At 40.1% G+C, this 114324-nt stretch overlaps 4 protein-coding genes and 1 pseudogene across 4 annotated transcripts; 2 read left to right on the plus strand and 3 right to left on the minus strand.

Moving 5' to 3' along the window:
- The first annotated feature begins 16024 nt into the window (after positions 1-16024).
- On the plus strand, positions 16025-19320 carry LOC137281756 (uncharacterized). Its single transcript, XM_067813356.1, has one exon. The coding sequence runs from the start codon at positions 16342-16344 to the stop codon at positions 17173-17175; it is 834 nt and encodes a 277-aa protein (XP_067669457.1). The 5' UTR covers positions 16025-16341; the 3' UTR covers positions 17176-19320.
- Positions 19321-21513: 2193 nt separating this feature from the next.
- Positions 21514-29850, minus strand: LOC137282636 (pancreatic lipase-related protein 2-like). The gene is made up of 8 exons (XM_067814421.1): positions 29411-29850; positions 28078-28306; positions 27239-27358; positions 25937-26062; positions 25130-25366; positions 24301-24415; positions 23677-23859; positions 21514-21678 (listed from the first exon to the last, which is right to left on the minus strand). The coding sequence occupies exons 1-8, from the start codon at positions 29735-29737 to the stop codon at positions 21603-21605; spliced, it is 1413 nt and encodes a 470-aa protein (XP_067670522.1). The 5' UTR covers positions 29738-29850; the 3' UTR covers positions 21514-21602.
- Positions 29851-43552: 13702 nt separating this feature from the next.
- LOC137282706 (uncharacterized) lies at positions 43553-44434 on the minus strand. Its single transcript, XM_067814493.1, has one exon. The coding sequence runs from the start codon at positions 44432-44434 to the stop codon at positions 43553-43555; it is 882 nt and encodes a 293-aa protein (XP_067670594.1).
- Positions 44435-47553: 3119 nt separating this feature from the next.
- Positions 47554-99224, minus strand: LOC137281066 (uncharacterized; annotated as a pseudogene).
- A 2731-nt stretch (positions 99225-101955) lies between these two features.
- Positions 101956-102995, plus strand: LOC137281068 (uncharacterized). The gene is made up of 2 exons (XM_067812210.1): positions 101956-102472; positions 102661-102995. Exons 1-2 carry the CDS (start codon positions 101956-101958, stop codon positions 102993-102995), a joined length of 852 nt encoding a protein of 283 aa, XP_067668311.1.
- Positions 102996-114324: the final 11329 nt, after the last annotated feature.

Here is a 114324-nt window from a genome sequence, read left to right on the forward strand (position 1 = left end):
GGGGATTTGTTTGATAGGCAGAGTTCTGCTAGGGTGGGCTATAAATGGCACAGGGGAGTCTGAAATATGATGCAATCGAGGGGTGCGAAAAAGGAGGGAGGGAGGGTGATAGAGAGACGGGATGACAGATAAAGTGAGGACACATTCTCATGGTGTACCTGCTGTAGGGTGGATGTATGGTGCAATATCACGCAAGGCCACAGAGATACGGGCTTCCAGAATCGTACTCATGTGGAGAAACGACCCCGAGACTACCCTGTTGCCCCGCACATTGTGTAGATGAATGTGATGCATTTGTGCAAAAGTCTGTCAGCAAGCTGTGGATTGTTCATCTTTGGAATGTCAAATGTATGTATTTTGTCATGCACTACTTGCATTGAATACAGTTGTTTCTGAGTGTCAGGTGTGTTAAGATTTCAAGGGGCGATATTATTTTTGTCACGTTCAACCGACACACAGGCTTCTTTGTTGTTTAACACTCCCGAATGCCACCTAAAACGTTTCGTAGTGTTGAATTCTATTGAATTCTGGTTTATGATATCTTCCAGAGTCATTTCAAGCAAGAAACATCTTGGAAAAAAGAAAAACATCTGTAAATTAGCTACATCGTAAATATCGGTACATTAAAATAAATGACTAAATTGATCCTTGATTCGTTTTTGTTTTGAAATCCACATATCGAAAATTTACATCATAAATATTGGCACATTCCATAAATAACTAAACCCATCCTTGATTCGTTTTAGTTTTGAAATCCAAATATCGAAAATGTACTTTGAGAATTCCGGAGATAGTGGGGAAGCATAGTTGTATAAGCGTTCATTCGTCACGTCAACCACAAAGCCCGATTTATCACATTGGTACAATGTGTAAAGTCCATTTCTGTTGTTCCCCGCAGTAATAATGCTAAATAAAAGCGGATTAAAACTAAACTCACTCATGCACACTCACTTAGATTTCCGATTGTTACGAGAGTGTTTCTTCTAATTTGTGTAATTATGGATTAGGTGATAGCGATCATTGGATCACAATGTTTCGAGTTTTGAGTTTGAGTTGTGGGTCACATTTCATATCATATATGTATAATGGCAGTAGTATTTTTAGCGGCAGGCCTTTTTAGATAACACTCCAGAGTTACCTGTCCTATCTATTGTGTACTTCCTGTTTGAAAAATGTCTAAGTGAATGGCGACAGCCGCACTTGGCTCGAATTACCCAACACTGTGTCAGTGTATATGAAGGCTGGTAGTTGTGTTGAAGAACAACACACGGTCTTACACTCGAAATTACTGGAGTTGTGTGCCTCTGCCTATCATTGACTGTCAACAACATCCTACCTTCAACCTACATCCAAGATTAACATTCCGTGCCAGACTGCACTGTGAAAACAAGCTTCAGTTATTATAGTTCGCACTGTAAGACGCTAAGATCTGGAGAGTTAATATTTGATACCCATTAACTAATTGTACTAGAAATAGGTAAAGTGATTCACTGTAATTTGCTCATTGTTTGCTCGGTATATTATTAAATATTTTCGACTTGTCTGTGTTATTTTTGTAAAATATCATTTGATCATGTTTTTCAACCAATCAGATTACAGAGCACGGTGACTTTTGGTTTACAATAGTTCATAAAATGGATAAGACCTAATCACATATCAGCTGGCACAACTGAAAACATTAAGTCTCATGGAAGTGAGTTTGGTCGAGTGAAAGGCAAAACAGTGATGCCTAACATGTTAGTTCACAAGTGTCTCATTTGTCACAAATATCACAATGTCTAATTCAGAACAGCCATCGTCCAAATACTTATAAAAACCAAAAACTATGTAGTCAAGCCATATGAGACTGATACGTTGTTATTTACTCTGCATTCTTAATCTTTAATTTGATACTGTAACTGTGGAGTCTAGTATTCCGACTGACTGGACGACCGCGAGCAGGATAATGCCTTTCGTAAAATGCGCCCTGGAGTTGAGCTGGAACTCCGTTCACCTCAATCATGTATACTCGTTTACCATATCCCGTATAACCAACTGAAGAAGAGTGAACTGAACTATGTCTATCTTCGCCAACGTACACTTCTTCGTCTTAATTCCGGGCTAATTCGACACATCTATTCTACGTGCTGGCACAAACAACCCAACCACAGCTCCACTCGGTGGGATGTAATTAATCATATCACCCTTTCTTAAACATGGTTATCACATGGCATGAAACACTTGTCCTTACTTTTGTAAGAACTGTTAAACATCGTACATTGCTACCTTTTTGTCAAAGCTTGTGCGATTATCCTGAAAATTCCAGAGATATAAGGTTGTGCCGCAGTTTTAATTATCGGAGTCTACGACGAGATGAGTAGAAATAACAACATGATAAAGAACAAATGCATGTCCACTATCAAAGTATATTTTTCTGTTTTTCGTCATGACTTGCTATGGCCCGCTAAGCCCACACACATTTTCGACATCACGTGATGCTCATTGCCCATGCACTACTTCATCAGTGAACCGTCCTCGTTCCGAGTGAGAGACCAAGGCATGGAGTGAGACAGTTTATTGCTTCTTGTTCATTCCCACTTACCTAGTTTGCCAAGCATGGACATCGCCATGGTGAATGTGTGGGCTAAATGCCTGCCCACGGTAAAATGATTGTCATGGGTACCTGCACAAGCACATGTTGGAAATGAAAAACCTGGTAAACTGGCAAAAGTCCCTTTGACTTTGATGGATCAGGGGCTCCTTTCACAAAGCAACTTTTTATAAGGCTAACCTTAACTCTCATTTGTTAACACTGTACTAAGGTTGCCCTAGACTTAGCGCCACCTTAGCGGGATGGATCAGCGGTTCCTTTGTTGCCATTTCTTTTGAGCATGAGCATACTTATGCAAGAAAGGGCAGTATTGTTTCATCCTGTTGAGAGGGACTCCTTTCACAAAGCAACTTTTTATAAGGCTAACCTTAACTCTCATTTGTTAACACTGTACTAAGGTTGCCCTAGACTTAGCGCCACCTTAGCGGGATGGATCAGCGGTTCCTTTGTTGCCATTTCTTTTGAGCATGAGCATACTTATGCAAGAAAGGGCAGTATTGTTTCATCGTGTTGAGAGGGACTCCTTTCCCAAAGCAACTTTTTATAAGGCTAACCTTAACTCTCATTTGTTAACACTGTACTAAGGTTGCCCTAGACTTAGCGCCACCTTAGCGGGATGGATCAGCGGTTCCTTTGTTGCCATTTCTTTTGAGCATGAGCATACTTATGCAAGAAAGGGCAGTATTGTTTCATCGTGTTGAGAGGGACTCCTTTCCCAAAGCAACTTTTTATAAGGCTAACCTTAACTCTCATTTGTTAACACTGTACTAAGGTTGCCCTAGACTTAGCGCCACCTTAGCGGGATGGATCAGCGGTTCCTTTGTTGCCATTTCTTTTGAGCATGAGCATACTTATGCAAGAAAGGGCAGTATTGTTTCATCCTGTTGAGAGGGACTCCTTTCACAAAGCAACTTTTTATAAGGCTAACCTTAACTCTCATTTGTTAACACTGTACTAAGGTTGCCCTAGACTTAGCGCCACCTTAGCGGGATGGATCAGCGGTTCCTTTGTTGCCATTTCTTTTGAGCATGAGCATACTTATGCAAGAAAGGGCAGTATTGTTTCATCGTGTTGAGAGGGACTCCTTTCACAAAGCAACTTTTTATAAGGCTAACCTTAACTCTCATTTGTTAACACTGTACTAAGGTTGCCCTAGACTTAGCGCCACCTTAGCGGGATGGATCAGCGGTTCCTTTGTTGCCATTTCTTTTGAGCATGAGCATACTTATGCAAGAAAGGGCAGTATTGTTTCATCCTGTTGAGAGGGACTCCTTTCACAAAGCAACTTTTTATAAGGCTAACCTTAACTCTCATTTGTTAACACTGTACTAAGGTTGCCCTAGACTTAGCGCCACCTTAGCGGGATGGATCAGCGGTTCCTTTGTTGCCATTTCTTTTGAGCATGAGCATACTTATGCAAGAAAGGGCAGTATTGTTTCATCGTGTTGAGAGGGACTCCTTTCACAAAGCAACTTTTTATAAGGCTAACCTTAACTCTCATTTGTTAACACTGTACTAAGGTTGCCCTAGACTTAGCGCCACCTTAGCGGGATGGATCAGCGGTTCCTTTCACAAAGCAACCTTTTTTAGGGTTAGCCTTGCCTTCCATTCTCTACACCGCACTACCGTCGTGAACACTAACTCTCATTTGTTAACACTGTACTAAGGTTGCCCTAGACTTAGGTGATAGCAATAGCACTTAGCAATACTCCACGGCCTACATTTGTGTAAGTGCAAAATCTAGACCCAACTATATGGCTGCGGTCTGTAAATAATCGAGTCTGGACCAGATAATCCAGTGACCAACAGCATGAGCATCGACCCGTCAGCGAGTCTGACCACCCGATCTTCCAGTTAGTGGCATCGTACGACTAGAATAGGTTGCTGAAGACCAATTCTAACCCGGATCTTCACGTGTTTCATCACCAAAAGGATGAACATCGGAAATTAAAGGATGATTTCCCCATTACACCCATTTTGTTCGTGGAAAATGACAATGATTTTGATTTAAATGTGGACAATGAGTGAGTGGGATGGGTATTAATCACCTTCTGGCAACATTCCAGCAATATGACTGCGGATAACACTACACAGCGTACCTATGTGGGGAATCGAACTCTGACCCCCGGCGTGATGAACAAATACTTTGACCACATACTTCAAGGTTATGAACAATTGTAAACATTTAATGCCGTAGTTGTATTTTAAACACTTCTGTATATACCTTTCCATGCATGTTTAAAAACATAATTAACAAAATATATTGGAAAGTATTATGTACTTGTACCATGATACATGGTGCATGATATTCCACGGATAGCAAAAAAAAAAGGAAACACGTAATATTCGGCACCACGCCTGGCTGACGCTCTATCCCTCTCATTTGGGTGTAAGGGGGTAATTCTTACAACTGATAACCCCCTTAAAATCATTTACCGTAGCCGTGACATCACGCACTTGTTGTAAACGTAATAAAATGTAGTAAATCTATTCATCGACTAAATATATGGATGCGGGAATAAACAAACGCATTACCAACGTTTTACGAGGAAACACCTAACTGTTTAGGTATATTTTGGAATTAATTATCATGTTTTGTGAATAAACGACAACGCCTTAAAGTCCATGATAATAATAAGCTAAAAAAAGACTTCAAATGTAGGCGTACTGCAAGGTGTGTATTGTCTCCTTGCCACCCCACCTTATTGCAACATCCACGATTCAAGCACTTATAAACATGCGAATGTATCTATACTGCTAAAATACTGCAGTGATTGACACAAACCTGTTTGAGGTCTTTGAATGTCATTTAGAAGTGAAAATACATAAGAATGAAGATTTTTATGGATATCAACTTCTTTATGAGAGAACTCAACGTTTCGGAGTTAATGCTTACTCCTTCATCAGGTGAATGAAGGAGTCATTCACCTGATGAAGGAGTAAGCATTAACTCCGAAACGTTGAGTTCTCTCATAAAGAAGTTGATATCCATAAAAATCTTCATTCTTACAAACCTGTTTGGTTTTAGGCGCGGTCCACAAATCCTACACTCCATCAAATCACTGTTTCTTAAGAATAAGCTCTAGACACACGTGCGTACTTAACTTTTTTACATCATTTTGTATGTGTTTATTTACCTCATAAATCTGGATATCTTGTATGATAATGATAATATGCAATTCCTTCTCAAGAGAGCATAATGGAGCTCAGCATGTTGATCAGAGTTTGAACTGGTCTTTAGCAACACGTGCTTGTCGTGGGAGGCGACACACGGGAACGGGTGGTTTGGTTGACAAACATTGTAGCCCTCTTGCGTACATCGACATTCATGTTATCAATCACATGATATTCTGGTCCACACCGGATCATTAACAAAGCGCCATCAAATATGTGGAAGATTACCGAACCCGGCGTTCGTTAAACAACAAACAAATGTTACGAGAGTGTTTTTTTTTCTAATTTGTATAATTATTGAATAGGTGATAGTTTTCATTGGGTCACAATGTTTAGAGTTTTGTGTTGTGAGTTGTGGGTCACATATTTGATTTTTCTACCCGAGTAGACTCGTGACTCAATTGCATTGTAAAGAAATTTGTATTGTTAGTCATTATAACTTGTTCATTGTTTGCTCGATATATACTCATGGAAAAATTTAAGGGAACACATGTTTCTTAGGGCAATTCAAAATTTCTGTTAACTAAATTCAGCGCCGTGTATTAACTCACCAAAATGCTTTCCATGCACGTGCACTACATGCTCCTAAAGTTACATGCACTTAGATTTACACGTGACATGTATGTGCACTGTCAAACTCAACGGTTAAAAGCATTGTTAACATGGCGAGACAGTGCTTAACTTTGGAACAGAAATGGGGGGCAATTGGCGTGGTTAATGATGGAAGCTCATTACGACAGGTTGCAACAACATTTCAGTTGTGATCAGTCAGTTAACGTGATATCCAGACTTTGAAATCTCTACAGAGCGACTGGTGACGTCAAAATTAGGCGGGTCAGGGACGGAAAAAGAAAACCACCCCACGGGATGACCGGACCCTACGCCTTATTGCTCTGCGAGACAGGTTCAAATCCTCCTCCAAAATCAATACGGAATTCAGGCGAAGAACAAACGTTAGAATTTTGTCGGTTGGTCTGAAAAGCCGCCATCCATTGGTTGGAATCAACATGACTGAGCAACACAAGCGCTTGAGTCTGCAGTGGGCACGGAGCCATGGAGAAAGAACCGTACCGCAATGGAGAAACACCATGTTTAGTGATGAGAGCAGGTACACACTAGATGACAGTCGAATTCGAGTTTGGAGACGCGTTGAGGAACGTCACAGTGCCCGCACCATCGAACAGCATGATCGTTATGGAGGGGGCACTGTTATGGTGTGGGGCGGGTTTACCTTTAACAGATCTTGTGCGTGTTGATGGCAAGGATAACAGGTGTACGATATCGTGACGAGATCTTGAACTCGATTGTGATCCCCTTTGAGCGTACAGCAGGTCGGATGTTCGAGTTCCAGCATGACAATGCCCGCCCTCACATCGCTCATGTTTGTCGGGACAGACTGAGGGCTGCAGGTTTCCGGGTGTTGCAATGGTCGGCTAAACGTCCTGACCTTAACCCCATCGAACATCTTTGGGATAATCTTGGCCGCAATGTTGGGGACAGACCTGTTCAACCAAACAATTTGGAAGAACTTTAAGTGGCTCTCCAAGAAGAATTCCGATTGGTACCATCCGTACACTCATTCGCAGCATGCCACGACGATGCCAAGCAGTTCTCCAGAGACATGAGGGACACACCCGATACTGATTTTCATCATAAGACTTTTCATCTGTATGACCTTTTCTCTTACTGTTTCAACGATTAAAAGTCACAACTATTTCATGCGTGCCCTTAAAGTTTTTCATGAGTATATATATTATTGAATATTTTGGACTGTGTAATATTTAAATAGAAATCTGTCATACCTTTGTCACGGCAATTTATTAACCGTAACACAAAGAAAATAATGCAAATCAGAGGTACTTGAATTAATGACTGTATTAATCAGTGGATTGTCCAGTCCACACTCGACTGCCTGCAAACCGCTGTCTATAAACTGAAATATTCTTACGGAGTTAAACAAACAAACGAACACACGGAATCATCATCTTGTTGCACAGGACTTGGACCCAGGCGCGAAGGAAGCGGTTTTTATCGTGTAAACCCAAAAGGTTGCAAAGCTTCATTTTTAGATAATGTATAGGACTTGCGCAGCAAAATTTATGTGTAACCCCGGGTTTCTTTTTAAAATGGAGGCTTCGCCCCTGGGAACTTCCTCTAAATCTCCCAGGATGACTAGTCTGCGAGGAAAGTTCACCGCGGGGATAACTGTGTTATTTATCGGTGGACAGAGATTTCCACGTACAATGGGTATATCGGGTTTGACACAGATAAGTCCTCAATATTTGCTTTCTGCCTTAACCACAACAGACCTGAAATGTTAAGTGTACAATCCGGGTGTATACGTGAGTACATGGAGATATCCCACTACGGCCATATTTTTTCAAAGTATGTGTGTCGATCCCGTGAACATATATACACAAGCCTGTGATTCTCAGAAACTTAAGAAAATATTTGCTTGATAGATCGAAGAAAACGGAGAACATATTTATTTACCATGGACGTTGCGTAGGAAACTACAGTTTTTGTTATTATATTCTGATCAATATAGACCAGAGTTTAACCAGATGGAATCAACTTATAGTGATTGATCAAACAGCAAATTTTTAATTACATATAACATCATATGAAATATTTCTTAGAAAAAAAGAACAATGCTTTGTATTTAAGATGTCAGGTATTGCGTGAAATAACATACTCATAAAACAAGCAAAGAGAAAAAACCTCAGAATAACAGTCATTACTGCAAATGATTTTGATTAGAATATGCCTGTTTACCCTGGATCGAATGGGTACCCGGTAGAATGAAACGATAATGCGTCTTTAAGCGCCTAACAGGTTTGGTTGTGCTTCCGCCAAGGATACTGACTATGATTACGGAGAGCACACAGATGTATTGACCGGGGTGATAATGTAGCAATCTGAGCACTGCAGTGAGTGAGTGAGTGAGTGAGTGAGTGAGTGAGTCAGTCAGTCAGTCAGTCAGTCAGTCAGTCAGTCAGTCAGTCAGTCAGTCAGTCAGTCAGTGTTACGACGCACTCAGCAATATTCCTTCTATGTGGCAGCGGGCAGAAAATAATCAGGTCTGAACCAGACAATCCTGTGACCAACAACATGAGCATCGATCTACGCAGGATGGATACTATGACTACGTGTTTGGATACTATGAGTCAATTATGTCAGCAAGTCTGACCATCCGATACCTTTAGTCGCGCCTTACGTCAAGCAGGGGTTGGCACATTATAAAGGTGCACACAGCTAGTAAAATTGTGTAAGAACCCGTGTGAGAAACATCTTGTCAAATAAACCAAAGAGAGAACGAATACACAATTAAACAAATACATTTATAACAAATGGACTAAATCACATAACATTACTTCAAACGAGACAGTTTCTTGTCTGACCTCAATTGTGTACCAGTTGAGCGTCGAGAATAGTTTAATGTGATTCTTCAAAGGCATTTAGAAGTTGGCGTATTAATACAGGACAAATGTTATGGATTACAACTTCTTGAGATTTATTTTTACGACGTTTGGGGCTTATCCTAGCCCTCTCATCAGGTTAACCCCCTGGATGGCGAGTTGTTGTGTTTTTTTTTTCAGACGCAAATTTGCGAAAGGTTTGAAAAGTGAGAATTACGAGAATTGCGCTCGCGTAGTCCTGGATATGCGAACGGCTATAAAATTACACACAGTTGGTATAAATATAACTACAACTACATTAGGGGTTTGAGAAATAGACACTGCTAAATGTTTTCCAAAACGTTTGTGTGCATTCTGTCGACGTTTGACGTCATAGAACAAAATCGATTTTTGACAATTATTGCTGGTCATTTTTGATTATGTGCGTATGACGTTATGCATTAGCACACACATCCATTTCATATACACTTATGTCGTTCAGATATGAAGCTGTATTTTCTTCGCTCACACTTTCCGTAAAGATGCTGAATTAAAAAAATCGTAGAAGAGTGCTTTTATTGGTGCAGGATAAACAAAGGAGAAATTTACTGTTTCTGAACGTACACACAAGTTTGGGACAACTTTTAGCAGTGTCCATTTCTCAAACCCCTGAGGTAGTTATATTTATACCAACTGATAGGAAATTAAATATTCTACATTTCTGTGCAATTTCATAGCCGTACGCAGATCCAGGACTACGCGAGCGCAAATCTCGCACAACGTTCACTTTTCAAACCTTACGAAAACGTGCGCCTGAAAGAAAACTCGGCACCCAGGGGGTTAACTGTTAACTGTTCTTAGATTCCCATTTTCTCCTATTTGTGTAGATGTATTTTTATTAATTTTCCATCATTATTAACGGAGTAACAACCACATTTTCAAATGTAATGAAATAACTGAAAATAATGCGACATTTTAGTTGACGTCACGGCATGTTTTGTGCATTTTGTGACGTCGGAAAAAGACGACTCTGGTTGCTGATTAGTATATATCTAACCTAATTTCCACTCAATGTGTAAAAGATCTCGGCTTCTGTGTCAGAATCCAACACTTTTTAGCCAAAATGTAAAATGAATGCTTTTATCACTGAAATAGTGTCCTGAATATATCAACAATTACACGGTTTTACTACATATCTTATTGTGAGCAACACGCGCACCTGCCTACCATCAATTTAGCGTAAATGAAAATTTCACAACACCTCAATATGCATTGAGTATTCATTTAGGAAATAGACTTTTCTACTCGTGATTATGAAATCAATTCCCTTCATAAGTATGCAATGAAAGGTACAAAGAGATCGCTTTTTCAGTAAAGAAGTATTAGAAAATGGACGTAAGGCTTGTCCAAATTAAGACATGACCTGGTTTATATATTTTTAACAATAAATATTTTTTGAGTTAGCCATTCTGCCATCAGATATATTTTAATCGAATTTGAATTGACTTTATTATCGAAAAAAATAATAATAATGAATCATGAAACGTTTTGATAAACTCGCACCTGGTCAATTAATATTCATAATTGTTTTGTCTATAAAAACGACACAAATCAATTCTTTAAATAGTAGTATGTGTGCCCCTACATTTCATAAAATGTACAAATCATTTTCATTAATATTATCACTTTTACTTATAAGTTGGAATTAAATCGCTGTTTATTAACCTGTTTGTATGAAACTGCAATATTTGTCCCAACGTATTGAATATTGCACATCACAGGAACTAACGCACATGTTGCAGTAATGGCTACGTGTGATCTTCCAACACTTGTGTAGAGGCTTAAAATGTGGTATAGTACACTTACTGAGTCAATACCCCATGTAGATATTATTCAAACAATCAAAAGCTTTCAAAGAATAAAAACGGATACCTTATATCCACACATGATGTGGTGTTGAACATGGATATATGTAGATACTGAAATCAATTTCATGAAAAAATATCTGAACGATGCGCAAAATATACATCACAATACTAAAAGTGCAATCGGAATGGTATGGGCATTGTGTTTACTCTTGTTCAACCGACCTTCACCTCAAAGAAATTGTCTAATATGTGCAACAATGTTGACGTGTGACATCACAACCGATGACCGATTTCTTTCAAAATGGCGGCTTCGCTGAGCAGGGTACACAGGATTTTACAAGGACTTTTTGCTGGATTCAGGGATCTTTTGTATATAAATGTGAGATGTAAGTAATCAGAATTATTCTGACTATCTGTGTAGTGTTATATGTTCTTATCGTTTACATTTTAAATGACGGAAGAAGCCAGAAATGCCAATAAGTACCGTTGTCGTTCTGCGTGATTTTGCGTCAGTCATGGCGTCATGGCGTCATGGCGACAGTTTCTTATGTATTGCCAAATGCTTTCATTGTATCTATGCAATGATTAGACGGCTGGATGTTGGAAAATTTCCTAAAATGGTACGCAGAGTAAAATTGGAATTTTTCTTTGTTTACATTTCAGTGCTGTCTTTCGAGCGCTGTCTTTCGAGCACAGCGTTCGTTTTCATACAAAGTATATTTCGTTTCGTTTTGTCTAGACAGTTGGTATTGGTGACAAAGACCATTTGTAATTTGATTCTAAGATGCTTGGGGAATTCAATTGCAATGATGCATTTGTCGCAGCTAACTATGAAGTGTACATGATGTAATAGGCTTCTCAATACCGGCCTTCTCGAAACGGGATTTTGTAAACACTATCCAATATGGAGAAAAGCGCACTTCGGCGTTCGTGTAAGTGTATTTTCGAAAACATCCCAACCGATTCTTGGTACATCGGTGACGTTTCAGAATTATCATTCCTGGTTACATGAAAGCTTGATATCAGTGATCATTAATATGCTATTTTTGAAATTCATTACTCCCAGTAATTATCCGATTTTCACAATTCAAAACATACTGCAAATAACGCTGTGAATCTCGATTTTGTACAGTTTGAAAAATGACGACATTTACGATGAAGCCTATTTTGAAAGGCACTTTAGCCTGGTCTGAGTGGATGGTATCAAGAAACAGGGAATTTTCCGCAGAATTCAAAACTGTCAAGTATTTATATATGCGTGATATATTCAGAATGTTATTGGACTTCAAAGTGAGGGATGTAGAGGAGGGACATAAATGTCCCCGTGGCATCCAGGGGGTTAACTCTGCCCATGACTTCACAATGCTTATGACGTCACAATGCTATGACAGCATGATACCAGTAGCTAACAGGAATACTTTGACAACGTAAAACAAAAAAATAGTGAATGGATACAGCTAACATGAGAAATTATTGTCGGTCTTTTTACTACGATTTATGGTGATGCACCAAGCACTAGGGAGGTAAACCCCTTGGTCTCTGTTGATCTCCGGTACTAATCTTCTAATGATGATTGACTCAAGAAGTTTTCATTTCCGCCAATTATTGACGTTGGACGCCAAGATTTGTAAAAAGACCGACAATAATTTCTGTGTACTGTTAATACTATAACTTTACATGCAATACATTTATCACAGACATCTCTGTACATGTCCAAACCAACAATTTTGTATGATAAGGATATGTCATTTCTAATTTAATCCAACAAAACTGCTATATTTTAATATTTAGGCGTATTCATTCTATGAGTCATGTTAGCTGTATCCATTCACTACTAATTCAGGCTTATCATGAAATCGGAGGAGGCTAGGATAAGCCCCGAAACGTCGTAAAAAAAATCTCAAGAAGTTGTAATCCACAACATTTGTCCTGTAAGAATGGTTTAGTTTCCACAATAGCTCAAAGACATGGCATGACAGTCACGGGTAAGCCAAGGTAAGTACAACAATTTGGAACCATGTAAAATTAATCGTTTATTTTAATTTCCTCATTTGACGTGAAACATGCGGTAAAAAGCAACCACGAAACCTCATGTGTTCATTTATTGTGCAAATAAATAAATAAATAAATAAATAAATAAATAAATAAATAAATAAATAAATAAATAAATAAATAAATAAACCTCGTTTCGTTTGCACGCACTTGAGGGCTACCGCCGCATATGTAAGTTTTATATTAAGTTAACTGTGTACGCCATATTAGCGTTATAGAAGAGCGATAACTCACTCACACTGTACATTCACAAGCATTGATTCCCGGATGTAGAGGTGACGGTGATGAAGTATAGGGTGTTGTAAACACGCAGTACCTTTGATGTGTGACATGGATATTTAAGAGGTGTATATCGGAAAATAAGTCACGCTAGAGAGAGGATACAAAAGCCATGAAACACATTTCACACACTGATGCTGAACGAGACAGTGATATCGGGCAATAACCACGCCCTTCTCGTGTTGGGTGGCTACATTGTGAGACATGCCTAACTGGCTGAAAGAAGTCATTCAAACTGAGCAACTGGGATATGAATAACCATCTGGATGTTGAAATTCGCGCATGAACTGTATTTCAGATACGCTTATTAATCAGCCCAACACACCCACGTATATGCGCAATTAAAATGACAATTTGTATAAAAAAAAGACTAACACGCCCAAACATTTTCGCAATTTGAACTACAATTAATTTAATTTGTATAAAACGATTGCACACCCAAATATATTTAAGAAATACAGTTTGTTCTACCACCATGTATTGGGTACTAAAGCACACTTTCGCCCTGAACTATTATAGTTAAAGCACGAAGACGCTCGCGTCGGGTATTTTCTTGTATTCGTCAGTATATTTGACACTGGCAACTTGAGTGTGTTTCGGATTTTCTGCTTGTAACACTTCTGAAGTTTCACTAATGTTTGGTCTAATCGCATGTTCAAGTGTATTCTTTCCTTTCACTTCTTTGTCGACATACATCCACAACGTTTGATACCTTTGAAGATCCGGATTATTATTAGAATTGGTCTCAAGCAACCCATGTTTGTATCCCATCGTGTTCCATTTGTGCAGATAGATGCTCATGCTGTTGATCACAGGGTTGTCTGGAACACACCGCCGCCATACAGTTGGGATATAGCTGGAGTGGGGCATTATACGATCAACCAGCCAAACGAAACGTTTGAAGTACAATCAAGCACGCTCATAGGACTCGTGCTCAACGGATGTTTGATAATATTCAAAGCTGAGTAAAGGTTTTAAAATCTTTTATGGTTAGCATGTGAGAACGTTTCTCTCTAGTGCTAAAATGACGTCGGCACAGTTCCTTATTTGACTTTTATATGATCCAGTGAAAGGTGCCACAAGTGAGAATGATTACCCCTACCCTTCATATTACATGATACTGATTCATAAGCACCTGTGGGGTAGGATAATGGTTTAAGCGTTAGCCCGTCACACACAACACCCGGCTTCGATTCCCCAAGGGTGTACAATGTGTGAAGCCCATTTTTTGTATCCTGGCTGTGATGCTGATTGAATATTGCTAAATGTGGCGTAAAATTGTACCCCCTCGACGCATAGTCAGAATCTACCGTGTGAGTGTGTTTGTTTTACGATCCGGTTACCCCCGTAGAGAATGAAACCCACGTCATTGACATCCCGAGCGGACGCTTAACTGCCCCTCCATCGACTGTGCTTGAGTGTGTTTATATTTACGCCGCTTGTAGCAATATTCCAGCAATATCACTGAGGGGGACTGCAGAAATCCGCTTCACACATTGCACCCAAGTGGGGAATCGAACCATCATCTTCGGCGTGACGAGAGAACGCTTTAACAACTAGGCTACCCCTTCGCCCCATCATCCACTGTGATTTTGTCTGTAATGTTGTATGAAGAAATTGGAGGGAAGAAAGGGAAGAAATTGATACTTTTTCACCACCAGTCTAATGATATTAATCAACACAGATTGAGCATGTTCGTGTTGTATCTACAGAAGCAGGGTGAACCAGAGTTGGGAGAAGCTGCAGTATGGGACAAGAGCTTTATGTCTGAGCTTTGACCATATTTCATGGACGGTCAAAGTCACTTCCAGCCCGCCAGGAACTGGTCGGCTGGACATCAGTAAAATGCAACTTAATGGGTTATTGAAGTTACAACTGTGGTATGGTATGTCCATGGGCGAGCACAATAAAACCAGCATTACTATGTGGTGTTAAACCCAATTTTAGTTCACCTGATTCTCTTTGGAAGGTGTTGTAAATGCTGTTTAAAGCTCTGACTTGCCCCATTGAATATTCGGTCGGAAACACCCAAAATGGGTACAACTCACTCAGTCACTCACTCACTCACTCACTCACTCACTCACTCACTGAAAGGTAATGTTGATTCACAACAGCGTAAGCACACAACAGAACAACTTATCCATGTACAGAACAACTTATCCATGTACAGAACAACTTATCCAAGTAATGTGGTGTGTAGTATTATCTGCAAGTGATCTGAACTCTCAAGGGAAAATATGATTTTACACAAGTACGCTGACTCCTGGGGAAGCTGTTCGTCACAGTTTGAACCGAATTCAAATCAGTTCCGCTAGCCTACTGGGAGTAGACCCTATTGTCCGCCATCATCTTATCTGGTTGCCCCGCCAGTGTCCCGAGCTGTGGATGCAGCTATGCGTGACAAGCAGGTAGCATACCTTTGAGGGACCGCGTCATAACTCAACCGTCGCCATTACAACCAGTCAATCGATCGATCGCGAGACGAGGACTGCGACAAGGTTGTGTCTACCTTCTTTTCTTTTTATGTTAATGCATGGTTGAATAACAGCACAGTTAGTAGACACCTCCGCAGCCTCTACATTTCTATTGTCGTAACAGTTTTGAGATTCTCCCTCTGGGATAATGTCGATATATGATATCACAATGGAGGTGAATAGGAGGGCAATAGTTTGAAGGTAGACCACGGCTTGACTGTCGTCCACACCCGACGCGCTGTAGTCAGTGGTGGAGAAAGACGTAGTTCTCGCATGAACTATCACAACTATGTTGACTAGCTACTGTGTGGGACGAGAGAGGCCTGTACAAACCTAAGTAGTGGGAGGTTTCAACGTGTAAGCCCTGGGACAGGGATACAAAGTTTCGGTGGAAAAACTGTCACGACATACGGGTGGTACAGCTTACACGAGTTGTTGTGAAACATTACAAGAGGAAATCCGTGTGCGTCAACATCCCCTACGTGTGTACCATCAACGGCAGCATCATGAACAACCGTGGATGCAATAAGGTGGAGGCATGTCTCACTGTGGCCAACATCTTCGGCGTTTTTGCTATAGTGATAACGGCTGCCGCCATAGGAACAGACAGATGGCTTGTATTCACTGTTGACAGATCTCAACTATCTACGGCGACACAAGTCGCCTCAAAGGAAGGAATCAAAGCACGTTACTACCATTCCCGACAGAGAGGTATGTTCAGGGAGTGTTACCCTGGTAACGACACAGCGTTCCTCGACTCGGCAAACGGTGTCTTGGACAAGAACTGCTTCTCGGCATTGTTTGCCGACAACCCAGATGGCGCTTCTGGAGACTACCGGATGATGCAAGGACTGTTCACGGCGTTCATGGTGATGTTCCTAGTTGGTGAGCTGACATTAGTCATTGCCTACATCATTGGTTTGTGCCTATGCGTCGGGAGGATGTACTCCAAAGCCTGGGTAGCAGCGATGCTCACGTTCATCGCGGCGTTCCTAATCGCCCTGGGTCTGGCACTGTTCCACGGGTCCGTCCATGTGGAAAGAGAAAACGTCAGGGACAAGTTAACAGACAGGCAACAGTATTACCAATCGTGGCCCACCGAGTTGCAGAACAGTACCAAAATGGCATTTAAAGAGTCCTATATCGCTGCTTGGGTTGGGTTCGTGCTAATACTGGTTACATGCTTCTGTTACGGAATCGCTGCGCGTCTCTTGACTCCCCCGAAGCCGAAGTCCAAAGCTCCACCCCCACCAGAGGCTTCTTACTACCCACAGCAGGTCGTGTACCCTACCCAACAAGCATCTTACCCACAAGCACCCGTTGTCTACTATCTGGAATGAGATTTCACTTAGCAATAGTATTTTAGAAGAATAGTTAATTACGGATATATCGACGTGCCGTCCCAGGAGTGTCTGTTTTTCGAGATAAAGGGAGTTAACGAAAAGCTGTATAATGATGATCAATTTCGAGACAAACATTTCGAAAGTGATATTCGGCAGATGAATCATTGTTTCGAGATACGAAAGTGGAACTGAGAAACAGTTGTGTTCCTCTAGCTAACCTGGGAAAATATTCTGGATGGAGGTAGTCAGACCTGTATAAAACGATTCCAGGAACAAGTAATTCAGTCGGATATATTTCGCATTGACTGTTGGGTACAAGTTGCTTTTGTCGTATCCGACTTTGTCGAACCGATCTTGTCGTATCCGTCATTAACTGTTCACTGTTACAAGAAAACCACACTCTATCAGAGATAATGACTGTCATATAAACTACCACGTTTGAAGTTTGAAGGATCTCACGATCTGGAAGTAGCATTTAGGAAAGTGGTGTGTTTTGTCATTCGCGAGGATTTCATATGGAGACTGTAGCTCGTTCATGCACTACGAAAGCTTCCAGATCTGGTTATCGAATGAAATGGTCCAGTGGACGGTATCGTTTTGCACTGCTTGGTTTTGCAGATGATGTTTCGTTGATACGTCAACACCACACCTGTGTCGGTCGGTTCCGTGAACGTCTACAACTGCGTCTTCACGGCGACATTCCTCTAAATTAAGTGGACATAGCATGACATATATACTGGACAAAATAAATCAGTGATATTGGTTTGTTTATGATTAATATCGTATCATTGTGTCATTGAATAACTAAATAAATATGTCACTATTAATGATTTTAGAATTTACATATATCCCTAACTATTTTTGTCCCGTATATATAACTGGAATTTTCTTGGATATTTTCAAACCAACTCATTCCCTCGCCATAGTGTATATGCTCAACTCCGAGTTTAAGGTAGATCGGCCATTACTGCTTCATAAGAGGTGGGCTTTACGCCACTATGTTTTGTAAATGATGTTTTCTTGTGAATAGGCGTTGGGGAGTTGGCGAACTGATTGTTACCACGCCACTTTCACAGTACCACCCAATGTCTGTTCCCAGGTAATATGTCATGACAATTGTCTACTGCGAAATTTAGTTGCTCTCGAAGATATCAACATATGTAGCGTTAAAGGCGGATTCGGCTAGTGGAAATCGATGACACCCATATTTTATTCAAGTCCTTTCAACAATAATGTCATACTTCCTTGTTAATTTCGGTACTCTTTTTATACCAAAATACCAGTTAAGGTAAATTCTAAGTAGACAGGGATACTATCAGGGTTTCAAATATGTGAACGATACCTGAAACTGTAGACAAAACAAGGGCGACCGACCGTGAACTATCTCTCCCTTTAAACCAACCAACTCGTTCCACGTGGAATGTCCCCACTTCGTTGTGTTACAACGGGTATTTGTAAATGATACTGTTCCTCAAGCGAGAGATATCTTGTATTACACCATGTTAGGCATTATCAGTCATTATCAGTCCCTCGGACGTTAAAGGGACACTCGCCTCGGGCTAGCTCTTCAAACGTTTGTCAATCTGAAGTTTTGATACACTTAATCGCCACCATGATTTTTACTGAGAACCTGTTTAATTCTAAAAGCGCGTCAGCTCATCACACCAGTGATCAGAGTTCGATTTCTCAGTAAGGAACAGCAAGTGAAGCCCATTTCTGGTGTCCTTCGTCGTGTTATCGCTGAAATATTGCTAAAAGCGGCGTAAAATTAAACTCACTCACCCAAACTAAAACAACCGTCTCAGGGTAAATATGACATGGGTACGAGAGTGTGGTGGAGAGGAGTACCCCTTTAAACTTGACATTTCAGACGATCTAGAAACTGCACATGTCAATTTAAATAGAAACCAATACCTTACGCAAATTGTTGGCGTGTTGTGTGCACATGTATGTCCCAGGTGTATATTTCTACTATCATATTCAAATATTATTTTGCATGTATATTGCATGAATATATAGTTTCATCGTTGTTCTTTGTCATTTAGAAGTCATTTGTAATATGGCATATTGTTATAACGGGATGCATATTATACATGTAATGAATCCACTTGATATAAAGCTCGTTATTCATCACTTCACAAATACACGGGTTGCTTGTTACTGGGTATGAACGACACACTGCAACCGTGTGTCTGTCTTCATGAACGTAGGTCACATATGTGTGCAACAACGTTGCCTTTGTCAGCCGGAGAATGCTTGGATGGCCATCACACAATGACGTTTAGCGGTTGAAGACTGGGCTTTTTCAAATGGAAGTAATGGCATAGCGTTCGACTTACGTAAACGCTGAGTCAGTGTATGCATTTTTATTGCCACTGTTGTGACACAGATCATTTACACGCACGTAATTGAGCTTGTGTTACCTGTGGTTAATAAGATCATGAAACCCGAGGTTTTAAAACCCGCCCTCAGGTTCAAACCTTTGAAACTGGATTTTACCTGAAGGAGACTCTGTTGAAAGACTCGACAGGAGTCAAGGACAACATAGTGCAGTGGTTATCATGTCATACCACATATTTGGTAGTTCTTACCTATATATACGAAGGGAATATATGCAAAAGAACCAAACAAACAAACTCGAATAGACTTAAAATTAAAGTGGTGATTCAAAACAGTCTTCGCTGACGTAAACTCACTCACGCACCCACTCGATGCCCCTTCCCGGAACTCTACTTGTGAAAGGCAGACCAGAGAACAGAATTAGATCTGGCGAGGATGCTTAACATAAAAGTTTAGTTTATGCCGCACTCAGCAATATTCAGGCTATATGACGGCCGTCTGTAAATAATCGATTAATCGCAACAGTCGTAAATAATTCTGGATCAGATAATCAAGTGATCAACAGCATGAATGTCTACCTATGCAGTTGGGATACGATGACCAGTGTCAACCAAGTCAACGAGCCTGACCACCCGATCCCTTTAGTTGCTACTTGCTAGTTAGCTTCGTGGGTTGCTTAGGACCAATTCTAGCCCGGATGTTCACGGGTAAAGGGGATATTCTTACCTTACTTTTTCTCCGTCCATGTAAAGACAGGCCCCCCTAAGTAATTGAAGGAATTACAGCAAATTTGAAGGAATTGCATCTCAAATGTAAACAAACGCAGCCCACTCGCGAAACAATTACAGCGATATCGGTAGTTTAGCGGTTATAACAGAAACACATCGGCCCTATTGGAAGCAATGTCGGTAAAACTGGAAACACGCTCGGCCATCTTCGGAGATTTTTCGGTCGCGAGCGGAAACTCACGCAGCAAAACATGGCGTCGTTGGAAGAAACACCCGTCTCGGTGAGTTGTATTTTTAGTTCCTACTATTACATTTTTATACTTATCCATCTTTGACCACCCGTGTTGAATGCGTTTAGGTATGAGGTGTTGTCGGGACAATAGCTTATGTTTTTAGGAAAAGATTGTCACTGCAGAACAGTGTCACAAGTCATGCCCCTGGAGATTGTTTACACCTGAACATCGAAGTCGTGCCGATGATTACGAATTCTCATGAACGTGCGCCTTGAAGAAGTTTATGAGCCATAATTTTTCTTTCTATGAAGTGCAATTGACAAATTTAAACACATTTTACAAAAAAAATGATGTTATATCTAGCGCACGTTCGTAATCATCGGCACGACTTCGATGTTCAGATGTAAACAACCTCCAGTGGCATGACTTGTGACACTCTTCTAGAGTGACTGTCTTTTCCTAAAAACATAAGCTATTGCCCCGACAACACCTCATACCTAAACGCATTCAACACGGGTGGTCAAAGATGGATAAGTATATAAATGTAATAGTAGGAACTAAAAACACAACTCACCGAGACGGGTGTTTCTTCCAACGACGCCATGTTTTGCTGCGTGAGTTTCCGCTCGCGACCGAAAAATCTCCGAAAATGGCCGAGAGTGTTTCCAGTATTACCGACATTGCTTCCGATAGGGCCGATGTGTTTCTGTTATTACCGCTAAACTACCGATATCGCTGTAATTGTTTCGCGAGTGGGCTGCGTTTGTTTACATCTGAGATGCAATTCCTTCAAATTTGCTGTAATTTCTTCAGTTACTTAGGGGGGGCTGAAAGATAGGGGGATTACTTAGGGGGATAAACTGAAATGTTTACGTTGTATAACAAAAAACGCACTTTGGGCCTAGATTTTCGAAGCTCTCTTAGTGCTAAGATAGTCGTAAGTTAATGTTAACGAATGGCACTTACAGCTATCTTAGCGCTAAGAGCGCTTCGAAAATCGAGACCCTGGACTATAACCAAGACACTTACAAACCAAGTCTTGAGAATATTGTATTGACCACAGTTAAACGTTAAATATGAGCCAGTACAACGTTGACGTGTCGTCAGCACCCACTTTGTGACGTCAGCACCCACTGTGTGACGTCAGGGTTACGGATTTGTCGTCCTCTATATGAGCGTTATGGGCACAGAACTTCACCCTGGAAAACGAAAATCTGAATTATTTCATCATCGACCATAAAAGTCGATACACAGTGTGTAGTTACCATGTGTTGACCCGCGGCTGGACAGTTAAAATTGGGACTGACTAGGGTGGCAACAGCGAGCATATGCGTGTTTTCCTTTAACATTTACCCGTGCGTGTGTCTGAGGATGTATCTGATTGTGCGTACATGTATATGGGGTAGCAGAGCGGTTATTGCGTCCGCTCCTCACTCCAAAGGTCCGGGTTCGGTTCCCCACACGGATACAATACGTGAAGCCTATTTCTGGTGTGCTAAACGCAGCGTAAGACCATGCCCACAATCACTATAATATTTTAAGAATTCTGTGCTATAGAGCTAACACACCGAAATAATAAGCCAAAGTTTAAACATATTCCACTCATACATCGTAAACCGACTCCAAACCCCCGAGGAGATCGTTAGGCGGGGTAACAGGCATTATAACGTTTGGTGTCACCCAAGGTGATCTCACGGACCATGCAAATCTCCAGACGGGTGATCTGTTCATTATACCCGCACTGAAGCATAAGCAGAGGAAGTGGGTGAATTGGATCGAGAGATTATCTCAGTAACTGTGCTGCTAACGATGTTTACATGGGTAGCATTAACCCAGTTCTATCACGGAAAGGGGGAAATAATTGAAATGCGGCTCCGCACAGGAAGTAATGAACCATTCTAGCGGGAATCTACAAAACCTTACAGTGGCAAGGATTCGGAACACGGAACACAATTTGATCATTTAACTGGATACTTATTTCGTCTGTGAAATGATTTTAAGATTATTTTCTTTTTTCGGTCAGAAAGAGCCAAGATTATTGCATAATTTGTAAAGAAACGTGGACTTTCCAAACTAGAGTAAACTGTTTTAGAGTTTTCGGATATTTTCCTGTTGGGGTGTGTACTTGAAAGGCGAGTTTTATCTCTGTCAGTTGTCTCAAATGGATCAGTACTCAGCTTTGAATTTAACCGCAGGGCATATGTTTGATTAATGGTGCCCGGTTACCATAGCCACAGGGGATTATAAACTGAGTTTAATGACACTATTATGCAATAGTAAGCACACCGTCGCTTTGATTTTAAAGACCGCTGAGCGTGTTGTGGCGTACTGTTGCGCACGGTGAACATTGTTGCGACCACGTGTGTGCTGACCTTGACCCCCTGTGTGTGAGCTACACCAATACATTTTAGAATCTGTAATCAAGGACGTGTAAATCACACGATCTGAAGTTCTGCTCGAAATCAGTTAATATCTTTTTAGTATCCACCGAAAGCATTCACGTTCGGTGAGATATATCTTTAATTATGTAAAACTTTGCAAAGTGCAATCTTAAAACAGACTCGATATTATCTCACAGGTGTGAAGACACAACACCTTGACTTACTAGTGAGACATACACGATATTGCAACTGGCACTTTTACTAACAGGTGAGACGTATACAATGTTGCCGCTAGCCATGGCATCTTGACTTACAGGTGAGACGTACCACGATGTTGCCGCTAGCCATGACGTCTTGAATTATAGGTGAGACGCACACGATGTTGCAGCTTACACCTTGACTTACTAGTGAGACATATGCGGCGTTGCAACTAGCCACAACGCCTTGACGTACTGGTGAGACGTGCACGATGCTGCGCCTAGCCATTGAATTTTGACGTATGATGTTGTAGCTAACACATTGACTTACTGAGGCACACGATGTTGCATGTTATCATTGCATCTCGACTTACTTGTGAAACCAAAGCATATAACAACTAACACATTGACTTACTAGTGAGACATACGATGCTGCATGTTGGCATTGCATCATGAATTACTGGTGAAACTAAAGCGATTTTGCAGCTAACACCTTGACACTTACTAGCGAGGCATACAATGTTGCATCTTGGCATTGCATCTTGACTTACCGGTGAAGCAAAAGCGATTTTGCTGCCGGTGAAGCAAAAGCGATTTTGCTGCTAGCACATTGACTTACTGCTGAGATGTGTTTGCGTCCCTGACAAGGACTCGGCTGACGATGACTTCGCTGTCGGTCCCTGAGGAGGAAAGTCCTTTTCCTTTGTCGAATTTGACCTTGACCCTTGACACAGATCCTACATCCTTCGCAACGGCGATCATGTGCTTCTCGTGGTCAGATTTGTGGTAATGGCGGTTATCCCTGAAACAACAGGATTTCAAACTGACGGACACACGTGTTCATGCTTCATTGAAACCTGCACTGAAGTTAGTTACACAGCATGGATAAAGCTGACAGCATGTGTTACTACCGTCGGTGTGGTGTTAGAGTGTTCGCTCAGCGTGCCTACGTCCTGGTTTCGATTAGCCACATGTGTGAAACCCATTTTCACACTTGCCAAATTAAACGACTGCCTTCGACCAAGAAGCGTTCATTGATATCCATAATCTACGTGGCGTATATTGCGGCGTTAATCAACATCTAAAGCAGTGTGTACTTCACGTACATTTCAAGCAAAAAAAAACAACAAACAAATAAAAAACCTTAAAATTCTTTTAACGGATGTGAAACCCATTTCTCGTGTTGGTATCAAAGCTGCATATTGTTAAAATGAAAAATATCTAGCCTCCAACAAAATCTTACCTCGAAAACTCGACCTCTGCACTTGTACCCTTTGACCCTGTTAGGGTCACGTATAGACGACCGTAAGCGTTCTCGTCAACAGAGGCAAGGTCAATCTCGACGAAAAACTCATGCCCTGGAAAAATATTTGTAACTCATGTAAACAGGTAAAAAATGCAGTTTACTATAGCTGTATTACAAATACACATTATTATAATTATACTTTGCAAAACATTTATGGTTTTAACAAGAAAATACGTTGCCACAGTCGTTTTCCATGAAATGTCATGGGGTTTCGCGCTTATGCATTGATATCGTGAATAAACTTCATTTTTGGATCCTTTGGGTAATTGCAATTGCTATAATTTGTTGGTTTGCGTGGCAGTCTCGATTATCCCAGAATCACTGCACTGACGGAAAGACTTCAGCCCGTATCACCCTTAAATTTTATTCCAGTAAAATAATACCACCTGAATATATAATCCTCTTCTGAAAAGGATGAGTTTAAACATCTTTATTTCTATCTGAACATCACACTGAAAGACATATCCGCCTTCTATAAATGGCATTCAAAGAAATCTTTCTTCGTTGTTAAAATTTAAAAATGGGGGTGGGTACGGACAGAAGTGGAAATTGTACATATTGCAAAATAGATTGGTTTTAACAATATGCACCACAGACAGAACGGGTAAAATGAAACAGAATGGACTGGTCTGAACAACACATCCCACAGAATGGACTGGTCTGAACAACGCGTACCATTGAATTAAAGTTCTGTCCTACACCTACCACAGAATGGACTAGTCTGAACAACGCGTACCATTGAATTAAAGTTCTATCCTACACCTACCACAGAATGGACTGGTTTGCCCGGTACTCAGGTAGAATGATCCCCTGGCCGAGGTTTGATCAGCATTGTATCCCATCTGTGGACATCCGCCGGAGGGGCAGCCATGACAGGTTCCTGTCTCGTATGTAGCCCAGTCTCTGCAGGTGTGTCCTGTGAACTTGCACGAGGCGGACTTGATGCTCTCTGTGAAGTATCTGTGAGATCGCCCGTGACTGCATGACACCGTATCTGTAGCTTCTGTGGGGGTAAACCACGATACGTGGGGAATATGATTTAGTACATGAAAAGATTCTCGACTATCACGTGCATGAGTGAGTATGGTTTTACGCCGCTTTTAGTAATATTCTAACACTATATCACGGTGGGCATCACACCTTGTACCCATCTGGGAAATCGAATCTGGGTGTTTGGCTTGACGAGCGAACGCATCAACGATTTGGTTATCTAAACCACCTCTTCGACAACAAAGACTGGATTTCATGTTGGAAAAGGCTGGTGTGTAAATGCACTTTTAGTTTGTGTACTCATATGAGGAGTAGAGAAACAGTGGGTCGTTCTTAACAATATCACTCACTGGTGTGTCTATGGTTTTGAGGCGGCCATCATGTCATGCATCTCAGTGTAATTGCTATAACAAACACATATTTAAAATAGCTAAAATAGCTAGCCTTTGTCAGAATCGTAATCGGATCTTTTTTGTTGAATACAGACATGGTTGTGACTCTTTCCCGGAAACGTACGGAAAGAGACGAAAAGTGCCGAACGCAGTAGTGTCTTTTGCTCAGTTACAAACAGCACTCAACTTACGATGAATATGTCCTCCGAGAATGCCACCGAGCAGACTGCCGAGTGGGTTGTCGGAACATCCGGGCTGGTCCTCACCGCCGTTGGGGTAGAAGTCGATGTGCCCACATGCCTTCTTCATACCAAACCCTGGAGAGCAATAGAAATCAGTCATGATTAACTTGAAATTTACCCTGTTCTTAGCAATATTCGAGAGATATCCCGGCGGCGGACACCGGAAATGGGCTTCACACATTGTGCAATGTCAGGAATTGAACCCGTGTCTTCCGCGTGATAACTGGGCGCTATAACCCCAGTAGAAAGAAAACCCGTAAGGATCTTCATTTGACCTTCAGCAACACGTTTTTGTCTTAAAACACTACTAACGGGATCGGGTTGTCGGGTTCGCTGACTTCGGTAACACATAACCGCGTATCCCAAGGACTGTTCCGAAGAAGAAGGGACATGTGTTAATATATCGAATTATCAGAAGTTCGCAATATATTTACTAAAAGAGAAATACACAAGGACCAAGTTCAACACAACGGTGGTTCACTGTATTAAACTAATGTTGAACTTTTGCGGAATATATTTTGTCTGTCAGTGCATGTCTGACCAACTCGAATTCTGTCTTTCTCGAGCTGCTGTACAAACAGGCGTAATCCCCCTTTATGTCGTGATGAAAAAGCTCTATATCTCGGACTCTCATTATTTCGAATTTCGGATCAAAGTGTAGGACCGAAAAGGTAATCACACGTAAATACATTGCTTTATAATCTAGACTGAGCAGAAAGTTCGCTCGGCCAATAAACCTTGAATAAATGTTGAATATATATAAACCTTGAATATATATGTTGTAAAAAACAGACCAGAGCAATTTAACCTAACATTTTAACTATGAGATAAACCCTGAGATGTACTTTTAACCCTTATTTAGAGAAAATGTTGTCGTTTCATTCTGAGTGTTTTTCAGATTGCATATGTCAAACGTGTGTAATAAGCAACATGTCGAGAAGCTGATATCACGTGTATGAGTGAGTATGGTTTAACGCCGCTTTTAGTAATATTCTGGCGCTATATCACGGTGGGCATCACACCTTGTACCCATCTGGGAAATCGAATCTGGGTGTTTGGCTTGACGAGCGAACGCGTCAACGATTTGGTTATCTAAACCACCACTTCGACAACAAAGACTGGATTTTATGTTGGAAAAGGCTGGTGTGTAAGTGCACTTTTAGTTTGTGTACTCATATGAGGAGTACATTGTTCATTTTAATAGGCATGATGAGTGGAGATCTAGGACCACCTCAAATATTCATTCCGTACCTGCGACGCCGCTGAACTTCTCCGCATCGGAATGGATGACGTCAACGAAGCTGGCATCACTCTTGTCAAGGCGGTTGGAGTCTGGGAAGTCGATGAAATACGGTTCGGCTGGATCCAAACCTGAAAGTATTTAGACGATTCTCTGTGACAAGACCTGATCTCATTTATTTGTATGGTGGGGTATCAATGATCAGTCTGTGCTGAATTGTTCCCCTTAACCTTTGACAGAATCCTCAATGTCAACATATGTGTGGAACCTTGAAAACTGTGAAAATACATTTGGAACGGTGTTTAGAAATATGACATCCTTTTGCAAACTATTAGAAATCCCCCCTTCCAACTTCTTACACGCACGCCAGATCCACCCACCACCACTCACTCACACACGCAGGCGGACACACGTACTGTTGCAAACATGTACGCACATACTAAAAGCCGAAAACCATGACAATAACAACACGCACACGCACACGCACACGCACACGCACACGCGCACGCGCGCACACACACCTTGGCTATTTAAAGACGGGTATCTAATATAAAAAACGGGTGTCCGAAATTGGTATTAACACACATACGCACACACACACACGCGCGCATGCGCGAGCGCGCACCTTGCCTATTTAAAGGCGGACGTCTAATAAGAAAAACAAAACCGGGTGTCAGAAACTGGTATTGCTGCCTGTCTGCGGGAGACAGAATCAGGTTGCGAAAATGCAAGGACACATACAGCGATCATCAGTGTTATTAAACGGAACGTGACCTCCAATCCTGCTGGTCGCCTTTTACAAGCATGGACTTTTTGTAGACCATAGATATTTTCACGGGTGTCACCGTACCTGAAATTCTCCTGATGCCCCTGACAGCGGCGCCAACATTCCCACTTATCTGCGCTCCGAGGCTGTGACCAATCAGATGGACCTTCTTTAGGTCCAGGTGGAGGGATGACTGCAAGTACTTGAGGAACTTGCCCACCTCAGCCGCCACCAGGAAGGTGTTCGCGGTCGCCTGGGTGAAGGGGAACTTGGCCCCGTTGCCCCAATCGACCACAAAAACGTTGAAGTCACCCTGGAAACGGAGACACGGAACTTAGATGCAGATTGTTTGTTCGTTAATGCCTCATTCTGCACTGTGCTAGAGACACGCACTGTTGTGCAAAATGCTCAAACTGCAGGATTACACTACTCGATTGCACTGTGGATTGCACTAAATACATACACTGCTGGTTTGTACTTAAATCATACACTTCTAGATTGGGCTCAAGGCATACACTGCTGGATTGTACTAAATGCGTGTACTTCTGGATTGTGCTAAAACACACACCACTGGATTGTGCTATAAGGCAAACACTACTGGATTGTACTAAATGCATGCACTACTGGATTGTGCTAAAACACATGCCATTGGATTGTGCTAAAGGCAAACACTGCTGGATTGTACTAAATGCATGCACTACTGGACTGTGCTAAAACACATACCGTTGGATTGTGCTGGAGGCAACACTGATGGATTGTACTAAATGCATACACTACTGGATTGTACTAAAGGCATTCACTGTTGGATTATGCTAAAGGCAAACACTGCTGGGTTATGCTAAAGGCACACCCTACTGGATTGTGCTAAATCCCATACTGCTGAATTGTGCTGAAGGCATACACAACTGGCCTGTACTAAAACACATGCCATTGGATTGTGCTAAAGGCAAACACTGCTGGATTGTACTAAATGCATGCACTACTGGACTGTGCTAAAACACATACCGTTGGATTGTGCTGGAGGCAACACTGATGGATTGTACTAAATGCATACACTACTGGATTGTACTAAAGGCATTCACTGTTGGATTATGCTAAAGGCAAACACTGCTGGGTTATGCTAAAGGCACACCCTACTGGATTGTGCTAAATCCCATACTGCTGAATTGTGCTGAAGGCATACACAACTGGCCTGTACTAAATTCATACACTACTGGGTTTTACTACAGGCATACACTGCTGGATTGTACTTAAATCATAGACTACTTGACTGGGCTAAAGGCATACACTGCTGGATTGTACTAAATGCATGCACTACTGGATTATGCTAAAACCCATACTTCTGGATTGTGCTAAAGGCAAAACACTGCTGGATTGTGCTAAAGGCAAACACTGCTGGATTGCAGTAAAGCCTCACCTTCTGTAGGAGAGTATCCTTCATCTCCGTCACCCATGAAGTATGACCAGTGTTTGAGAAGCCATGAATGATAAACTTCGTCTCCTTACTGGCACTGAAATGCCCAGAACTCAACAAATTCTTCCAGTGTGAATTGTCCGTTGCAAGCATGACAGACTTACCATGCTTGGTGTACAATTGAAAGGCTGTCTTGATCTCACCAGGCGCCTGGGGCAGTGCCGTGAAAGACCCGAAGGTATGGAAACAGCCATACCCACTGTAACACTTGTCAGATTCAGCGAAGACAGTTGTTACAGCACAAAGACACAAAAGTGTTACCAAATGCATGGTCAGGATTCGAACACGATGTAAAAACTATTTTTACAACAGAGACAAGTCTCTGGAGCAGCCACCAAGACCAAGCCTATCTTTACCACCAGTGGCTTTGACGGTCCGTTATCAAGGCGTTGATAGTACGATAAGACGTCTTTGAGAGGACACACCTCCATGAAAAATGACTGGAATCATCTCACCTGATCACGAGTGAGCTAGTTGTGTTTTACGCCGCTTTTTGCTATATTCCAGCAATGTCACGGCGGAGGAAAAGGGCTTCACACACTGTAGCCATGTGGGGAATCGAACCCGGGTCTTCGGTGTGACGAGCAAACACTTTAAACTCTGGACTACCCCACCGCCCCGATCTCGCCTGATTACGAGTGAGTGCTAGTATCCAAATGTCTCTGGTATGTCGGACCATCCTTTAGTCCCAGTCAGCTTTGATGCAGCTCGAATATTGCTTATTTGTCTGAGTTCACTGGGAAGTCTCAAACAATCTTTCACAAAGTATGAGGCCATAGCCCTCGGCTATCAAAACAACACATATGCATGAAGAATTAAACACTGATAATTAAATACACCCACGCCTTGGTGTAATCAATCTCGGTTATCTCGAGCAGTCTACTAGACGTTAAAGGCGGAAAGGTTTAGCAAAATATCAAAATAGATCCCTGAAATTACACTTAGTGAAGACACAAAGATGATTTAGTGGTAGCACCGGGTCTTCTCGGAGAATTGTGCGTGATGACCACAGATTTTCTTTGAGGGAGTGGTGACATCAAGTGTTCTTAGGAAGGATTTAGGAGTGAAACCAGATGTACACGAGAAGGGTTTCATGGTGAAACCAAGTGTGCTCAGGAACGTCTTAGTGCAAAAACCGGGTGCTCTCGGGAAGGGTTTAGTTCACCAACTTCTAAACATGCCACTCAAAGAGTGTGTTCTCGAATTGGGTATGCGTGTCCTATCCCACTGGTAAATTTCGCCGCTCACGCAGTTTCCGTAAAAAGCCACGTGTTAGTTCCTTAATTTCGCCCCCAGTAATACATTTATAGTACGTCGGCAGAATTTGAATCAGCAATAGAATTTGAATCAGGCCGTCCAGTGACTGACATCATGAGCACCGATCTATACAATCGGGCTACGATGACATCTCTTACAACCGGTTCTCTTTAGCCGCCCCTAACAACTAGCGTGGGCTGCTGAAAGCCACTTCTAACCAGGTTGTTCTGACTGTTCACAGTGACAATTTCTTAAATTACTTGACCAGGCCTTAAAACTAATCTGAATCGGGCCATATGTCCTACAGTGATAAAGCGAATCAATCATCATACAAAATCCCAATTGTAAAGTGAGTGAGTGAGTGAGTTTAGTTTTACGCCACACTCGGCAATATTCCGGCTATGTGACGGCGGTCTGTAAATAATCGAGTCTGGGCCAGAGGAACCAGTGATCAACAACATGAGCATCGATTTGCGCAACTGGGAACCGATGCAACCAAGTCAGCTAACCTGACCACCCGCTGGTCGCCTCTTACGACAAGCATAGCTGCATTTTATGGCAAGCATGAGTTGCTGAAGACCTACTCTATCTTGACGGGTCATAAGTACCATATACAGAACCGCAAAAGAAACGTCACCTTTTTTTACAAGATGGTGTTTTTTTACGGCTGTATCCATTTTAATACCAGTTTCAGTGTGTTTTCTAATGATATAAAACATATCGACCAAAAAACGCAGACATCGTGACAACTTTACCTATGAAAACGAGTCCCAAATTCGCTCTGAAATCATTCCGGTTTTGACACAATCGCCATGCCACGACGGACGAGAGATCAGAGGAACCAAGTCTTGGAATGATTGCAAGTTGGACAGACTGCACGGAGGGTAGCCATTATAATGATCGTGTTAGGACAATCTACCAACTGCAGGAACGGTATCAGGTCACTAACAGCATCCAAGACCATCCACGTAGTCAACCCTCACAACATTAAGACCGGCAAAATGTGCGCAACCATCTGCAGTATCGCTTCACCAGAGCCATGGAAACAACACACCAGACCACTGGGACTCACAACAGACCCATTAGTGCTGATACAGAGACTCGACGTTTGCGTGGAAGAAACTTCTGCTGTCACAGGCTATATGGTGGTCCTGTCCTCACCGCTCGTCACCCCACAAAACCAAATGGAATGGACATCTCAGCATCGGACTTGGCGTTATCGACAGTGGAGAAGTGTGTGTGTGTGTTTTTTTTTTTGGTGATCAAAACCGATCTTGTGTTTCCACAGCCGATGGCAGAGTGAAAGTATGGTGATCGCGTGTTTACCAGTGAGTGTGCTGTTGGAAGAGACTTGTGAAGTGGTCCAAGGATCATGGTTTTGGGTGCAGTCAGTCTGAACCAGAGGGTTGGAAACGTGGTGTTCCAGAATCGTGGTCCAGGATTTCGAAATGACGTCAGAACAGCTCGTTATATTGACCAGTTCATAAAACCCTACGCTGTACTACATTGTAGCATCCAGACTCTACAATAGCCAGCACTCAGTCCGGGTTTACGTCCAGTAGAACACCTTTGGGAACAGATTCAACTAAGACCAGCAACTAAGGTTGACAACTGCGTCTGGACTCGATCAGACATTTTGCAGAGTATGAACCTGTGGCCTTCATCAACAGATGCCCGTTCCTAAAAGCGATCGTAACGCTACACGACAGTTGTAACTCCCATACTTTAACATAGACTTACGACTGTTGTAACTCCCATACTTTAACATAGACTTACGACTGTCGTAACTCCCATACTTTAACATAGACTTACGACTGTCGTACCTCCCATGCTTTAACATAGACTTACGACTGTCGTAACTCCCATGCTTTAACATAGACTTACGACTGTCGTAACTCCCATGCTTTAACACAGACTTACGACTGTCGTACCTCCCATGCTTTAACATAGACATGCTTTAACATAGACTTACGACTGTCGTAACTCCCATGCTTTAACATAGACTTACGACTGTCGTAACTCCCATGCTTCAACATAGACTTACGACTGTCGTACCTCCCATACTTTAACATAGACTTACGACTGTCGTAACTCCCATACTTTAACATAGACTTACGACTGTCATAACTCCCATGCTTTAACATAGACTTACGACTGTCGTAGAGCTACGATCGGCTTGAGGAACGAAGCCCAGGCTAATACACTCCATGTACAGACAATACGACGTCGTTACTGATCTTAATGGAGGCCACACACGATACTGTCTTTGAGATATCTTTGCGGTACCATTTCGGGCGATTGTCTTTCTGTGAACTCTAAATGTGATTCTCGAAAATCTGTTAATCATAACTGCCACTTTTTGAACTCAGTCCTCCGTTTTGATTGCTATTTAGAGCCAATTAAAGTGTGTACTTTAAGAAACCTGAAATGGATGTGGCGTTTCTTTGGCGTTTTAGTATATTATTCATTTGCTTGACAAGAAAGCGACCTTTTGCAATTGCCCATAATACTAATCAATTTTACTGGGTCATTTTTATACATGAGTATTTCGAGAAAATACAACGTATCTTGTATTATACATACTATGAAAAAGCAAATCATATGGGTTTTCTTCGTTTTATGACAAAAATATATCATATCTGTTTATTGAACGTATTAAGAGAAAAATTTTCTATTTACGTATATGACAAAATATATACTTTTTAATAGTATGAATCATGAGAAAATATAGCATATCTTTTGTTATATGTATCAGTAGAAAATAAATATAATATATTTCTTATTATACGTATAATTAAAAATAATCAATGCCTTTTACTATATGGATAATGACAAAATGAACCATGCCTTTCAATATTTACTAATGTGAGAATCTGATTTTGTATAAGGAAAGATAAACGACATTTCCTGAATGGAGTAGTGTAGTGCAGTTACGGGTTTTTTGGCCTCGATAACTATTTTGGCCAAATCAAAAGTACGGTGTAAGCACTCTGTTTATCCGAATACCTCATGGACATTAAAGAAGTTACTGAATGGCCGTGTTGTATGTGTTATCGGGTTCACTAGTGTAAGTGGGTAAGTCAGGTGTGTCTCCATGAGAGTATTGTCGTGTCGTGAGTCTGTCTCAGAGATAACGCCAGCACTCCTTCCCGCGGCATGGCCCCGAGGGAACCGGCCGTGAGGTCCTTAGTGTTTCATTCACCGCAATTTATTCACCTGAAATCTAGGACGCATAGATTCATTCCTGGTTTTTATCAGCTCAGTTACAGGCGGTGGGATAGCCTTGTGGTTAAAGCGTTCGTTCGAAGATCCGGGTTCGACTCGCCACATAGGTACATTGTGTAAAATAAATTTCCCGGTTGTGATATTGTTGTGATATTGCCGGAATATTGCTAAAAGCGGTTTAAAAAACTTACTCACTCACTCAGAGCTGAATCAAAATACAACTTAATCAAATATTTTGGAATTTTGGTAATATAATTTTCTTTCTAGACCTGGGTCTCCTTTCCCAAAGCACTAAGGTGATCGTAAGTCACTAAGGTAACCTTAGTGCAATGTTAAAGAATGGGAGTTAACGTTAACCTTGGTAATAGATACTTCGTAAAAGGAGGCCTAGTACTTTGTTTGGAATAGAGCCAAACATGTTTGAAAATGTAAACTGATCAGATTTAAGGACATGAAATCGTCGACTTGTGTTCGACGAAAACTGTGAGCACACGTTGAAAATTTAGAAACCGGTTGAATGTAACATGTTATATCTTTAATAAGTCCCGGCGGTTGAGTAGATTAGGTAAGTGGATTAGTGTGCTGGCGAGTACCTGCTTCAGCCTGATCGAGAGCCTGTGACCGAAGCCCATACGTTTTAAATTTTGCTTTATTTTATTTTTATTTCTCTTTATAATGTGTGTGTGTACTTTAGTTTATCAAGCAAGAGTTATTCCAAACATTCCGTTTCCGCCTTATCTTTTCTAACAACGAGTGATTCAGACGCCATGAGAGATAGGTCAACTTTGTCTTACCACGGTGTTATGAATTAAGAGTGTTACTCCAAAATGGTAGATTCATAGACCTGAGGATATTTCTTCAGTTAGCAGAATCTTGCCCCGAAGTTTTTATTCAAATTTCAAACTGAGTTTGACAATTTGAAACTGCTTAATTTTTAACTCAAATGCATTTTTTAAAATAGAAAATGCTTAAACACCTTAAGCAATATATTCACAAAACTCAAATTGTCTACTGTTTTTGAGTTTAATATCAATTTCAGTACATTCTGGGAAATGTATTTTCTCAAATTTGAGTAAAAACTCGAACTTAAGTCAAAACTCAGACTTAAGTTTGTTTCGAGAAATTGGGGCCTGAAGTCCAGAGGTGACTCGTCAGTTTGAGGGTTTGCAGAGTTGCATCCCTTTCTCGAATCAAAATCTGTCAAAATCTGTATATATACATATGTACGTATATACAGTCTCCCTGGCCCAAGTTACCGACGATCTTAAAACAACACCGGGCTAGCGTGACTCTAACAACACCTTTGACATCAAAGTTAGTCGAAGGTCGACTTCGTGTCAATATCAAAATTTCAAAAGGTCGACTTCGTGTCCATCAACATGGATGGATTCAGCACTTTATTAATACTGTTTGTCATTATTATTGGCTGTTTTGTGATCTTTCTCTAACGGTAAATGTAACTTATTACCCATACGAGTGTGGAGATCCCGTGGAAAGTCTTTTTGATATCTGCATAATGCCTAGTTTAGTGATTCTCAACGTAGATTGGTCGATCGTATATTTGTACATTTTCATTGGACATCGGAACTACTTTCGCACCATTTAGTGCATTCATAATGTTTCATCAACTACACTGATGAACTGATCGTGCTGTAATCGCGCCGATTCGGAATTTTGAAACAGAACCTAAAAAACAGGATTTCGATCGTGATGCTCCATGCCCTGCTTCAATAAAAATATGAAGCATGAAAGCGTGTTTTTTGTATTTTTTAAAAAAAAGGTCTAATCGTATTTTGTAAACAAACATGGCTACACAGTTAACGGCAGTCAACATCAATGATTTGGTTTGATGTTTTGAGGAAAAATATACTTTATTCGGAAAATATTATTTTTTTGTTTTTTTGCGGACTTCCAGGGTCCGGTTGTTCAAAACACCGTTGTTTTAACTTACCGACACTAACGACCTGTGAAACAGCTAACGAAAAGTTAGTTAACAGTATGGTATGGTTTCTGGAAGTTTTTTTTAAACAGGCCGTTAGCTCATGGTGTGATTAGAGGTTAGCAGCCTGTTAAGAACCTAACCATTACCCACAGTTCCTTGCACACTGTGACATGATGCCCTGTCAGAATGACATCGTTGTCTGAAATAATCACCTCAGCACGATCTGACAGTGAGAAAAGAAAAAGAAGAAAACAGAATGGAAGAAGAAAATGCAATTCAGTCAATGCATCAAGAAAATGCTGAAATTTGAAGTAAACCCTCACCTCAATGAAAATGTCCAATATGTATGACAATGTTGACGTTGGTATGACATCACTATCGGCAAGCGACTGTCTCCATATGGCGTGTTCATCGACACGGGTACGCAGGATGTTTTGAAGGAAACTTTCAATGTTTCAAGCAACGTCTATGCATAAATATGGCATGTATGAAGTCCGGCATGTTCTGAAAATCTGCTGGTTGTTACTTTCGGTTTGTTTTCAGTTTTCAATAATCAGAAAAGAGGAGAAGTGGCGTCATCGTTTTGTGTGAGAATGCGTCAGCAATGGCTTCACGCTCACTAAAACAATTATATGTTTTGTTGAATAAGGGAAATAATTGATATACAGCTGTATCTATTTAACTATCTGTTGCTGCGATGTTCTCCAGGTGCATGTTCTAAAACGTATGAGCAAGCGTATGTAACGAGCAGGCGAACAGATTACTTACAGTATGAGAAAGCGACACACAGTGTAAAATCTGAAATGGATTTTTCTTATCCTTTCTTTTTTTTCTTGTTTTGGGGGTTTGTTTTTGTTCTGTTTTTCTCCTTGTTTGTTTTGGGGTGTTTTCTTACCCATGTAATTTACACCAGATTTTCCCTGCGATGAGCGGATGATCGCACGCATTAAAAACGAATTTCAGGCAGAATTCAAAACTGCGAATTGTATCTTCGAGTTGTATTTGGACATGATTTCAATATACTGCATGATTTATGTAGCAATGTAACAAACTTAGAATGCCTTCACATTCACCGATGGCAAACTAGACGTAGTGCAAATATATGTTTGAGTTTGGGTGAAAGAGGACACTGTTTGTTGGCAGGACGACCGACTCAGGTTGAATATTATACAATTTGGTTACGTACGTCTTACCGGGGTTTCTGAAAACAAGCCATCTCGTTTAGCAGCCTAGGGGCTAATATTCGGACTTATTTCCATGGGCTTCTATTTAATTTCAAGTGTGTAAATGTGTCCAACATTCTGGTATTGCTCCTAATGGAGAAAAGGTGGCTATAACAGATCTGAACAGTCGACTGCTAGGAAGTCTCGGGTATAGTGTAGGTTTGGACTCTGGAGGAGGGTGACATGGATGTAGACGATCATGCAGCGAGCGACGTTGATGACGATCTTTTCGGTGAAACTGAGTTATTCGATTGACTTGTTAGAAACCAGAGAGGTGATGGCACAAGAGGTATTGAGTGCGACGAACATTTGTGCGATGGATTGATTCGTTTGAACCCCATAGTTATCATGACGAATATTTAACATTTCAGAGTTATATGAGAGTATGTATGCATTCCATAGTCTTTTCAATATGCGTGAAAGTAATATTAAAATGACTGCCTTCACTTACTGCCTTATGACTTTTTTTATTCCATATGATTAATTGTCACTTACATAAACATTTCGAAATATAAGCCCATGTTTCCGAATATAAGGGCTCCTATCTGGTGTGAAAGGTCTCTTGTCAAAAACCCTATTTTCCGTATAGAAGCCCTGGGCTTGCTTTCGGAACACCCGGTAACACTTTTTGTACAACGTAACAGTGTAGAACCGACCACATGCCAGCTGATACAAGAGAAGCAAGAACCACGCCTATACCTACTCGCGCGAAATGGGTCTAATAAAGTGTAACGACGTAATTCGTTCATCATGTGGGCCCCAACGACGTCATTTTCAAGGCTGTGTCTAATATGGACACAGAACTCTTGGTTAATGTAGAAACTTTGAATCGATATAACGCCAAACAGATATGAGTGATATCTGTTTTGTCGTGACTATAAAATCACCTTAATGAACATTTGAACATAATGAAAAAGTAGAAGGCAATGAGGTTCATTTTCGTCAAATCCTGCCCTTTAATTTAGGACAAGTTAATGGTACTTAAATATTTAACAGGCTTTGAACAATTAACCGGGCCATGGATACTTTGGTCGGAGACATTACTGGTCGCGTAACGAGGATAATACAACTCCTCTTGTTTTTCGCGTGCATGTGAAAAACACGGAATATGTTGATGGAAGTCGCAAGGTATAGACTGGAAGCCAGTCGATATCGAGCGAGTCGACATCTCGCCAAAGTCTCCACATGCCGAAGAGTGTCAAAACTAACAAAATAACATATTTTAAGACGATTTCGTGACCCCAGTGTGAAAAAACAACTTTTTGACAGGTTTGTTCCTGTCTTGACCATGACATGAAAAAGTTTTGGCTGCGAACGAAAACTGTTGTCGACTTGGACTCGGACTAAATTAGAGTTATCTTTCCTAACAAGGACACTGACGCGAGCCAAAACTAGGTCACAACTTGTTTCAGGAAAATGTTGACAAAATGTTCATAACTGTGTATCGTCTTCTTATATAGAATGGTTCACCATTTCCTGCATTTTATTGTTCCCTTCCAGATTTCGACAGTTTTATAAGTTACCGTTAGAAAAGACTGACAGATTTTTTGTGTCTTGTATCCAACAATTACCCACGTTCTGACACGAGTAGACTAGATCGACACATTTGCGATATGTGATTGTACTCGAAAATAAAACTAAACTTTACAAGGGCGTGAGGTTAATAACATCACCATCAAATGAATTTGGTAACTGCTGAATTGTGTTGTTCCAATTTCTACGGTACTATATTGTGGTTCGAATGAGAGTTCATTAAGCTTGAGCAGTGTGGTTTCGTCCGCGTATGGATACAGATCAGTTAATTTAGTTGTAGATACTCACACACGATGTGACTGTGAGTTAGCAAATACTGGTTTCTCCGTTTTATTACAGAATGGGTGATAAATAGAATAATCTTAAGCTCGGGGACGTGAACATGAATTAATTTCGCTAGGGGCATATTTCCCGTAATCACTCACATCTCGTCGGTGATTAGCACTTTTGATATGTTGAGTCCATCCGTGATCGAGCCCATACCCTCAGAGTCAGGCACCTAATCGCCTAATTACGAAAGTAAACCAAAAGGCCCGCTTGGGTTTTATTGGGTGACACCGAGCACGGGAACAGCACTGAAGTGTCACCGGCTGGCCGTTTCAGCTGGTTCCCATGGTAGCATCTGGAGCTGCTCATTTGTGACGTCATTCCTACTTTACGTGGCTAATATGATTTCAATGACGTCACGACTGCTGACGACGTTCTTACTATGTGCGATTTTTGTACGCAGCGAACAGCCTTGCAATTTCGAATACATACTGGTCAGCGAAAGTTATCGCCGCCTACCAGTTTTCGCCAATACATAAATATCACACATGCGCAGTTACGGTCGATTACAATTACAGCAAATACTCGCGACAACCACGCATGTTATGAAAATTTCCGAATAGCGATAACTGTTGCAGATTCTTGTCAGAAAACGTCTGTTTATACTGCCATGATTCCCTCCATATAAAACATGATCAGCGGCAGTGAACAGGCTGGATACATCGGTGAATATCTAATTAAGTATCCTGATTAATTCTGTTTCATTAATGTAAAGAAAGGAGGAGTAATTTTGTAAATACAATGGAAGCTGTCCTAACCGGCATCTGTCTAATCCGTCAAGTTGTCAACATTGGCATAAAATCTCCCATCCGTGGCTCGTACAGTTAACATCAGCTCTACAATCAGCACATTGTCTAAACCGGATTAATTTCTTCAACCCCAATGAGTGCCGGTTTCGACAGATTCTACTGCGCCGCTAAAAATGGGGTTGACAGATAATCGTATTAGTATCTGTATGTTTCCCTATATAGATATCCACATTACTATGTACGTTATTACATGAACTTTGCGTTATCATGTGTCGGAGGAATACCTTAAGACTTATGTGTACATTAACTGTTCCTGTACATGTTGGACTGCATCGAAAAGACATGTGTCGCCATTTGCACTCATGAACCCTTGCCAGCGCTCCATGTTGTACATTGTTTCAGTGAGTGTGATTTGGTTCGGATTGTCATGAGTAAATTAGATAGCACTGGAATGACACAGTAGCTCGGGGCCGGAAGTGGATCTTTATCGAAAACAGCATCATATCTGTCATGTCAATCGGTCAAGTCGTCAAAGACAACACTAGGCAAATCGATCACCCAACGGACAGGCACTGACGTTATCGTGTCAGATATATTTGTAAGACAATGCATGACACTTGTTGCATCTCTCAGTGACAGTACCATTTTTATACATTTTGAACCTCGGCCGCTATCTGTAACAGTGATATTCACATACAGCGTTCAGCGTTATTCAGCGTTTGTGTAATGATAACTTAAAGTCTGCCGGGACCACCACTAAGGTCCGAATTGTAAAGAAAACCGATTTACCCAAGGTCTGAATTTGACAGATTCCACTGTAATTGTTCACACAGGTATCACTGATTGTTCGAGCCATTTGAATTCATGACTAGAGTCAAAAGTTCAAACAAAGGAATTTGAAAATAACTAGATTCGTGTTATATTTATTCTATTTGTCTTTTATTGTATACATACCTGTTTATGTTGCATTCGGGAAAATAACAAGGAGGTATTAAGGTGTTTGGCACGAGTAACAGGTTCGTGTTCGATTGAAGCACGAGTAACTCATTAGTGAATTAATCAGGAATGTAGTCTGTCATAATCTGACCTTAGGTCATCACCATGGAGTAGCCAACCACGGGATTAGAAATCGATCTAACAAATATGCTCGATACCAGTTTCCTCACATGGATTTCTCACCCAAGGGTGTGCAAGAACATTCCATTGTGTTTTCAACCAATCAGATTAAAGAAACATATATGTCATATTTGGAATTACACTTTCTTAGTAAAATACAAATTTTAGTACTTTTTTTGGTTGAGTCCCATTCGGGATTCGAACCCGCACCCTTAGAATCAGGCCCCTAATCACCAGAACACAAAATCAGCCTCCTAACCCGCTCACCTACCTCGAAGTTACACGACCGTAGCTGACAGTGGCTGAATGGGTCAGACGGCTGACTTTATGTGCTAGCGATTAGGTGCCTGACTCTCAGGGTGCGGGTTCGAATCCCGGATCGGACTCAAACCCAAGAAAATACCAGAATTTGTACCTTACTAAGAAAGTGTAATCCCACATATGATAAATGTTACATTTGACCACTTTCTAAATGGCATTGTGTAATCACAGATTAAAGAAAACAGTAGCGTTTGGTTAACATTTTTCAGTGAAAACTAATGAAGAAGGACTTTTTGTGATAAATACATTCTCCACCTCGTGTATCCGGATATCAAACATATAACTACTTGATGATAAAAGTAAAAATATGAACTCGTAAATATGTCAACTTGTGTTGACATGGTTGATAAGAGGAGACACTTGGGTGAGATTCTCTACAAATTCAATCATACAGCTAAAATGCCTTTAATAATAGCCGAACAAGACAAAGCCTGCAGTTATTAAAGTGGCAATCCCAAGAACTGGTGGTATCGGTGATTTGCCGGTGTTTATGTACCGAAATGACACCGTTTTCATGGCAAGAGGCATGTATGTGGTTTTTAAACACCAAACTCGATTTGGAAAGATCTGCATGGATAACTCGAGAATGGTGAACCTGAAAATGTATTATCGTGGACACATCATGGCTTAGATTTTCAAAGTTCGCTTAGCGCTAAGAGAGTCGTAAGTGCAATACATTAACATTAATATCTTATCGGTAAGTGCCCCGAAGAGCTTCAGAATCCACTATTTCGTCCGTTAAATCTGTCATACTTTGATTTGAGTAATAGATGTTTTAACTTATATACGACATATGAACATATTTCGGAAGATTTATCATTTATTATTAGGAATATGTGAAAAAAATATTGATGACTATTTCTCCTTACTTCAGTGGGTGAGGTTAACTCGCTCTAGCGAATTCATTTTCGCCCAGATACTCGGGTGTCCGGTACTAAAGTCAACGGAGTTATGTCCCTTTTTCTGTCTCTCTCATGGAGGCACCCAGTTTTCGATGTTTGTTTGCAACAAATTTTCGTATCGAGAATAGAGCGTAATACACAAGCATAAGATTATACATCATTATGTCGTTCAAATATAACAAAGTAGAGGACATTGTTTCGGAGTAAGACAAACTGTAGTGACATTTGCTGTGTGTTTTTCCCTAAGCAAAAAGGTCGGCAGCACTGTTTTAGAAACCTGTTATATGTGTTCACTTATTATCTTTCTAGAAATATCAAACTTATCTACGAGACCTGACCTGATGTCCGCGGACTGCATGCTATTCTTGTACATGGCACAGTGTTTGGAACTAACAAACCAGCGCCAGAAACGATAACGATAGGTGGGGCTAAGGTATTTGGTTTGATAAGAAATTTATGTTATCCACACTGACACCTAAACTGTAAAATTGTCTTGCTGTTTGTTTGTTTTCTTAACGTAGCACTCAGCAATACCCAGCGGTCTGTGAATAGTCAAGACGAGACAATCCAGTGATCAACAGCATGAGGATCGACCTACGCAAATGAAACAGAGTGACATACGTCAACCAAGTCAGCGAGTCTGACCACCCGATCCCCTTAGTTGCCTCTTACGACAAGCATGGGTTACTGGAGACCAATTCTTACCCGGCTTTTCACGGGTATGTGAAATTGCAATTCCCACTGACTGTTAGCAAGGAAATAACTAACGATATATAATTCCGTGACATAACTGGGAACGCATATTAACCCGCGGGGTTCGAGCCCGTGTCGTTGATGTGACCCGATATCAGCAGAAACACCAGACAATGTTTTGGTCATGCATGTTTGTACAAGGGTGAAAACAACACGTAACACTCCTGTTATCTTGTTCAGTGTTTATGTTTAATAAACACAACATATTCTTCAGTACTCGTTAAAGGCTGCGTTGCAGGTTTAATGTCCCATATGCTACATGATCTGTCACTTTTTACTTCAAGTATCACGTGTGGTATACACTGCAATCATGGCACTTGGTATATTTTTGTATTCTGCATACTGTTAACAAACACATGGGACACAAGTGACCAATTAGAATTAACCTCAATTCACCTCGCAGTAAATGGGTACCCGATAGAATGACATGGTAATGTGACCTTTAATCTTGTAGCACCTGACAGGCAGTTTGGGTTGCATTCTCCTTCAGTAGCTGAGAATGAAAATCAATGCACAGTGTTCCATTGACTAGGATCATAATGCTTTCAATTGGTTGATTGAATCTAGTGAATCATCGCCATTATCTTCGTCGTCATCGTCATCATTATTTTCGTCGTCGGCTGCTGCGTCGTCGTCATAATCTCCATCTTCATTATCAACGTCATCAGTTTTACAACACACGGGACTCCAGCACATGTGCATTTTACACTTCCATAAAAACGTCACAAACATCCAGTTCAACGATGGTATGTCGAGCACCTGTCAACCCATATCTGGCACTTCCTATAGGCATCCAACTCACTCTTTTCCAACTGATCAATGACAGGGGTCAGCGAGAAGCTGTACCGCTTGTCACTCTCCTTCTGTGTCCTCGGTCCTGACCTCCTATCGACTTGTCTCTGATCAAGCTGTCCACGTTTCGGTTTAGGGAAAGAAACCCGGTCGGTTCTACTCACCCTGCCCGTCACACTATCGCCGTCCTGAGACACGATCTCAATTTCCGACGTGCTGGCCTCACTTCTAAAAAACATCTTAGCAGGATGCAAAAGTTGGTCTATCCGCCTCAACATCAGATACGTCTTCTCGCGTTCTATTGTTTCAGGATCGAACTCGGAAAGCTGCATTAGCCGTTGGTCCCTCGATGGTAGTGGGTGTAAAGGTTCGATTATTCTAATCGTTCCGTTGCGAGATCTGAAGTTCGTATTTGTCCGGAATGGTCTATCTCGATGACCTCCGGCAACCCTACTCATCATGACACCACGTTTAGGAACGCCCACGTTCACCTTGGTGTCTGGCGCCAACGTTTTGTCAAATTCATAGCTGCCTGCGCCCCAAGTGTTGAAAGGCTGTGAACATCTCTCTGGAGATTCTTGGAACCTTGCCTGCGACAAAGCAACATTTGGGGAGTCGTTATGTAAAGTTCGATTATGAAGTTGTAAAACATTTCTAACTTTGGGGTTCTCAGCCATTGGACGGCCTGCATGAGCGTTCCATTGTCTGTCCGCCAGATTGTCCACAGTCCGCGTGTAGCCAGCCCCACGGCGGACGTCAGCTAGTCGCCTGTGTCGAGACACCTGTTCAGCGAAGGACTCCCCATCTCGAACACTCTCAGACAGCATGGTCTCAACAGATATCCTCACAAAAACTTAGAATTTGTGGTCAGTACAACTTGGAAAAAATCACCTCAGAAAAGTACAAAACATGAGCACTCATACTGTCGTATGTTCCCTTCGATCACTTCGTGTCCTGCGACGCCATGTCAGTGTCGTTTATCTATCCCCGCAGTTGGCGTTTGAACCGTAGACGGACAAAGACGGAACAGTAGCAACACATGTAAAACCGGTTAAGTCTCCTCTTGACTCTCAAGTTAGCTGATAACACGGACTGATATTTGACTGGACCGTCTTAGCAACCGCTGATAAGAAACTCTTGTTATAATTCTGTTTATTCGTGCACACTTCAACGTTAAACACACAATCCTCCGTTGTAAACACACACGAGGGCAATCGGTCCATCTACAGCACTAGGCTACGATTATGCTTTACAAAATAGCGTTTGACGGTGTGCGATAAGTGGTAACAAAACCAAACTTTTGAAAGCAAGTTGTATTCAATGGGTGTTATAATACTTGCGTGGCCGTGTTCAGTCTTGGATAAATGCCAGTAGTGTTTGCTTTAGTCGCAAATGATTTACTGCCCACTTACGAAGTGTATACCTCCAAGAACGTGATCATTTTCGCATTACAGAAAAATGGAAGACAAAAAATGTTTTCGCTACCCAGGTCTATAGAATCTAACTCAAGTGTCTTTTTGTTATCAAGAGAAGTATAAATTCGAGGTGACACAGAGGTAAAAAAACCCAAACAAAACACTTTGGCGTGAGCGCTTAATGGCGAGTGTTGATATATTTGCTATGAGAAGACATAAACTTCTCTTTTTGTAGAAGTTGACGTGTCTTGAGGGAAAAATGACGTCATGTTACCCGATGACGTCACAATATTTTGCAAAGCGTTGTGACGCAAATGTCTCTCCGTTGGGGCATCGCCAGATAATACTTTTATTATGTATCCTTGGCGTGAAAGACTCAGATTTGAGAAAGGGGATGTTTTCACAGCCGTGACAGAAATGCCCCAGCTAGGTTTTTAGTTTCTTGTCAAATAACAAAATATATGGCAATGTAAACATATGAACCTCACAAATGTATTTGGCACCAATTCCTGGCATCGGATGACCAGCCTACAACTGACCAGTCAGTTGACAGAGTCATTCAGTGCATCGCCCTGATTAGATGAATGGAAAATGGACAAAAACTGAAAAGCTTATGTCACATTAATCTAAACAATTCAAACTCCTAAGAAAAAAAGACGCGGACACGTTTGCATCCGGCGTCAAAGTGTTTCATGTTTATTGCGATTTTAATGTAAAACAAATAACGTGTACACACTATAAATCAACTAAGCTGATATTGCACACGATTGAGTATAAATACATTGTAACGTGACACGCTTTGTATTGAGTTGGACCGAAAATTAGATTAATTAATGAATGGTACTTATATAGAAAGAAAGCTCACAGCAACTGATTAGTCCTTGTAGACTTGGCTGAACAAATGAGTTTTCCGCAATGATTTAAAAATTCTTTGTTTATTTGTCGATTGGAGAGGGAAATATCATTATTTCCTTTACAGCTACGAATGCAGTTGATATTACACTGTTGAAAGAAATGTTAAGGACTTCCGATTTTCCACACCAATGACAAGAGAGAGTTTCCAAATTAGTGCCGCAAATGGTATTTTTTTCGGCTGTTGTGGCCATTGATCCATGTTATTTGACGTGCCTTGCGTCTGCATTGGGGACATATGCCTATCGTGAAGGAGGCTTATCTAAGAGATTTTAATGGGCGCAGGACAACCCCATTTTAATTTATCAAAGCAGGGACATAAAAGATGAAACATGCAACTTTATGGATGACAACTTCTTACTTTTTGCAGAGAGAGAAAATTACACCGTTATCAAGCTTTTAGCTTGATAACAATGTAAGAATCTATATGGAAACCTCGTTCTATGAAATAAACAAGAAGCTGTCATCCATAAAGTTGCGTGTTTCAATTTTCAGTCACCAACTTCTGGAATACCGATCAACAATTACAAAGCAGGGACATTTTGTGAAATAATTTTATATTTCATTATTGTTTTCTGACCTTAGTGCCTATTTCTTTTGAATGCTTCAAGGGACTTAAGATTTATAGTGAACATATACATATCATTCACTGCTGTATGGCGAAACACACATTTGATGTGTCCCATAGTGTGGTATGTCGATAAACCTGCTTTCTTCATGGTCATGTCACCTCAACCGGCGTAAAACTCAACTCACTCACTCACTGACTGAAATACCCTTAAAGATCCTTCTGTATTAGAACATGGTACATTTCAATACTTTGGGGCAATTGTTTTGTTTACTGTTCAAGCTACACTGCAGTATTCCAGCTATATAGCACATGTTTGTACATTATCGAGCTTTGCCAATCTAGTGAAAGACAATCCAGTGATTGACATCATGAGCATCGACTTTGTTAATCACGTCTGCCCGCCACTTAGACAAGCATGGATTGGTGAAGTTCAATTCAAACTCAGAATACCATGGGTCTTTGATGGACAGCAGCCTCCACGCTGGCTGTAGGGTCTTGTGGTGAAAATGAACATATTCCACAGTCACCCTCATGCAACAAAATGACACAAAAAACACTGGTATTTGATAAATATTTATTCATCGTTAATTTAAACATAATGAAAAATAAACCCAAAACACTTGCTTCAAAATGGAAGCTAATAACAAGATGTCTGGAAGAATGTGAAGAACGTAGAGATACGATAACTAGTACAACAACAATACAACAGGAGAGAAATACAACAGGAGAGAAATACAACAGGAGAGAAATACGACAGGAGAGAAATACAACAGGAGAGAAATACAACAGGAGAGAAATACAACAGGTGTCGTTTGTCAACAAGTGAACAGACAAAATGTCCCAGATTTCAGACTTTACTGGAAAAAAATCAAGCTTATCAAATTCGTGACTTCTGAGTAACTACATGTGTGAAGTGTGAACATGCCTGTCCAGACATGGTTTCTAAACAGTGACCACAAATATAAACAGCAGGAACACAGGGCCTGTCGGACAAAGTGACCTTAGTTCTACAGTCGCAAAGGTGATCATAACTGCCATACCCTACCATTCACTCGTCATTGATAAGCACCGTTGGGCTAAGGTTGTTTCCTTGAAACTCTCTAAAATTGAAGCTCTAAAATTGTTGCATGAATCTATAAACATCAAGTTACAAATATCCATATAGAACAGTTTTGGCATTAATCTAATCCCCAAAATTGGCATGTATGTGCATTAGGAAAAAATAATTGTTACAAAATATGTCTTCAAATATCTGCTTTTAACTTCCGTATCAGTTCACAAATATTTACAAACAAAATAACTTCTTTTCACATGGAACGACGCAAGGATGGATGAACAAATGGATGAAATATTACATTTACTGGTATGATGATATACTGTTTAAAAAAAGTAGGGGATATTGGATTTATAACATTGATAAAATGCAATGATGAAGCCAGGGCAGATGAAGAAGAGAAATTGGCATTGGCTAGTGGCATGCTTGCTTCTCTTAATGGTATATATAACAGTCCAAGGTTAGATTGGCTATCATTTCACAAGTAACGATTGAAATGTGAATATAGCTGTTTGTCATTGTTACCAGTACCAAACCTCATACATTGTACCCATGTTGGGATTTGAACCCTTTGTACAGCATGAAAAGCAATCCCTCCCACCACAACGCTACCTCAAACAGGCCACACAGATAGTTGAAGCCATTTTTCAAAATGAATTTACTCTGCTTAAAACAGAGAAAAATGTTTTTAAAAAATGCTAAGATTTAGTGGGTGAGTGAATGTTCGGCTTAAATGCTGTTTTGAAAAGTAGCTAGAACAGAGAAGACAGAAGAGTGAGTGAGTGAGTTTAGCTCTATGCTGCACTTGGCAATATTCCATCTATATGGTGCGGCCTGTAAATAACTGAGGCTGCACCACACTAATCCAGTGATCAACAGCATGAGCATCAATCTACGCAACTGTGAGATGATGCCATTAGAAAACCAAGTCAGCGAGCCTTAAACAACCAATCACAACTACCTCCTACAACAAGCATTAGCTATTGAAGGTCAGTTCTAACACAGATTTCACAGGTGGAAGCCAGGAGAGATGCAAGTCTTACCAGTTCTGACACACTCACAAGCACAGGTATGGTGCATCTAAACTAAGAACTATGATCTTATCACCCAGAGATTCAAATCAGGTCATGACTTATTGGCATCCCAAGGGAGAGAACTACTTCAGATGATAAAGCCACCATTCTCCTCTCCTCTCTTACAGACAGGAATGGGATAAAACCTAATTTTGTTAAATATGAAAATCTCGCTCTCATAGCATGAGACTTTGATGAGGGCAAAACTAGAAATGCCTCATTCATTTTTCCCTCCCCTTATTTCATCTGTCTGTCAGATAATATTCAGCTGTTGATCAGAATACTGACATATTTTATCCCATCTCCAAACTAAGGACAACATCTCTGACACAATCACGAGTTCAGTCCCCACATGGACAATCCCAATCAAAACTTGAGTCGTATATCCATCCATATCTGGAATTCGTCAAGGCTTGAGGTTCTCAGGTTCCTCAGCGTTCTGCTCACTGACTGTCATCTGGTCATACTCAATCCAGGAGTGCATCAGACCTGACCTGTGATGAAAAGGTTAGCAATGTTAAAAACAGTCCAGGTACAGAAGCTCACCTAACCGAAAATCTTGAAAACTGAAGAGATATCTCCATATGTATTTATCTTGAAATCTTGAAAACTGAAGAGATATTTCCAAATGTATATACAGTGAAACCCTGGATATCCGGACATATTGTTTTCAGTGTAAATTGTCCAGATAACTGAATATTCGGATATTTGGATTTCTGTCATCCAGGCTTTGTTGTAGAAGTGTGGGTTCTGGGTTAAAATCACTTCTAAAACAGCATGGTCATTTTGATTTTCCAATTACAATTCACTCAATGTCAGACAAGATTACTTATCACCACCGATACCCTGCTGATCGGTCATTACATTAGTAATCCGGGTTAGCAACTTGTTTTGTGATCAAACACTTGCACTTCACTTCACAAAATCTGCAGAGGATCAAAGCTTTGTGCGGATAAGTGAGTCAATTTTGTGTTGAGTTAGTCGGGTTGTTTGTAAAATTTACAGTATGGAAATGGAAACAGAATATCCATTATAGATTGTCAATAGTAAAACATAAGAGATTGTGTTTTTTATGAGAAATGACCAGATGGGGAGGTTTTCGGATATTCGAGGTCCGGGCACCCAGGGTCTCACTGTATCAGTACTTCCCAAGTCTAAATGCAGTCAGCAGATGTTTTGGTGACAAGTTAGTTATGAACCCTGGTTATTCTACTGAAGCCTCAACTGGCTAAAATACATACATCTCAAAATTGGTAGAAGGTTCATCTAAGAGTGAATGAATGAGTTAAAATTTATCGTCACATCGGCAATATCGCAGCCATATCGCGACGATAACAATTCATATGAGAAAAACATTTTGAAGAATGAAACCTGTCACGATGGACAGTAAACATACTAGGGCATCACAGATATGGGTGTTCCTTTGAAGAACTGGTTTGGATATTTTGGTGTTTATGCAGCTGTATACAACAAAAACTCCATCGAAACGTGTGTAAATCCACAGAGTGAGAATGTTTAGTTTGTCACCACTTTTACACCCGAGCAAAACTACATCTAAGTCCAAGCTTATAATAATTTCATAGACCACTTATAATTAATACATGAAAACTCGTAACAATATGAAAAAGCAAAACAACTTTCAACACAGTAGTGAGTGAGTGAGTGAGTTTAGTTTTACGCCACATTCAGCAATATTCCAGCTATATGGCGGCGGTCTGTAAATAATCGAGTCTGAGACCAGATAATCCAGTGATCAACAGCATGAGCATCGATCTGCGCGACAGGGAACCATTGACATGTGTCAACCAATTCAGTGAGCCTGACCACCTGATCCTGTTAGTCACCTCTTACGACAAGCTGAGTCATCATTTTTGGCACACATGGGCTGCTGAAGGCGTATTCCACCCCGGACCTTCAGTAATGCAACACAAGCCATTTATAGCCTTTCATCAATTAATTAAAAAACAATCATTTTTCAGGGGCATGGTCAAATGTATGTTTGGTTAATTGAAACTTGAATGGACAAACATGGCTTGATCAGCCAATAAAATGCCAAAGAATCACCTGGCACAATAACTTATGCGTTATTTAATATATTGTCACTGGAAACAATATGCCAACTTTCATGGGACATAATGTTGTCAGTCATCACATATTCATGCCAGTGACACTATTAGGACAATATTCAAGCATGTCTTAATTTAATTTGATTTCCACTACTGGACAGTTGATTTGATTATGGTAGATTCGATTCTACATGCAAGTAAAAACATGAGATTTCATTTAATTCTCACAATTAACAGCTTTTACCATGAAACGCATTGTCAACTTGGCGATGTCTGCTAACAACAGTTCTAATTAGATACTTAACCAAATATCAGTCATTCATGTTTTGCCTTGTTTCAGTGCTCGAAAGTGCTCAGTTAGAGTCAAAATTACATTCTGGCTCTGTGGAAATAATTTAAATAGGTATTCAAATATTGAATCAAAACAGTGATAATGGTTATTGAAAACTAAAGTGTCAGATTCGATTTTTGATGAATAGAACTGAATCAATGCAGCCCTAGACAATATATAAAGAAAAGGTAGTGGTTTGAAAGGACATAGATTTTATATGACTTATGAAACAGTGAGTGAGCATGGTTTTACTCATTTTTAGCAATATTCCAGAAATATCACAGCGGGGGACACCAGAAATGGGCTTCATGCATGGTACCCATGAAGGGAATCAAACCTGTGTCTTCAGCATATTGAGCAAATACTAGCCACAAGACTATCACACCATCCTAAGGATACAGATTACACTGACACCACTATGAAGATCTGTCACAAGATCTTTCCATTTTGACTCAACTGGCACAATGCACCCACAACAAAAATATGCCCGATGTCCTAATACAGCGAGTTGACGTGTTGAAGAAACAAGACACCAGTGTTACCTTCTTTTCCAGTGCCAGATACATCTTGGTCTTGTCTTTGACGGCGTTGCCAGACTGTTGGCTGTCACTTCCCTGTCCCTGGTAACCTACAGCATTGTCCACCGCCTCCATCACCAACTTTCGCATCTCAACCATCTTGTGCTGAAGGTCATCCTGTTGCCAGGCAACTGGGTCAAGACGAATTTCACTGTCTATCATTTCAGTGCTGTACCTGAGAACATTATCAAAGAAATATTTTACAAGAGTGAGTGAGTGAGTGAGTGAGTGAGTGAGTGAGTGAGTGAGTGAGTTTTCATCAGCATTTCAGCAAATGTCACTTAGTTATGTCAACTGAAATTTGTGAAAATTCCTAAAACAAATATTGATACAGATTTTAGATGTTTACAGCTGATTTTCCAACCATGACAGGTGTGACTGACTCTAGCCCTTCCAGCAAATCTGGAATCTGAGCCAATACCGCTGAGCTAGCTAAGGGACATAACTCAGCACAATGTATTGAGGCCCCACTGATAACTGGCAATCCATTCCAGCACATCATCCACCCTAAAGACCACATGATATGTTACAGGAAGATAGCATCTATGTAAATACACAACCACAAATTAACCTTCCCAGGAAACTATCCTAAACACTCATCACAACAGTGAAATCAGTTCAGTATTTACTGAAAAAAGTGTTTATTTAAACTGGCAAATACAAATAGTTTTGTTTCTCCTTTCAAGGCCTTTTTCACATTAACTTTGTATGTCATTTACAGCCAGATACAGCACTCCATACAATCAACAGCAGCATTGCGGTGGATGGTAAACTTCAGTCAATGCGGAGAATGGATGCATTCACACATTGCCCAAAATGAACTGTTCCCCAGCTGAGGAATCTGTGTTGATGATAAAATATGGCACCTTGAATTTTTGATATAGTTCAGAGGGAAGTGTAGGAAGTGACCTGTATTGGTGTAACGTGTAAAATCAACACTTCTGCTATTGTTACATAATTTGCTGATAAATAAGTTCAGTGGATATCAACTGTCATGGAAATTAGTGCTTATTTGTCAACTAATTTTATGACAGATGTCTAAATTGTTGCTATATTCTGTATTCTTAAGATGAATGCTAACCTGATAATGACAAGAGATTTATGCTTTCTATTTTTTATTCTTTATTTATGTTTTTTTAAATTGTCAAAAGTAGACATGGTCAGACTGAAATGCATTATTATAATTACGTGAGAGGAGTACAGACACATTTTTCATGGTAATAAACTGCTTGCATTAAATTAGGATTTACAGTACTAAAGTGACAACATGAAACACTTCAATTTACTCCAGGTACACCACCTACCCTGTTTGATAGGCCTTGATCATCATCCTGCGTGTGTCATGGTTGTGCTCGTCTCTCACCTCAAGGATGTGAAGAACAGTTGAAGTCTGATGCAGAGAAAACAATACTTCCACATCTATTGTAAACATGTCTGAAAACTGGTTCCAGTACACAACAATGTATTTGATATTGTGTGGCGCCAAGTGACAGTAACATAGTAACCAGGAGACAGGACATATTTTCCCTTGTTATGTGACATCTTCAACATGTTTCATCTCAGAGTACAGTGATCAATTTGTATCCCCTCTGCATAGTCTTTAGGCACAATGGCACACATTTCCAACAATTTTTCCACCCATATTATACATATTGAGCCATATGTACTCACATTACGTTCCTCGTCATGCAATGAAAGACTTATTATCTCTTACATCTTGCCTAAAATCGATAATTGAGATTTGGAGGACATCTTCCACACATAGAACACCAGTGGCTCAGTACATTGAAAACTGTCACATGCGGTGTTGACAGTGTTTGTCGAGGTGGTCTCAATCACATGTCATGCGTCAGATATTCGTAAGGAGCATGCCATGGGACATAATTCTATGTGGTTCACTTGAAATAATGTTCAGCTGGTAGAGGGCATGAGAGTCGATTTACTGCAACACTCCATTGATTAATTTCAACTTTTTAATTCAGTATTGTAATCTAAATACGTAATTTATTTTGGAATAAATTACAAAGTAGAGTCCCTCAGTATAGAGAAATGCATTATTATGTCTTTTTGAGAAGTGTGGAGTGACATTGTGCCTTTTAAGCGTAAAATAATTTCTTGTCCCTGATAATCAAGGCTGATTATTCTCTGGTTCCAATTTATCTTAATTTTTAACCTATCCAAGAAAACCCATAATGAAGTTTGATCTTCGCCACCCAATCCTGTTCAAATGATATGACATGTTGAATTATAACCCTGGTCTTCACAGCTGAAATGCAATCGAAGTCTGTTACCCTACCGTACTGTACATGACAGCGTAGATCCTGCCACGACTGCACACTGTCGTAACCATAGCATTGCTCTGTAGAGGGAGCTGCCTCTCATCAATGGCATTCCCTCCAAAGTCTGAAAAATAGGGTAATACATGTAGTGAACTGCAGACAGTTTGATATTTCATTCCAAATGACTTAACAGTAAAGGTAAAATTGCAAAAGAACTCTTTGGTGAACAAAGATCATAGAAAAGACAGCTGCACAGACCGCATCAGATTCATGGAATATGGCCCACTATATGCATGTTTCTTTCTTTGGGTTCACCTCCAATTCTGAACAAAAACTTAACGCAAATGGTTCATGAAGACTAACAAAGGGAGAAAACTCACATGAAGGCCTGGACAAATTTTCTGCCCTCATGACCAGTTTTCCAGTGTTGAGGGACAAGACCCGCAGACGACCATTGAAGGTCAAGAAGAGATAATCAGAGCCAGTAGGCCCAAACACACGAGATACCTGAAGTAAAAACAATTATTGAAAAAATATGACAAACATGCCTCAGCTTGAACAGGACAGGGTAACATGTAAGGTAAACAACATGCACAAGACACCTGGTGTCAGTATAATCAACCAACAATCCATCACTAGTCACTAGTAGTTCACTCACCAACAGTATCATACCAAGCACTCAATGATCCTACTAAGAACCATACTGAGTGGGCGGGTTAAATGATAATTTGGATGTCACAGTGCAGTATTCCAAATGGCATCATGTTTATCTGGTACATGGTTGACAATTGTACAATGCTGACATTTGATATATGGGGATTTTTTGGCTGCAAAGAACAACAAATTAATAGAATTTTCAGCCATAATCTTAAGAGTTTAGATGATCTCTTTCAAAATGCCTCTCAAATTTTGCATATCAGGGTACTTATTCTTGAACATTCATAGCGTAAGTATTCTTAGCTTTGATCATAGCCAGTGTGTTAAGAATGGGCTTGAAGAGTTTGTAGGGCTGTATATACTGACCAGACTAAAATGGTCTACAACTGGATGTCAAAAGAAATTAAGTGATATGCCTGATGCCTGATCGATGATGAGTAGATGATGCTAATACGAGTAGGCTAAGAAGCTGAAAATTATTCCACAGAGTTGCTTCCCTTTGTTACAAGGATTAACAGATTGTGAGTTTGAATCCCTGCTTGGTACTGATCATGCTTCACCAAACAGGTACAGTGTACAACTATGGATTCACCAGGAGATCTGACCAAGATTTAACATGTTTCTTGCTATAGTCACATTGAGAATGTGTTAACTGTTGACCCTACAACAACGATGCTGTACAAAGTAGTGTTAATAATACTCAGTTATTTTTAAAATGTATAACACACTCTCTTCACTCTCTCAGTCAGAGATTTCAAATTTCAATATCTATTTCTAACTCTGATGGCAGATTTGAGGACTGCACTTTTAGAGACCTCAGACTATTTCTCATTAGGTGCTTAGAAATAACTGTTTGTACAAGTAGAAGGCAGTGTATGAAATAAGCTAAAAACCCAGCCAGACATCTGGGCTGTAGCTTCAAAATGTGTACAACAGTGAGAAGAATTAGCCACACCAGATCTGGCAAATTTACCCAGATGTATGGAACATGTAAAATTTTAACTTGACCTTCGTGCTGGCTAGTTAGATCTAGATCGTCCATCAGAAATCTAGTCTCTCTTGGGTGATTGGACGGGCCTCATTTCATACATTGCTATAGGTTACAATACTGAGAGTTTCAGCGAGTACAGTATTAAAAGTATTTGCAGCAATGGATGTTGGAAGGAAGACAGTATTGTATTACACTGTAAATACTTACATCACAAGATACAACATCTCTCTGTTGCACTTCTTTATATTCGGCCTCGGTCAGAGGGATGTCTCGTCTTATGTCCTTCAACTTCATAGATCGAAGGTCAAGGACAAGGACTGTCATATGTGCATCTGCAAGATATAAAGCACATGGAGCACGTCTGACAGATCTATAGTAACTGTATAACATGAAAACTCTCATTAGAGTGTGAAGGTCTCTCTTAGTCATTCATTTCAATTCACTTGTTTGTTCCAGAGTAAAGCCCATCAGCCAAACAATTATAGACAGTTTTGGCAGGATTGTCTTTCTTTTAAGAAGTGTAAGAACAAAGTGTGCAATGTTAATAAGAATTATTAAAATCTAAATATTTTAGATATTTAAATACTTACCTTACTTACTTAAGAATAGTATTACTTGTACAGGACACTGATTTATAGTAAATACAAATGTTAACATTTGAAAGACAGTGTGTTGGTAGATTTAATGGTCTTAAAGTATCATGAGCTGAGCAGATAAGACAGAAATTGTTTTCGTCTTCAACACGACAATAATCACAGAATTGGCATATTCTTTCTTCGTACAGTAATCCTTTCTAGCATCTGGTATTAACACTCAAATATAGTTGTGATGAGCTGAGAAGGAATAGTAGACATCAGCGGTCGTGTTTACAGTCAAAAAGTATAATTTAGTTTAGTCAAGATTTGAAATGTTGATGTGAGTAAAGTTTCTTCGATTCTGTGATTCGTGCATGCCATTCCTGACGGTTACAGTGTTTAAGCAAACAAAAATGTTAAAATAATAATCAACATTGCCTTGGTAAAGACAGACTGAGCTAAAAACATACATGAAAAGTCATTCCTGAATATTTGTCAGCCAAGTTCTTCTGTTCTGATAGTCTGAAGTCATTATCATCATTGATCAAGAGTGAGTGAGTGAGTGAGTGAGTGAGTGAGTGAGTGAGTGAGTGAGTGAGTGAGTGAGTGAGTGAGTGAGTGAGTGAGTGAGTGAGTGAGTGAGTGAGTGAGTGAGTGAGTGAGTGCAATTACAATTATTCCTTGGAACTGACTGGTTTAAACTTTACTGTCCATTAAAAAAAATCTTATAAAATATCCAGTTTCTGAATTCCTTATTTTTTTAAAAGAAGAAAGAAATATGTGGTATCGTTACTCAAGCTACTAAATTACCATTTTTTGGCACCTACCCTGAACTTTAAACATTCGAAAATTCTACAGATACTTTGATGCAGGACATGTGACTGACCTTTTGGCGGGAACTGTGGGTAGAGAAGCAAGAACACCATCTCCCTCCCACTGGATGTCTGACACACCTCCAGGATGCCAGAACACTTCACCTGGTGCAAGGGAGATAACTCTAATCACAAAAGTATTGTCATGGCTAGAAGAAACGAACTATGAAGAATCGAATCGAATATGATCGAATTGAGGGTCCAACATCGAAAAAAAAAAATTTAAATCGAGGTTTGGGTGAATCGTTGCAGCCCTAATTTGTATGATATTAAAAAACATTCCACAGTCATGATCTTTCCAATTTGTCACTTTAGCTGATTAGCACAGTGTTTGAAATCATTGTTATGAGTCAAACATAAAGTTGGAACAAAATTACCATCTTCACAAACTTCTGCACAAACATGGAGACAACTGTCAAGGAAGCATTACCTGTTTTGGCTTGTAGAGACGTGTGAGGTAGGTTGAAATTTGATTGGTCCCCTGGTATCGCAGGACAACATGAAACATGGCGCCAGATTCCTTAATATCTCCCTTGGGGGTGTATACTGTTGACTGAAACAATAATGTTCGGATTTAGTGATGATTTGTACACTGTAAGATTTGGTTATTTTCAAGGTCTTCAATTTTTCGTATTTCCACAGACTATTCAATAACTGATACAGCGTTCTCTTTTGTTTACCAGATATACACATGAGCTCAACCTCATGCTAGGGCTCTGCTCTTATCAAGTTCAGTTTAATTCATTTATCCTCAAAAAGAATCACCCACAGTGGTTCAGGAGAATGATTTTCTTAACTTGAAATCAAGACAATGACAAACTCCCCCCACCCCTACAAATTTGAAAAAAACATATCATCTGACAGTGACTTGTCTAAGTCCATTTTTATTTTTTTGGTTTAAAAAACGTTTCCATGGATACCAAAAAAGATAATAATAACAAAAATCTGCAGATAACAAAAAGCACCACTTTTGGTTTTGTTTGATATATTTGCCAAGTATTGTTGAAAGATACTGTATGGGTTATTTTTAGTTGTACTCCAGAAAGAAAGTCTACATCTCCCTTTGTGATTAAGTCCAAAATGTTTCCATGGAAACTGAGAAAAAGAAAGCCGACAAAAGTCTGTTAATAGCAAAAGGTATCACTGTAGGTTCTGTGTGATATATCTGTCAAGTTTTTGCTGAAAGATAACGGTTCTTGAGTTATCAACCGGAAACAACAGGATTACAGAAGAGACCTTGACCTTATCCCTGCCAGGAAAGATAATAATAACATCTTCACGAGATGTACAAATAATTGGCACCATGCGGGGATTTTGTTTGAAAACAATTATTAGCATTTATATACATACTGTTAAATATAAAAGCTGATGTAGAAATTCAGCACACTCATGTACAATCACTCTTAAAGACAACTTATCTGTTATACGTATGAATTGTGGTAGGTTCTTGACTTCTTTCACATTTCTTGCAGTCAACAATTTTTTGCTTTTCATTACACAAGGGAACTGTGCATATTTTTATTTGAGATACATTTTGGTCTGGATTCACAGAAAGCTTTAAAGCCAACATGATGAATTGGGAAATGTCTCAATTCCAATCCGGGAATATTTTCACTGGGGGTTTATACCATGAAAAAAGTTAAGTGCCACCCAGTATATTTTGCAAAAATAAAGGTTGGCTTATAGGAAATCATTCAGAAACAACGAGCTATCATAATTTGGTTCAGTACTTTTAGTTTAAAAACAAAGCCATAATGGAAATTATCTTTTACTTGTAACAGGATGCATGCAATTTTGGAAAACATACATTTTGTTGTCCTCATAAAGGTTACCTTCGTTTGAAAAGTGAAAATCAGACATGACTGTTATATGGTCACATGACTGTCACTTTTAACAAGTGAAACCTAAATTTAATAGTCTTGTATAAGCACAACATGAGTAGATACTTTGCTTTAAAACGCAGTGTCATCATATCTGTAACAATATTTCCTTCAATTGTATATACAAATGATTATGACATCCCTAAACAGTTACTAGATGAACCTTCTCTAAATATGGATTGGTCTTCCCAATTAGTTCAGCCTAACATTTCCACAGCTTCACATCTTAGTTTTGAAATAGGCTGGTGCTTAACTTTTTATTCTCAGTATATATCAAGGGTAGGGGAATATCCTAATGGTTAAGTTTTCGCCCATCATGCCTTAACCATGGTTTTCACTTGGGCTTCACACATTACAACCATGTGGGGAATCAAACACAGGACTTCACCATGATGAGTTAATACTTTAACCACTCGGCTACCCCACCTCATTTTTGACTACAACATACAAGTTGTCCAGTTTGACCTGAGGTGCTCTACATATGCATGACCTGGAAGGCCAAATGGCACAAACCGCTGGTCGAGTTAACTTCATGAATAGGGGAGCAGAGAATATTGTTATTGTTGTGCTGTGGCGAAACATGCACACATGGATTCATTACAGAACTTGTTCTGGAAAACAACTCTTCTGAAAAAACAGTCATTTCATGTTTTAACTGAATTGTTTTTACAGTCACAAGCTATCAAGTTTGATTTACTAACTTTACAACATAAAGTCAGTTACTTTCCGAATTCAATTCACTGCTGCAGCTGGCTGTCTAAAAGCCTGAATAGGAAATACAGTGGTAGCTGTCAAAACTGGCATCTGTCCAGTCCGGCTAGTTGTCAACACCAGCATAAAATCTCAGTCCTGTCTTATCAGCTCTATAATCCAGCACATTGTCTAAACTGAATTAATTCTTCAGTTCCGATGAGTGATGGTTTAGACAGCTTCCACTGTATTAAACCATCTGTAGTTAATTGTTCAAAGAAAGTTAGGACACTGCTGATGATTTCTCAAACACTGAGATGTCAAACAGTGACCTTGTTTGGCAGTTTGGTGATGCTGACAATCACCTGACAAAGCACCCCTTCACAATAATAGACCCAACCAGTTGTGACACGATCACACAATACATTAGTATTCACTTTATTTGGTGAAACCTGAACAACCTTTAAGCCATCCAGGAGTTTAATAGTGACATACCACCAGATCCTGCTCATCCATGTAGGTCTCATGCCATGGGTCCCCGAGCTGCATGTTCTGTAGCTTCAACTCCACTACAACACGCAACATCATCAGCAATGACATCAACGACAGATACAACCTCTGAAAATACTGCAAAGTATGCAGTCTAGTATTTTCCTTGCTCAGTTATGTACATGGCAAGGATCAGGTTTCTTTTCATCAATATATACCATGGAGCCAGATTTCTTTATTTCCTGCTAACTGATTAAACTTGGCAACACAAACCATGCAAAGTTTCTCTGAAAGAGGTAGAAGGAGTTTTTGCATATATTTTTGCAAAGTTTCGGACCCAAAAATTTGTTTCCCCGAAATGCGAGTCACACTGGGAACAAACCTTTGCAGTTGTGAACTCTACCTTTGTTGACACTGGCAAGCTCGGTTACTGCGGCCTAGCTGATTGGCTACCGTGAAAATGCAAAGCCAGCAAAGGGAGGTAATAAAAATAACGGGCCGACCCATAGATGCATCCAGGGTAGAGTGGAGGCTTATCGGAACGCATACCCTGGAGATATCGAGGATGCGAGGAAAAGGGAGTTAACTGACTGTAAAAGTATACTGAGTTAACTCCCTTGTCTCGTGAAGATGTGTCTTCCTCCTGATGAAACACATAAACATGGAGGTCACGGTAGTCCTACCATTCTTCCTTTCTCGGGCTATTTCTTGTCTTGTCTTCTTCTTTGATTGCTTTACTCTGTCAGTAAATATCACCTGAAACAAAACACGCTCAGTAAAGAAAAAACAAATGGTGTCATGGGTTCATATCCTACTTTTGGCACCACGTAAGATAACAAACATGGCAGTGCAACTAAAGTGTCTGGATGTATGATTGTGTCACCAATGTCATGATGGTTACATATGGTAGTACTGACAATGTATTATGTTTAGTGTTGCATATTTTTCTTTTCAAAAAGCTTAAAAGAAATTTCCTCCTAACATGGTTCAGAACTTTACAGCCAGGAGCTTCTAATCTGGTTATGGCATTATGTCATACTCATTGTTCTAAAATTGTTTGTTGTGGAAAACTGTCTGGGCAATATTCTTCTTGGAGTGAGTGAGTGAGTGAGGTTTTAAGCCACTTTTAGCAATATTCCAACAACATTACCACAGGGGACACTAGAAATGGGCTCCACACATTGCACCCATGTGCGGAGTTGAACCTGGGTTGTGCCATAGACTGGGTCATGGACTGAATTGAAATATATAGAAAGATATGTATGCCCATGTCATACTATGTTCATGACACAAGTGCCTACATTTTGGTATTTCCCAAGCCAGAGCAAGGAAGGTTTGAGTGTCATAAATATAGTACGATATCGGCACAAAAATGATATTCTGTTTATTACAAAAGTCATCGTGTTGAGGAAATAAACCCAAATCTACTTTCAAATATATGCTGGCTACCCGCATTCACTGCATGTAGTACAGAACACAATAGAAAAACGCAATGTCATAGCGTCACCATGACAAAGTGATATTGTGCCCTAGAGGGCCATAGGAAACATACGCACCTAATATTTTCACCCTCCTCGGTAATAATGTAGAATAATATTTAATGATAAATAGTGAAAGAAAAAATTTCATGATTGAAGAGATTGAGGGAGAATCTTAATTTATAGACAAAAGTAATAGGGCTGAAGTAATAGTCACACCTTTCCACACTCAAGAACTCACCTTTAATTGTACTGTTGTCCTCATTACATTGAACACTCTGGACCTAATTGCTTTCATACCTTGATTTTGTTTCCAGTTTGAATATCCTGATGCTATGTCTAAACAAAATATGCTGTGCTTTTATGATCTGATACAATGATTGGTCCCTTACGTTTGGTTTCTCGGTACTTGATGGCGAGAACATGACCTTGGACATCTGGATGCGGTACTTCTTTTGTGGCAGAAACCAGCCAAACCCAGAAACAAGTCGCCTGAAGGACAAACATCATCATCATCATCATCATCATCATCATCATCATCATCATCATCATCATCATCATCATCGCCGTCGTCGTCATCGTCATCATCATTGCCATCATCATCGTCATCATCAACATGATCGTCATCATCATCATGATCGTCATCATCGTCATCATCGTCATCATCATCATCATCGTACAAACAGTTATATAATATAGTGCATAACCTGATAATAACCTGATATAACCTGCCTTCATACATCAATAGCTGTTTGATAAAAATTGTTATGTCGGCTAAGATGAAATTTGATAACAATGATTACTAGGAATATGTGATGATTTTATTGTTGAAGTAAAATGTACTATACTTTCAACACCTGACTTGTGAAGATCTGGGCTAGAATGGTCCTTCGGGATTTCATGCTTGATGTAAGGGGCCACTAACGGGATCAGGTAATCAGGATCACTGACTTAGTTGACAATGTCTTAGTATCCCAGTTGTGTTGACCAATGCTCATACTGTTGATCACTGGATTGCCTGGTCCAAACTCAATTATTAATTATTTACACAACCCTGCCAAATAGCTGGAATATTGCTGAGTGCAGCATAAACCTAAATTCACTCCCATAGTCACTACTTCCTTTAAAACCTTTCCTCCCCAACCCAACCTGTCTGTAATTAATCAAGTTTACACCAGACAATCCAGTGATAGACATTTTGAGCAATGATCTATGGCAATTATATGTATCATCCAAGCCAGTAAGCTTAAATCCCAAATCAAGCCTCTGAGGACAAACATGGGATGCTGGGGACAAACAGCAGATGAGAGAGTAAGAAAAACATTTTAAGGGAAAAATAACTATGATTATTATGTAAGTATATTTTTCTGGTTCCCTGATTAGTCTGGAAGCGGCAGACAGAAAAGCATAATGACTCCAATCCTGGTCCGACAAAAGCCATACTGACTTGAGAGCACTGTGACATCATACTATGATGTCATTCTATTGTTTACATGTTACATTATTGTTGACAAAGCATATTGGTTTGTTGTGAAAGTAAAATTACTTTTCTTGACTAAATGGACAAGCTTTGTTTTAATTACATAATAAAACAACTACACTTATTTTTATGGACCAGTGAAAAGCATTATTAACATCGCACTTTGTTCTCGGTTAACATTACTTTTCACGGGTCTATAAAAGAGATATTGACCTCATCACTAGTCTGTGATTGTATATTACCAACTTCTACACTATGAAGAACACATTGATTTAGTATTGCTTCAGAGTATTCTCAGACATATACTCCTTTTGCTATGTTTAACATTAATATCCAGTGTTTAAATTCCCGTCTGCTCAATCATGCAGAATGTTCCATTTTCATCTCAGACAGTCTAGTTTTAAATGTTGTCTGTCCGTTGGTCTGTTAGAGAAAATTGACAATGACCATGTTGCCTTAGACTATGATTCAGATTTCTCTGACCTTGATTCTGAGGCTGAAAATCCAACAGATTTCTAGTTTCTAAACCAGACCATGAAGTTTAGCCTTAACATCACAATACATACAGTAGAGTATTCAAAATCCTGATTTTTTTTGCTGAAAATCTGACTAGTGAATTTGAATTAGGACTGGTAATTTTTAATTTACAAATCTGGCTGTCTGTCCTGGAAGTTTGGAAGTTATAAACACTGTCATATTATTATCGATATTCTTCTTCTTTTTGAACAACTTCTTTGAGAGGCATACTAAAAGTTGTGAAGATGAGAGAAAGGATCCATGTTCTTGGGATAGTCAACTTATTTATTGCAAGGATTGCAATGTTTTGGTGTAGGCGCTAACACCATTATCAAGCATGACATCACTTGCTTGACAACTGTGTTAGCCCCTACACCGAAATATCACACTCAGTAAAGAAGTCGACTGTTCATAGAACTTGATTTTACTTCGTCAGAGAATAGTGAATACAAACATTATCAGTAAGATCTTACTTATCATATTTCCACAAGTTGATGAAGCCCTTTATATCTACGGTGACGATGTTTCCCAACTTCTCGACAAAGCCAATGTATATTATTGGATGTTTGTGTTGGCGGAACAATTCTGCCTCCAAGCTCTGTCCAATCAGATTGACGCCATGACTTGCATCCTAAACCAAATTGAGAAATCAAAGGAAATGTAAAGGAAAATTCACAATGGTATCAGTTGAGTGAAGTCAATATTTTGTGCACTGTTAAAGTCTTATCAAACTTTTAGATTCATGAACATCATAACATATATATGTATCAAACAGCCAAGTTTGTATTCAAACAATTTAATCAGATTTGATGTGGTTTTCAATACACCTCATCCTCATCCATCTTGAGAAAGAAAAACTACATCATTCACAAATAGTAGGGCATATTCCAGTTTGTGAGCATATCACCAGCCAATACTACTGCATATGAGAAAAAGTAATATCTATCCATACAGATGAAACATTTCAAAAGGAAATATATTGTTGCATTTTAGCTTAATTTCTCTTCATCATCTGTTTCCTCCTTGGCTTCATTTGCGCGTTATCAATCTTGTACATGAAACATCCCCCACTCATTTTGAATGGTATATTATCTGAAGTCGTCATGCTGTAATATGCAAAATGATGGTCTAACAAAGATTAACTACCACATAGGTCTGTCACATGTACTAAAGTTCCTGTTAGGTACAACCGGACTGGAGTTTCCATAGCCTGGTCAAAGACTAGAGCAGAAGAGGAGACAACTCAAATGGAACATGCTGCCAAGGACTGCCAACTCTCATTTACAGTTCAAGCTGCCATTGCTAAACGAAGAAGGGAAGAAAAATGTTAAAAAAAGTTGTCATTGTGGCTTAACCATCTGGAAAGAAACCAAATGTCATTAGATAGTATACTGCTTAGATATACAGTAAACCCTGGTTATTATGAAACCATCTTTCCAGGAGATAATACGGCATTATAACCAGGTAGGACAGTTAGTAGCCCTGTGAATTCAACAAGGACTGAGTTGATGTCTACTGTAATGAGCCGTGAATGACCCGATAATTTCAGTGTCTAGGGGCTGCAGATGACTTCTTCTTGTAGGTGGCAGGAAGTGTATTGCTACATGTCTTATCCCATCAGGGAATACAAGACTGCTTAAAGAATTAATGACTTTGGTCAGTTATTTTGAGTCATGTGAATTAAAACTAAGGTGTAAATACTACCTGCAGCCAGTGTAATTGGCATTATAACCAGGGGGAAATGACATTTGTTCTGAAAACCACTGGTATATGGCATTATGTATAGGAGAAAAAACGCCTCCGAAGTTTTGGTAGAGAATGTAAACCTGAGGGGTAGGGAAATCCCGAGGGGCGTAGCCCCGAGGGATTTCCCGACCCCCGAAGGTTTACATTCTCTACCAAAACTGAGGAGAAGTTTTTTCTCTTGCTTATAAACCGTCATTTTAAATATTGCGTTATAAGGAATTAGGACCTCACTATACCGCGAACATTCGGAATGACAGCAATGTCGCAACTCTAATGCACAAGTTAGAAAACGCACGGGATTTTCACGCAGTGCACGTGTTTTTTGTGAGTGAGTCAGTTATATACCACGTGGTTACTTGAATCCGCTCATTGCTAACCATGGCAAACCAGAGCGAAGACGAAATGTTTTTAACACAGTCGCAGTTTAAGAAAGATGATGACAATGCTGCTGCTGCTGATGATGATGATGATGATGATGATGATGATTTTCTGTTCCGTTTCGCGGCACCTTTGACTGAGGAAGATATTGAAAGGAAATTATCTCGATGTGTTCCAAGAACGACAAGGTACAAAAATGATTGGGCGAAAGGAGTATTCAGGCGATGGCAAGAAGAGCGTCGGACGAGGTCAATGGATGCAAACATCGCGCTGTCGTCGTCCGTCTTGACTGAAGACTTGCTGGATATGACTGCTAAAGATATAAATACAGCCCTAAAGTATTTCCTATTCGAGGCGAGGAAAGTGGACGGGACTTGCTACCCAGCTGTTACTGTGTATGGGCTATTCACGGCAATAGCGTCACACTTGAAAGCTAACAAATCTCCTTACAATCTGATGGAAGGCGAAGAGTTCCAGGACAGCAGACAGGCACTGGACGCATGCATGCGTGAGAGGTCCACAGCTGGTCTTGGAGCAGACGTGAGAAAACCTACAGAGGTGATAACTCGAGACGAGGAGAACACTCTGTGGGAGAAGGGGGCTCTTGGAGAAGGCACGCCGCAAAAACTCCTGGACACAGTCCTCTACTTAACTGGTGAGATGCATTTTGCATTTGATTTCCCTGTCGAAAAGTCGGATATTAGCAATTTTGGCATTTACAATCAAACCTTCACATCGAAAATAAATGTGATTAACTGGAACAAAATGCCCGACTTCACTTTGAGGCAAACCAAACCAAACAAAGTTTGGATGGATATTTTGAATCCCGTGTTAAGACCAAAATAGATAAACATTATATAATTGTGTACGGAATTTTATTTTCCAGGACTTAACTTCGCCTTGAGAGGTGGAAAGGAACATCGGAGTTTAAGACTACACCAACAACCTCAGATTACAGGCCCACATACAGACCAGAACGGCCGCAGGTACCTGCAGTATGTGGAAGACGTCTCTAAGACAAATGCCGGGGGAGTGAAAAACAGGAAACTGCAGAAGAAAAAGGTGCGAGCGTATGAAAATACCAAGAACCCGGAACGATGTTATGTGCGCCTTTTCATGAAGTACAAGTCACTTTGGTATGTATTAGATGTTTTCTGATACATTTCTGATACATGTTATACATTCTTTAGATATACCACTCATTTAATCACATCATGCGGGTGACTTGACCCATACTGCATGTAAATTGTCTTATAATTTTACTCCCTGATGATGATTGCACGCATTGGTTTAGGGGCATATAAATGACAAATGCAAACATTTCATACTTAATTGATTCTATGTCAACACAATTTAACTTTCCAGCCTACCATCTTGAACTCGAGCAAATGCGTTTTACTTCACCCCGATGAAGAAACCTAAGGATGGAAAATGGTACCTAGAGTCGCCCATGGGCCACAACACAATCCAGACAACGGTGAAGAGAATATGTGCTGAAGCCGGAATTGAAGGAAGGAAAACGAACCACTCGCTCAGATGCACTGCTGCTACCCGTCTCTACGAGGCAAACATAAGCGAGCAACAGATTTGTGAACAAACTGGTATGTAACTCAATGAATATCTGCAAAACACGAATGAAACTTGAAGTGACTGGGCCAAATTGCAATTTGGCGATTTTAAATGCTAGAACTTGTGATGTCAACATGTGTTATGGTTAACATGCCAAGATCCGGGTTCGAATCCCAATGATGGCCCCAAGCAAAGCGATTACAATATCATATAAATTGCTTTTCAAACGGTTATGTACAATTTGAAATGACTTATCAAGATGAATTCTTTTATTGTAGGTCACAAAAGCGAGGCAGTGAGGGTTTACAAGAGAACCAGTGATCAACAACAAGCAATGGCGTCAGATGTTCTCTCATGTTCAGCTCCAAAGAAAACTCAGACGTCTGCGACAGTGTCGGTTCCTACTTCAGAGGGAGATTCCGGTACAACACAAACTGTCGCTCACGGAAGTGTTACAATGACGTTCAATTTCAATTAAAACACTGTTGTCAGAGTTTTTGTTTTTCCTTTCCTGTGAATGCAGATTTCGGTGGCTGATCGCTCCAAACCGGTACTTTCGGGACGAGGGTTTACTCCTAGTAAAACCTGGGAATAGGTTTTACTTAAATCTAGTTAAACCTATTCCCAGGTTTTACATTGGGAGTAAAACCTCTTACCGGGTATTGGTGCAAGTAGAAAGGATAATGACCATTAAAGGCAGTGATCAGAATTAGGTTTATAAGTGCAGTTTGGCATTATGCCCAGGGTATTATACAGTCAGGGAATCCATTCTGGCAAAGCCATGGCACTATATCCAGGGTGGCATTAAAACCAGCACCATTATAACCAGGATTCACTGTACACGATCCTCAACCAACACGATATTTAGGATACCATTTGAGAGCATCCCAAGTAAAGAACCTTGGCTGAACTCACATAAATGTTGGAGTTGTAGATTGTTGGCGCCTCAGAGTACTCCACTGTCTGATCTGTGTCAGCCGTCACGGACATCGGCTCCAGATTGCACTTCAGCATGTCCCCATTCTCCAGACAAGCACACACACAGTGCTGGAGTCACAAAAATGGAATATGGAGAACAATCTCTTCAACAAACATTATTCAACATAGTGAGATCAAGCAGTAATAACCAAGCTAACTATTCTCGGAATGTTCGTAGCCTTACGAACTCCTTAAGTCCATTGTTAACACATAAGCTATGATCAAAGGCAAGAATTCTTAGGGCTACAAAATTTTTTAGGGTCTCAATCCCCAAAGTGTTCGCAACATAAGGAACTATCATAACTCTGTACTTCATCCTACATTTACAAATTATATAGTGATACAAATGTTTTGTGGATAGAGTCCCAGTATCTTGAATGTATTTTATGTAACATCAGCTTTAGAGGCACTGATATTAGTGATGCCATTTTACTGTGTAACTAGTGCCCTGGCCAGTGCGCAAAATAGTTTCCAAATTTTGCTTGTCATTTGGGCTAGATGGGCTTGAATGTTTCTAGCCCACAAAATAATTCACAAGTCCGAAATTTCAAAGTAGTCGCATGCTTCATCATTAACCTGCAAATGTGATAAACATTTTTATCAGGTCATAATCTTGCATGATTTAAAAGTGTATTAACTTAACAAGTCGGAGAGAGTGATATATTTACTAAATGAGACCGTGAAAATTCACTAGCCAGTTGAGCCCATAACTGTGGAGATTTACTGGCCTGACTGGATTTTTAGTAGCCACGAGCTAGTGGGCCAGTAGCGATTTTGTACCCTGGCGATTTTGTACATGGCAACCAGTGAGTTCACAACTGTGTGGCGATGTTGAAGAGGTAAGGGTAAGGAATATGAAGTGTTTGGTATTTGTTGAAATTTTTTTGTTTCCTAAAACAGGTTGCTGGGAATAACGCTATTAAACCAGAAATCAAGAAGATGTGACACTGATGAAGACGTGGCTATGAGCAGCCCCCTCACCTGTGTTCCGAGCAGCGTGAAGCTGGGAAAGAATGCTGCTTTGATGGGGAACTTGGGACTAGACAGCACATCCTGCTCAGAGAATGGACCTGCAATCAAAGTGGAAGTGATATTGTACTTTTTCAACTCCTGTTCCACAAAACGATCATAGCCCTAAGCTGATCGGAACTCCCATACATTAACATAGACTTATGACTGTCGTAACTCCAATACTTTAACATAGACTTACGACAGTCATAACTCCCATACTTTAACATAGACTTACGACAGTCATAACTCCCATACTTTAACATAGACTTACGACAGTCATAACTCCCATATTTTAACATAGACGTACGACAGTCATCACTCCCATACTTTAACATAGACTTACGACAGCCGTAACTCCCATACTTTAACATAGACGTACGACAGTCATAACTCCCATACTTTAACATAGCCTTACGACAGCCGTAACTCCCATACTTTAACATAGACTTACGACAGCCGTAACTCCCATACTTTAACATAGACTTACGACAGTCATAACTCCCATACTTTAACATAGACTTACGACAGTCATAACTCCCATACTTTAACATAGACGTATGACAGTCGTAACTCCCATACTTTAACATAGACTTACGACAGTCATAACTCCCATACTTTAACATAGACTTACAACAGTCATAACTCCCATACTTTAACAGACTTACGACTGTCGTAGTGCTATTATCACTTTGAGGAACGGAGCCCTGATCCTTAGGTTCGTAATGGAAAGTTACAAACAACAAGTGGTCTTATTGTCGTTAGTTACACTCAAGACCCCTTGTTGTACATAACTTAAAACAATTTCAGCAACAATATGTGAATTGAATTATACATTATTAACAATACCTTAAATATAAGTTGTTTTATTCAATTTAGAACACTATAAATGTAAATATACATTTGTTTTGTTTCATTAACAACACTGTAGATATAAATAGTGTTATGACAAACATAATACATACAACTTGTCTTTCATTTCATTAGTAAGTGGTGTTTTCCAAAATCTTGTGAAACAAATCCATGAAATTAGCTACAGATTGATAATTGGCGATAACTAGTCATACCTGAAGAGCAAAATGAACACAATGCTGGCTTCTGTTCAAGTTTTTAAATAGAACATATAAACATAAACACTTACGTTTATTAGATTTTATTTTTTCTTTAAATTGCGTTCCTTTTGCTGTTCAGTATATTTCAAAACTGACACATGAAAGCTGACCTGGTGTCATCAGCTCCTGTAATTTGTATTTGGAGATATAGAATGTTGAAGATAACAATGGCAAACCTTGCTGGAAGACGAAGTCCTTCTTGTCGACATCAAGGAGAGCAATACGGGCCAGTTGCTGGGGAATATAGCCAACTGAGTCCGCCTGAATGTCGAGCCCACGTATGTCTGACCTCTGGGTCCCTCCGCCATCAAACGACCACACAATCAGCATCCCCTGAAAAATCAGTCAATACCAGTAGTTAAACCATGAAACAAAGGGAGGGATTGAGCTATTTCTTTAAACCCGTTTCACACTTGAGACAGAATGCTGTTAAAAAGAAAATTTCTGTGGATTCGAACATAATTCTAAAACTTCTTACTGCATTCTGAATGCATTCCAACTGTTCAGGTCAATTCTTGAAAGTTTTAACATGCCCAGATGTTTTGAACATGTTCAAAACTTTCAAGGTACATTGGAAGTGGCAAAATAACAAATTGTATTGGAGGTGCATTCGAACTGCATTCTAAGTATTCTTCCTGCATGTAAACTGCATTTTAAGTATTCTGAACATATTTGATGGAGAACAGAAAAGACAAGCCATCTCAAATCCTGTCAGAACATCTCGAATGCGCCTGGAATGAGTTGGAATATATCTCGATTGCTGCTTAACTTCAGGTGAAATATTCTTCAGATGTACCAGAATATTTCAACTGAAGTTGGAATACAGCTTGAATGTACCTTGTACATGCCTTGAACACAGTCAGAACGTCCTGAATACTTTACAAATGAGCCCTAACATTGTCAGGACACAGCTGAATCACATGAAAACATTACCAATTGTCACTGAAATATCAGATAGCATTTGGGTGTTGCATTCTTACATTTAAAAAATGTGTAATTTTACATTCTCTCCTGGATGTGGTTCAAATTTTGGAAATATTTTTTTGGGCTGATTCTCCTTGATTCCTTTGAAGAAGCCTTTACTGTTTTACTATTCATTTTACAACCGACGAAGAAACAGAGGAATATTTTCGTACGGACTCATTGATGTAAAGTAAAAAGGAAAGGAAAATGAGAGTGTAAAATGTACAGCAACCGAAACACCAAGACCTTATCCCTTGATGAAATAACCATTTCATGTGATGATGACACCAGGTCAGCTTTCATGTGTCAGTTTTGAAATATACTGAACAGCATGAATTCTAAAACTCCAAATGTAAAAACAAACATAATAAAAAAAACCGAATACCAGCTCTTCCTGCAACACCTGGTTGAAGAACATGCAGAATTAACCTCTCAAACATAAATACCACAAACACACTCACCAATACACATACTTAGCACAAGCTTTAACAAAACCAATTACTACATAACACAACTAGCGAGACCATGCACGTACCCCTGTGTTGATGGTGGCCAGTCTGGAGCTGTCCATGCTCCATGCTATATCTATAACACTGTCGTCGGCGCGGTCGATGTTGTGGATGGCCCTGACAGGCCGCCACGGCTCCATCCATGTATCATACACAATCAGATCACCTTCAACACACAGAACACAGGTCAAGGTCATAATCTTGAAAATTTCATTTTTGTTAATATGAGCTTCTTGTACACATGGGGCTTGTGGTTAAAGCGTTCACTCGTCACGCCGAAGACCCGGGTTCTATTCCCCACATAGGTACAATGTGTGAGGCCCATTTTCTGGTGTTCCCCGCCGTGATATCGCTGGAATATTGCTAAAAGCGGCGTAAAACCAAACGCACTCACTCACATACACATTGTTCATAATAACGAAAATATATAAGTAACGCCTAATGCTCTTGACGACGACGATTTTTCAAACAATGTCAATTTCTATGTGGTTAATACTGTTAACATGAAACACATGGTGCCACTAATCACGGACATGTCCTCTGATTCACCTACCATGTGCTGTACCAACAGCCAGGAATCGCTGGTCATGTGACACTCTTGCCATCTCCACACCCTTGCACTTCCTACCAATGACCAGCTTTTTCACGGCAGTTTTCAACCCCTGCAGATCACAATATGTAAAATATACCTTGATGGAAATACAGTTTGCTATCCCTCCATATACAGTAAATAAAGTATGGTTTGCTGTCCCTCCATATACAATAAATAAAGTACAGTTTGCTCCATATACATTAAATAAAGTACAGTTTGCTGTCCCTCCATATACAGTAAATAAAGTACAGTTTGCTCCATATACAGTAAATAAAGTACAGTTTGCTGTCCCTCCATATACAGTAAATAAAGTACAGTTTGCTGTCCCTCCATATGCAGTAAATAAAGTACAGTTTGCTGTCCCTCCATATACAGTAAATAAAGTACAGTTTGCTGTCCCTCCATATACAGTAAATAAAGTACAGTTTGCTGTCCCTCCATATACAGTAAATAAAGTACAGTTTGCTGTCCCTCCATATACAGTAAATAAAGTACAGTTTGCTGTCCCTCCATGTACAGTAAATAAAGTACAGTTTGCTGTCCCTCCATATACAGTAAATAAAGTACAGTTTGCTGTCCCTCCATATACAGTAAATAAAGTACAGTTGCCCTGAACTATTATAGTTAAACAAGAAAAACAACATTAAAGTTTGATATACTTGTTCAGGGCCAAAGCATACCTTATTACCGGTACACCATACATGGGGTAGAGTGAACTATATTTTTGCTTTCTAAGATGCTAAGTTTAATACTAAGACCTGGATCACATTAGCCACAGGTGGCGTACAATGACGCATTCTAAGATTTTACTATTTTTTGGCATCATGGAAGACAATGGGTTACAACATTTGTGTTCACATTGTCTACAGGCATTGTGTGATTTCCTTGGGGACAGTACAAGGACAACCTGCGTGGAGGCTGCACAGGAATCATATGAAGATTGCACAGAGATTGTGCAGTGATCAGGTGATCATGCTGTACACACTAAAGAATCATGGGATTGAGGGATTTCTGCATGGCTATCGCACAATCACCATGCTGCCTATGTGTTATGCTGATAATACAAGAGATACAAGAGACATGACTGCCCAAACAAAACCTTAGTTTCAGATGGATTTGGGGAATACATGACAAAATAACAAAATAGCAAAGATATGATATTTTATAATTATCCTGACTCATGCCTATTATGCTTGTCTCATATGGAAAGAATGGTCACATGGTTAAATCATTCATTTTCTGTCAATAAAAATTTGTAGCAATGACAAAAAAATCGATGAGATTGGCATCTCTGAAAGACACACCAGAGCTTTGGTTAACTCACTTTCCAGTACTGCTGTTCCTTCTTGTGGTAGATCTTGGTGAATTCCTTCATACGACTCTTCTCCTTCGAGTCTGACTGTGACGACTCGTACTTCCGCAGTGACATTGGTTTGATGTGGTCATACTTGATCACCTCCACATCAATATCAATATCCTCCTCTCTGCAACACAAATACACATGTCACCTTCCGTGATTTATCTCACTCACTCATTCACTCACTCACCCACCGACTCACACTCACTCACTCATCCACTGACTGACTCACTCACTAACTCACCGACTCACTCACTCACTCACCCACCGACTCACTCACTCACTCACTTACCGACTCACTCACTCACCGACTCACACACTCACTCACTCACCCACTGACTGACTGACTCACTCACTCACCGACTCACTCACTCACCAACTCTTTCACTCACTCACTCACTCCACCCACCAACTCACTCACTCACAATTAGGCATGCTGTCTACAGAAAATAAAGTCTTGTTATTCAGGAAGCGAGGTACTGGCAGCAAACCCTAAGGTCAGCCCTAACACTCACTCCAAGAATGTACTCATGAATCACATAACCTGACCAAGTAAGCACTACTGAAGAGGCCTCACTCACACACTCACTCACTCACTCACTCACCGACCCACACTCACTCGGACAGTTATTCGATCAAAACCCTTACTCTCTCACTCACTCACTCACTCACTCACTCACTCACTCACTCACTCTTCTTCTGGTTCCTCCGGTGGTTGTGGTTGAGGTTGTTGTTTCTGTTTTTGTTGTTTTTGTTTCTGGGGTTGCTGCGGTCGTGGTTGTGGAGTCTGCCTGTCAGGTTTGCTGTAGTGGAGGTGCTGTGTGTGTGCCCATATATCCTTCCTGAAACAAGATACACTACCTGTCTCAGCAGTCAGACAACATACCCTTTGGATTTACTTTATAACAATAAATGTTACATTATCAATAACATCGTCCATGTTACACAGTAGTAAATTCAGATCATATAGCTCAACTATTCATAAACAGAAGACAGACATAGTAGGGCATGGATATAACGAACACAGATACAGTGTACAAACGCATATAGTGAACACAGATATAGCGCACAAATGGATATAGCGATCACAGATATAGAATACAAATGGATGTAGTGAACACAGATATAGCGTACAAACGGATATAGTGAACACAGATATAGTGTACAAATAGATATAGATATTTCCATCAAAAGTTCCATCATTAGTCCTTTATAACATCATTAAAATTTTACCCAAATAACAAACTCATCAGTAGCAAATTTACAACTATAGCGAACTGATTTACTACCCCAAGGCCCAGTTAACAACATGATTACATGTACACATCAACCTTGTTGGCGGGGAATCAATATTGCTTGATGGTCACTACAAACATATCGAGTTCAAAAGCTTGACTGGTACACACGTCTTCATTCACTTTCGCCACTGTGGCAGACAAACATAAAGCTATCACCTTTGACAAAATTGGCAAAATTGTGGAATTTGTTAAACTCAGTTAAGTAATATATTCTTGGGATTGTTGTGATTGTTAAACATGGTCTAGCTAATGTCTGCGAATGAAAAATTCAGAATTTGAATGTCATGTCAGTTTACAAGAATAAAGATTTGTAGCCTCAGGATATACATGTCTCTACATCTCTCCCATCCAAGATGGCAGTCAAACGTGCATAATGAACAACAGATATAGCAAACAAACTTTCATGGACCTTTTGAGTTTGTTATATCCATGTTCTGTTGTAGCAGAAACAGTGCTGTATATTACCATAGATAAGCCAAATTTTGAAGACCAAAAACATTTGCCTGTAGAAGGGGGTCGACTTATCTAAGGGTTCCACTCTCATCACATCAAACTTTTTTCTGGTTTCGCATGAATGAACAAGAGAAAACAACTTTGTCAGTGAAGACGTCAAATTTGCAATTAAACATCACTAAACAAGATTATTTACCTTTTCAGTTCTGATTTCGTATACAGTGCCAGAAACAGCAGTTAGCTGTGCACACGTTCTGGCTATCTACTAGCGATTTAGTTAAAACATTCTCATGTTGTTGATCACTGGCTTGTCTAGTCCAGACTCGATTATTTACAAACTGCCGCCATATAGCTGGAATATTGCTGAGTGCACATAAAACTAAACTCACTCACTCACTTAACTAACCAATATTTTTTAGACTAAATTACACAGAAAGTTATGCTTAAATCCGCTTTCAGATCAGTATTTCAAACCGTTTTGACTACTATTTGCTGAAGTGTTCTACTTAATGTCATCACTGGCAGAGAGCCTGTGATGCCTGTGCATCACCTGTGCTGGTTCCTGTTGGTCTGCATTGAGAAGTAGCCACGGGTCACCAGGTTGAAGGTTGGATCCTCAGGGTCACGACCATTCTCTTGCCCCGTAGTGATACTCTGTAACAACACAACACATGAATTGATACTCTGTAACCAGCACATGAACTGATACTCTGCAACCAACACATGCACTGATACTCTGTAACCAACACATGCACTGATACTCTGTAACCAGCACATGAACTGATACTCTGTAACCAACACATGTACTGATACTCTGTAACCAGCACATGCACTGATACTCTGTAACCAGAACATGTGCTGATAATCTGAAAACCAAAACATGAAATGATACTCTGTAGCAACACGTGAACTGATACGCTGTAACAACACTTGAACTGATACCTTGTAACAAACACATGCACTGTTTCTCTGCAACCAACACATGAACTGATACTCTGTAACCAACACATGAACTGATACTCTGCAACATCACATGTACTGATACCCTGTAACAACACATGAACTGATACCCTGTAACATCACATGTACTGATACCCTGTAACCAAAACATGAACTGATACTCTGTAACATCACATGTACTGATACCCTGTAACAACACATGAACTGATACCCTGTAACATCACATGTACCGATACTCTGTAACAACACATGAACTGATACTCTGTAACATCACATGTACTGATACCCTGTAACAACACATGAACTGATACTCTGTAACCAACACATGAACTGATACTCTGTAACATCACATGTAGTGATACCCTGTAACAACACATGAACTGATACCCTGCAACATCACATGTACTGATACCCTGTAACCAAAACATGAACTGATACTATGTAACATCACATGTACTGATACCCTGTAACAACACATGAACTGATACCCTGTAACATCACGTACCGATACTCTTTAACAACACATGAACTGATACTCTGTAACATCACATGTAGTGATACCCTGTAACAACACATGAACTGATACCCTGTAACATCACATGTACTGATACCCTGCAACAACACATGTATCGATACTCTTTAACAACACATGAACTGATACTCTGTAACATCACATGTACTGATACCCTGTAACAACACATGAACTGATACCCTGTAACCAACACATGTACTGATACTCTGTACTCTGTAACATCACATGTAGTGATACCCTGTAACAACACATGAACTGATACTCTGTAACCAACACATGTACTGATACTCTTTAACAACACATGAACTGATACTCTGTAACATCACATGTAGTGATACCCTGTAACAACACATGAACTGATACTCTGTAACCAACACATGAACTGATACTCTGTAACATCACATGTACTGATACCCTGTAACAACACATGAACTGATACCCTGTAACCAACACATGTACTGATACTCTGTACTCTGTAACATCACATGTAGTGATACCCTGTAACAACACATGAACTGATACTCTCTAACCAACACATGAACTGATACTCTGTAACATCACATGTACTGATACCCTGTAACAACACATGAACTGATACCCTGTAACATCACATGTACTGATACCCTGTAACAACACATGAACTGATACCCTGTAACCAACACATGTACTGATACTCTGTACTCTGTAACATCACATGTAGTGATACCCTGTAACAACACATGAACTGATACTCTGTAACCAACACATGTACTGATACCCTGTAACCAAAACATGAACTGATACTCTGTAACATCACATGTACTGATACCCTGTAACATCACATGTACCGATACTCTTTAACAACACATGAACTGATACTCTGTAACATCACATGTACTGATACCCTGTAACAACACATGAACTGATACCCTGTAACCAACACATGTACTGATACTCTGTACTCTGTAACATCACATGTAGTGATACCCTGTAACAACACATGAACTGATACTCTGTAACCAACACATGTACTGATACTCTGTAACCAGCGCACCACATGTACTAGGACACCAACCAACTCATCAGCCAGTCTAAGTAAACTTATCCTCAGCACTTTTCGTACACTCCACCACTGAGTCTAACAAAACCTTATGGGAGGTAACCTTTGAGATTGACCAATCAGAACACAGCTTTCCAAATCACGAAAGTGGACATTCGCACATACCTTTTGAACCTTTTATCTCGAAAAGGTTCGGACCCGAACGATTCTGAATGCTATTTAGCATGTGATCGCTTCCGGGTGATGCACATGGCTTATGTACAGCCATGACAACAGTAAGTAAACAGTTGCTGAAAATAGTGTTTTTGACAATATTCAAGGATGTTATCTTGCGGAAATATTAGCTAATGGTAACCTTGTCAACAGAAACCCCAAAGCGTCTATACTGCAGGTCAAATAACTGTGTTATATGCTGATTTTTGTTTGTGGAGAGATCTGTGTTAATGACCTGAATATTTTGAAAGTCCCTCAATCCCTAAATAGTAGCCGTTGTCTGATTGGTTAAATCTATTTAAAGGTCTCGCATTTGATTGGATTGTGATTAGTTGCTCAAACGTTACCTGACGTGACCTTCTACTAGGTTTTGTTAGACTCAATGGTGGAGTGTAACGAAATACACTGAGACGAACTTCACTTAGACTGACTCATCAGCTTAAGTCAACATCTCACTCACCTCAATTGTGTTGAGAATCATTTTCGTTGTGGAATTGTGAAACGTGCCAAAAATGTGAATTGTTTCCAGGGCAACCTCTCGTGCTAGTTCTCTTGTTGCCTGCAAACATTAAGAAACAGTTAAATAAATTCTTTTAGACACCAGATAGTCTTCTTTGAGTGCTGAGTGAGTACTAGCACAGTTTATTTTTTTTCTAAACAATGTCAGTGAGATATTTTCATGTGAAAATGAAACAAATGACAACATCAGCTGGGATATTGCTCATGATTTGAGGATAGCCAAAGCATGTTTTTAATATATTTTGTTCTTTAGATACATACTGAACAGCAAAAGAAATGGAATTTTCGAAAAAATGAAGTCTCATAAAGGAAAGCGTTCATGTTTAGGTCTTCTATTTAAGAAAAAAACGCCATAGTTGTGTTTCTTTTGCTGTTCAGTAACCAACAAATGAACTGCAACTCTGTAACCAAGACAACACAAGACCAGATATTCTGTAACCAACACTGTTCAGTATACTCAGGATGCACATTAATTTTCTGCACCCAGAAGCATTGATGTAATGAAGATGTAAATAAAACATATTTTATAAGTAATCTCATTCTGTTGAAAGGGTGATATGGGGATGACACAGAGTTATTTCCCTTTCCGCTGTCATAATCTAATCTGTATTTTTAAAATGGTACGTCACACACATTTACACAAAAATGTTTTGTTGATAGGTTTACATGTGATAACAAAGATTAAAGGACATCTGCCGGTGTTTATCATGTGTATTCCCCACCCTCACCAGCAGCATCAACTCCTCGGCAACCAGTGTGACAGCTCGTCTCTCGGCCAGTGCCTCTGCTGTTTTCTCCCACTCTTCATTCTCAGCTCTTACCACCGCACTTAAAGAAGAGCAAGTTTTTTATGACGTGACAGCAAGTAAAGTCCATTTACCAGATTGTACCATGGTTACTAGAAGATCATAACCGGTGTATATGGAGTAGAACCTATTGTAACTCCTGCTATATCATCAACAGATCCTAACATATCTAAGGGGTGTAACTCCATATAGAGAAAAGCAGACTGGCTTAGATTATTATGGAAACAGATTTTTATTCACTGTCAGGACTGTCAATGCAAAACCATGGCTTGGGACATATTCTGGGTAAATCTTGCATTTGAACCAATGACCAGTGGATCTTGGAGCAACTAAGGGAAGTAAGTCAGTATCACAATGGTCCTACAACTTCAGAGTCAACACACAATTACACCTAAAGAAAAATTGTTTGTGTTGCGATGAAAAAGAATGTAAAATAGTTTGAAAGAGGTATACGTGACAACAGAAACAGTCTGTATGTTTGTTTGGGTTTCTCTAAGTTGATGATGCAGTGACCCATATTCCATGACCCAGTATCTAACAATGACCAGCAGGTATGAAATTATGCATGAAAAACAAACAAACAAACAAACAAACAAACAAACAAACAAACAAACAAACAAACAAACAAACAAACTGTTCCAGTAGCAATGACTGGAGACTACTCACTGTCTCATCTCAGCCTCGAACATGTTGACGTCAGGCTTGATGTAGGTGATGAGGAAGTCGTCAACGATGTCCTCCACCAGTTTGCGCACAATGACATAGTCCTTGAGCTGCCAGTTATCATATGTCTCCAGCCCAAGTTCCCCATTGTATGGCCGTTTCTTTGTCTCGTATTCAGCTCGTATCTCCTCCCTGAAGGATATGGACAATAGCCATTAAACATACAAGAGGTAAATACAGGCCTAACTTTTGGTTAGAGAGTTAAAACAATTTTTCCTGTTCATGAAGAGATGTTGTGTTGCCATCGGCACTCACTATCGATTTCTGTTTCAATAGTTTTATCACTGTGAATGTCCTGTTGGACAGAGGGTAGTGGGGTAGCCTGACGATTAAAGCGTCCGCTCGTTAAACTGAAGACCCCTCCGGGTTCAATTCCCCACATGGGTAAAATGTATGAAGTTCATTTCTGGTGCACGAGCCATAATATTGCTGGAATAATGCTAAAACCTGTGTAAAACCACACTCACTATTTTGGGCAGGTCATGGAATGTTGTGCATTATTTTCCTAATAGAAATATACAGCTATGCACTTTTCATTGAGTGTTTTGTTACCTGGATGATAGCAGTGTATGAAATATGGCCCGTCTGACCATCTGATTTCTGATGAACTTTCTAATCATTTTGAACTTACCAGCCCTGATGTCTGGCTGGGTTTTGGGGCTTATTTAATACACTGAGAACAGCAATATGTAATACATCTATTTGCACATTAATGACAAGCATAGGTTGCCTGGGATTACCTCTAATCCACCAGCATACTCACACGCACAGAAACGCAGGATGACAAACCAGTGATCAAAATAACATATTAATGAGTGAGTATGGTTTGATGCTGCACCAGAAATGTTTCACACACTGTACCCATGTAGGGAATCAAACCCAGATCCTTGGCGTGACAAGCGAATGCTTCAACCACAGGACTACCCCACTGCCCCTCAGTATTATGAGCAGTGCCTTGTGATGACACTGGCTGGCTGACTACATGTGGCAGTGTCCTACCTAAGTCTGTAAATGCGGTCCATGGCATAGGGGAGATCGTCCACTGCACGTCGGACATACGACCCTGCAGAGTGAGCACTGTGTTCACTCGGCGTCCCCACACCAAGCATGTTAGGGCTGACATTAGGATTTGCTGCCAATATCTCGCTTCCTGAAAAACAGGGATTTACTTTCTGCACTTAAGATACAACAGTACATGGTTCATTTAACACATGAGAGTAAGGGTATAATGGTAATACAATAGAGGTTTTTTGTCTGGTAAGAGATAAAGGGTTAAGTTCCATGTGTCGATTTGTATCATCAATACAGTTGTTTGTCTGGTAGGAGGTAAAGGGTTAAATCCCGTGTGTCAATGTGTAACATCAATACAGTTGTTTGTCTGGTAGGAGGTAAAGGGTTAAGTTCCATGTGTCAATGTGTAACATCAATACACTTATTTGTCTGATAGGAGGTAAAGGGTTAAGTCCCATGTGTCAATGTGTAACGTCAATACAGTTATTTGTCTGATAGAAGGTAAAGGGTTTATAATGTCCCGTGTGTCAATGTGTAACATCAATACAGTTGTTTGTCTGATAGAAGGTAAAGGGTTAAGTCCCATGTGTCAATGTGTAACATCAATACAGTTGTTTGTCTGATAGGAGGTAAAGGGTTAAGTTCCATGTGTCAATGTGTAACATCAATACACTTATTTGTCTGATAGGAGGTAAAGGGTTAAGTCCCATGTGTCAATGTGTAACATCAATACACTTATTTGTCTGATAGGAGGTAAAGGGTTAAGTCCCATGTGTCAATATGTAATAGTGTAACATCAATACAGTTGTTTGTCTGATAGGAGGTGAAGGGTTAAGTTCCATGTGTCAATATGTAATAGTGTAACATCAATACAGTTGTTTGTCTGGTAGGAGGTAAAGGGTTAAATCCCATGTGTCAATGTGTAACATCAATACAGTTATTTGTCTGATAGGAGGTAAAGGGTTAAGTCCCATGTGTCAATATGGAACAGTGTAACAACAATACAGTTGTTTGGCTGGTAGGAGGTAAAAGGTTAACTCCCATGTGTCAATGTGTAATGGTGTTACGGTAATACAGTCATTTGTCTGGTAGGAGGTAAAGGTTTAAGTGTGTCAATGACCAGCAGAGAAACATTGACACAGTTGCTAGTCACGTAGGTGATACAGGGTTAAACCAATTGTGTCAAAGTCTATAGCGTCTATATAGTATATAACAGTAAGAATATAGTCATTGCAAGAGCTATTAACATGAGAATCTCATAAACCACAAACTGTCTTGTCACTGACACAACACAGGGACATGTTTGACAACAAAACACATTATGACTACGATATGTTCACAAGAACATGACAAACAAGTACACCGTGAGGACATTCGTACTGACAGTTTTTGTACAATTTACTCTTGACTGCATATATAGTGAAAATAGATAATTTTGGTGATTTGTGAATTCTGGAATGTATTGGAATGAAAAACTTTGAAAGTAACGTTTTGTGTCAGATCGCATTTGTGTCACATCCCTATTTTCGAAAGGATCCTAGCCCTTTGATCCTAGGGTGTAAGATAGGTGTCCAACCTTTTCTCAAAAAGGTATCCCAGCACTACTTCTTTTCTATCTCACCTACTGTAGATCTTACTATCCTATCTAGTGTCAGTAGCTCAAGTTAGAACACGGATAGGATTGTTTCAAGAAGATCTTGCTATCCTATCTAGTGTCAGTAGCTCAAGTTAGAACACGGATAGGATTGTTTCAAGAAGATCTTACTATCCTATCTAGAGTCAGTAGCTCAAGTTAGAACACGGATAGGATTGTTTCAAGAAGATCTTACTATCCTATCTAGTGTCAGTAGCTCAAGTTAGAACACGGATAGGATTGTTTCAAGAAGATCTTACTATCCTATCTAGAGTCAGTAGCTCAAGTTAGAACACAGATAGTATCGTTTCAAGAATGAGTCTTATCCTAATGGTAGGATGTCCTATCTCTTGTCCAAACTAGTTATGTTGTGTCTTAGCTAGTTCACTTTCGAGAATAGGCACTCAGGTCTCAAACTACTCATTGAAAGAATCTCTGAGAATCTGTTTTGGTCAAACCAAGACACAACCAATATATGACAATTTTGGCTCTCTGAAATGCAACATTATCAAAATAAACCTGTTTTATAAGTTCTAAATTTTAAAAAAGGTCTTGTCTGGAACACCCATAAATTTCCTGTAGTTAATTGTCAGCATCAGTCAGTAGATTTTCTTTGTTTTGTTGGTTCCGCTAACATTTTTTTCCAAAGGTTATAAATTTCAGCGGCAATATGATTTAAGGCATTGTTTAAAGAGGAAATTAATAGAATTCAAACAAACAGGGAAATTGAAGAATAGTTATCAGAAATTCCACTGCAAACATTCTTACATCATGTAACGTCCTTTTTGCATAAAAAAACCAAACTACTCCATAATTTCATAATATCTGGCCCTCATTTCTCGAAACAAACTTTGACATAAGTAAGAGTTTACTCAAATTTGAGAAAACGGAGGAAAATGCATTTCTCAGAATGAAGTGAAATTCTATATTTTTTTTAGTTTCGTGGATGGATTACTTCAGTTGTTGGTTTTTTTCATTTTATAAATGCAGTTGAATAAAAAAATCCGCCATTTCAAATCTGGCCCTTAAAGAAACGCATGTACAGAATAATTTGTAGGCAGCATACTTCAGCTGTATATCAATCAAGCCTGGAACATACAATACAGTATCTGATACTCTGATTATCATAACAGATTGGAAACACAATCAACCAAGACGAAAGTTCAACTAAGTCCAATGCATCAGGTCACCCACAACATTAGGTTGCTGGGAGAAAACATAATCAAAAATTCACAGACTGGCTCGGATTATCAGATGCTTCTGTAACAGACATGCTATACAATAACAAAACAAGATCTCAGTGAATAACAGTGAAATGTTCTCCAATATAAACCCAGCGATCTGTATTCACCAATCTGACTATTCGGCACAGACCTCAATACAACACAATGCCCAATCACGGATCTGACAGCTTAAGTCAATAAAGCCTTGTATACTCCAGTGATCTGTCAATATGGTTTGACAGGCGTATATTGGTTTTGTCAATAGCTGTATATTAACAGCTGTATTATTTCATAACGGACTGACTCTCAGTTTGAAAGACAGTCAACTTCATTTAATCATACAGAATATTTGTGTGACTTTTCAATTGACAACCTCCTTCAGTTAATCACCAGGTATATCAGACAGTGTGTTGTGTTTGGGAGGTTGCTGATCATAAGACCTCTTAAGCAAACAGAAGTTTGCTTTCAAACCAGCTTACTTCCCTGGGGGCAACTGGTGCTTGCAGGTGGGAAAATAGATAGATATTATTATGATGTCAAAGTTGGTGAGCACCAGTTGAAGCATTTCAGTACTTAGCAAGAATACTACAAGATAGCGGGAGTTCTTTCCACAAAGCAACCTTTATTAAGGTTAACCTTAACTCCCATTCTTTAACATTGCACTAAGGTTAATGTTACCTTAGAGGCTTTACTAAGGTTAACCTTAACTCCCATTCTTTAACACTGCACTAAGGTTAATGTTACCTTAGAGGCTTTACTAAGGTTAACCTTAACTCCCATTCTTTAACACTGCACTAAGGTTAATGTTACCTTAGAGGCTTTACTAAGGTTAACCTTAACTCCCATTCTTTAACACTGCACTAAGGTTAATGTTACCTCAGAGGCTTTACTAAGGTTAACCTTAACTCCCATTCTTTAACACTGCACTAAGGTTAATGTTACCTTAGAGGCTTTACTAAAGTTAACCTTAACTCCCATTCTTTAACACTGCACTAAGGTTAATGTTACCTTAGAGGCTTAAAATCACCTTAGTCCAGAGCTCCAGATAATTTTTCAAGCAACTGGGTATTTACTCCCATGTCTGTTTATGTATGAGTAAATGCATTTTTTTAGGAACTAATATTTTGTATACTCCCACTAGTTTAAAGAATTGAGTACTTTTACACAGTTTCTTATCCCTATTGGGTAAATAACTATATATATAAATATAGGTGCATCTCAACAGACTAAACGTTTTTAGTAATTGTCATATTGCCAAACATTTGGTAGCCACTGGTAAATAATCAACATCGAAGTCATGTCACTATTAAAGTAAAGCCTGGACAGTGGCTGCGACTTGAATAGCATATGTATATATAGGCATCGCATACCATTAGCTAATACTGTTGTAAAGTCTGGGTGCCATGACGAATCATACACAAGCTAATTTAGTTAACTGAGTAAAGTACGCAAGGTATTATAGACTTGTTGGGTTTTGAGTGATTCTTATGTATTTTTTGCACTCCCAGTTTCGTAATTAAGTAAATGTGAAATACGCAAATGCAAGCCTTATCTGGAGCTCTGCTAGTGCTAGTCATGAAAGTAGGCCCTTGTCACTTAAAATATACATCCCTTGATACAGAACTTCAGTTTGAGTTAGTGAGTTTAGTTTTATGGTGCTATTAGCAATATCCTAGCAATATCAGAGCGGGACACACCAGAAATAGGACACACCAGAAATGGGCCTCACACATTATACCTATGCGGGGAATCGACCCAGGTCTTCAACATGGCGAGTGAACACTTTATCTACTAGGCTACCACACTGCCCCGGAATACTTGAGCCAGAAATCTGCTGAGTGGCTTTTAAATGAATTAGCTGGATGGGAAGAGAAATATGTGATTCCTTGGCAACTAACATGATAAACGCGCTGATGAACAAGTACCATAACAAGAACAGAGTCAAACAGAGGACCAGCTGATTCTGACACAACAAAGGGACATAACTCTTTCCAGCAAATTCTGGGTCAGCAGGTGTATGTACTCCCTGACTACTTCCTATCAGTATGAACCTCCCAGTGCAATGTAGCTATCTATCATCATAGTTATGGTGTTTATTTCCAAATATAGAGAAAAAATAACACAACTGACAACATAATAAATCTATCTTTTTATTTCATAACAATTATAAATAATAATATAAAAATTCTTCTAAATGTTTTTTTACAAAATATAAACTATGTATATATAACTAACAAGGTGTCATTTAAATACATGAAGAAGATAAAACTAATTTCACAAACAGTGGGACAGAAGCAATATCAGTAGCAATAATTACAAAATATCACTTTTCTGACCAGCCTATGAATAAAGTTTCAATTTTTAAAATATCATTTACAAATTAGATGAAAATTCTGATGGATAAATTTTAAATTTTACAAGACAAAAATGTCCTTGGCCAGTGTTCTTTGATGTACATCTGCTGTTTTTAATATCATCATTTAAAATTTCCCTTTCTAGTTTAAGCAAATACATAGCTGACAAATACTGCTAAAAATATGAAGTCTTTATAGTTCTGAAACACATTCATAACAATATCAGTGATAACACTTTGGAGAACTCATTTAGCTGACGTCACGCAATCAAAAATTTCAAGAATCTCAAAACAAATATAGTATTAGTAAATAGACTAAAACAGATGACAGATGAGCTAACATTGCACTGAGCTAATGTGATGAAGATGGCACATCTAACAGAATTTACAATAAACATCCTACATCATAAGGATGAAGATTTTTGTGGATATCAACTTCTTTATGAGAGAACACAACGTTTCGGACTTAATTAACTCCGAAACGTTGTGTTCTCTCATAAAGAAGTTGATATCCATAAAAATCTTCATTCTTATGTATTTTCACTTCTAAATGACATTCAAAGACATCCTACATCATAAACATGCAACACACACAAAGGGTTTGAAATCAGTCAAACCTTTTCACAAGTTTTCAAAAATACTCTGCTATAAAAATACTTCCATAAAACAAGTGAGCTGTGGATTTTTCTTGCCTCATAAATTCAAGTTAATTGAAAACCATGACATGAGGTGACATACATGTTAGATATGGCACCATTGTTTGTAAAGAGTGCTCTTAACTGTGAGATTCAGTTGTCAAATATTATGCTGCTTCACGGAAACTAAGCATGTACACTGTTAGAACTAAAGAGTATTGTATTGCTAGACATCAAATTATAATACTGGAAACTGAATATGCCAATCATTAGCAAACATTCAGATTAAAGTCTTGGTAGGATTGGAACTAGTTGTCAGGACAGGTGTACTAGTACTTGGATTAGTTGCGTATCATGTGGAACTAACATACGCCTAACCTGTAAACTACACATGATATTGAGATTATAACATACTGTCAATTTTTTCATTTCACTTACAAATGCTAAATTTGTAATATTTACTCCACTTCTGAATACCTGTTCAACATTTGCACAAAAATGAGTGTTTTGCCATCATGGTTGTGTCTGAGTCCAAATAAAGAATCATTGCTGTTGTATGTTTTCCCTGATCTCCACTGGTGTTATAGACAATATCAACAACAAATTCACAAACATAACCTCTTAAGTATTTGGCACAAGAGTGAGAATAAGTATATGTAAGTAATATTGCTCCTATATAAAGCACAGAAAATATATACTGAGATCAGTGGTGTGATATGAGAAAAATAGCACTGGATGTAAGTAACACATACACCAGCACTAAACGAAATAATCACGGTCGACATATTACGAGTATATCAACTTTCATATGACCTTGTGTAAAAATAAATGGAAAGGTCATATAAGGTTAAGGTCAAAGAATCAATTCCAAGATGCTCCATGTCTAGCTATGATATCTAAATCTTGTTCCCAACAAATTTATTTTCTGCAGTTAAATTTCAATACTGGTTATAGCCCTGAAACATCTATTGGAAAAGGATTATCTTTCTTGTGCAGACTAAAAACTCTCTGGTGGTCCACAAGAATCTCCCAACAAGTCCAGTCTAACAACCATTGTCACAATTACTTCAGTACGTTTCCTGAAGAAGCCTATCTTCTGATCACGATATCCCTGTGTTTCCACATACCGATAATTACCAGTATTTACCGATAAAATATGTCCTGTACCGATAATCTCAAACACTGTTGGTTCAGTTTACCGGTAAAATCATATGCAGTTGGATGTGTTTTAGACTAGTGGTGGTAATCATATTGTAAAAATGCACGGAGCAATACAATCATCTGACTTTCTTGTCTCATCACCACAGAAAAAATGATCATGGAAATCCCTCTGATCTACATATAGATGTCACCAAGGTATTTGATATTCCATAATTCTGGCTGAGAAAGCAATTCACAACAAATTGTGCCCTCTCTGTCTGGCGGAATTATACGAAGGGTTACAACTGGCTTTCAAAGCACATGTCAAACAACAACTTGAAAGCAGACAACACTGTCATCTTTTCGGTGGAGGTCAAGCTCATTCACCAAAACGTAAGGCTAACGAAAGTGAGGAAGCAACTCGTGACATTAGTAATAGGAATGATGGCAGAAATATTCTATCTGATAAAGAGAGAGTGAAGCACTTTAATTATGACTGGTTTCACAAATTTCGCCGTTCATGAATGAAAACCGATCAGAAAGGAAGACTCCTAATGTTTTTCAAAATATGTGAAGTAGTTGGTAAACTGAATGAACTTACTTGTGGGCGCATTAATTTACAGAAAGTTATGTGGCTGCAGGGTTTTTTTTGTTTGGATGTCATCATAATGCTGGCAGCATCAACTCCTATCTTACCAGTGTTTGTATGTCAGCATTTTATTGGTTACTGAAATGTAAAAATTTAGGGGCAGGTAATTTGAAAACGCACACCACAAGCATTGGTCCAAGGGTGAGAGAGGCATTAGGGAAATGTGAGCATAGGGGATACCTTAAACCTATTAAAGCCATATTTCTCAAGAAACCGTAAACATCAATAATCAATAATAACGTCATTTCTCATAAATAAAATAAGCAAACAATCATCATTAGCACTTTGCAGACTTTGTATTAAACCGTAAACAAGAACCCTGTAAACAACCGCATATAACCAGTCAAGTCACTCAGTACAGTCATGCAACACGATCCCCAGCAACTTCTGACGGCCAACCGTGAACCAGTAATGGGCTAGTGGGTGTGACTTTATTGTTTCCTCAGGTTGGTGACATTCACAAAACAATGACTCACAATTATGCAATTAAGTGACATAGAATCATTATATACCTTAATGAACATTATTTTCAACAAAGACCAATTTATAACATCATCAATAATCACTAGACCTCATCACTTCAACAGAATCTGGGTTTCTGTATTTGCATACAAGTTATGGATTTGTCTTGACATACTCACAGCTGAATATCTGGTCTCTACTTAGAGTTGGTTCTGTGATCATGCAGCTTGACTATGTCATTCCATTTAATACTACTACAATAACATGATGCCTTTTAATTCAAATTTGGGAAGTGTCAGGTCAAGGTCAAGGTCAAGGTCAGAGGAGGTCAAGTTAATCCCTGTACATGATATATAAGTCAATTGACTACCATAGCTGAAGGCTGGAGCTAAGTGGCGCTGCTACAAAACGTGGTCCACGACGTCTGTAGAATCGTTTTGGATGGAAAGTGTACTTCCTGCCATCAGCCCAATGGGTTTTAGAGAGAAATGGCGAACGTTTGCTGTAGCGAGGTGAGTAGATATCAAACATACTGTCATACTCCAGGGGTGTGTATAGATCATATTTATCCCCCCATGCCTTCAGTGTTTCCTTACCAACAGGGGACGGGGCATACGTCAGGTTATTCCGGCGTTCTCTAAGCCGCTCTCTGGCATCCTGGAGTCTCTGACGTTCCTTCTTCAGGTATCTGGTAACACAGACATTCAGGGAAATGAATCAGACATTTGAGGCTTTACACAGACATTCACAGAGACTTAAACAGACATTCTAAATGGCCGTCTGTAACACACAAACATTCAGAGGCACTGATATACATAGGGATACCACAAAACATCAATACGCCAATGCATCGATTCTTCTTCCAAGACAATACAATTATTGATTAATTCAAAACTGTATTGATATTTAGTTTTGAAAGTATTGGTTAAAACATGTTTATGTATCATGTACATTTTGAAATTGTATCATATTTTGGTTTCTGATTCTGTAAGAGTTATAAATGCTTATTTGTATGCATAAAGATAGGAAATCAGAAATTTTTAGTCTCTGAGAATAGAAAATGTTGACTTTTTCATGGACACTCATAAAATATGAAATATTCATCTTCGAAATGTAACTAAATTTACACAAAAATGCTGCAAAAATGCGTATCATGATAAGTATTGAATCGTGACATGGGTATCGTGATATGTATCGATTCATGAAACTCGTGTACTGTGACATCCCTAAAAATAGACATTCCAAGAAGGCATCGGTAGGACACATACTTACACATAGACATTCACAAGCACTAAAATAGACGTTCTAAAAGACCATTCAGATATTCTAAGAGGCTGCCTGTGAGACACATTCACACAGACTTAAGAGCCATCCTCTGAGTATATCTGTAATACATGTAACTTCACAGGAGATCAAACATGTCTTCAGAGTCAGTCTGAAATTTTTTTTTAATGTATTTGTAAATTAAACTCACTGTATTTTCAGTGAGGCCTCCTGCTGTGCGAGGGAGTGCTCCTTCGTGCGATGATACATAATGTCATTCATTGTCCCTGATGCCAGAGGAGTGTCACCTGAAGAACAGCCACGACATTAGAACACAGACCAAACATTATCTTAATAAGACATAATCTTAAATACTTTCATCATTAAGTTACAGACAAGAACAATTTTTCAGTCAAACTTACAAATTGGTGATTTCAAGCCAAACAAAAAAAACGATATCTAGTTTACAGGTTCTCACTGCCATTCTACAGATCAAGCAACACAAATATGTATGGTTTATGGGTCATAACACAATGCCAGGAAACAAACAACACAAATATGTATGGTTTAAGGGTCATAACACAATGCCAGGAAACAAACGACACAAATATGTATGGTTTATGGGTCATAACACAACGCCAGGAAACAAACAACATAAACATGTATGATTTACAGGTCATGACACAATGCCAGAGACCACAAGACACAAACATGTAAGGTTTCGTGTCTTTAACAAAATGTGACACAAATTTTAAAAAACACTCAGTTCCTCTCCAACAACCATAGTATGACTTACTGAATCTCCTGGTGTTCTGTTTCCCATAGAGTCTCTCCATCTCATTGTTCAGCACATAGTTCCTCTTGCCCAGACGATGCTGTGAGGAGAGACACACTTGTAATGACAGATGGAAACACAAACGGAGAGGGTGCTGATGTATGAAGGAGAGTAGCACACAGCTTAGAAAAGTGTACCAAGTCGCAACAAATCTGATGAATTTGAGAGGAAAACCTGGAGCAGAGATCCAGATAAGATTCAGCTCAAGCGGGTACTGTACCCACTGTATTTTTCACAGTGGGTATCGTGCATGTTGAGTGGGTATTTTATTTTCTGTTGCTTTCAAATATGTGATTATTTTATTGATTTTAATCACTTAAATATAATATGTATACCACTGAGTAAGTTTACTAAACAGGTATATACTGTTTTATGTCATACCTAAGCAAAACCAACTCAGCTTTAACGGGAATGACTTTATAAAACACTCATCTTACACTAACAGTACAACTTAATAGCAACTGATGTCTTTTTCACTGCGCAAGCAATTTTCATTAATGTATTCCCTACGCATATGTATTAAGCTTTTTGCGTATTTAACATTACAAATGCGTAACTGGTATGCAATAATAATTTTCCAATGCTTATAAACCTAATTCTGATCACTGCCTTTAATGGTCATTATCCTTTCTACTTGCACCAATACCCGGTAAGAGGTTTTACTCCCAATGTAAAACCTGGGAATAGGTTTAACTAGATTTAAGTAAAACCTATTCCCAGGTTTTACTAGGAGTAAACCCTCGTCCCGAAAGTACCGGTTTGGAGCGATCAGCCACCGAAATCTGCATTCACAGGAAAGGAAAAACAAAAACTCTGACAACAGTGTTTTAATTGAAATTGAACGTCATTGTAACACTTCCGTGAGCGACAGTTTGTGTTGTACCGGAATCTCCCTCTGAAGTAGGAACCGACACTGTCGCAGACGTCTGAGTTTTCTTTGGAGCTGAACATGAGAGAACATCTGACGCCATTGCTTGTTGTTGATCACTGGTTCTCTTGTAAACCCTCACTGCCTCGCTTTTGTGACCTACAATAAAAGAATTCATCTTGATAAGTCATTTCAAATTGTACATAACCGTTTGAAAAGCAATTTATATGATATTGTAATCGCTTTGCTTGGGGCCATCATTGGGATTCGAACCCGGATCTTGGCATGTTAACCATAACACATGTTGACATCACAAGTTCTAGCATTTAAAATCGCCAAATTGCAATTTGGCCCAGTCACTTCAAGTTTCATTCGTGTTTTGCAGATATTCATTGAGTTACATACCAGTTTGTTCACAAATCTGTTGCTCGCTTATGTTTGCCTCGTAGAGACGGGTAGCAGCAGTGCATCTGAGCGAGTGGTTCGTTTTCCTTCCTTCAATTCCGGCTTCAGCACATATTCTCTTCACCGTTGTCTGGATTGTGTTGTGGCCCATGGGCGACTCTAGGTACCATTTTCCATCCTTAGGTTTCTTCATCGGGGTGAAGTAAAACGCATTTGCTCGAGTTGAAGATGGTAGGCTGGAAAGTTAAATTGTGTTGACATAGAATCAATTAAGTATGAAATGTTTGCATTTGTCATTTATATGCCCCTAAACCAATGCGTGCAATCATCATCAGGGAGTAAAATTATAAGACAATTTACATGCAGTATGGGTCAAGTCACCCGCATGATGTGATTAAATGAGTGGTATATCTAAAGAATGTATAACATGTATCAGAAATGTATCAGAAAACATCTAATACATACCAAAGTGACTTGTACTTCATGAAAAGGCGCACATAACATCGTTCCGGGTTCTTGGTATTTTCATACGCTCGCACCTTTTTCTTCTGCAGTTTCCTGTCTTTCACTCCCCCGGCATTTGTCTTAGAGACGTCTTCCACATACTGCAGGTACCTGCGGCCGTTCTGGTCTGTATGTGGGCCTGTAATCTGAGGTTGTTGGTGTAGTCTTAAACTCCGATGTTCCTTTCCACCTCTCAAGGCGAAGTTAAGTCCTGGAAAATAAAATTCCGTACACAATTATATAATGTTTATCTATTTTGGTCTTAACACGGGATTCAAAATATCCATCCAAACTTTGTTTGGTTTGGTTTGCCTCAAAGTGAAGTCGGGCATTTTGTTCCAGTTAATCACATTTATTTTCGATGTGAAGGTTTGATTGTAAATGCCAAAATTGCTAATATCCGACTTTTCGACAGGGAAATCAAATGCAAAATGCAACTCACCAGTTAAGTAGAGGACTGTGTCCAGGAGTTTTTGCGGCGTGCCTTCTCCAAGAGCCCCCTTCTCCCACATAGTGTTCTCCTCGTCTCGAGTTATCACCTCTGTAGGTTTTCTCACGTCTGCTCCAAGACCAGCTGTGGACCTCTCACGCATGCATGCGTCCAGTGCCTGTCTGCTGTCCTGGAACTCTTCGCCTTCCATCAGATTGTAAGGAGATTTGTTAGCTTTCAAGTGTGACGCTATTGCCGTGAATAGCCCATACACAGTAACAGCTGGGTAGCAAGTCCCGTCCACTTTCCTCGCCTCGAATAGGAAATACTTTAGGGCTGTATTTATATCTTTAGCAGTCATATCCAGCAAGTCTTCAGTCAAGACGGACGACGACAGCGCGATGTTTGCATCCATTGACCTCGTCCGACGCTCTTCTTGCCATCGCCTGAATACTCCTTTCGCCCAATCATTTTTGTACCTTGTCGTTCTTGGAACACATCGAGATAATTTCCTTTCAATATCTTCCTCAGTCAAAGGTGCCGCGAAACGGAACAGAAAATCATCATCATCATCATCATCAGCAGCAGCAGCAGCAGCAGCAGCAGCAGCAGCAGCAGCATTGTCATCATCTTTCTTAAACTGCGACTGTGTTAAAAACATTTCGTCTTCGCTCTGGTTTGCCATGGTTAGCAATGAGCGGATTCAAGTAACCACGTGGTATATAACTGACTCACTCACAAAAAACACGTGCACTGCGTGAAAATCCCGTGCGTTTTCTAACTTGTGCATTAGAGTTGCGACATTGCTGTCATTCCGAATGTTCGCGGTATAGTGAGGTCCTAATTCCTTATAACGCAATATTTAAAATGACGGTTTATAAGTATAGGAGAAAAAACGCCTCCGAAGTTTTGGTAGAGAATGTAAACCTTCGGGGGTCGGGAAATCCCTCGGGGCTACTCCCCGAGGGATTTCCCGACCCCCGAAGGTTTACATTCTCTACCAAAACTTCGGAGGCGTTTTTTCTCCTATACATAATGGGAAATTTTGCAGGGGTATTTTACCCAGATATGTAGTTTAAGTGGGGTTCTGCTGGAGGAATATAGGTCTCAGACCTTTACAACTTTGGTGGAACCCATAAGCATACAGCTGCTCACTTTCTTCAGGAACATATTTGACCACATCTTCAATTTGATGCCGACATTTAGTATTTTATTAATGGAAAGCTAGCATAAGTTATTCATAGTTGTTTAAGCATGTTAAATGACTTCTTATTCAAGGTAGGTATTTATTTCTAACTTCTACTCCTGGAAAGAGTTCAGTCAAGGATTGGGGGTATCAATAACAGTGGCTATGCCCTAAAAGACTTTGGCATTTTCCTGTTGAAATAAGATCTATAAATTTCTCTCTTAATGACAATCATGATAGTATACGTGTGACAGCATCTTTCTTCCTGACATAAAGAATAATACTTGTCCTTGAACTCCATCACAATGTACTTAAAACAGATAAGCCATTCTGGACTATACGTTTTACTAAAATATTTTACCTATATTTTAAACTATGCGATAAACATCATAATTCGGCAAATATTCTCCCACCATGATGCGCTGTGCCCTCTCCTCCTCCACATCATGTAGATGTTCGATGTGACCCAGGATGGACGACTGCTCCATCATCTGCTGTTCCACCTTCTCGATCTGACTCTGAATCTTGTTGATCTTGTTCTGTTGGATTATCATCTTGTCCACCGGATCCATGATGGCTGAAACACAGTTGCCATGGTTACCAGGGATTTACCCAGGTCTGATAGTCACTCCCAAGTCTTCAGTAGATTGCAGTAAAAATTTCAAATTTGACTCAAAGAAATTCCATTTTCTAACCTATATACCTTTGTGAGTTTTACTTTTATGACGCCTTTAGCATTACTCCAGCAATATCATGGCCAGGGGACACCAGAAATGGGTGCTTCACACATTGTGCCCACGTGAGGAGTAGAACCTGGGCCTTCAGTATGATGAGCGGATCCTTAACCATCAAGCTACCCTACCTTCCCCTTTCCAACAGGAAATTCAGAATGATAAACCTGTTGGAACAGACGAAATTGAAAGAGAGTGTCAGAACTCAGGCAGCCAGTGGCAACACAGCATCTCTTCATGGACAGGAGAAATGATGAGTAAGCACACTAACAACAAGGCCACCCCACCGCCGACTAGAATCTATGCACTTTTTAAGCTATCCAGTTTTTCACATCATCACTATCGTTTTCCTATTTGCCAGGCCAAGGCATTTAGGTTGTAAGAAAATCCCCTTGGTCACACAATCTCATCTGCACATTCAGTAATACCTTCTCATGAACAAGCTTATTGTATAGCTAAATACCACTTGCATAAGCTTTTTGTTACCAGTACTGCACAGAACAACTTTAATTGCTTGATCTCACTTATTAACTTATTTGTCCATATCTTATCAATAAGAGGAAACTGGGTACCATATCTTAGTGCTACGTCGTACTAAGCAATGTTCCAGCAGTCTTTAAACAACAAAGTCTGGATCGGACCATCCAGTGATCAACAGCACCAGCATTAATTTACTCAATGTGGAATACAATGATATGTGTCAACCATTGTCATTTTAATCCCACTTGATCCTGTTAGTCTTGCTTATGACAAGCATGGATTACTGAAGATCACTTCAAACCTGGATCTTCACAGGTTAAGATGGCCGTGCTCAACAACAGATGTAGCATCACATGTACAGAGAAAACTCCTAACCACTTGTGGTTGGATCAAGCTACAGATAATGTTTTGGGTTATTGAGTTGTGTACGTGCTTGTGTTCATATCATTTGGGAATCCTCATTTTCCTCAGCAAGCAAATAAATTGTACCTAATGGGGTATTTTGCCATTTTCCAAAAAAGGTAAAAACTAATAAATTTCAAATGTTGGTATACACTTTTTCTATTTATATATTTGATCAGTAATATGAGAATCAATAAGGAAGACTGCAAGTTGCCAAGTAATGGTACAGAAATAGAACCTCTCCCAGTTATTTTAGCTTTCTTCAGTAACCTCTAAGGGGAGATTTGACACTTTTGTGTGTACTTATGTAAAATCAAACTTATTGAGTATTCACAAAATTTCAAGCATACTTGTATGCAACAGACATAATTATAATAGAAATTGTGTTTTCACATAGATATTTGTGTAATGTCAGGGATAATCTACAACAGGGATAGGTCACTTGCTTGCTTTCTTTACCATTTGTACTAATTAACGTGTGCCTCGTCATGCTCCCACGAACACAGTGACTTGGCTCGTTCCCAGTACCACTTCAGTTGTGTTTAACCAGGGAGACTATATTGAGTATATACGTCATACATTATCCCTGGTTTAACAGAACTTCAGCCAGTTTATTGTATCAGTCGGAATTTTACAATGAATGAATAAATGAATGAACTACAGAAGGAATGAAGAGCAAGAATTATGTGAATGAATGAATGAAATAAAGAAAAAGAATAAAAGAAAGAAGTACATATGTGAATGAAAGAAAGACTAAATGATACACCGCAGCCTTCCCTCCCAAAACATGTTAAAGAACGCAAAAGTATCACGAGAACAAGTGCTAACATCAGCTGTCCTTTAAAAAAATCTACTTTGAAACATTTCTGTTTACATTAATAATTAATTCAGATATCTTATTGCATGTGGGGAATGGAATGGACATTAACAAAATGTTAACTGACACTGTCACACAGCTCTAAAAAATAAAGTGTAAAACTCCCACAAAGCGTTCTAAAACACCTTTCCAGTTTTGTCAAATAATAAGATCAACAAGAAAGAAAGAAGTTATGGAACTATAACCCTCATGCATCAATGGCGAATCAGATCAGATCAGCAATATGTCATCTTTTTCACATACCTCACATACACCCTAACATTTTGTTTTAGATCATGGAACTATCACTATTACTTGCAAACACGTTTCACTTGATAGTATATTCCCCTCATAAGAATGAAAGGTGTACGTGAAAGATGTTTTTGACATAATAACTGGAAACACTCAAACAATGGCATATAACATTTCAATGGCGGATCAGAACAGATTGGCGACATGTCACATTTTTCACACACCTCAAAAACACCCTAACATATTGTTTTTTAGATTATGACACTATCACTATTACTTGCAAACAAATTTCACCTGATAGTATATTCCCCTCATATGAATTAAAGGTGTATGTGAAAGATGTTTTTGAGGAAGTAACTAGGAATACTCAAACAACGGTGTATAGCATTTCAAAGGCGAAATGTCATATTTTTCACACACCTCAGTTACATCCTAACAATTTTTAAGTCATAAAGCTGTCACTATTACTTGCAAATACATTTCCACTAAGGGTATGCTCTCCTTCTAAAAATTTAATGAACGTGTGAAAGAAGTTTTTATCGGCACAATTTAGTCTATCTTCGCGGTGAATCGAGAATAGAAGCCAGTGAGCTATAACTTACTGACTTGAAACTTTACTACAGATCTACTGTCCTAATACGGACACTAATACCAATTATTTGATTTAAACTGAAGTGACAAAACAGTTAACCTATCTTCTACATGTAGGATTTCAGTTGTCAGTCAACACACAGCGAACTTAATCAGCTGCTGAAAATAGACCGGGCTCAATCTTAAATACTACGCTGCAACAATATTGGCTACACTGGTTACGTAACGACCCGAGACATACGTTCAGCGGCTTTTCGAGGAGTTTCTTCTCCCTCTCTATATAGGTTCCCTGGTAATATACATGTACACAGATACACAACATCTTTACCGCTGTGTTGGGATAAAGATAGCAACATGCTTTACAATTGTTAATGCAATAATTGAGACACTCTCTGATGTTCTTCAGTGTCCCATAACACAAGGGTTTATAAATCATAAAGATTTATAATTTATATATATAAATCATAAAGTTTATTGAAAATAGGATATAAACAGGCTAGACTGTTATAAAGAAGAATTAGTTTAATTAATATCTAAACTTTAACAGATGCAGCAGTGGCTGTTAAATAAACTGTTCTACATTGAGTATCTGCGAATTTAATCTTGTGTTTAAACTTTGTTTGAAATTTGTGCCAGATAAGAATAACACACTGCATTAAAGCTGCTTAAGACATTTCCTGAAACAAAAATGTCATAAAAAAACAAAAAACAAACGTTAAAGCATTTGCAAAAGGCACAGATATGATTGCCCAACACAAGCACTTCCGCAGTAGTCTACTCTCAACACTTTTGATGATGTCTGAACACGCACCTGTTGGTTTAAGATGAAATTGTACGGCTAGGTTTGGTCTTTCTTCTCGATTAATTCTTCTGCATGATAATTAAAAGGTACGTCCTAACCATTCACCGCTGACAAATGCACGTTGATAAGTTATCCAACTACATGGTTTGTGTGTAAGCTACTCCATCACGCTAAGTGGTTGCCGTCACTCTATTGACGACGCCATTTTCAAACAACTTTCGCTGTCAAGAGCGTGATTTCCAATCACGCATTATCATTGGTGGATCATCAAAGGGCAACTAACTCTAAACATTCACATATATAATGATCGAAGCGCACGTAATGTGTCTAAGCATGTATTCCTTGTGTGCCCAGTGTTGAACTACCAGTGGTGCCAACCTGTGAGCTTTAACATATGGGCATTCATAATATTTTCTCACTCCAGGTTCGATGCAAATCTACCTTTCCATCTCAGGTGTTCAAAGCAATCCTTTTTCCAACCGTCTAGAAGACTGAGGTCTTTACGTCTTTTGAGCAATGAATTACTTTGGCCGTTTTCGGGTTTCTGCTGTTTAGAAGTACATGTAACACGATGTAAGATCATAGCAGAATGTTGGTGTTATAATTGTTCAGTCAAGGTGCACATGCACAAAGCAATGTTAAAATTAGTTCTACGACTGTTTAAGTCTATGAATGTCTATAATATGTTATCGTCGTAGTACACGTGAAGATCCGGGTTAGACTTAACTGATCTTCAGTAACCCATGCTTGCCGTAAGACGCCACTAGCGGGATTGTCTGGTCCAGGCTTGGTTATTAACAGACCGGCTGGATATAACTGGTAAATTGCTGAGTGCGGGGTAAAACTAAACTCACTCACGCACTATTGTTGTAGTGGCGAGATCGCAGGGTGATCTCCTGCACGTGCACAAAGCAGTGTTACCTTTTCGACTGGGTAAGCCCATGCATGTCCAAGCTTGCGAGATTCTATCGTCGTAGTGGTGAGATCGCCTGTTGCAGCAGAAACTCTTTCCCAGCCTACACAGGCTTCGCATTGCATTAGCAGTTTGTGCATTTCGCATAGCTTCATGCACTATTTGACTGGGAGATTCACATAACCGAATGATTCTTTTATTATTCGTTTTCTTTATATTAAAGGATATTCACATAGCACACATATCCACGCAACTAGTACATGCTCAAGGTGTTGGTATTTTCTCCTCGATCACTGGATGTCGATCAATCCCAACTCCCCGAGGAACATACAACCCTTGCACCCACTAGGTGCACCGAGTTATTGTGGCTTGCCCATCCTAACGAAGAACGTGAATTCGTATATTCACAGCTGAGAGGACTGGGACACATAGTCACTGTACTTTGTCCAAGTTTGCTGCGCGTTGCTGAACCAGCAATTAGGTGTTTGCACGTATTTATATGGCCAACATCTGATCATTTACCAAAGGATTCGTGGGTTCCTTCATGTACAGGGCATTCATGTTTGTTGAGTGAGTGAGTGAGTGAGTTTAGTTTTACGCCGCACTCAGCCATATTCCAGCTATATGGCAGCACTCTGTAAGTAATAGAGTTTGGACCAGACAATCCAGTGATCAACAGCGTGAGCATCGATCTGCGCAATTGGGAACCCATGACATGTGTCAACCAAGTCAGCGAGCCTGACCAACCGATACCGTTAATCGCCTATTACGACAAGCATAGTCGCCTTTTCTGACAAGCATGGGTTGCTGAAGGCCTCTTCTACCCAGAACCTTCACGGGTCATTCCTGATTGCTGTTTAACGTCAATGAGTTGATGTACCCTCGATGTTTGTTTATGTTCCCTGAGCCCTTTGAGTACACCAACTCATTAACTCAGAGCATGGGTAGCCTGGTGGTTAAAGCGTTGACTCGTCACTCCAGTTTACCCGGTTGGATTCCCCACATAGGTGTCCCGCTGTGTGATATTGCTGGAACGTTGCTATATGAACCTTTACTCACTCACTTGATCATCAACAGGTTTGGTTGTTGTAATGCTCTTACTTCCTTACTTCGTACAGATGTAAAGGTCCTACTTCGCACCACGTCCATTGGGCTTTTGAGACGTGTCCTCCAAAGATAAAAATGTAAAAGTTAATCTTGCCCATGTGTAAAACATGCTCGTTTGCTTAGAAGCAATATCTTACCTGAACTGTAATTTGTTTTGTCAAATGTAAGATATTCTCTCTCTCTCTCTCTCTCTCTCTCTCTCTCTCTCTCTCTCTCGCTCTCCCTCTTTCTCTCTCTCTCTCTGTGTAAATGTAGTGATTTTACGTGGGCATCTGAGCTATACCGTTCGAGGATTTTTGATGATGAAACTTGTTGACTTTTGATATTAGTACTCGGAGTGGTGGAAAATACAAGAGACCATCAACAGCATTTCATACAACCGGAAATGAAAAATCCAAGGAATTTAAATGAAGTGTAGGCAATCGAGTCCGTACTTGCAACGTGATTGATCCTCAGGGAATTCGTTTTTAATTCACAGCTTAATTGGCAGCTTAACTGTGTTTAAACATGGGGTTCTGTTAAATATATAAAAGCATTTCGTCAGGGTGAAGAATATTACATCATCATCATCAACATCCCCGTCTTCGTCGCCGTTGTCAACTCAAATGTCACAAAGGTGACTTTTCATGATCACTGAAAACAAGTTAACAAAGTGGCATATTTTTCTGTAAAAGCCTCTCACTGGCATTCTATTGCATCTAGTTTTAGAACAGTCCCCTGGCAATGGATTATATTTGGAATAGGTGTTTTTATAGGGTCAAAATCGGACAGCGGCTAGGCAGGTTGGTTGACCATCGCCTCCCTAAATGCGCCTAGCCCTTGTTACAACATCATGTAGTTGTATACCAATTCTATCATGAATAAAGTGTTATGGACCCACTGATGTATTTGTATCTCATCAACATCCCGGGATACACATTCCCATGTTCCATCATCAGATGCCTTCATCACCAGCATGGAAAGTGGACTCCAACAACTGGTTCCCAATGGCAACGTAGACTACCTCCGACACCAAATCATAGACACCATCAAGAACGCTCCCAAACCCCGCTCCAACCTCACGCACCAAGAGAGACAGGCCATCACCGAACTCAAGAAGGATGACAGCATCACTATCACCGAAGCTGACAAGGGAAAAGCAGCAGTCATCATGGACACCCCGGAATTCCTCCAGTTCGTCAACAACAGTCTCTCAGACTCCACCACATACCTCAACATCGAGAAAGATCCGACAGCCAGAATGGAAAGACAACACAAGAAAACCCTGAAGGACTTCCATGAGAAGAGAGAAATCAACGACATCATGTTCAACCAGCTGAACCCTACCAACTCCCAAGCCCCATACGGAAGAGCTATCATCAAGATTCACAAGAACCCGCCCAAAGCCCGGATCCTAGTCTGCTCAAGAGGTTCAGGTTTCTACAACACCACACACTTCCTCTCACATCTCCTCGCCCCATTTGGCAAAGATGGCAAGTCCTACATCAGCGACTCTTCATCTTTCGTCAACCAGCTGAAAGAATCCAACCTCACAGGCACCATGGTCAGCTACGACGTCGTGGACCTCTTTACCAACATCCCACTAGAAGAAGCCCTGGACATCCTTCGCAGCAGATCCACGGTCTCCCCACGGGCTCACCCCTTTCTCCTCTCATCACAGAAATCTTCATGACCTCCTTCGAGGAAGCAGCCCTCTCCACAGCTTCGTTCCAGCACCTCTGTTGGTACCGCAAAGTCGACGACACCTTCACCGCCATCACCAATGACAACGACCCCAGCGAGTTCCTCAACCAACTCAAAGACCAACATCCAAGAATCAAGCTCACCATGGAGACTGAAACCAACCAACACCTGCCTTTCTTTGATGTATCCCTCCACACCACAGACGACGCACACCGAATAGTACATCCACTAAAACTCCCACCACCATCCTCAGATCAAGCAAGCTATCATCGCCACCCTTACCAGACGTCCCAAAGCCCTCTGCCATCCTGATGCCCTAAACAGTGAACTGGACCACCTCAGAAAGACATTCACTACACTCAACGGTTACCCTGCCCAACTCGTCACAGCCACCATCAACAAGACCCTCAAGGACCGAGAACCCCGCCTCAGGCTTTCTCCATCACCCATCAGAGTAACCATCAAGACCAAAGCCGGTATCAATGTCACCTTCTCCAGTGGCTAGACCATCAAGACCCACCTAAAAGCCAACGGTAAAGGACCCAGCTGTCAACACCCTAACCCGAGAGGATGCATCTACCAGATCCCTTGCAACTGTGGCAACCTATACATTGGAGAAACGCTGAGACCACCAGAATGAAAGAACACCAGACCTCCGTCAGCAAACTCGACCTGAAATCGGCCATCTCTGAACACATTCTCAAGAACCCTGAACATTCAATTCGATGGGAGGGCACTATGATACTATCTACCAACAACAACAACTGGCGCCAAAGGAAACTACGATCGAGAGGCCATCGAGATCCGGAGACAGAAACCAGCAATCAACCGTGACCAAGGAGTGTACCTACCAAGTGCCTGGGACTTGTTGATAAATTAATCTCATCTATCTGTGTACATTCCATCTATGTAATTCATTAGTGTTTACATATATAGCCAATCCACCGTGTACATCCTTATCATCATCCCTATCATGTACATCAGCCTTAATCCTCATCCCATCATGTGTATGTCATCACCATTGGCTTCCATCTTAATCCCCAATCATGTACATCGTCCTTAATCCCCAATGTGTAATGTAAACATAATCTTACCATTGGCTTCCATCATTGTCGGCTCCCTATCAGTGCTTGTTTATACTGACTTCCAGCTTTTGTGAACTCATTCCACTTGTTACTTTGTTATTGCTTTACCTGTACATATAAATATAGCTCTGTATCCCATGCTCAATCACCTGATGAAGGAGTAAGCATTAACTCCGAAACGGTGTGTTCTCATAATAAAGAAGTTGATATCCATAAATCTTCATTCTTACTTCTAATACCATTGCCGGCAAGAATCTGTTCGTGTCTAAGATGTCTTGTCGAATTTCCTCAACGTCTTGAAATGTTAATATGGACCTTAAAAATTCGTAATGTTTTAACATGTATATAGACATAATTCTAGAAAACAGTTTCTGTTTGATCTCAATGAGATGAGTAAACCTCTATTTATACACAGACAACTAATACAGATATACTCTCATATTCATTTATTTTCCAACAATAGACAGTATCTTACATCATGTTACAAATCCACATGACTCTTCTCCAAAATACTTGTCCTTGCTGTGAGGATTTCATTTCGTTTATACACAAGAACACTTCTCACCACGCCTCTGCTTTTCTTCATGGAACCCAAGACAACGGGACATATTTTGACCACGAAGCTGCCGCATTGTCGTATGACGCCAATTGGATGAATAGAAAAAATGTTTGCCGCATTGTCGTACTTTGGTTAATTTTGGTTCTTTTTGCTTGTTATTGAGAGGGCGACAGTGCAACAATGGGATAAAGGGACAGTGTCCCTTCTTGGATTCCATATTTGTTTTGACATCTAAAAGAAAATTATGTAAAAGGCACATGCCTCATTCCGCAGCTATGAAGATCCGGTTCAGAAATGATCTTCAGCAACCCATGTTTGACGAAAGAGACAACTAACGGGATCGTGTGGTCAGGCTAGCTGACTAGGCACACGCATGTCATGGTATCAGGCGTAGATCGATGTTGATCACTGAATTTTCTGGTCCAGGCATGAATATTGCCAAGTGCGGCGTAAAACAATACATGAAACAAACAAACATTCGGCAACTGAAGATGCACGTCACAAACGATGTCTTTGTTTGTCAAAGGGGCCCTCTTCTTCAGGATCTAAAGATACACCAAAACAATCCCCGAGACGACATCCACGTGTGAATGTTAAATTCTTGAAAGTCGGTAAGTCTGATTACGTCAGCAAGGGTCCACATTGCACCATCGTGTTTATCTAGCACCGACCTATCTACTCAGAAGCATGCAGTGAGACCCAACAGCTGGGTCACTTCAGGTCGCAGAACACCAGCATATAACTGAAACCTGAGCTTAGTGGAACGTCTCCTTGGCTCCGTGGAGTATTAAGGTAAATACTACACTGTATGTACTTGTTATACCACCCCTTAGCGTGGGTTTAGATCCCATGGTTATGTTTCCTGGTTTGGTAGCTCAATACCCATGTTTGTGTGATTTAACATCTTGGAGAAGGTCTAAGACCTGCATTACTGTAACAGTTTAAGGCGTTATACGACACTCACTCACTCACTCAACGGCTTTTGGGCACTGCGTGATATAATAGTGAGTGAGTTCATAATTTAACGTCACTCCGGCAATATTTCAGCCATATAGTGACGAGACGTGACGTGATGTAATAAAGCGGTGTAACACAAACACTACATCAGCTCCTCGGAAAGACGGGCTTCAATCCAAAACACTCACTTTCTCATTCGCTACTTTCTGGTAATTCTTGACCTTTCTTCAAACAGTTTTGTCTTGTTTCTGTCAATTTTTTTCGTAAACTGCACGTTAGTCTGATTCCGACACGACGATAACGTCACGGTAAAGCTTGTATAACAGTTAGTCTGATTCCGACACGACGATAACGTCATGGTAAAGCTTGTATAACAGTTAGTCTGATTCCGACACGACGATAACGCCATGGTAAAGCTTGTATAACAGTCTGATTCCGACACTACGACAACGCCATGGTAAAGCTTGTATAACAGTTAGTCTGATTCCGACACGACGACAACGTCACGGTAAAGCTTGTATAACATCTAGTCTGATTCAGACACGACGATAACGTCACGGTAAAGCTTGTATAACATTTAGTCTGATTCCGACACGACGACAACGTCATGGTAAAGCTTGTATAACAGTTAGCCTGATTCCGACACGACGATAACGTCACGGTAAAGCTTGTATAACATTTAGTCTGATTCCGACACGACGATAACGCCATGGTAAAGCTTGTATAACATTTAGTCTGATTCCGACACGACGATAACGTCACGGTAAAGCTAGTCTAATTCCGACAGGACGACAACGTCATGTTAAAGCTTGTATAACAGTTAGTCTGATTCCGACACGACGATAACGTCATGGTAAAGCTTGTATAACAGTTAGTCTCATTCCGACACGACGATAACGTCATGGTAAAGCTTGTATCACAGTTAGTCTGATTCCGACACGACGATAACGCCATGGTAAAGCTTGTATAACATTTAGTCTGATTCCGACACGACGATAACGTCACGGTAAAGCTTGTATAACATTTAGTCTGATTCCGACACGACGATAACGTCATGATAAAGCTTGTGTAACAGTTAGCCGGTTTCCGACACGACGATAACGCCATGGTAAAGCTTGTATAACATTTAGTCTGATTCCAACACGACGATAACGTCACGGTAAAGCTTGTATAACAGTTAGTCTGATTCCGACACGACGATGACGTCATGGTAAAGCTTGTATAACAGTTAGCCTGATTCCAACACGACGATAACGCCATGGTAAAGCTTGTATAAGAGATAGTCTGATTCCGACACGACGATAACGTCATGACAAAGCTTGTACATATGTATAAGAGTTAGTCTGATTCCTACACGACGATAACGCCATGGTAAAGCTTGTATAACAGTCTGATTCCGACACTACGATAACGCCATGGTAAAGCTTGTATAACATTTAGTCTGATTCCGACACGACGATAACGCCATGGTAAAGCTTGTATAAGAGATAGTCTGATTCCGACACGACGATAACGTCATGACAAAGCTTGTACATATCTATAAGAGTTAGTCTGATTCCTACACGACGATAACGCCATGGTAAAGCTTGTATAACAGTCTGATTCCGACACTACGATAACGCCATGGTAAAGCTTGTATAACAGTTAGCCTGGTTCCGACACGACGATAACGCCATGGTAAAGCTTGTATAACAGTTAGTCTGATTCCGACACGACGATAACGCCATGGTAAAGCTTGCATAACAGTTAGTCTGATTCCGACACGACGATGACGCCATGGTAAAGCTTGTATAACAGTTAGTCTGATTCCGACACGACGATGACGTCATGGTAAAGCTTGAATAACAGATAGTCAGATTCCGAGACGACGATAACGTCATGGTAAAGCTTGTGTTATAGTTAGTCTCATTCCGACACGACAATAACGCCATGGTAAAGCTTGTTTGACAGTAGTCTCATTCCGACACGACGATAACGCCATGGTAAAGCTTGTATAAGAGATAGTCTGATTCCGACACGACGACAACGTCATGGTAAAGCTTGTATAACATTTAGTCTGATTCCGACACGACGATAAGGCCATGGTAAAGCTTGTATAACATTTAGTCTGATTCCGACACGACGATAACGTCACGGTAAAGCTAGTCTAATTCCGACACGACGACAACGTCATGTTAAAGCTTGTATAACAGTTAGTCTGATTCCAACACGACGATAACGTCATGGTAAAGCTTGTATAAGAGTTAGTCTGATTCCGACACGACGATAACGTCATGGTAAAGCTTGTATAACAGTTAGTCTGATTCCGACACGACGATAACGCCATGGTAAAGCTTGTATAACAGTTAGTCTGATTCCGACACGACGATAACGTCACGGTAAAGCTTGTATAACATTTAGTCTGATTCCGACACGACGATAACGTCATGGTAAAGCTTGTATAACAGTTAGCCTGATTCCGACACGACGATAACGCCATGGTAAAGCTTGTATAACAGTTAGCCTGGTTCCGACACGACGATAACGCCATGGTAAAGCTTGTATAACAGTTAGTCTGATTCCGACACGACGATAACGCCATGGTAAAGCTTGTATAACATTTAGTCTGATTCCGACACGACGATAACGCCATGGTAAAGCTTGTATAACATTTAGTCTGATTCCGACACGACGATAACGCCATGGCAAAGCTTGTATAACATTTAGTCTGATTCCGACACGACGATAACGTCATGGTAAATGTAGTCTGATTCCGACACGACGACAACGTCATGTTAAAGCTTGTACAACAGCTAGTCTCATTCCGACACGACGATGACGTCATCATAAAGCTTGTATAAGATTTAGTCTGATTCCGACACGACGATAACGTCATGGTAAAGCTTGTATAACAGCCTGATTCCAACACGACGATGACGTCATGGTAAAGCTTGCATAACAGTTAGTCTGATTCCGACACGACGATGACGCCATGGTAAAGCTTGTGTAACAGTTAGTCGGATTCCGACACGACGATAACGCCATGGTAAAGCTTGCATAACAGTTAGTCTGATTCCGACACGACGATGACGCCTTGGTGAAGCTTGTATAACATTTAGTCTGATTCCGACACGACGATAACGTCATGGTAAAGCTTGGATAACATTTAGTCTGATTCCGACACGACGATAACGTCATGGTAAAGCTTGCATAACAGTTAGTCTGATTCCGACACGACGATGACGCCATGGTAAAGCTTGTATAACAGTTAGTCTGATTCCGACACGACCATAACGTCATGGTAAAGCTTGTATAAGAGTTAGTCTGATTCCGACACGACCATAACGTCATGGTAAAGCTTGAATAACAGTTAGTCTGATTCCGAGACGACGATAACGTCATGGTAAAGCTTGTGTTATAGTTAGTCTCATTCCGACACGACTATAACGCCATGGTAAAGCTTGTTTGACAGTAGTCTCATTCCGACACGACGATAACGCCATGGTAAAGCTTGTATAACAGTTAGCCTGATTCCGACACGACGATAGCGCCATGGTAAAGCTTGTATAACAGTTAGTCTGATTCCGACACGACGATAACGCCATGGTAAAGCTTGTATAACAGTTAGTCTGATTCCGACACGACGATAACGCCATGGTAAAGCTTGTATAAGAGATAGTCTGATTCCGACACGACGATAACGTCATGACAAAGCTTGTACATATGTATAAGAGTTAGTCTGATTCCTACACGACGATAACGCCATGGTAAAGCTTGTATAACAGTCTGATTCCGACACTACGATAACGCCATGGTAAAGCTTGTATAACATTTAGTCTGATTCCGACACGACGATAACGCCATGATAAAGCTTGTATAAGAGATAGTCTGATTCCGACACGACGATAACGTCATGACAAAGCTTGTACATATCTATAAGAGTTAGTCTGATTCCTACACGACGATAACGCCATGGTAAAGCTTGTATAACAGTCTGATTCCGACACTACGATAACGCCATGGTAAAGCTTGTATAACAGTTAGCCTGGTTCCGACACGACGATAACGCCATGGTAAAGCTTGTATAACAGTTAGTCTGATTCCGACACGACGATAACGCCATGGTAAAGCTTGCATAACAGTTAGTCTGATTCCGACACGACGATGACGCCATGGTAAAGCTTGTATAACAGTTAGTCTGATTCCGACACGACGATGACGTCATGGTAAAGCTTGAATAACAGATAGTCAGATTCCGAGACGACGATAACGTCATGGTAAAGCTTGTGTTATAGTTAGTCTCATTCCGACACGACAATAACGCCATGGTAAAGCTTGTTTGACAGTAGTCTCATTCCGACACGACGATAACGCCATGGTAAAGCTTGTATAAGAGATAGTCTGATTCCGACACGACGACAACGTCATGGTAAAGCTTGTATAACATTTAGTCTGATTCCGACACGACGATAAGGCCATGGTAAAGCTTGTATAACATTTAGTCTGATTCCGACACGACGATAACGTCACGGTAAAGCTAGTCTAATTCCGACACGACGACAACGTCATGTTAAAGCTTGTATAACAGTTAGTCTGATTCCAACACGACGATAACGTCATGGTAAAGCTTGTATAAGAGTTAGTCTGATTCCGACACGACGATAACGTCATGGTAAAGCTTGTATAACAGTTAGTCTGATTCCGACACGACGATAACGCCATGGTAAAGCTTGTATAACAGTTAGTCTGATTCCGACACGACGATAACGTCACGGTAAAGCTTGTATAACATTTAGTCTGATTCCGACACGACGATAACGTCATGGTAAAGCTTGTATAACAGTTAGCCTGATTCCGACACGACGATAACGCCATGGTAAAGCTTGTATAACAGTTAGCCTGGTTCCGACACGACGATAACGCCATGGTAAAGCTTGTATAACAGTTAGTCTGATTCCGACACGACGATAACGCCATGGTAAAGCTTGTATAACATTTAGTCTGATTCCGACACGACGATAACGCCATGGTAAAGCTTGTATAACATTTAGTCTGATTCCGACACGACGATAACGCCATGGCAAAGCTTGTATAACATTTAGTCTGATTCCGACACGACGATAACGTCATGGTAAATGTAGTCTGATTCCGACACGACGACAACGTCATGTTAAAGCTTGTACAACAGCTAGTCTCATTCCGACACGACGATGACGTCATCATAAAGCTTGTATAAGATTTAGTCTGATTCCGACACGACGATAACGTCATGGTAAAGCTTGTATAACAGCCTGATTCCAACACGACGATGACGTCATGGTAAAGCTTGCATAACAGTTAGTCTGATTCCGACACGACGATGACGCCATGGTAAAGCTTGTATAACATTTAGTCTGATTCCGACACGACGATAACGTCATGGTAAAGCTTGGATACCAGTTCGTCTGATTCCGACACGACGATAACGCCATGGTAAAGCTTGTGTAACAGTTAGTCGGATTCCGACACGACGATAACGCCATGGTAAAGCTTGCATAACAGTTAGTCTGATTCCGACACGACGATGACGCCTTGGTGAAGCTTGTATAACATTTAGTCTGATTCCGACACGACGATAACGTCATGGTAAAGCTTGGATAACATTTAGTCTGATTCCGACACGACGATAACGTCATGGTAAAGCTTGCATAACAGTTAGTCTGATTCCGACACGACGATGACGCCATGGTAAAGCTTGTATAACAGTTAGTCTGATTCCGACACGACCATAACGTCATGGTAAAGCTTGTATAAGAGTTAGTCTGATTCCGACACGACCATAACGTCATGGTAAAGCTTGAATAACAGTTAGTCTGATTCCGAGACGACGATAACGTCATGGTAAAGCTTGTGTTATAGTTAGTCTCATTCCGACACGACTATAACGCCATGGTAAAGCTTGTTTGACAGTAGTCTCATTCCGACACGACGATAACGCCATGGTAAAGCTTGTATAACAGTTAGCCTGATTCCGACACGACGATAGCGCCATGGTAAAGCTTGTATAACATTTAGTCTGATTCCGACACGACGATAAGGCCATGGTAAAGCTTGTATAACATTTAGTCTGATTCCGACACGACGATAACGTCACGGTAAAGCTAGTCTAATTCCGACACGACGACAACGTCATGTTAAAGCTTGTATAACAGTTAGTCTGATTCCAACACGACGATAACGTCATGGTAAAGCTTGTATAAGAGTTAGTCTGATTCCGACACGACGATAACGTCATGGTAAAGCTTGTATAACAGTTAGTCTGATTCCGACACGACGATAACGCCATGGTAAAGCTTGTATAACAGTTAGTCTGATTCCGACACGACGATAACGTCACGGTAAAGCTTGTATAACATTTAGTCTGATTCCGACACGACGATAACGTCATGGTAAAGCTTGTATAACAGTTAGCCTGATTCCGACACGACGATAACGCCATGGTAAAGCTTGTATAACAGTTAGCCTGGTTCCGACACGACGATAACGCCATGGTAAAGCTTGTATAACAGTTAGTCTGATTCCGACACGACGATAACGCCATGGTAAAGCTTGTATAACATTTAGTCTGATTCCGACACGACGATAACGCCATGGTAAAGCTTGTATAACATTTAGTCTGATTCCGACACGACGATAACGCCATGGCAAAGCTTGTATAACATTTAGTCTGATTCCGACACGACGATAACGTCATGGTAAATGTAGTCTGATTCCGACACGACGACAACGTCATGTTAAAGCTTGTACAACAGCTAGTCTCATTCCGACACGACGATGACGTCATCATAAAGCTTGTATAAGATTTAGTCTGATTCCGACACGACGATAACGTCATGGTAAAGCTTGTATAACAGCCTGATTCCAACACGACGATGACGTCATGGTAAAGCTTGCATAACAGTTAGTCTGATTCCGACACGACGATGACGCCATGGTAAAGCTTGTGTAACAGTTAGTCGGATTCCGACACGACGATAACGCCATGGTAAAGCTTGCATAACAGTTAGTCTGATTCCGACACGACGATGACGCCTTGGTGAAGCTTGTATAACATTTAGTCTGATTCCGACACGACGATAACGTCATGGTAAAGCTTGGATAACATTTAGTCTGATTCCGACACGACGATAACGTCATGGTAAAGCTTGCATAACAGTTAGTCTGATTCCGACACGACGATGACGCCATGGTAAAGCTTGTATAACAGTTAGTCTGATTCCGACACGACCATAACGTCATGGTAAAGCTTGTATAAGAGTTAGTCTGATTCCGACACGACCATAACGTCATGGTAAAGCTTGAATAACAGTTAGTCTGATTCCGAGACGACGATAACGTCATGGTAAAGCTTGTGTTATAGTTAGTCTCATTCCGACACGACTATAACGCCATGGTAAAGCTTGTTTGACAGTAGTCTCATTCCGACACGACGATAACGCCATGGTAAAGCTTGTATAACAGTTAGCCTGATTCCGACACGACGATAGCGCCATGGTAAAGCTTGTATAACAGTTAGTCTGATTCCGACACGACGATAACGCCATGGTAAAGCTTGTATAACAGTTAGTCTGATTCCGACACGACGATAACGCCATGGTAAAGCTTGTATAAGAGATAGTCTGATTCCGACACGACGATAACGTCATGACAAAGCTTGTACATATGTATAAGAGTTAGTCTGATTCCTACACGACGATAACGCCATGGTAAAGCTTGTATAACAGTCTGATTCCGACACTACGATAACGCCATGGTAAAGCTTGTATAACATTTAGTCTGATTCCGACACGACGATAACGCCATGGTAAAGCTTGTATAAGAGATAGTCTGATTCCGACACGACGATAACGTCATGACAAAGCTTGTACATATCTATAAGAGTTAGTCTGATTCCTACACGACGATAACGCCATGGTAAAGCTTGTATAACAGTCTGATTCCGACACTACGATAACGCCATGGTAAAGCTTGTATAACAGTTAGCCTGGTTCCGACACGACGATAACGCCATGGTAAAGCTTGTATAACAGTTAGTCTGATTCCGACACGACGATAACGCCATGGTAAAGCTTGCATAACAGTTAGTCTGATTCCGACACGACGATGACGCCATGGTAAAGCTTGTATAACAGTTAGTCTGATTCCGACACGACGATGACGTCATGGTAAAGCTTGAATAACAGATAGTCAGATTCCGAGACGACGATAACGTCATGGTAAAGCTTGTGTTATAGTTAGTCTCATTCCGACACGACAATAACGCCATGGTAAAGCTTGTTTGACAGTAGTCTCATTCCGACACGACGATAACGCCATGGTAAAGCTTGTATAAGAGATAGTCTGATTCCGACACGACGACAACGTCATGGTAAAGCTTGTATAACATTTAGTCTGATTCCGACACGACGATAAGGCCATGGTAAAGCTTGTATAACATTTAGTCTGATTCCGACACGACGATAACGTCACGGTAAAGCTAGTCTAATTCCGACACGACGACAACGTCATGTTAAAGCTTGTATAACAGTTAGTCTGATTCCAACACGACGATAACGTCATGGTAAAGCTTGTATAAGAGTTAGTCTGATTCCGACACGACGATAACGTCATGGTAAAGCTTGTATAACAGTTAGTCTGATTCCGACACGACGATAACGCCATGGTAAAGCTTGTATAACAGTTAGTCTGATTCCGACACGACGATAACGTCACGGTAAAGCTTGTATAACATTTAGTCTGATTCCGACACGACGATAACGTCATGGTAAAGCTTGTATAACAGTTAGCCTGATTCCGACACGACGATAACGCCATGGTAAAGCTTGTATAACAGTTAGCCTGGTTCCGACACGACGATAACGCCATGGTAAAGCTTGTATAACAGTTAGTCTGATTCCGACACGACGATAACGCCATGGTAAAGCTTGTATAACATTTAGTCTGATTCCGACACGACGATAACGCCATGGTAAAGCTTGTATAACATTTAGTCTGATTCCGACACGACGATAACGCCATGGCA

Source organism: Haliotis asinina, chromosome 4 (assembly GCF_037392515.1).
Source record: "Haliotis asinina isolate JCU_RB_2024 chromosome 4, JCU_Hal_asi_v2, whole genome shotgun sequence".
Lineage (NCBI taxonomy): Eukaryota > Metazoa > Mollusca > Gastropoda > Lepetellida > Haliotidae > Haliotis > Haliotis asinina.

Excerpts from the sequence above, each read along its gene's own strand:
- LOC137281756 (XM_067813356.1), top strand. The coding sequence starts at position 16,342 with ATGAACAACCGTGGATGCAATAAGGTGGAGGCATGTCTCACTGTGGCC.
- LOC137282636 (XM_067814421.1), bottom strand. The coding sequence starts at position 29,737 with ATGCATTTGGTAACACTTTTGTGTCTTTGTGCTGTAACAACTGTCTTC. Across the intron at positions 28,307-29,410 it reads AGGATACTCTCCTACAGAAG|GGTGACTTCAACGTTTTTGT; the intron begins GTGAGGCTTTAC and ends CTCCGTTTCCAG. Across the intron at positions 25,367-25,936 it reads TCTCGGAGGACATATTCATC|AAGCTACAGATACGGTGTCA; the intron begins GTAAGTTGAGTG and ends TTACCCCCACAG.
- LOC137282706 (XM_067814493.1), bottom strand. The coding sequence starts at position 44,434 with ATGCTGTCTGAGAGTGTTCGAGATGGGGAGTCCTTCGCTGAACAGGTG.
- LOC137281068 (XM_067812210.1), top strand. The coding sequence starts at position 101,956 with ATGGAAAGTGGACTCCAACAACTGGTTCCCAATGGCAACGTAGACTAC. Across the intron at positions 102,473-102,660 it reads CGCCCCATTTGGCAAAGATG|AAATCTTCATGACCTCCTTC; the intron begins GCAAGTCCTACA and ends CTCTCATCACAG.